At 43.2% G+C, this 144179-nt stretch overlaps 2 protein-coding genes across 6 annotated transcripts; one reads left to right on the top strand and one right to left on the bottom strand.

Annotated features, from left to right (window-relative positions):
* Positions 1–13137: 13137 nt before the first annotated feature.
* LOC147620901 (SUMO-activating enzyme subunit 1B-1-like) lies at positions 13138–30647 on the bottom strand. 2 transcript variants are annotated; one of them, XM_086825171.1, is made up of 10 exons: positions 30468–30645; positions 16231–16282; positions 15739–15931; positions 15554–15633; positions 15291–15410; positions 14812–14865; positions 14640–14706; positions 13884–13987; positions 13675–13782; positions 13138–13530 (listed from the first exon to the last, which is right to left on the bottom strand). In XM_086825171.1, exons 1-10 carry the CDS (start codon positions 30560–30562, stop codon positions 13411–13413), a joined length of 993 nt encoding a protein of 330 aa, XP_086681297.1. In that variant the 5' UTR covers positions 30563–30645; the 3' UTR covers positions 13138–13410. The 2 variants fall into 2 exon arrangements, with proteins under 2 accessions (XP_086681297.1, XP_086681298.1); XM_086825172.1 differs by lacking the exon at positions 15291–15410 and having other exon boundaries at positions 30468–30647.
* A 47377-nt stretch (positions 30648–78024) lies between these two features.
* On the top strand, positions 78025–134764 carry LOC147620900 (DNAJ heat shock N-terminal domain-containing protein). Of its 4 annotated transcripts, none has more exons than XM_086825169.1 (7): positions 78025–78425; positions 78601–79364; positions 79453–79549; positions 79686–79775; positions 133853–133918; positions 134182–134250; positions 134346–134764. In XM_086825169.1, the coding sequence occupies exons 2-7, from the start codon at positions 78907–78909 to the stop codon at positions 134484–134486; spliced, it is 921 nt and encodes a 306-aa protein (XP_086681295.1). In that variant the 5' UTR covers positions 78025–78425; positions 78601–78906; the 3' UTR covers positions 134487–134764. The 4 variants fall into 4 exon arrangements, with proteins under 4 accessions (XP_086681295.1, XP_086681296.1, XP_086681294.1 ...); XM_086825170.1 differs by having other exon boundaries at positions 78025–78432; XM_086825168.1 differs by having other exon boundaries at positions 78129–78425; positions 79683–79775.
* Positions 134765–144179: the final 9415 nt, after the last annotated feature.

The following is a 144179-nucleotide window of genomic DNA, read 5'->3' as shown; positions in this document are numbered from 1 at the left end:
AATCTCCTCCTTGTTCTATCACCTCTTCGGGAAGTTAGATTCAATTCCCTGTAAGGACTCACCTCTCTGACTCTTGCTGACTCTCATAGAACAAGCAAGAGGAAATTGCACCAAAAAACATAATCTCAACTCTCTCTCTCACACACACACAAAAGATTAGAGCATAAAAAAGCAAGTAGATAAGCTAGACTTAATTGACACAAAGGAGGATTGTGTGTTTGTATTATTATGAAAATTTTACTGGCCCTTATTCACACTTGGGTGCCCAAACTCAACCCTAATCTACTATGCTTGGTCATTTCCTATCTTTTCTCATAATATATATAATTTTTTATAGTGTCGTTACATAACACTTATTATGCTACTCTTGTTTATAGAAGAGAGTTCCTTTGTTAAGCCCAAAACTCTTTTTTCTTAAAAAGATCACTCGTTGTCTCCAAGAGGGAGGTAGCTTTGGAGCTATTATCTAAACCACTTCAATGGTCATGACATCAGTACTGATCATGCATCGCATTTTCAAGTGCCCTTCTATATCTTCTTCTTCTCAACCTCTAGTTCTGGTTCATTAGTCATTTTAGGGGGGCTCTTTGGGGCTTGCACCTCTAGCTCTTAGGTTGCAGGATGGGGCGAGAGCAAGCTACCCATGAAGAATTTTGGAAGATAAAACTTGGAGATATGGATAGATCCTCAAGGTGGAAGTCCACCCATATTCTATAAACACGCTTCCTCCACTACATTTATGGCTTCATAGATAAGGATAGCATTGCATGAGGTTAACAAAATTGTTTTATTTTGTACAACTCATATGTAAGGTGTTTGGTGAAGATGCAAAAACAAAAGTCTCATGCTGCAAATTGAAAAGATGCAGGGGGGAAGAGAGCTTGAGCTCTTACAAGCATACACACACTCACAAAACCCTAATAGAGAACACACAAGGTGAGAGGCTGAAAATCTTCTTCTTCTTCACTCAACACTCAACACACCATATACAAGATAAGAGTACACAATAATATGAAAGGTACTCAACCAATACATACACGGGTTCTCTATAGTGTGAACCCAACTAAATGAGCTGGCGCTATAACTATGCCAGTCTCTAGAATGGCTGTCACACAGCCTGTCATCCCACTGGCCGCATATCACCCAAGATCTCACCAACCATGCCAGTGGTGTAAGTGTGGGGCCTATCCCCCAGGCGGGTCATCAGTGTCCACTGCCTCACTGGATGAGCTCGATATCTCAACACTCCCCCTCGAGCTCAACTCCATCTCATGTACACCAAGCGAAGCCCTGAATCTGCGGAGCTTCTCTGTACCCAATGCTTTGGTGAAGATGTCAGCTACCCGATCCTCTGTGCTAACATAAACAAGATCGAGGTCTCCTGCGTGCCAAGACCTTCTCTCTGACGAAATGGTAGTGGACCTCTATATGCTTCGTGCGAGCATGAAGGACTGGGTTCCTGGCCAACTGTACACTGCTAATGTTGTCACAGAAAATGACAACTTGTCTATCCACTGATAGACCCAAATCTGCAAGTAGCTTCCTCAACCAAGCTACCTCACATGCTGCCATAGCAGCTCCTCTGTACTCGGCCTCTGTACTCGATAGAGCAACCGTAGGCTGCTTCTTGCTGCTCCAAGTCACAGCAGCACTCCCCAAAGAAAACATGAATCCACTAGTAGATCTCCTATCTGAGATACTACCAGCCCAATCAGCATTTGTGTACCCATGTACACATATCTCTGTCCCAGTCTCATAGAATAGTCCATAATGTAAAGTAGACCTCACATACCTCAGTATGCGTCTCACTGCATCCAAATGCAGTTTCTGTGGAACCTACATAAACTGACTCACCAACCCAACAGCATAGCTCAAATTTGGTCTGGTGATCGTCATGTAGATCAAACTTCCTACTATGCACCTGTACATAGTAGGATCCTCCAAGATCTCTCCTGAATCTACACTCAACTTGCCATTCTGATCCAATGGCACGGAAATAGGCTTACAGCCTGTCATACCATACTTGGACAACATGTCCAAGCCATATTGTCTCTGCAATAATCCAATACCATGTGGTGACCTAATCACCTCAATGCCCAAGAAATATCTGAGCTTCCCCAGATCCGTCATCTCAAACTTCTGTCTAAGCAAGATCTTTACATCAAAGATCTCTGCATCATGGTCCCCCGTAATGATCAAGTCATCTACATAGATGACAACAAGCACAACCCCTCTATCACCATGTCTCACATACAGCAAGAAATGTGCATTGGCTACATGAAAGCCAATAGTGACAAGATATTTAGAAATCTTGTCAGACCATGCTCTTGGTGCTTGTTTTAAGCCATACAAGGCTTTCTTCAACCTGCAAACATGCTCGGGGTGACCAACATCCTCATAACCAGGTGGCTGCAACATATACACCTCTTCTTGCAAATCCCCATGCAAGAATGCATTCTTTACATCCATCTGATGTAAAGACCATTACTTTGACGCAGCCACTGCTATCACAACTCTCACTGATGCCATCTTGGCAACTGGGCTGAAAGTTTCCTCATAATCAATGCCATATGTCTACGCATATCCTTTGGCTACCAATCTAGCCTTGTACCTGTTTATGCTTCCATCACTATTATGTTTAACTTTGTACACCCACTTGCATCCAATGGCTTTCTTGCCTTCAGGCAATTACACTAAGTCCCAAGTTTCATTTCCATATAGTGCATTCATCTCCTCATCCATAGCTTTCTCCCAACACATTTCCAACAGCCTTATCAATGCATGTGGGCTCAACAACCTGCACAACCTTTGCCATATATGCATAGTAGATCTTCGCAGCTTTTCATTCATGGCTTCCATAGCCTTCTTTACACCAGGTGTTCTCATAACTGGGATCCCAAGCTCCTCAAGGCTCATATCTGAGCCACTAGACTCTCCATCAACATGAGAATGCCCTGCAGAAATGTCAGGCATACCAAGGGGCTCAACCACTTTCTCTTTTCCTTTCCGTGATATACTAATCACATTTGCAGGACTGGTATTATGATGCAGCCTGCCACTCCATGGTCTATCAACAACAGACCCACTAGATGAGGACTCTCCTGGTCCACTCAAAGACTGTGATTGCTGACCTGCATTCTGTGCAACCACACTTACACTCACATCAGCCCCAACAGCTTCTTTTTCAGCAGCATACCAGCTGCTCATCTCATCAAAGACAACATCCCTGCTTACCCTCAACTCACGTGTAGCAGGGTTATAACACCTGTATCCCTTTTGCTCAAGGGAATATCCAATAAACACACATTTTTCAGCTTTCGGATCCAGCTTAGTTCTCAGCTCATCTGGCACATGCACATATGCATTGCATCCAAAGACTTTCAGATGAGACAAATCTGGTTTTCTGCCAGTAAACCTCTCCTCTGGAGTTACATCATGTATGGCTGCAGTTGGAGTCCTGTTCATGATGTATACTGCTGTAGAAACAGCCTCAGCCCAATAACTGTGCGGCATATTCTTCTCTTCCATCAATGCTCGCGCAATCTCAGCAATGTGCCTGTTTTTCTACTCAGCAACTCCATTTTGCTGCGGAGTGTATCTGCATGTAAACTGTCTCCGAATACCATTCTGCTTCAAAAATTCAGAGAACTCATTGGAGAAGTACTCTCTTCCTCCATCTGACCTTAGGCACTTTACATATTTCCATGTTTGCTTTCCAACCAAAACTCTAAAATTCTGAAAGTGAGTGAATACCTCACTCTTCTCCTTCATGAAATATACCCACACTTTCCTTGTGTTGTCATCAATGAAAGTCACATAATACCTGCAGCCTCCCATAGATATGGTCTTCGTAGGACCCCATACATCTGAATGCACAATATCTAGTGCATTTCTGCTCACATATCTGTTACGTGGAAACACATGCTTTGTTTGCTTCCCAAATTGGCATGCTTCACATATTTTCTGCATACCTTCCACTTTAATTTTTGGCAGCCCTGTCACAATTCCTTTAGTCTGCATAGACTTCAATCTTTGCACATTCACATGTCCAATCCTTTTATGCCAAATGTCTGTGTCTGCAACAATTCCTGAACCGTTTGCAAACATCGCAGCACTCATTTCAGGCATGTCTACATTTAATGTAAACATTCTGTCTACTCTGTTGCCTTTTGCAACCAACCTGCACTTGTCTTTAAAATCTTCAACATAACAACCATCGGGGTTAAACCGAACCTGCAAACCCTGCTCAATCATCTGGCCAACTGAAACCAGATTCTTTTTTATGTTCGGAAAGTGAAGTACATCTGCAAGGTACTTCACTTTGCCATCCTGCATAGACAATGGCACATCTCCAACATGGGCAATTGGATGAGCAGTGTCATCCCCTGTTTCCACAAAACCTGGTCTTTTCGGGTTTTTCATCTCCTTAAACCACTCCCCATGACTTGTCATGTGGTTCGAAGCACCTGAATCCACATACCATACATCATCTTTTTGTGTTGCATCAACATTTTCAGACATGGCATTCACAACATGCTGCATAACAAACAACCTTTCATTATCCTCATTATTTTTGCTTGAGGAGGATGCATAGTTGTTTTGCTGCACTTTTCCATTTTGCATGTCAGCTTGCTTTTTATAACATTCTACCTGCACATGTCCAGGCTTACCACAATAATAGCATTCACGTGCATCATTATATTGCCTTTGCCAATTTCCACGACCTCTTTGACTCCCCCTACCTCTGAATTTGCCTCTTCCACCTATGTGTTGTTGTTGTTGTTGTTAATTCTGGGACTATTGTTGTTGCTGCTGCTGCTGGCCATAATTCTGATTACCTGTTCGGCCACCTCCTTGACCGCGTCCACGGCCTCCTCTACCTCGTCCTCTTCCTGAACTCGTGTAGAAGGCCTGTTGCTCTGAACTGTTTTTGCTTTGTGAAGACTGTTGGTCTTCACCCAAGCTCTTCTCTTCGATAATCAGCATAGACACCAAATCTGTAAAGTTGGGAATGTTTTCCCGAGTTTGAATAGACGTCTTGAACGCCTTGTATTGTGGCCCGAGACCACGTAGACAGACCTCCACCTCATCATCATCATCTACTGACACACCAATAGATGCAAGGGATTCCACAATACCCTTTATCTTCAACGCATAGTCATTCACAGACATGCTCTTTTTCTCCACAGTATGAAGTTCATTCTTCAACTGTATCTTGCGTGCCTTGGTATTTGTTTCATAAAGCTTTACCAAGGTGTCCCACGCCTCTTTGGGGGACTTGGCATCCTGAATGTGCCCAATCATGGTGTCCTGTATACTAATGGATAGCCAATACATGACTTTCCTGGCTCCTTGGTTCTAGTCTTTAAACTCTTTCACATCTGTAGCAGTAGGATTTATGTCCGGTATCTCCGGTGCCTCTTCATGCTCACCTTCTATGTAGTCCCAATAGCCCTTTCCCATCAGGAAATTCGTCAACCTGAACCTCCAAGCATGGAAGTTATTCTTATCTAGCTTCTTAGCCACAATCTGGGTTATCCCAGCATTTGACATTTTGCCAAACACACAATTTTACCAGAAACAGCACTCTGGTTTGTCCTGCACAAACTGTTATATTTCTGCAGCGGTACTGTAGTACTCTCAAATGTCACAAGCAGTGACTTCAATGTGCATACATACACCCAATGACAACTGTTGACCTCTTTGCAGCACCCACAGTGTCTACACAGTCAATCTGTTTTCCTGCAGTTCTTAAAACAGAGTTCTGCAGAGAATTGATGACTTACCTGCAGTGCTCGAAATCGCCTGCTTTCGAAAAAACGGAGGTCCAGACGCGCGCGAAACGCGTTTTCGGCCCTGAAAATTTTTTCCAATAGGACAATATAGTTGCCCTATAGCTTTACTCCCGCGAAGAAAGCTCCTCAATCAGAGATCGTTTGCCAGTGCCTCCCATAGAGCTCCCGACAAGGGTGTAGTCACCAACACAAATAGGGAAGAGTAGTTGCAGCTCTTACCCTCGTACCGCTTCCTGTGGTTCTCTTGCTTGCAATTCAACCCTTAGCATGAACCAGGCTCTGATACCATGAAAAGATGCAGGGGGGGAAGAGAGCTTGAGATCTTACAAGCACACACACACTCACAAAACCCTAATAGAGAACACACAAGGTGAGAGGCTGAAAATCTTCTTCTTCTTCACTCAACACTCAACACACCATATACAAGATAAGAGTACACAATCATATGAAAGGTACTCAACAATACATACACGGGTTCTCTATAGTGTGAACCCAACTAAATGAGCTGGCGCTATAACTATGCCAGTCTCTAGAATGGCTGTCACACAACCTGTCATCCCACTGGCCGCATATCACCCAAGATCTCACCAACCATGCCAGTGGTGTAAGTGTGGGGCCTATCCCCCAGGCGAGTCATCAGTGTCCACCGCCTCACTGGATGAGCTCGATATCTCAACACAAATCAAGTTTATCATGTATGGGAACCTATGTAGGACACTAGCATTAAATAGGATACACCTTTATATCTTACTTAAGAAGGATATTATGATATAATTAATAATATATGTTAACCACTTTGTTGGGTTAGCATGGTTTCACCCACCTAACGTGTTGTAAGGTGCTTTGCCATCTTACCCATGGCAAACGAGCGCTTAACTTTTATAAGATGGTGATGGAAGATATAAAGGTAGCGCTTAACTTTTATAAGATGGTGATGGAAGATATAAGATAGTGATGGAAGATATAAAGGTAGCGCTTAACTTTTATAAGATGGTGATGGAAGATATAAAGGTAGCCTTACCATATGCGCTTAATGTTAAATAGGGAAAGTCTACAAATATCGGGACCTTTAAGATACTTCGAGAAGAAATTCTAATTCTTAAGCATAAAAATTAGAGCATAGTATAGACTTTCACAAATTAAAAGCATAAACCTTAATAAACAAAATTAAATAAACAAGAGAGCTAGAGAATAAGAAAGAGATCAACATCGATACAAGATTGGGTTGAATCTCCCCTAGATGAGTATGTCCCTTGTACCCATATTTATATGTATTAGAAAAAGCTTGCTTTTTAAAAAGATAACTTCCAAAAACAAAGCATAAGTACTTTTGAGTTTTTTTTAGTATAAAATCTCTACAAAAATATAACAAGCAATAAAATAAAGTCTTAGGCCTACCAAAACTATAAAATACTATTTGGTATGTACAAAGGTATGAAACCTTAGCCTTACAAAAATATTAATACCTAAATATAAAATCATAAAAGATGTTCACATGTTGTCCAAAATATCTCATAGTGATCCAACACATGTTCCACACGTGATTGGCACATAATCCACTACTCAATCATCACCTATATCCAAAATAATATTAGTCAATGCACACAACTGATTAAACACATTAATCTTAGTAAATGATATAAATAAAATATTCTAAAATAAAATAATGGTCATCCTCAGAGGTTATGACTAACATTCCCTCTTGCTCGGGTTGCAAAAATGACCTCAATTGCGTGGATGCTAAGAGTGGATGAGATTTTGGTAAGAACAAAAAAACTATTCTGGCATCCATTTGACATCTACAATAGGATAATCTTTGAAATTCACAAGATACTCAATATAAGTGTTGCATGTGCATGTGTAGTGATGGTCTCATAGTCAATTATAGACTCAGGTACAAGATGTTCTTCTTCATCTACCAATTTACAAGATTGTTCTAATGTAAGATGAGAAGATAAAGGTCCTCTAAAAGGTCTCAAAAGACTAATATGAAAAGAATTATGAATATGCCAATTAGAAGGTAGCTCCAACTTATATGCATTATCGTTTATTTTTACAATTATCTTGAAAGGTTCATAAAATCTAGAATCTAACTTTCCTATAGGATTAGTCTCTACATATTTACGTCTCCTTTTCTCAATATGAAGAAGTACATAACTGCCTTCATTGAAGATGACATGTTTGCGTTTACGATTTGCATACTTCATGTATTTCCCTTGAGCTTTTTGAATATTCAATTTTACTAACTCATGAATTTGGTCGAATTCTCTAACAAAAGAATCTATAGCCTCTATAGAATGTGAAAGTCATCGTAGGAGTTGGCAAAGTCTTACTATTCAAATGGTGCTTTCTTAGTAGCAATATGGGGACAATTATTATATGCAAATTGCAAGATATGTCAATATATATCCTAATACTTAGGTTGAGATGAGACATATGATCTAAGCAAATCGAGAATTGTACTATTTGTTACTTCAGTTTGTCCATAAGATTCAAGATGAATCAAGAATTGTACTATTTGTTACTTTGGTTTGTCCATTAGATTCAAAATGAAAAGCAATAGAGAAATCAAGTTTTGTTCCAAGGTTATCAAACAAAGTAGTCTAGAAATCACTACAAAACTTTCTATCTCTATTAAGAACAATAATCTCTAGTAAACCATTAACGAAAATATATGCAGCTTGATAAGTAGTCAATGTCTTTTTGTCCAAGAGCAATAAAGTAAGCATGTTTGCTAAATCTATCTACTATAGTCCAAATCAAAACACTCTTGTTAGCAATCAAAGGAAAACCAATAATAAAATCCATACTTATTTATTTCCATAGTTTATTAGAAATAGGTAAAGGCATAAGAAAACCAAATTTCTTTCTTTTATGACTCTTAATCTTTTGACAAACAACACATTCCTACACAAACTTAGTAACATCTTTACACATAGTAGGCCAAAAGAAATCTCTAGCAACTATTTGCAAAGTAGATGATGCTCCTCTATGACTAACAAAAGGTTTATCGTAACTTTTATAGGCAGAGAAATGCAATGTTTAGTTGTAACAAGCTATGTTTGAATTAATTGATTATGAGGACATGAAAAATTAATAAAAGAAATAGGATGGGCCATGTAAAAAGTAAACTAAGTTAAAGCCTTAGTGAATTTTGCAAAGAGGTGAAACCTTTAGGCATGTGAATTAAGGAAACCACAAATAGAACTAGTGCTAAGCCTCAAGAACTAATGCTAATCCTCCCAATAGAGAAGAAACCCACAAAAAGGAAACAACCTTCCAAGTCAAAGACCCAACCATCTCGACCACAAATAGAACTAGTGCTAAGCCTCTCGATAAAGAAGAAACACGAAACAATACCTTCCAAGTCAAAGACCCAACCATCTTGAATGAAATGGGTAAATAAATATCTTTTGTTACAATCTCAAGATTACTGTGAAGGAAAAGAGGTGGTGTGGATACCAAATCACGGAGTGGACGTGCATGACAAATAGCTTGCCTAAATAGTTTAACATAATCACTTTTGGAAGAAAAGAAAAGTATCATCATATGAATAATCCAAATGAGGTAACCAATCTTTATCTTTCATCTTGTTGTATGCATGAGAAAAATCAAAATCATTTTCATATGTTCTCTTCATGTTATCAAAATAAATACCTTCAATAGAAGATATATTATTAATGGTAGGTCTCCTACTCAAAGCATCAACACATTTTCACGTCCATGTGTATATTGAATAGGTGCCTGAAACCCTTGAATAAAGGATGTCCACTTAATATGTCTATCTATTATTAAAGTTTGTGAAAGAAAATGTTTAATACTTTGTTGATCAGTTTTAATGATAAACTTAAAACCATAAGATAATGTTTCCAAATTTTCAATGCATGAACAATAACCATCAATTCTTTACCATAAGTTCTATATTGAAGCTCTGATGGTTTCAATTATACTAATCTATCTTTTTAGGATCGACACGAATTCCTTCTGTAGACACAATAATTTCAAGGTCTTCGCATTCACTCTTGTCTGGGTTGGCATAAACATGATTTTCTTTCAAAAGATTGAATACTATCTCTAGATGTTTCTCGTACTCATCTTCATCTTTGCTAAAAACCAAGATGTCATCAAAGAAAACAACTACGAAGTTCTGGTGCTTCAAGAATATACGATTCATTATGCAACTAAATGTAACTGGAGCATTAGTAAGTCCAAAAGGCTCATAGAAGAGCTAGTGCTCCTACTAATAAGTTTCCTATCAAGTAAGTCCTCAATCTAACACTGGATTTTTGCTCGAGAAAATTTACTCTATAAGAATCTCTACAAGGAGGAATACTACCAGGGATAATGTCTATCCAAAATTTGTGAAATAAACGGCTCATGCAAGGTGTCCTTGAAAATTGATTTAGAGGCAGAAACCTCATTAACCATGACTAAATAAGTCTTTTCCTTTTTCCTCATTGCTCGCTTAGCTTAGATGTGGCTAAGGACTACACATTCACTAGATTTTCGTAATACTTTGAATTCAAAAGATATGACATGAGAATCATAATCAATGTAAAGATTATGTTCATATCTCCATCGCATTCCAAGAATAACAACATATAAATGCAAAATGAGGTTGGAACATATTGATCTCCGCACAAAGAGGAGGCTTTAATCTAGTAGTGAATTTACATTTTAGATCTTTTGTTCTCACTCGTTCAATGGCTTAGAGTTGGATAAGAACTTGCCAAATTTTATCCACATATAGTTGTGATCTCTTTGTCAAGTCAACAAAGCATATCCCATTGTTAACATTCTCTTCCTTTATATTGAGGTGATAACAAATTCTTTTTAATGAATTTTTAAAATTATTCCCAAGTTTCTTTCACATCCTTGCTGGATTGTATCCCACCATAATGATGGAGTTTTGACCAAGTGACTTGCAGCTTATATTCCTCAAAAAATTATCCCCCAAAAAAATAATCATCAAGTTGACTAATCTATGATAACATCATTTTTGCATCCCTTTTACCATCAAAATTTTGAAATGTGAAAGCCTTACTACTACTAATTTTCTTTCCTTTTTGTTGCTCTTATTCATAGAAAGTTTCTCTGGTAGTAAATCTAATGTCAAAGTCAAATTCAACACTTCTAGATCACTTCGTACTAGAGATTAGTTCTCCCAATTCTATCCTTTTAGCTCTTTCTTCATTTAATTGAGCTTGTAGAGATAGAAGTTTCTCGATATAATAAAAGGAGATTGTGGGTTTGAAATGATGAGAAATTGAGAAAGAAAAATAAAATTGTAAAAAATTGATAGTAATTAAGATAAGCAAATAAATGATATGTGTGAAGTAGCACTTATGGTCCTTGCTTCGAATTTGTTGAAGTCATATGTTGTCCTAAGTTATATACAGCAAGAATCCCAACTTCAAGTGTCACAAGGCTCGTAAGTGGTATTTGAAGCTTAGGTAAACGATGTCGAAGAGGCTCAAAGTATGAGAGTCCTTGATGCCTAAAATTGTCTTGAACCCTTGATGGAATCCCCACAAATAACCCTTGAAATTGCAATTTTCCTCTTGCTTGTAATGCGTGATGCACAATTTGCTAGTCCTTTCACTTTGGTTTTATAAGCTTTGATAATGAAGCTTAGTTGATTATATAGGCTCTTGGTAAAAGAAAAGTGGTGCAAACCTTTGAAGACAAGCTTGGAAAGCTCTTTTTTTTTGTTTAAATATAAAGCATTAAAGGGATTTGTAAGCTTTTGAATTATAAAGCTTTATAGCTTCTCTCTTTTTTAAGCTTATAACTTAAAGCTTTTGTTTTACTAAAGATAAAACCTAGATTTGCACTACTTATAAGCACCTGCTCAACTGCAGGATTAGCAATAAAACCAGTATTAGCCAACCTATGTCCATGTACTAAAGAAAAGGAACAACATTATGCTTAGTAACTAGGACCACGTCACAATGTACTTGGCTTGCTAGTAGCTGTTACTGGACAAGGACGCTACAATCGGTTGCTAGTGTAGTAGTTGCTTGGCTACCATTGAACAAAACAAGTCTTACCGACTGCAAGAGGATGGTATCTAGTAACACAAAGGTCCAATATGCCCATTTGGGTGCTCAAAAGGTGTTTGTGGCTGCTATTGGACAAAGAAAATACTCCTTTCTAGTAGATGCTATCTAGGATCATGGACCAATATGCATGTTTTTGTATGTTACAGCTAATATTGGAAGCAAGTCCTACAGGCTACTTATTAGCAGCTAATGTGCTCTCTAGCACCAACTGTGACCAATGGACCTAATTTTGCACGTTATCCAATGGACCTAATTTTGCACGTTATTAGTTATTGAAGGACAAAACAAGCCCTATTGGTTGCTTAGGAGCTGCTAGTGACTCCTATTTTTCACCTCAAAGGAACAACTTTTGCGTGGTACTATATTATTACTCAAGTTATCAAGAACAATTTGGCTTTGTATATCAGCATACAATCGATGTAGGAAGGCTGCAAATCTGAGGCTGAGAGAAGGGGCTGATTGGGATTGTTCTAGACTCTCTATGAATGCTGAGTTGAGCTATGAATCCTATACATTTGGCTTGGTCTCCTATGTCGTATTACATTGCTGTAGATGCCACATCAGCCTCCACATGCTAATCCTCACATGGCCTGGCCTTCAAGGCAGGGTGTTGAACTCACCAAAGGAAATATCATCTTTCAAATTGATCTACCATACCTGACAACTCAATCTCCCCCCAACCACAAAACACACGCACACAGAAGAGGCTACTCTCATGACCTTTTGCATACCTCTCCCTCTCTCTCTCTCTCTCTCTCTCTCTCTCTCACACACACACACACACACAAGCCTCCAGAACCTAAAAGCCTATAGCCCTTCCCATTAATCACTTAATATGTAGCCTTCTCAAGCTAAGCTCAAATATTTAGGCTCATTGACTTGAAGCACTACAATTAGTGCTTGGCCCTATAAGACTTGCAAATAACAATGGACTTTACCTACGGTCCTACTTGACCTCAACTTGTAAACATGTTTGATTGCCTTATGAAGAGTACTCAATCTCCACTTATAGGCACGTCCTCTCCAAGATCCAAGATCTTGAAGACCATTTAGAAGCCCACAAGTTGTGTTAAAAATCAGACAATAAGCAAGCCGTCATTGAACTAAATGTGGGAAAAAAAAAGTGCTTAAAACAATACAGGCATAGCTGCCTGATTAAAGAAAAATGGTAAGAGATATGAGCCATTGCACACCACGATTTACTGCCAATGATCATGCATGAGATGGACTTACCTGGATCCCACAATGCTACATCATGGCATTACGGCATTACGTCCCTGTTTTTAGACAATCCAAAAGAACTCACATACAACCAAGCCGCACACTGGAGAGACTAAAAGTCCCTTCAGAAGTTATCACGGACACCACACACTTTTTAATGCTGCTTCAAGAAGATTACTTCTACCCTGGGTTAAAATGGGGTCGTTTCTTGCTAGTGAAAAATTAGAAGCACCCATATCTTGCTTTGCAACTGTTAGTAGAGAAAGGTCTATGTTTAGGTGAGAGCTTATGTCAATTCAAATTTCAAACGTCTGTAAGGTTTATCTAGTTTGCTAAATTGGGAAGACTCTAGATCTTGGGATATCTTCAATAATTCCCTTCCCATCTGATGGATCGAAGAAAAAAAAGTTCTTTAAAGGCTCACCCTTCCCCGACATAGCCTTGAGTAACTCCTGCAACATTTAAAAAGATCATCTTCTAACCAATCCATATCAAATGAGAAAGCAAGTTCAGCTTTTCTCTTCTTCACTACATCGTTCAGAGAAAAAAGCAGGGGATTGTTATGATGTGCATGTTCAAAGAGCACGGATATATACCTGACCAAGTATACCTCCGATGATAGCGCACACAGGGGGAAGCTCTCTAACTCCTGCATTTAAAAGCCTGTGCAGCAGCTTCTCGGGTACCAAAGTTTCTGGTACTCCCTACAACAAAATCAGATTTGTTGACAAGCAAAGTCATAAATCAACATAACACAACAAATAGATCAAAGATATCCCCAATGACAAGTATCATCACAAATCACCTGTGATTCACATAGTCTCTTCCGTGTGTCCAATAGGGCTGCTAGGTCCTCAAAGGCCACCTGGCCGGGAGTCCGTAAGTTGGATTGCTCAAACTCCTCAAGAACTGCACTAGAATGGCAAAGAACTCCAGATGTCATGAAAGTACATATGTACATACACAATACACTTTTCCGTGAGATACAACCGTGAATGCATGTGCTTGTGTATTCCTACCATCCCACCTGACTTGTTCCACTGTGAAAGGTGCGGAGGCAGATGCCACACTTACATCTAAACTAGTGTCACCATCCAAAGTACCTCTACTGTCCTGTGCTAATGAGATAGGGCATGCCTCAGTGCCAATTACGACATTCCGAAGTCTTTTGGCAACCAATACATGACGCATCATATATGACCACAACTATGGGGAGTCGGTCCCGTCAAGCTTATCCTCAGCAGAAAGCAGAAAGCAGAAAGCATCCCAAATACATCACTGACTGCCATTTCAGCCTGCAATAACTAACCTCTGACAATTAACGGAACTCTCCTAAGGGTGAACGCATAGGGAATCCAGAGGCGGCCAACTGAGAAGAGGGAAGGCCTAGTGGACCACCCACCGCTTAGATATCCTTTCACCTTGCTACAATGCAAGCATGCGACAGAAACCCTCCTTTTATGGACAGAACCTCTATAATAAGCTTCATAAAATAGACCTCTGAAGGGCATTCAATTCCACCAAAAAAGAAAAGACTATATAAATAGTCAAAGCAACGCACTTCTCATTGCAAAAAAAAGCTTGGCTGTCTTTTTAGGCAGCCTATCCCATCGTGCTGCCATGGCTTCCTGCCAAAAATGCTATTCAGTCAAAAAAACATTGGAGATGAACATAGCACAGAACAAAAAAATAAAAAAGCAGATTGCCTGTCTACTTTGCCTTCTATACCATACCTCTAAACTACAAAAGTGCAGATCTTGTACCAAAGGCGTCTCATTTTCTTTGGTCTGTCAACATGTTAAATTCATTCTCATCAGAACAGTTTTTGAAACCATTCGCATGCGTGCATTCATGTGCATGCGTGTATGTGTGCACATATGGCATACGCACTCGCTCACTTTCACACGTAACGGTGCCGTCATATGAATCATATGTAGTCCAGCAGCTGACTATGATGTTAAAAGATTTATCTCCTCTCCTCTCTCTCTCTCTCTCTCTCTCTCTCTACACTGCTGGAAACAAAAGGTCCAACATGCACGTACATCAAAATTGAGTGTTCCCAAGTTTGAAGTACTTGCATGTTGGAGACACAGACAAAGAAGAAGAGAGAGAGGGGAGGCGGGCGGCGAGCGGGCGGGCGGGGGATTAGTTCAACACTGACTGGAAACAAAAGTTCACAACATGCAAGTACATCAAAATTGAGTATTCTCACCTTTGACGCATATGAACATGTTTGGAGATCTACAAAGATCTCCCCTAACGGACCTCTGCAATCAACCGCAAAAAATGCCACTTTGTGTGGCCTCTTACGGCAAAGAGCATTCACAAGTTTCTGTTACGCATCCATTGAAAAGTCCCAAAAAAAAAAAAACAGTTGAAAGCATAAGAAAATAGAGCACAAAAGAGCATGGGCACATCCACACAAATACACACACTTACATGCACATCTCTAAAAAGGTATTGCGGTGAGCATACCCGATAGTTTAGCGGAGAACGACCAACAACTACAGCATCAAAATTATCTAAAAACTCGGCCGGCTTCTCTGCCAGACTACCTGCATCAAAACCCAAGTTCAGAAAAAACAACTGACTTGTTCCCACAAAGAACAAGCAAGAAATGTTGGTCAGGGACAAGTGTATACATCACAAAGGAAGTGCACCTTTCTCTACAGAAACATGTACCATAGGATTGAAATCCTTCAGGGACTCCATACAAACAGTGGCGGAATCTCTGTTACTCTTTAATTGCTCCACAGGAATCAGAAAATTGGCTGAATCAACACTTGATGCATTGGATGTGTCATCCATCAAAGTCAAGCTTCCAATCCCTGCTAAGACAATATTCTTACATAGCTGCAGAACAGAAAAAGCTTCAGGAAAGCTTCCAAGTCTAACAAGACCATATGTATGTATGTATATAATACATATGCAATATGTCTGTATGTAATGTGTATGTATGTATGCATGCATGCAATTTGTATGTATGGATGGATAGATGGACTATGTTTGTAGGTGTGTATGTCTGTATCTATGCAAATATCTGTGTGGTCCATGCACCTTTTAAGCCTATTACGACCATACTTAGTGCACATAAGAAAGATAAACACAAGGGAGTAGCAAATAATTGCACAATCAAGAAAAAACATCCGCACCTCCGCCACAACGTTCGACATGCCAACGACTAGAACACGACCCTTGCTCAATCTGCACCATGTAGAGTATCATGACTGACGCAAAATTGAATTTTATTTAGCACATTTTATAAACAATAAGGGTACCTAAGCAGACAATTCAAAATCTCCACGTGCATGTGTGTGTGTGTGTGTGTGTGTGAGAGAGAGAGAGAGAGAGAGAGAGAGAGATATTAACGTCTACGAAAGTCCCCAAGGGTCTATGAGAACAAATTAGTACCATGGATATACCAAGCCATGGAAAACTGAAAAAGAAAACATTTAAGAGTAGGGTATGTACATATAATAAGTAGATGATGATAGAGTGGGATATGTTGTGATCAGTTAATGACGATACCCACCTCGGCTAGAGCTGATCTGATGGAGAGAATGTCAAGCCTCTGTGATGGGAGCATGTCATATCAGCAAAGAATCTCCTCTCTCGGATGGAGGGTTGTGGTGCTCTGGATTCAGGGCATCTGGCCTGCTCACTGAGAACTCTTGGGCGTGGAGCTGAAGTATGGGTATGGGTGGTGGTTTTGATGTCAAAGCAAAAGCATTGGTAAGGGTGGTGGACTCTGATGTGGATGCCTGTACCAAGAAGAAAAATGTGATCGCTAGCCTAGGCATTTCTGATCCTTGTACTGTATCACCCATGCAAGTGGGCTGAATCCCTCCTGAAAAGGCAATGGAATCTCCCCCATATCTCATAGTAGGCCAGACAGCTAAACACATAGTGTGCCTCATCTTCTACCTCTCTCGTGATACATATTCTGCATATCCTCATCTTCTACCTCTCCCATAATATATATCCTCCCCCCCGTGAGATATCCTCGGCTCAGCCAATCTTTACCCTGAGGCGGTGGGAGGATACCATGAGCTGGCCAATCACGATACACATAGCAAGTGATGTGTGTACCTGTAGGAGTGCTTGCAAATACAAGCATTGCTGGCATCATATGCCAGATTTACAATACAACAATGGAATGAAAACAGTACTCAAACTGTCACCAATTGGCCGACCATTTGGTCCATCTCCAGTTTTTGCGTCTCGTTCACTTGAGGCCAGGCCGGTGTCTCATGTGAAGAGACCAGTATTTTGCTGACATGGACGGGAGCCAAACTGGTGCCACCCGTGTGTTAGCAGGATGGTGTCGTATGGACGGGAGCCAGATCAGTGCCACCCGTGTATGACCTGGACTGTGTTCGATCCATGGGACTGTCACGCCATGGAAGAGCCAGTATTCGTGCCGTGTTTTACCTATGGGACTGTCACACCATAGGGAGACTCGTGCCTGGAACTGTGTCTTACCTATGGGACTGTCACTCCATAGGAAGACCAGGTTTTTATGTTTTTATGTCGTGCCAGTTTTGTGCCGACAGATATTTTGTACTTGTTCCATGAACGGGAGATATGTCCATGTTACTATTTGCACATGCACACATATTTTGCATGTTTGAAACTGTTTTCGCATGACATGTATTTGTGTGTTTGCCTGCTTGACGTGTTACTTACTGAGCGGGGACGCCTGCCAGTGAGTCATGAAGTCTGCTCTGTATTCTGACGAGCTTTAGTGCATGTGAACAGGTGGCAAGTATGTCGCACTTGTTGTTTTAATGTTTTATCTTCTAACCCTTTATTTTATAAGGTTAGGTGTTCACATTTATTTAAAAGTGGGCACCCACTTTGGGGCCAAGGTGGGGAGCCCCACTTTTAAGTGAATGTGGGGGTGGGCATGGTCACCTACTCCTACTAGTCCCCCCACATGCAAACGTGGGTATCACCAAGGTTAAATCCACATGAATATTATTAAAAAAGCTCCCTCCTTCAAGCGTGAAAACCCATCGCTTCCACCTTACGTGAGAACCGGCGGCTGTGTACTCTCTTTGCTCCCAGGCGGCTGAAGTTTGCTGCGCATGCTCCTCTGGTGGACTGTGCGTACCATCTGAGCAAGAGTCTGCAGCAAGACTGCTGCGCATGCTGTTTTCCCTACCTCTCCCACAGGCGCATGTTTCTACCTTTTACCATAAGCGACTGCTTCTAAGGCTGCTGGCTGCCCTATCCTCTGCACTACAGGCTGCAGCCAAAGCACCTCCCCAAGCTTCTCTACAGGCGACTGGTTACTGTTCATGTTTTTCTACTGTCTATGTAACTGCTGGCTGCGCATGAGCTTCTACAGGAGGCTACAGCCAGGCGACAGTACCTGCAGGCTGCCCATCTTCTACTGGTTGCACCTCCCCATGCTCCCTTGCAGGCGACTGGCTACTATTCATGCTTCTCTACTGTTCATGCAAACTCCTGGCTGCACATGAATTTCTGCAAGTGACTGTGCACTCCATCTCCAATCAGGCAAGAGGTTGTGCACTCCATCTCCAATCAGCAGCCAGGTCTCTCTCTCCTCCCTTGCAAGTGGATGTTTCTCTCTCACAGCAGGCGGCTGTGTCCTTTGTGGTGGTACTTGTCTTGGTGATTCTTCACGAGGCAACTATTTCTTCAACAAGGGTGGCTTCATATTCTACACAAACACCACAAGTATTGGTTTTCTATCAACCAACTACAAGTAAGTGATTTTCAGATTTGAGTAAAGTATTTTATATTTAAATCTGATAAAGGATTCATCCCGCTCGGCCAACACCCGTTCGGTGCCGGGTTGTCCAAGCTATATTGGCGAACCTCGGTCCAAAGGTGCTGAGATCGGGAGAGCCAGGCGTTAGTACGAGAGCGCCTGTTTGTGCGTGGTCTCGGAACACCAGTGAGGCGCTCTCCGCGGAGTCCAGTGAAAGCACAGGACCGTAGAGATTGGACCACACTAGTGGTCGTTCTGCTTCGAGCTTCTACATCGAACTTCGAGCCTACTTGTTTGGTACTGTTTTCATATGTACATGGACATTATCTGGTTCTTGGAACCCATGGAGCATTGTATTTATTAAATACTCCCAATAAATATATCATATATTGAGGGGGGGGTCGGCCCGTTCCGGCCCCAGTGCTGGTGTCCATCTTTCCATTTCATTTCATTTAAATTTCAAGTTGTTTGAAGTTGTCCATTTCAAATTTGTGGTTTTAAAGTTGTGCTATTAAGCGTGTGGGTGTCCAACGGAGTCTTTCCCACTTGACGGGATCGGTTTCATTGGTATCAGAGCACGGTTGTTTCCCTCTTCCTAGTGGGGAAACGAACCTGTGTACTGGACATCCCGCTTTTAGCAAACTTTAAACACAATGGACAGCCAAGGCAACCCTTTGGAAGTGCCTAATTCAAGGGGTCCATCTAGTGCCTCTCGTGGGTCTGATGCCCTGCGTGGTAGACACAAGCCCCTTGAAAGGGTTATGGATAGTGAATCCAAGGGTCAACTGTCTCCAGGAAAGACAGTTATGCTTGAACAAGAGCCTGATGCTATGAGGGCTGAAATGGAACATATGAGAAAACTTTTGCAGGCTCAAGAGCAAGAGTTAAAGTTCTTGCATGAAGATCCACATTTGCAAAGTGCTATTGAAGCCAGGAAGGCTGATGCTATGGTTGATGTAACTTTTGAATCAATGGCTCGTGAAGTGGGCAAGAAACCAAGGGAGTTGGCACTTGCCTATCTCCTTCGCAAAGGTGATATCAAAGAGGGGGATGACGGAGAGCTGAAATTCAGAAATCCACCTCGTTTGAAGCATGGAGATCCCGCATCCCAGAGGCTGAAATCTTTTATGCAAAAGGAAGAGGTGACTGTCACCTCTCGTCATGCATCTTCTCCCCAAGGCACAAAGCCTGATAGATATATGTATGCCAGTGCTCATGGAGGGCATAAAAGTCACATGCATGCAAGATATGTATCTCATGGTGACAGGTCTGCTTCCAGAAAAATTTTGCCTTCTGAATTGTCTCATGGAGAGACCATGCCATATGCAGGTAAGTCACATGCATCTGAGTTTCGAGTTCGTGGAGCACATGCCACCGTGCCCCATGAAGCTTCTATGATGGCCCATGGAGCCCATGCAGATAGGGCTACCCCGTTGGATAAGGGGAAAAGAAAAAGAGAAGACCATAAGCCTCATGCCAGGAAGCTCAAGGAATTCAAAGCAGGTGATAAATCTGTCAAATTTGATGTCTTTCATGGTGAACATGATGCTTCTAAGGTGTTAGCGTTTGTGGCACAGTTCGACATTGCTTTTAGCGATGAGGACTTTACAGAAAAGTCAAAGGTGCGCCATGCTAGCATGTTTTTGAAAGGGACTGCTGCCCACTGGTGGATCACTGAAAAGATCACCAAGGATCCCATCTCTACTTGGAAGGAATTCAAAGATAGATTTTATGCTCAGTTCTTGCCACCCAATGCAGAGCAAACTCTCACTCAAAAGTGGGACAGGCTAGAACAAAAAGATAATGAGAGTGTGCAACAGTATGTTAACAAATTCTGGAAAGTGTTGCTGGAAGTGACTCCCTTCATATGCTAATCACTGAGGATGAAAGAAAGAGGAAGTTTCGTTCTGGATTGCAACCTGCTTATAGATCGGGTATTGAATTGCACCCAAAACATACGTTGCAACAACTCACAGCTTCTGCCCTTGCTACGGAGCAATTGGTGCTCAAGATCAAGCAAGATCAAGGAGGTTTCAAGGGGAAGGACAAGGCTGTCCCAAATCAGCAAAAGGACGGACAGCCATCTAAAAAGAACTTCCGGGAGTCTTACAAGGGTGGTAAAGCTGAAAATAGCACATCTAAAGAACAGGGCCCAAGAAAGAACAAATTCGGCTTAACCCCGGAGCAAAGAGAGCAATATGCCAAGGATGGAAAATGCTTTTCTTGTGGTAGCAAAGACCACATGTTCCGACAATGCCTAGATCGCAAATCAAAGCACGAGGACAAGCACACCAAAGCAAATGTTCATGCAGTTCCTGATGTGCAAGGTAATACAGGTCATGATGCTAAAGAGCATATGGTTTGCAAGGCTTGGGGGCAAATCAAGGATCAGCCCGCACTCTTCATGTTTGATGACTGTGCAACTGACAATTTCATCTCTATGCAAATGGCAGCTGCATTGGGTATTGAGGTTGAAAACATGGGACCTCAGATTGAAGCCGAAGCTGCATTTATTGGTAAAGAGGTGCAGGTTACCCCTTTGATTGGGAAGTTGCGTATTCATATACAGGGCTACCTTGATAATGAGCATTTCCTAGTTGCTCCTTTGAATGGATGTGATGTATTGTTGGGCAAGCCGTGGCATCATAGGCTTGAGCCCCGCAAAGACTACAAGTCTAATATGATTTCTTTTATGCATAAAGGCCGCATGCATTTTATTGATGCTGGCAAAGAAGGGGATTCCATCCCAGTTGTATCACACATCCAAATTAATAAAGCAATGAAAAAGAGTCTTTCAGCGTACTTGGTTTTTGTGCGTGATAGTCTTGTGCCAAATCATCAAAATGTGGATGCTATGTCTCATGATAGGCTGAATTTTCTTAATGCATTCAACGATTGTTTTGCTGACTCATTGCCAGGTGAATTACCTCCCCAAAGGCCCGAAGATCACCGCATAGATCTTGTGCCAGGTAGTTCTCCACCCAACAAACCCGCATACCGAGTGAGTGCTGCACAACAAGAAGAAATTATGAAGCAGGTAAACGAGCTTTTAGAGAAAGGTTTGGTTCAGCCCAGTTCCTCACCTTACTGCTCTCCTGTGCTTCTTGTTCAAAAGGACGGATCATTCCGTATGTGTGTAGACTATAGAGCTTTGAACAAGCTTACCATCAAGAACAGATTTCCAATTCCACGTATTGATGATATCTTGGATAAGCTTGATGGCTCAGCTTGGTTTAGCAGACTTGATTTGAAGAGTGGTTATCACCAGATACGCGTGGTGCCACAAGATGTCCATAAGACTGCATTCAGGACAGCCTTCGGATTATATGAATTCTTGGTAATGCCTTTTGGTCTCACCAATGCTCCTGCTACTTTTAATCGTATGATGGATAGGATATTCCGACCCCATCGCAAGTTTACAGGAGTCTTCTTTGATGATATCTTGGTTTTCTCCAAGAATGAGCAGGAACACAGAACTCATTTGGTCACAGTGTTCGAAGAGTTGCGGAAGCATAAACTTTTCGTCAATGCCAAGAAAAGTGAGTTTTTCCTTTCAGAGATTCATTATCTGGGACATATTGTATCCAAAGATGGAGTTACAATGGATCCTGCAAAGATAGAGACTATTCGGAATTGGCCCGAATTGCAAAACGTACATCAAGTACGTAGTTTTCTGGGATTATGTTCATATTACAGGCGTTTCATAAGGCATTTTGCTATGATTGCCACTCCTCTACATGATCTCACGAAGAAGAAAACTGCTTTCAAATGGACTTCAAAGGAACAGGATGCTTTCTTGCAACTCAAGCATGCTATTATATGTGGTCCAGTATTGATTGTTCCTGACTTGCACAAGTCATTCGTGGTTGAATGTGATGCTTGTGGTGATTGCATAGGAGCTGTCCTAAATCAAGAAGGGCATGCAGTTGCATATGAGAGCCGTCGTTTGCATGATGCTGAGCTTCATATGGATATCTATGAGAAAGAGCTCTTGGCTGTAATTCACGCCTTAAAGATTTGGAAACACTACCTTCTTGGGGCTGAACTTGTAGTCAAGACAGATCATCAAAGCTTGAGATACTTTCTATCTCAAACCAAGCTTTCAGAGAAGCAGATGAGAATGGCAAATTTTCTTTCCATGTTTCATTTTCAGATTGTGCATACTCCAGGAAAGAAAAATGTGGTGGCCGATGCACTATCTAGGAGGCCTTATGTTGCTGCAGTCTCAGTGGCCTCTCATGGAGATCTATCTGCTATGAGAGATTTGTATCATTTGGATGCTGATTTTTGCCATATATGGACTGATTTGATGGCTGGTCATTCACATGCCTCTTATGTTATCAACGAGGGTTATCTCATGAAGGATAATTGCCTATGTGTGGTGAAGGATTTGCGTCCAAAGGTTATGGACGAATGTCACGCTCCACCTTATGCTGGTCATAGAGGTATTATGCCTACTACTCGCATGATTCAGAGGTATTTCTTTTGGCCAAGCATGCGTAAAGACATTGAGGCTTATGTGCGTGCATGTATCACTTGCCAAAAGGTGAAATTTGACAGGCAAAAGCCTCCAGGTTTGCTTCAGCCATTGCCTATTCCCTCGCAACCTTGGAAAAGTATCACGATGGATTTTATTATGGATTTGCCTAGATCCCAGCATGGAAATGATGCTATTTGGACTATTGTGGACAGGTTTAGCAAGCAAGCTCACTTCTTGCCCGTCAAGAAAACCATTAAAGCTGATCATATGGTAAAGCTTTTTCTTGCTAATATTTTCAAGCATCATGGTATGCCTAAATCCATTGTTGGAGATAGAGATCCCAGGACTACAAGCCTATTTTGGAGGGCTTTGTTTAATAATATGGGTACTAAGCTTGAGTTTTCATCAGCTTATCATCCCCAAACGGATGGCCAAAGTGAAGCTGCAAATTCAGCCGTGTTGGATTTGTTGAAGTGTTATGTGGCAGATCAAAAGAGTGCATGGGAGAAGTATCTTCCACTTGTTGAGTTTGCCTACAACAATACAATCCATGCTTCCACGGGCAAGGCTCCGTTTGAGATTATTTATGGCAGAGTGGTCTTGCCACCCATCCTTCGTACCAAGGATGAGATTTTTGCAGCTGATGAATATGTTCGTGACTTGGATGTTGCCTTTGGTCAGGTGCGGACAGCCATTGCAAGATCTCAGGATAAGCATAAAATGGCTGCTGACAAGCATAGAAGGGACATGGAAGTCAAAGAAGGTGATTGGGTATTGCTGAAATTTGAGAAGGCTAGGCTTCGGAAGAGGCCAGGACGAGAAGGATCATATCCTAAGCTTTCTCCTCGCTATTATGGACCCTTCAAGGTGATTCACAAGATCAATGAAGTGTCCTACAGACTTGCTTTACCTAGTCATTGGAAGATTCACAATGCTTTTCATGTGAGTCTATTTCGGAAATATGTGGGGCCAGATCCTGATGAGCCTGTCACAGAAGATCCGCCAGAAATCGAAGAGCTTGAGGAGATCCTCCAGCCAGAACAGATTGTTTTTCACAAGGAGAGAAAGCTACCTGCAGGAAAGCTTTCCAGGAGATACCTTGTGAAGTTTAAGAATTATTTGCCTATTGATGCCAAGTGGATAAATGAGGATTATTTTGCAGATTATCCACAATTGTTGCAGGCATATCTTGAGGCTTTTCAGTTGAGGTCAACTCTTTAGAAGCCCGGGGGGATGTCACCAATTGGCCGACCATTTGGTCCATCTCCAGTTTTTGCGTCTCGTTCACTTGAGGCCAGGCCGGTGTCTCATGTGAAGAGACCAGTATTTTGCTGACATGGACGGGAGCCAGACTGGTGCCACCCGTGTGTTAGCAGGATGGTGTCGTATGGACGGGAGCCAGATCAGTGCCACCATAGGAAGACCAGGTTTTTATGTTTTTATGTCGTGCCAGTTTTGTGCCGACAGATATTTTGTACTTGTTCCATGAACGGGAGATATGTCCATGTTACTATTTGCACATGCACACATATTTTGCATGTTTGAAACTGTTTTCGCATGACATGTTTTTGTGTGTTTGCCTGCTTGACGTGTTACTTACTGAGCGGGGACGCCTGCCAGTGAGTCGTGAAGTCTGCTCTGTATTCTGACGAGCTTTAGTGCATGTGAACAGGTGGTAAGTATGTCACACTTGTTGTTTTAATGTTTTATCTTCTAACCCTTTATTTTATAAGGTTAGGTGTTCACATTTATTTAAAAGTGGGCACCCACTTTGGGGCCAAGGTGGGGAGCCCCACTTTTAAGTGAATGTGGGGGTGGGCATGGTCACCTACTCCCACTAGTCCCCCCACATGCAAACGTGGGTATCACCAAGGTTAACTCCACATGAATATTATTAAAAAAGCTCCCTCCTTCAAGCGTGAAAACCCATCGCTTCCACCTTACGTGAGAACCGGCGGCTATGTACTCTCTTTGCTCCCAGGCGGCTGAAGTTTGCTGCGCATGCTCCTCTGGTGGACTGTGCGTACCATCTGAGCAAGAGTCTGCAGCAAGACTGCTGCGCATGCTGTTTTCCCTACCTCTCCCACAGGCGCATGTTTCTACCTTTTACCATAAGCGACTGCTTCTAAGGCTGCTGGCTGCCCTATCCTCTGCACTACAGGCTGCAGCCAAAGCACCTCCCCAAGCTTCTCTACAGGCGACTGGTTACTGTTCATGTTTTTCTACTGTCTATGTAACTGCTGGCTGCGCATGAGCTTCTACAGGAGGCTACAGCCAGGCGACAGTACCTGCAGGCTGCCCATCTTCTACTGGTTGCACCTCCCCATGCTCCCTTGCAGGCGACTGGCTACTATTCATGCTTCTCTACTGTTCATGCAAACTCCTGGCTGCACATGAATTTCTGCAAGTGACTGTGCACTCCATCTCCAATCAGGCAAGAGGTTGTGCACTCCATCTCCAATCAGCAGCCAGGTCTCTCTCTCCTCCCTTGCAAGTGGATGTTTCTCTCTCACAACAGGCGGCTGTGTCCTTTGTGGTGGTACTTGTCTTGGTGATTCTTCACGAGGCAACTATTTCTTCAACAAGGGTGGCTTCATATTCTACACAAACACCACAAGTATTGGTTTTCTATCAACCAACTACAAGTAAGTGATTTTCAGATTTGAGTAAAGTATTTCATATTTAAATCTGATAAAGGATTCATCCCGCTCGGCCAACACCCATTCGGTGCCGGGTTGTCCAAGCTATATTGGCGAACCTCGGTCCAAAGGTGCTGAGATCGGGAGAGCCAGGCGTTAGTACGAGAGCGCCTGTTTGTGCGTGGTCTCGGAACACCAGTGAGGCGCTCTCCGCGGAGTCCAGTGAAAGCACAGGACCGTAGAGATTGGACCACACTAGTGGTCGTTCTGCTTCGAGCTTCTACATCGAACTTCGAGCCTACTTGTTTGGTACTGTTTTCATATGTACATGGACATTATCTGGTTCTTGGAACCCATGGAGCATTGTATTTATTAAATACTCCCAATAAATATATCATATATTGAGGGGGGGGTCGGCCCGTTCCGGCCCCAGTGCTGGTGTCCATCTTTCCATTTCATTTCATTTAAATTTCAGGTTGTTTTAAGTTGTCCATTTCAAATTTGTGGTTTTAAAGTTGTGCTATTAAGCGTGTGGGTGTCCAAGGGAGTCTTTCCCACTTGACGGGATCGGTTTCACAAACAGTGGTAAAATGTCAGTGTAGACCAATCACAAGAGGTTCCTCTTGGTTCGCCTAGCTTTCCCTTCATTGAACCCTCTCAAGGACTCCTCTCGCAATCCCAATGGCTCTCCTAGATCCCCACGAATCCATGTGTGACCTTGAGACTACTATGACCCAAGTCTATCTTATGTCTAGGGAGTAGAGCCAAGAGTTTGGTTCTACCTTTAAGATCTTCTTTGCCGGACAAGAAATGTCACGATCTCGCTAATTACAGCCTAATCTTAACTATCAATGAACGAGACATTGTTCAAGGGTTGTGTCCCATCACAAGGGTTATTATGAGGAGGCATGTCCTATCCAAAGGATATGACCCTTCGCCCTAAAGACACAACTGTTCGTCTAGACTCTAAGGACAACTCGTTGATCAAGAGGCACACCCCTGCATTTAGGATATGACTCTTCACTTGTAGCTCTTTAGGACCTATTTAATAAGGGCTTCTGTCTCAATACAACACCACACAGCTTTCCACTCTACATGTCTTTACTTTCAGTATTAGCTTTCCACTCTACGTGTCTTTACTTTCAGTATTATGTCTCTAATCATGTCTTATAAATTATTAACAAACTACGAAGTCCTCACAGTGATATCAGAGCAAACAAGCCTACCTATAGTATGCCCACAACAAAACCCTAACCCTAAAAATCAGCCAACCCTAACTATAGAATTAGGTTTAGCGGGGTTTGTATGGAAAAGCAAGAGAGAATGCCCAACCCAATTTTACCCCCTTGCCCAATTTTGCCTGATTTTTTATTTCCCCCAAATATTTCTACACACCAAGAATTAAAAAAACAATGACAAGTTGTAGCCTCATCAGGTGTTTCTGACCTTAACCGATGTCAATCTAGCTCCTCTTCTCAACCACACATGTGTCCTCATGTCTCTTCAGGCTGAATCTGCCCCTTTGAAGGGTCGCCATCTTTCTGTCATAAGCCACGACGTTTGATGTCGTGATGTTTTTTTTTATGCTTCAAAATAGCATTAAGGCTTACCACCATTATTAAAAAAGGCTTTACACCTTAGCACACACACCCCAAACTGTTGAAAATCCTAATATGGGATTGATCATGGTGTTGTGTAACATAGATTAAGCATAAACTATGGTGGGTTATACCTCACCAAGAACTCCATGACTATAGAGAGAGAGAGTAGCACACTCAATAATACTCTATTGCATATGTTATGAACCATACAATGAAGAGCTTCTAATATAGATAGCCATTGACCCAATCTTCTTTACACATCATCATGCCATGTGGCAACTCCTTTTCCACATTCTTTTATGTGGCTCTCACCATTCACACAGTATCTTATGTGGCATTCTTATCTTTCCACAATATCTTGCACCTCTAAGGTACGCTCAACCAAATAACCCAAGCTTTAGTTTACATTGCACATTTCAACACCCCTCCCACACTCTATGCAAATCTACATGCATCTACATGCTTCCTCACGTGCCTTGCATCAAGCTACAAGCCTATCAATGCCCGGAACACCTGTCATCATTCCAGAGGGTGACTCACACTACAGACTAGCATTGCTCCATGTGTGGGACTTGCACACCTGACCAAGACCATGTACGGGACTTGCCTGACCCTATACACATAGAGTGGAACCCAGACTAGCTCGTCCCAAACTGGGGCTCACAAGGGACCAGTTACCACTCCAGGTCCTACACCTCCTGTGCAGATATATATACGTGGCATCCAAGTGCGGATGCAATTGACACAATCAAAACTATGAGCATTGAGTCGTGCAAATACATTCTCTTAGATATCTGTTCTCTTTCTCTCTCCCTTGGCTCCCTGTTTTTAACATATGGTATCACACAACCAAAGGGCCATCGCAATCATATGCCTCAAACTTGCAAACTCAGTAGTGCATCATATTGATTTCAAGTCTCCTGCAAAGCAAATTTGGACCAAACTCGAAGGTATTTTCGACAACAAAATCACAAACTCTAAAGTCTTTTTGAAACTCAAATTTTATGACCTAAAAATGAATGACAATGAAGAGTTGAGTGAGCATTTCGCCAAGTTCGGGTCATTAGCCCAACTGCTTACCAGCCTCAAATGTGAACAGGTCACATGCACCCTGTTCACATGCACCTCGGTTAGGAACACCTAACGGAAGCTTTAGTGCTAAATATAGCTCATAGTTTGTAAGAGGACTATACAAATCAATTAATAGGTTCAGCTCACAAGGAGCACATCCCAGTCCTAGACACATTGGCTAGCATGTGCAACGACACCCAAGGGGGGTGTCGTCAAACACCAAGACACCTCTAGACCTCCAACTCAAGGGTAAGCCTAAGGGGCTCTATGGTTGGGCTGAGAGGCTCTATGGTTGAGCAGTGAACTAGGTGCCCGATTCCGCATGTTCCTCCGTAAGAATTGCAGGTTGTGAACCTTAAGTGGTTATTAAAGGTATTATGCTAAATATAGCTCATAGTTTATAAGAGGACTACACAAATCAATTAATAGGTTCAGCTCACAAGGAGCACATCCCAGTCCTAGACTCATGGGCTAGCATGTCCCATACTACCAAGACAACCCGAGGGGGTTGTCTTGGTAGTATGGGACACCAAGACACCTCTAGACCTCCAACTCGAGGGTAAGCCTAAGGGGCTCTATGGTTGGGCTGAGAGGCTCTATGGTTGAGCGGTGAGCTAAGTGCCTGATTCCACGTTCCTCATTAAGAATTGCAGGTTGTGAACCTTGCAAACTGCCCATGCTCAGCGTCTTTCAGACCCAATTCAGGCATTCACACCCCAAACATGTCAAAACATTTATAAATGGGAGAGATGCCACAAGCCAACGACCAACCTGGATTAAAGCGTTTGAGGATTTTTCTATCCTCAATTGGTGCAGTGGGCTTGGAGGGAAAATACACTTCTCAGAGGCCAAGAGTACCTTTTAAGATTGCTGGGTCACTGGGCTGAGCCTTCTACAAGTAAGCCAAGTCATCCATTGATACAGCCTATGAGTACTCAATACTTAGTAACACCAGTCCTCTAGAGCCTGACACATTTGTTGGGCTCTGCAGCAAGCACCATCCATTTTGTAGCCCCTAAACAGGCCCTAATTTCTCTTTTTTCTTATCTTCTCCCTCCTCCTGTCTTTGTCTGTTCGCAACGCTGCTGTATGGGACTGTAAAAAAATGCTGTGTAATGACTGTATGTATTGATACATGTTTGCAGCGTGGAGGCTATGGCAGGGTGCATGCATACTCACACTCTCTACCCACAGACATAGATACCGATCAATATCTATGCTATGTACTCACATACATGCAAACATACACTTAATCAAGTACATGCATTTTCCACATACGTAGTACATATATATATGTGTGTACATGGACGCATACTGAAGTGCACAGATGTGTGTACATAGCATACTCATGCAAGCACATGTTTGCCGCGTGGAGGCTATGGCAGGGTGCATGCATACTCACACTCTCTACCCATAGACATAGATACCGATCAATATCTATGCATGTATACACATCTATGTACTTACGTACATGCAAACATACACCTAATCAAGTACATGCATTTTCCACATACGTAGTACATATATATGTGTGTGTACATGGACGCATACTGAAGTGCACGGATGTGTACATAGCATACTCATGCAAGCACATGCACAGCAAGCTGCGTGCAGATTCCAAAACCACATAAAACTTCTGCGTGCACGCACCGCACACACACCCACACGCACACAATTACATAAGGCAAAAACACCCTCTCCTGCTGAAAGAAAAAGGTTTTTCCATGATTTTCAGCACACAACGGGGAAAATATAAGAACCGAAGTTTATTGGAATTTTTGAAAGAAAGAAAATGAGATTATGGTTACTGGGATGGTTTCCTAAAAGAGAAACTGTGGGATTAGGGTTTGCGCGTACGCACCTGCGTTGAGCGTCCACGCCCCATACTCGTATTTGGCGGTCGTACACAGCTGCCTCCTGCTCTGTGAGAACCTCTGCAGCAGCTTCTTCCTCCATAGCCAAAGCACACTACGTCGAACTTTAGTTTGCTTGTTCGTATGAATTCACACACGGGCGTCTCGACTCCCACCTTGACTTCAGGGATTTCACTTTTTGCTTTTACACACTCGTAAATGCCTAAAAAGTTCATTTGTGTAGAAAAACGGAAAAAAGGAAAAAGGCATGAAAATGGGGAGATAGACAAGGAGTCTCCTCTCCCCCTTCCATCTCCTCGCCCATCCTAGAAAATAGGGGTTGTCTATAAACACTCTAAGTAAGACCTGAAATAAGGGTGAGTAGGCGTTCCTTGCATCAGCATGACTAAACCAGTCGGGTTTTGACTGCATGTATTTAATAGTAGTGATATTTCTTAAGTCCCTTGAGTCAAGGTGGAACACAAGTCTTACACAGTTAGGTGCAATCTTTGATGGGCCATATATCCAATTTCCGCCATAGAGTGTTCAAACTTGGTGCGTGAGCTACTCAAAGTCACAAATGAGAGCCATACAAAAAAGATTTAGCGGTTACTTCCCCGTGCATGTACTACATATAGAGGGTGGATCATCGTTTCCAACATTAGTGGATAGATAGCAAATCCTCCTCACATATAACAACCACCAAAGAATAGTGTTTGTAATGCAAAATCTATGTTTATACATCGGACAACATAATTCAAGGCAAAGGAAGCCTTCCTATGGAGATGTATATGGGAAAGAAAGGTTCTATTTATGATATTTTCTATGACCCTAACATAGGAAGATTAAAACCTCAATTGCAACCATGATAGAGAATCATTCTAGAGTTATTACTTATATATATGAATGTATAATTTAGGATATAGCCAATTAAATAATGAGGTAATTACCAAAGATGTGAATAAAGCCATGCTCGTCAAGCTTATAACTTGCATTCCATCAATTCATGCAATGTCTACCTTGTCCACTTTAAGTTAGGGCGTAAGAGGTATAAGTTATTTCATGCTCACTTAAAGCAACAAAACATGATGATTAGTATGCCTCTTAGGTTAAGCTTATAGAGTATTTACATGCAAAAACAAGCAAGACACATCATAGTGATGCGAGTACAAGAAGGTCATCAAACATCACACACTCATACATTTTGGACCAGTAAAAAACCCTATATATTTATGGTAATAGTTATTTTATTACATTTGTCAATGACTTTAGGAAGTGTACATGGATATATTTTAGATCTAAAAAAGTCAATTATTATATTCCATCTCACCAATTTAAGTTCATGGTTGAAAAGGAGATTAGTAGATCCATAAAAGTATGATCAAGGGGTAAGAGCATACCTTAAATGAATGAATTTTATAGGTTTTGAAGCAAGCATATTTGTTACTAACAAGTGACATGCCCACAAGCCCCTTAGTATAATGTTACCAGCAAGTGCCCAAAAGCCCTTGGTATAATGTTACTAGCAAGTGCACACAAGCCCCTTGGTATAATGTTACATCAAAATTTGATTAAAGGATTTAGCACATTATCATGAATAGGATTGCTACACAAGTCATCCAAGGTAAGATGCCTTATGAAGTCTTGCATCTAGTCATTTTACATTTGAGAATATTTAGATGCATAACTTATACACATACAAATGTTGATAGAATGAAGCTTGATATTAAGTTAAGGAAGGTTGACATGATGTGATTCCTTAGAGAAAACCTAAAGCTTATTATATGATCCCTTACATAAGCACTTTGTGATGATGAGCAAAGATATGGCATTTGAGGAGAAGTTTACCTAGGGCATTGTAGCTCCAACCTCATTAAGTCAATCTCTTTAACCAAAATTAGCTTTCATTCATAAAAATCAACATATAATTCAATTTAGAAGATCAAAACAATCACCTTGTCCACCACATAGGTCACTCTACCAAATGTTCATGTACATCAATAACAACAAGAAAAAGCCAACTATGTATCGAAAACTACCTTGTTTCAAGAAGATGGACTGCTATTCTAAGAGATTCAGGAAATAATTCTAGCTAATTGTCTACTTGGAAAGAGAGAGTTAGTACTACTAGGATGAGCCCCCCTCTCATTGGGAGGGTTTGCATTATCATCAAAGGCTTTCTTCTTATCCTAGGTACTACTACTACTAGGATCAGCCCCCCTCTCATTGTATTATCCATAAAATCCCTCATGGTTTCTTCTTATCCTTGTTACTACTACTAGGACCATCCTTGGGAGGGTTTGCATTATCGATAAACTCCCTCATGCTCTCATCCTTGGGAGGGTTTGCATTATCGATAAACTCCCTCATGCTCTCAACATCTTGCATGCTCTCAACGTCTTGCATGTTAGAGTTTTCTATGCCCACATTATCCTGTCTCTTGTCCCCCACATCATTTTCCTTCTTATTTTCCCTCCTCCTTAGATCTTTATTTTTGGGGAACAATTCCTTCCAAAATGATCTTCCACTTTGGAAGCAGCCCCCCATAAAAGAGCCAAAATAAAGCTTTGCCTCCACATCTTTAAGAGTACCCAAATTAACTCTCATTGACTTGGGAACTTCCTTAAGGATACTGCATGAAATGCACACCTTTTTTTCGAAGCTTTTCCCATAGATGGGTCGGTAGGAACATATAATGAGCATCCTAATTGTCTAAGCACTTCCCCTATTGTAGGCCACAACCATGGTGAGAGGTCCATAATCTCTACCCAAATTGGGCAAGCCTCCAATAAGACTTTTTACTCATGTCAACAAACATAGGGTCCTAGGATAATACATCGTGAAATTCTTGAGCATAAACAATGGTGTTTTGGTTAGTAGCTAGGGGTCCCAAGAGGGCTCAACCATCAAAACATTAAAAAACTCCTTCCCTGAATGGAACACTTGCACCACTGCTTAAGGATATTCCACGAAATGCACACCTTGTACGAAGCTTTTCCCATAGATGGGTCGGTAGGAACATATAATGAGCATCCTAATTGTCTAAGCACTTCCCCTATTGTAGGCCATAACCATGGCGAGAGGTCCATAAATTGTACCCAAATTGGGCAAGCCTTTAATAAGACTTTTTACTCATGTCCACAAACATAGGGTCCTAGGATAATACATCATGAAGTTTGTGAGCATAATGGTGTTTTGTTCAGTAGCCAGGGGTCCCAAGAGGGATCAACCATCAAAACATTGAAAAACTCCCTCCCTAAAAAGAACACTTGCACCACTGCTTTGGAATGTGACACTTCCTTCTCCAATTAGGTTGTAGAATCATACTCTTTGAAAGAATACTTTGAAGGCACCTTCCCTATAAAGAATAAAATCAGACTATTGCACAATGTAAAGAGGCGTGATTGCTTATCCACAAACTAGTGTAACAAGGAGGCACATACTTGATTTTTATTGGGGTTTGTACTTTGGCCACATTCATTTGTTTTTTGAATTCAATCATTTTGCTTCTAGCCAAAGCTATCTATTGTTCACACTAGTGTTCAAGAACTACATCACTCCCCAAGGCGTTTAGGAACATCTTGCTTCTCTTAAGAGGATCACCTTCATTATCTTAAGTCTTTGATGATAAAGGTAAGATCTTGGTTGAGATGGGGGTAGATGGAAGTAGGGTAGATGGAAGTAGATCCTCTTCTAAAAGGAAGCAGAAGCCTCTTCTCTCTCCTTACCAATTTACTCTAGAAACATCTTAACTATGATGGGCGTAGATGGAAGTAGATCCTCTTCTAAAGGAAGTAAAAGCCTCTTCTCTCTCCTTACCAATTTACTCTAGAAACATCTTAACTATGATGGGGGTAGATGGAAGTAGATCCTCTTCTAAAGGCAGCCTCTCCCCTCTTCTAAAGGAAGCGAAAGCCTCTCTCCTCTCCTTACCAATACACTTTAGAAACATCTTTACTATGTTGGGGGATGATGGAGAGTAAGTGTTCACCTATTTAGAGATTTAACTTCCAAGCTAAGGGAGCATGGGCTTTTGAACAAAAGGAGAAGGATCTTGTAGAGGTTAGTGAGTCGATACTACCTTGAGGGGGGGGGGGGGGGGACTTAGAGCTTCTTTCTATTGTTTCCATGAGTGGGGCTCTTGGAATGTGAAGGGCTTAAAAGGCAAGGATAACCTTAGCGGGAACCTTAGTGTATGTTGGGGTCACACTGTGAAAAAGAGGTGATTGATTTAGGCCATCTAAGAGCATAATCTTATTGGGAAAGGGTATTATAGACGCCTTGATAAGGGGTAAATTGGGTCAGTGTCATGTATCGTGCTTATATATCCCTAGAATATTCAACGATAGCCAACCACCCTAATGGGAGAGAGCTCCAACCCTAGATGTAGTGAGGGAGGAAAACAATTTCTAGACTATTAATGTATATGGATGGCCCACTGCCAAGTAGGTGGGAATGGTTTGATAGGCCTCTGATATTCATACAATTAAATTATAGGATTGATAAGGTTTATTTTGGCAAAAAAGGTAGAGTGGATGTTGTTGAGATATCAAGCTCAACTAGTGTGGATATGGATAACATGCCACGATAACACCTCCAAAAGAAGATATATATAAATTATTAACCAATCCTAGTTCCTTGCACACATGCAAGAAATGTTACTATCTTTCTTGATGCCAAGATGAAACAAACCCATAATATTTTGAACCCTAGGCATACACATCAACATGTGCCCAATCTTGGAGTAAGAAGAGGAAGAGAAGGAGGTGTACTACCCTCAGTAAGGACTAACCCCACAACTTACTGCTACAACCCTAGATGAGATCTATTAAGAATGGCTGAAGAAATATGAAAGGGGGGTGAAAGGGAGTTAGAAACACCACAACCACTAAGGAAAACATCCATGAAGCCATTTATTAAAATTACTAAATAGATGCAAAAGTTTCATTTATTTTTTTCCCTAGCATTATATGGAAGGCTCTCATTTCGTCATGTCCTGTAGATCTTGAAGAAAATCTTTAACCTTTTGTATCTTTTCTTTCTCGAGTCCAATGGCCACTGGAGCTTGCAGTAGAAAACCATATATCAACATAAATGGACTAAATCCCGTTGTTGAATGTTTGGGACTGTTATCAGCGAATTCCAATATCGGTAAATATTCTTTCCAATCGGTTTTCTTTTTGCTTACATATGCTCGTAGCATGTCTTCCAAGACTTGGTTGACTCTCTCGATTTGACCATCCCTATAAGGATGCTCAGCCGTACTCATACTTAGTATGGTGCCCAATCTCTTGAATATAGCATGCCAAAAATGACTATTAAACTTTATATCTCTATCACTAACTATATCGGTAGGTAAGCCATATAGTCGATCGATATTTTCAATAAACAGTTGTGCTAACTTAGGCATAGTCACTATCATTTTTGTCGAAATAAACTGTCACATTTTTGTCAACCTATCCATGACCATCCAAACTGAATCGTGGCCTCTATTTGTTTTAGGTAATCCAACTATAAAGTCCATTGAGATACCCTCCCACTTACCATTTGGGAGCTTTATTGGACTTAACAAACCACCTACCTTTAGGCGTTTTGCTTTATTGACATGGCACTTTTGGCATTTTAAGGCATAGTCTTGGACGTCCTTACTTAACCCAGACCAATAAAATTGTCTCTTGACTACTGCATATGTCTTTCGTATTCCAGGATGACTAGCACTCTATTATAGGTATATATTTTATCATATTTTTAATGAATTAATAATCGTACAAAAATATGTTTAATTTAATTTGTGCAGGATTCAACTTAATGGAATGTACAAGTGAGCACAAGATTAATATATGTGAAAATGTGCACAAAGTTATTTTATATAACAAGGCCCATTAGCAATTATATTTGGGCAAAGGTTTTTATATGTACAAACCTTAAGGATTTTGATATGATTAAAAATATGTAAAGAAATATCCCAAAAGTGGGAAAAGCAAGCCCAATTTGTACGCTCATCTATTCTTAGTTCCTTGGGCTATTTTTATGAATAAAATTCTCTAAATACTCATGTCGTGGTAGTGGAGCTACACGTCATGGGGAGGGAGATTACACCCAATCTTACCTTGATGGTGGTGATGTTATTCTATTTCCCTTGCCTTGTGTTATGCTATGTTATTTGATTTTAATTTAATTCAAGTCTTTGTTTTAATTTTTGTTTTATTTTAAAAGTTTTTAATTATTTCTTCAAGAAGTATAAAAAGGGTCTCATGATAAAGAGCTTTAGTTTAATTTAATCTTCTTGAAGTGGTCAAAGACTTGTGGACAAAGAGGTGAAAGAGACAAAGGCATAGGTGATTTTGGTTTTTTTTTAAATTTAAATTGAAGAGGAACATGTTTATAGATTTATGTTTATGTATGGTTGAAAGAAGGCTTGTTTTTAACCATTGCATAACAAATCTCCATCAATCTATTGCCCAAAGGGTAAAGCAAGGTGGAAAACCATTAGTGGGTTTGTAAAACCATAAAACCACCTTTTAATTTCACTAATTCTCTTAAAATTTCATCTGTACGGATCGAATCAACAAGAGAAGAAGCATAGAGACCCACAATTGGATTGCTAAACTAGTAGCAGTGTTTGAATTCCATAATTGAAGACTAATATAAATCCTGCAAATTGGAGAATTCTAAAACTTACTTCAGTGAGAAAAGACGCCGATTTCATGAAAGAGGAGGAAGATCAAGATGATATAATTATATATATATATATATATACATACATACATACATACATATATATATATATATATATATTATACATAAGAGACATGAGAGCATAAATTTTTCCCAAGACCCCAAATTCATGAATTTTCAGTGCTACTATATTTTTCTTTTATTTTTGCGTATTGTCGTGTTTTATTTGGCATGAAAAACATTTGATTTAAATAAATAAATAAATAAAACTTTTAATAACCTTTCTTATTAAGCTTTAGTTAAAACTTAAAGCATATATATATATATATATATATATGTATATGTATGTATGTATATATATATATATATGTATGTATATATATATATATATATATATATATATATATATATATATATGTATATATATATATATATATGTATGTATGTATATATATATATATACATACATACATATATATATATATATATACATATATATATATATATATATATATATATATATATATATATATATACATACATATATATATATATATACATACATACATATATATATATATATATATATATAACAAGAGTTTTAAAACCTTAAAATTACGATCTCTTTTTTAAAGAAAATTCAAAGGGCTTTCAAATGTTTTTTTAATCTTTGCTTTTTTTAAAATCTAACTTAAATCTCCCATGATTATATTATTATTATTATTATTATTAATTCTTTCACAAAATGCCGAAGTTGCTCCAAGGCATTTCTTCAAGGCTTAAAAAAGACCATAAATTTTTTGCTCCAGTCTAATTATTTTTGTGATGCAAAGATTACAATATTTTCATGATATCTACAATAATGTGCGAAACTTCAAGAGTTTTCATATTTTTATGATATTTGAATACCACTTTTATTGTTTTATTCTCAACTCATCATACCTTGAGGTAAACTTTCTTATCCGTGAATATTAGTTGCATCAGACGATATATCTACATTTGTTTATCTAACATTTTACCATGTAGATGTGCTTCCCCAACATCATATGAGTACGTATTCAACCCATTCATTAATTGCATTGTGTGTTTAAAATTGACACTAATTAATTCAAGATGTATGAATCCTGGAACTACTTTTAAATTGTTTGATACCATATAGCATGAGCAATAATATTTATTTTCAGAATGATTCCGGCACTCCCAAGTAAGTTCCTCTATTTTTCATAATTAAAACATCATATATACTTACGATATTTGTGACCTTTTAATGATGTATTTAGTAGCAAAGCTGTTCGTGACACTTGCAAGTAAGTTGCTATCCTCTATAATTTAGTAAATAATTCTTCTAACATATGTATGTAAGTTTTATTTTTCAGATAGTGATTCAAACAGTATGTAAGTTTTATTTTTCAGATAGTGATTCAAACACCTTCCAAGTAAGTTTCTCATTTCTATCCTTACAATAATAATCATGCTTAAATAATTATGCGTAAAATTTCAAACCATACTACTCTAAGTTTTATTTCTTATAAAGTTATAATTAAATATAACCCTAGTTACCTTTGGAATAATAATTATATTTCAATCCGTTCGCATTGTTTTTTATTTTTCTCAATGTAGAACATCATTATAGTCAAAGGTACGATTCTCTTACCCTTAACTCAACCTTATGATTGCTAAACTTATATTTGTTTCAACTTCAAAAGTAAATTAATCTTTCATCATCTAGACTTGTTTACTTAATTAAGATGGTTAGAATCATTACTTGTTATTCATGTTTTATCAAATTTATCCATTTTTCATTTATAATCTCACATCCCCTCAAACAACCTTTCCAACTCAAGATTAGCATTTTCCTATCCTTATATTTATAACCAGCTTTTATTTTTATGATGATAAGTTTTTCATGAGATTTTTTTTGATAACTTAATACACCCTATCCATAAAAGTAATACTCACGTCTCTTTGAGTGTCAAAATTATTTTGAAAGATTATTTTAATCACACCACAACGATGGAGGTATGTATATGTATTACTCATTTCATTTTATACAACTTTTCATAAGTATTTCTATAATATCTTTCCAACCTAAGAAACTAACCATAGATTCAGCATTAAGATTAGTTCAAGTCCAGTAACTGAAATAAAATTTCTAGATAGAGAAAATTTGTATCAGAATTTAAGTTTCAGAGAGGGAAATGGCAACTCCGCCTCAAACTTCTATTCAGAAGGAAGTGATCTATGGAATTAATCTGTTGGTATGGGACATCAAATTGGTTTCATATACTTACTCCAGACACATTTATATCTTCTATCTTTTTACCATCCTATGTGTGTATGTACAACGCGCCTATGTGGTATGGGACACTTAGACTCATCTTACATACATTCTTTGATTGGTTCATTGCATATGCATTTTGTGTAGATCTAGTCTTCCACACCAATCATGAAGCCATCCTCTCATGCGTTTATGCAACTGTATATCGAGGACGCCCGTATATGGTATGCTTTTGGGCCTCCACTGTTTGTTTCAGTTGGTTTGTATGGAGGGGTGATTCCCGGGGTACTTACGCTGGCAAACATGTGTGTGGCTGTTATTTGAATATTTATGGGTTGTCTATATCGTAAGACGAAGTTGGGATTAATTGATGTGTTCAATTAATTGTTTAACTAACGTGGATAGCGTATGAGTATAGCAACGAGAAGTGCGAGGGTACCGACTGAGATGTCGCACCACATGAGATGTGCGAGGGTACCGATTGAGGTGTCATATGGCTGGTGGATTGAGAGGTGGTGTGAAGATGATGATCATTTTCTTTTGTGAATCATGACTTTTTGTGCATGTTATTTTTTATTTGATAATCAGTGTGGCGATCACCTATTTAGGTGTCGCACGAGTTTTCTTGTTAGTATTCTATGTCCATAAGAACCTGTGAGCCATGCCTTTATACCTCTGAGCCATGTTCGGACCTCTAAATTTACCTTGCAGGTTATGACATCAATACCTACAAGCATCATCTTGTTGACATTTTTCTTACATAACTGAGGACAGTTGCTTCCTCAAACGGGAGGAATGTTAAAGGTATATATTTTATCATATTTTTGATGAATTAATAATCGTACAAGAATATGTTTAATTTAATTTGTACAGGATTCAGCTTAATGGAATGTGCAAGTGAGCACAAGATTAATATATGTGCAAATATGCACAAAGTTATTTTATGTAACAAGGCTCATTAGAAATTATATTTGGACAAAGGTTTTTATATGTACAAACCTTAGGGATTTTGATATGATTAAAAATATGTAAAGCAATACCCCAAAGTGGGAAAAGCAAGCCCAATTTGTATGCTCATCTATTCTTATCTCCTTGGGCTATTTTTATGAATAAAATTTTCTAAATACTCATGTCGTGGGAGTGGAGCTACATGGCATGGGGGGGGAGATTGCACCCATGTCTTGATGGTGATGTTATTCTATTTCCCTTGCCTTGTGTTATGCTATATTATTTGATTTTAATTTAATTCAAGTTTTTGTTTTAATTTTTGTTATATTTTATGAGTTTTTTAATTATTTCTTTAAGAAGTACAAAAAGGGTCTCGTGACACACTCGGATTATCATGACATTCATATAAAATATGGCACCTAATGTCTGAGTTTGAAGATATACATACTCTATCTTTGTAAAGTAGGTAACCATTATCGATGGAGAAATTATTTCAACAATTTCTTTCATCACACTTGTAAGTGACACGTGTCTCCTTAAGACATCTCCCAAGACTCACCGCTAGTGGAAGTGTTTGTCTCGTTAACGGGGCTATCTTTATTTATAGTCAAGGGATTCCCTCTTCTCTATGACACTCCACACGTGGGCATAATGCGGATCACCAACGTACTTCCCCTTAAGTGATTCCAAAAAATCACTCTTAATTTGGGTAAAACTCAAATTAAGAGTGATTCCAAAAAATCACTCTTAATTTGAGTAAAACTCAACTCATTAACCATGAGCATGTGACTCGGTGAATCAGCTACCACATTGTAACGTCCTTGAAAGTCAAACTCCTAGAGCAACTATGTCCATCGAGCTTTACATCCTTTCAACTCTCTTTGACTAGATAGCCATTTGATACTCTCATAATCAAAGACTATCTCAAATCTAGCACCATATAAATAATACCTCCACTTATTTAGGGCATGAATTATAGCATATAACTCCCTTTCATAAGCTGAATAATTTTGTTAAGTTGTGTCCAACTTTTTACTTTCAAATGCAATAGGTTTTTCCCCTTGTAAAAGGATTGCGCTTACTACATCATTTATAACCACTCCCAGCCTAGAATAAATCCAAATGCATCTCATGACCTTGAATGACTAATGGAACATCATGAACTACTATATCCCATACATCTTTATCATAACCGTTAATCAAAGAAACCACATACTTATGGTCACTTGAACTTTCCGGGAACTTTAATTTCTTGACTAAAGTATAGTTCAAGAAATTGTGCATGGCACTATCATCAATCATAACTCGTACCTTGTGACCATTAACATGACCATACATTCGAACCAGCTCATGTGGTCCAAATGTTGGCACCCACATCGATGACATGACATAACATGCATGAGTAGAATCAACATGATAAACTTGAACCTGCTTAAACTTATTACGAGGTCTCTAGAGAGAGCACTTGAATAGTGTGCACTTGCTTTTTACCCTAATTCTTCTCATTTTCTTTAAGTTTAGGACATCGTAGTTTACTATGACCCTTTTCCATGTAGTGAAAACATAAATTTTCTTTTTTAGCTCTTTCAAAATCCTCATACTTTAGAAATTTTTGTGGTCCTTTAGACTTCTTAGATTGGTCGTTCTTTTGGTTATTTCCCTTTCTCTTATTTTGACCTTGATGCTTGGAACCCTCGAACACATTAGGTGTTTGTTGTGCATTTTGTGCACGCTTTTTCTTTTCGACATTGTTGACACATAAATTTTCGACAGTGTCGTCGAAAATTTGAGAAAACTTAATTGCTTCTTTTAAAGTTTTCGGGTCATTTTTCTTAACTTGATTCTTATAGTCCGAGTCTAATCCGCGAATAAATCCATGAATCTTTTGAAAGTTGTCCATTCCTTTCAACTTGATAATGATTTCTCTATAGTTGGAGATATACTGAGTCAATGTGAGATTTCTCATCTCACAATTATCCCACGCTTCCTGATGATTACGATCTATCTCATTCTCAGGAAGAAATTCTTTCATGAATGCACTTTCAAATTCAGCCTACGTAGTAGGCCGAGTTTCGGACTCCAAGCTTATCCACTTATATGCTTTACCTCCTAGAGTTAAGCTTGCTTCAAGCGCACGTATCTCCTTTAGAGTTTGGCGCAATCGATCAAATCTTACCACTTTTGTAAAAAAGTGTGGCTACATCCTTATTGTGTTCCTTCTCCTCCCCATTAAAAGTCAGAGGTTTCAGATCTTTTAGAATAACAGAGTAGCATCTCTAGAGTGAGATGTACCGACATTCATGTTGCCCCCTTAGGCGAGAGCTACTAGCATCCCTCCCACCACAAAGGCACTTTACAGTAGTAGAAGCTTGCATATTATCCTTTAACTCCAAAAGAAAGAGAAGTATATTATCAAACTTGGCCTCAATGTCCAAAGTACGGGACTCTAGAATCTTAAGTTGTTTAGTACTGACCAAATTATCATCAAGAAGTTCATCATCTGTCATCGTGACATCAGGATCGGCCACTGCATTTTTTGTGTCCGACAAAGGACTAGAACCTCCACTTTCAGACTCATTAGGGTTATTAGACTCTATATGAACCCTATAAATGTGATGCAAGAGGATTGAACACAAGAACCAATCTGAAGTCCAAGCTCTTTGGAAATCAATCGGATTATTAGCTCAAAGTGAAGTTGTCGGCGGTGAGATATGAAAATCTGAGAGTTGTCATTGAGATTGAGATGCACCTTCCAATCTAATCTTCGTATGAAAGCTCAAAAATCCACTCAAATACAATACTCCAGCGCATGAAAGCCCATTAGGTGAAAAGGTATTAACCTTTGTAAGGCTGTAAAAGAAATTTGATTTTTTTCTTCTCTTTAAAAAAAAAAGTTTTCCTGAATTCTGCAACGAATAAGGCGAAATAGACGGAGTCAAACTGTGGCAAACTTTTCTGGATGTTGAGGCTACGTATTATTGGTGTGGATGTTGAGGCCGCAACACTGTAGAGATACTGGCCGGCTACACTCGTGTGGCATGTTGGCCGAATTCTCCATATAGTGCAGCGCTCAAAATATGAGGACGTAGATCTTAGTGCTCTCTGATACCAATTTCATGCCAGCCATGGCCAAGCCACCTCTGAGAGCTCACATTTCTCCACCCAACCTTTAGCCCTCTCTAAGTTTGGACTCTCCCTCTCTCTCTTTTAATAGCTTTATGCCTTTTGCATGTGCCCAACCACTTTTACTACTTCCCTTCCACCCTTAGTCCATGATCGATCATATTGGTTCCCCTAAACCCCGCTCTCGTGTCTTGTCCGGAGGACAGTTGAGCTCTCTAGGCTCCCAGTAATACCGTTGTCGTTGACAGTAAGGGTACCAGAGGTATTTTAAATACGCTCTACTTTCAGTGTTTGTGGCACCAATCATTGGTATTTAAGTGTTTGTGGCACCAATCATTGGCATTTAAGTGTTTGTGGCACCAACAATTGAGTGGGATTCACAATTATGGTTGGTCTTGGTGTTTAAGCGTTTATGGCACCAACAGCTAAGTGCGATTCACAATTGTGCCTGCTCTTGAAGGAGATGGTAAGGTAAGTGGGAGTCTTATTATTAATAAGGTAGAGCATTATTAACATGAGGATAAAGGCATTGATTGGTATCATGATTATCATGTTTAAGCTTCTCTTCACTTCATTTGATGTAATGATATCTCCTAATCAACTCTCCAATCAAAAACATTCTTCTGGATCTTCTAGCTCCTATTTTTGCTCCAAGAACACTTCACGACGACAAGCCCCCATTCACATGTGGCTCAACACTTACTCATGTACATTCACACTCTAGCCATGTGGTGACTTCTACATATGTGCATGTCTACCGAACACAACCGGTATCTATCACTGCCTCATGAACGGTGCTCATGGCGCGATGCCCATCATCTCGCTACCTATCAATCAACGACCCAATGGTATCTTTTGTCATTTTGAAATATGGGTCGCATAGTCATTACTAAACACATCAATAGACACTTGAGTAATTGGTAGTTTCTTGGGAGGTGGATTAGTCGATTGGGTTTCTTGTGAGACTACTAAGGGGGTATTTGTTACCAAACCTTCTGAGACTTATCTCTCATGTTATCATCTAGCGTAATGGCAGGTCAACATCCTAGGATTATAATTCACTAGAAATCACATGATCATTAAGACCAACAAGTACACACAATCTAATTAAAAAATGCTCATTTTCCCCATCTTTACATATTTGGTTTAAATGTTTCATGTGAGCATCAAATTCACACACAATTTCTCCTTTATTTTGGCTTATGTAGATGTACTCCATTTTACTCCACTTTGAGCAAAGCCAGTCATGAATGTAATTTTGAAGGTTTTCAAAAAGCCAACTTTTTCCTTAGGGTTGTAGTCCTCTAAATGAAAGTTTTTGAAGGTTTTCAAAAAGCCAACTTTTTTCTTAGGGCTGTAGTCCTCTAAATGAAAGAGAAAGCAACTTGCTTTATCTTCCATTTAGTCCAAGGCCAAACACCTTGGCCTTAGTCAAATCATCCAATTTGCCAAATGTTTCATCGATATGTGCAAAGACCTCTAGGTGCTATCTAGGGTTAATGTCATTTCCTTGAAAATTTCACATCAATTTAGCCACATGAGGTATGGCTTGATCTAGTTTTCCTTAAGCCTCTTGATCCAATTCCAACTTCTCTCACCACCTCCCTTCCTATTTTTTGTGCTAATATCAAAGATATATATTGCAACTAGGGGGTGTTGGAAATCTGCTAGTGTATGATAGGATCTATCCCAGCTCTTAGGTTAAAACAATAAGTCTACTAGCCATCGTTGTCATAACAACCAAACAGTGGAACGATACTATTATGTCTACATGGTGGTATTAAAGGTGTATGGACTTGTGGAGTTACGGGTCACATTGGTGGTATCAAAGGTGCATGGACTTGTGGAGTTATGGGTCACACTTTCATTGTTCTAGTTTGTCTCACCTTTAGAGACTCTCTTACTATGGCTATGGGGGAGGTTGTAAGATGAGGGTACTCACTTTCGTTCACTCTCTCTAAAATTGGGACATCCATGCATCTCGGGCGGAGTACCTCGATCGTGATAGTGCCGTGAATTAAAACACGACACGTGCCTCCCGAGCCTAAATCGACATATCTCGATCGAGATGCCAACTAATGCCACGCTAGCAGGTCCGGGTTTCCATCCATGTCACCATTACATGTCACCGCCACCATAATATCTCGATCGAGATATCTATGCCACTCGGATCCACATCACGGCCACGCTGTATCCCCCTAGGCGTATTTGACTAGCACATCTCCATCGTCCACGTATCTCGAACGAGAAATTAACATCAAATCACGACCATTCATTGTTCGAGGTAATGGGATACAATCTCCACCGTCCCCATATCACGATCGAGATACTGAGATCAAATCTCCACCGTCCAAATAACTCGTTCGAGATACAGAGATACAATCTCCACCGTCCAAATATCTCGTTCGAGATATGTAGATGCAATATCCACCGTCCAAATATCTCGTTCGAGATACGTAAACGCAATCTCTACCGTCCATTCAGGTACGTTGGAAGATGCGATCTCAACCGTTTAAATATCTCGATCGAGGTATATAATGAATCTTGACCGTCGACATACCTTGGTCGTGGTAATAACTTTAAATCGTAGCCGTCCATGTACCTCGAACGAGATAGTAATACCAAATCTCAGCCGTCGATCCTTCACCAACCCTAAAATTAAGTGTGTATCTTGGCCGTACGTTGCACTAACCCTAATATCCAGAGCGTTAATCTTGCAAACCCTAAATTGCATGATTTTACCGAACCTCGATCGAGGTTATAAAATCGAAAAACTTTTTTTTTGCCTCATTGTCACAAGTAGTTTTCACTCTCCTTGCTCTCTTGATTTGGATTAGCATTAGTGAGCCCATTAGCATTGTTTTATAGCTTCATTAGTGCTACTTAGCACTAAGCATTAGACCCTTCACATTAGACCCTTCACATTGGACCCTTCACATTAGACCCTTCACATTGGACCCTTCACATTGGACCTTTGTGTTTGGCTTAGGTTTTAGCATGGAGGGCCACGAGGAGGGCCGCTCATCTATTGCGGACCTCATCGCGGAGATAGACCACGAGTTAGCGGCTATCCGTAGGAGTGCTAGAGACACACCGTCTACATTACATATCGTGGCAGACTTGGAGGCGATGCTTTCGTCCCTTTGTAGCCTTCACGATATTGTTTATGTAAATGAGTGGATAGCCCACCATCGCACTGCTCCTGTGTCACATGGCCTGACATATCGTCAGGTCTGTGATCTTGCTCCGATTAGGGATGGAGCGTACTTAGATCTTTTCCTCGATAGTCGTGGGATGAGGCCTGGGGCGGGCAAGCCCCTTACTATTTCGCTGTGTTCGTATCCTCGTATGGCGGCACATATTTATAGTCGATATGTTGCCGCATATGGGAGGATGCCGAACAACCGCCAGATTCCCATATACTTCGCAAAGCAATTATATGCGGAGTTTGTCTTAGGGGAGGAGGTGGATTACACCAGCCACCATCGGCCGGGTGGTGGTGTTGGCCGAGGCCGTCTCCAGGACCAGGGTAGGCGACCTCCACCCGCCCTTCGTGTAGCACTTACTACAGATCCTTCATTTGTGCCATTGTCGACAGTAGAGGCACTTGGCACCCAGGTCGGCATTGACGTACGGAGTACCACAGAGAGCATCTAGCACGTGGTGCGCCTATTCTCACGATCTATACCGACGACGACAGATGTCGAGGTATTTACATATATATTACTTTTTAAGTTTTTTTAGTCATTTATTTACATATTTATATGTACTTTTCTATATTTTTACATGAGCGGCATGGTTGATTGTGTCACATAGGGTCCCACACCTACCACTGAGAGACTCACTCAGGAGTTGGTAGAGGCGAGAGCGGAGATTGACCGCCTCAGAGCTGCATTACAGACGGCAGAGGCAGCTACTGCAGAGGCACAGCATCTGAGAGAGTCCGACATCCAGCAGGTAGGTTTCTCTTGCACGTAAAAGAGTTATAATTAAGGTCCTAAGTTATAAATTTCTTTAAGTAATACCTAATGAGAGACTAATGAATTATTTTAATGCTTTACTTTTTTGCGTAGGCTCGGACCGAGGTAGAGAGCTCTAGAGCTGAGGCACAGCATCATTAGATTATGGAGCGGATTGCCCAGCATAGGGCAAAGCAGTTGATGCTGCATGTTCGAGAGTTTCGCAGATCCTCGGACGTGACAGTGCCATACCTACCTTTATATCCACGGCCTATCCTCACAGAGGTTTTTCGACGACCTCTCCCGCAGGATGCACCACCCTTCCTACGTGATGCGTGCTGCGCTTTATGTATTGAGGACATTGATAGTACTGGCGGATATGCCTTGGGATGTGGACATTTTTTTCATTTGTCTTGCATCACCTAGGAGCTAGTACGTTTCTCAGCATGCCCCTCCTGCCGTGCACGCCTCGACCTAGCGACATACAGAGTTCTGGGCATCGATGATCTTCACCCAGGCCTCGTTCGAGTAGATGCTAGGACAGGCAGGCCTATTGGTTTTACATCAGCTATTGACTTGGGATTCGACACCTTCGATGATAGAGATCAGGAGTCTGAGGTGCCTCCAGAGATTGAGTGGAGCTCACATGAGTTTGATGCATACCAGAGAGTCCTACATGAGAGCCAGATCACAGCATATGAGCGCGTGGGTGGTGCTGGTCCTAGTGGCACCTCGGGTGATGGTGCTAGCAACAGTGCTGCTTCTCATGAGCAGCGTGTCCTTACAGCAGAGGAGATTACTGTTACCATATTATAGTAGTGATGTGTGTGAACACACTTAGGACCGCCGGGGCACTTTTTCCCTCACTAGGAGGTTTTTTCCCCCGTGCATTGTATATACGCCCATTATCTTCTAGGGCTCGTTATCTTTCATTTTTGGCACTCATAATACACTACAGTGTTGTGCTCAAGCTTCCTCATCTTCTTGAAGTTGTGTGTGCATTCCTGCAACCCTAATTCCAACAATTGGTATCAGAGCAGGCTTCCTCCTCCCGGGCAGCATCACCGGCACCTGCCGCTTCATCTCCTCCGATTGCGACGAGGTTTCACGAGCGTCTGCAGGTTAGTACATGCCGTGGGAAAGGCCGTAGGGCTTGTTCGTTTCAGAATTTTGATCTGAAGTCATTTCGCCCTCCGTTTTTGCATTCCAAGTACTGCGCAGGCAAAATTGTCCTACTGTGCAGATTTTCTGTCAAGATTAAAATCTGCAGGACAGGTGCCCATTCGTCTGTTTTGGGCTGTGCTATATAGCACAGGTCGATTTTATACAGGTTTACCTCTTACAGACAGCATTTACATCTAGTAGTACAGTCATTGGCCATGGCTGACAACAATGATGTATTCCGCATGTTGGCTGCTGAGGATAAGTTGGATGGCACCAACTATCCATTGTGGGCATATATGATGCGACATGTATTGGTAGCAAAGGGGTTATGGAACATTGTGCAGGGTATTGATGCACGTCCTATTGTGGCTGGGAATGCTGCAAACACATCAGAAACAGGTACTGTTGATGATGGTGCAGGCACAAGTGCTGTAGCAGCTGTTCGAGAACCACCACTTTCAGCAGAGCAGATTCGTTGGGATGGTAGAGATGCGCAGGCTCATGCCTTGATTGCGCTGTCTGTCAAACGTACCATTATCCCACATATTCGCTCCTGCAGGACTTCTAAGGATGCTTGGGATGTACTTGCCACATTGTATCAGGCAAGAAATGAGGCTCGTGTTGCTTATCTCCGAAAACAGTTGGAGAGTGAGCATATGAACGAAGGTGATTCTATGGATAGCTTTTTGACAAAGATCAAGGATTTCAAAGAGCAGCTCATTTCTGCAGATGAAATCCTGTCAGACAGTTCACTTGTGCAGACTGTTTTGAATGGTCTACCAGATTCTTATCAGGGTTTTGCTTCCACTCTTCGCTTGATGATGAAAGGCAATCCCAATGCCTTATCATTTGAGGAGTTAGTTTCTGTTTTGCTGCAAGAAGACCAGTCAAGGCAAAACAGGAATATTATGCGTGTCGCAGATCAAGCTTTCGTTGCTAGTCAGAGAAGCGGGAAAGGTAAAGCTGGCTTTTCTTCTAGTAAGCAGAAATCTGCAAATGCTGCGCAACCAAAGAAGGAAGACAAAGATGAGAAGAAGGGTGACAAACAGAAGACATTTTGCAAGTACTGTAAGGGAAATGATCATGTCATCAAAGCGTGTCCTAAGCTGGCTGCGAAAGAGGCTAAGAAGAAAGAGGCTGGTATGGCTGTTGCAGATGCCTCTCCTTCTAACAATGAATCTGCTAATGTTGTTCAAGATACAGAATGGGCATTCAATGCGCAGTGCAGTTATGACCCATCTTTGCATGACACATGTATGTCTGCAGTAGATTCAGATGTATGGTACTTTGACAGTGGTGCCACTAAGCATATCACCTCGCAGCGCAGTTTATTCACTTTCCTTGAGTCTGCTCCCACAGGGAATACTGTCACTTATGCCAATAACTCCTCTTATCCCGTTAAAGGAGTTGGACAGATTGTGCTGAATGTTGCAAATTGCAACACCTTTACACTTTTTGATGCATTGTATGTGCCAGGGATCAAAAAGAATCTGCTGTCAGTCTCCGCATTTGCCAAAACAGGTTTGGTTGTAAAATTTGTGGATGACAGATGTACTGTTCATGATCTCTCTTGTGGTGACATCATTGTAGCATCTGGTTCACTATGTCGAGGGCTGTATAAGCTCAATATGGATGGCAAATGTGTAGAGGATTCAGCATGTGCTATTATGGATACGCAGGCTATTTCAAATGCAAAACTGTGGCATGCACGTTTTGGTCATCTGAATTTTGCAAGTTTGCTGCGCCTGCAGAAATCTGAAATGGTGTCTTCTTTGCCTAAGCTTGAGGCACCTGTCAAGCATGTTTGTGAGGGCTGCATATTGGGTAAAATGCAGCGTGCTTCCTTTCCCAAAGATGGATCAGTGAGAGCTGAACGCAGATTGCAGCTTGTTCACAGTGATGTTTGTGGTCCCATGCAAACTCCATCATTTGGAAACTACCTTTACTTCGTGACTTTCATTGATGATTTTACCAGGCATGCATGGGTATATCCTTTGAAGGCAAAGTCCGAAGTGTTTTTGTGCTTCAAACAGTTTTTGGTTATGGCTGAAAATGTGTCAGAAAGTAAGATGGGCACCCTCCGTTCAGATCGAGGGGGGGAGTATATGTCTTCAGAATTTAATGCATTTCTGGCTGAGCGTGGGATAAAACACCAATGTACAGTGCCGTATACACCACAGCAAAATGGTGTGGCTGAGAGAAAAAACAGGTCTCTCATGGAAATGGCAAGATGTATGGTTAAGAGTCAAAGTCTACCACATGGTTTTTGGCTTGAGGCTGTCATGTGTGCCACTTATGTACTAAACAGGTGTCCCACCAAAGCATTACAGGTTGTCACTCCATATGAGGCTTGGCATAGCCGCAAGCCATCTGTTGGCCATTTACGTGTTTTTGGTTGCCTGGCATATGCATTAGTGCCTGTGCAACATCGCAGAAAATTGGATGACAAAGCTGTCAAATGTATTTTTGTTGGATATAGTGCTGAGAGCAAAGGCTATCGTTTGTATCATCCACAGACAAAGCGCATTTTGGTTAGCCGTGATGTTGTATTTGTGGAAGATGCAGTTCAGCCCTTGGTTTCATGTACTAAGGAGACAGATATCAGCTCACGTGATGTCTATGATACATTGTTGCCTCTTTTCAGTGGTGCACAGTCAAGTGCAATACCTCATGAGGCAGTTTTTCAGCCTATGCAGGTTTTAAATGATGGCACAGATCAGCCTATATCTGATGCAGATGTGCATGATGCACTTGAGGATGAGAGACAAGAGATTGAGGGCTCTAGGAACATGCCTAGATGGCTGGTGCAGACTTTGCGTGACAGCAAGTTGGATGCCCCTTTGTCTAGTCGCACTCGTTCTGGCTCTCATGGTGCCTCTTATGCGTCAGATTGTTATGCATTGGCTGTTTCTAGTATGTGCGATGAAAGTGAGCCTGTTTCATTTGATGAGGCACAAAGTTCAGAAAATTGGATGGCTGCTATGCAAGCAGAATACGATGCTATTATGAAGAATAGTACATGGTCTTTATGTGACTTGCCCCCTGGCAAGAAGGCCATTGGCACTAAGTGGGTATACAAATTGAAGCGTAAGCCTGATGGCACAGTGGATCGCCATAAGCCTAGGCTTGTTGCAAAAGGTTATGCTCAAGAGAAGGGCATTGATTTTGATGAGACTTTTGCTCCCACATGTCGTATGACCACTGTTCGTAGCATCTGTGCATTAGCAGCTCATAATGGTTGGAATGTACATCAGCTGGACATAAAGACTGCGTTCTTAAATGGAGATTTGCATGAGGAGGTGTATGTATCGCAGCCTCGTGGTTTTGTTCAAAGAGGGCAGGAAAACAAAGTGTGCAGGTTAAAAAAGGCTTTATATGGTTTAAAGCAAGCTCCACGAGCTTGGTATGAAAAAATACATGCATATTTGACTGCACATGGGTTTCAGAATAGTCCAACAGAAAGCACTTTGTATGTTAAACGTGTGGATGGTGTACATCTAATCATTGCTCTCTATGTCGATGACATGCTGCTCACAAGACCAAATGAGAGTCATATTGCTGATTTTAAGGCTGATTTGAATGCCTCTTTTGAGATGTCAGATTTGGGGCATTTGCATCATTATTTGGGGATACAATTTAAGCAGTGTGATGGAGGTATTGCTTTGTGTCAGACAAAGTATATTGAAACATTGTTGCGGAGATTTGGCCTTGAAGACTGCAAGCCTATTGCTACTCCAATGGGGGTGGAGACAGGTTTGAAGTTGAGTCTTCATGATGCTGGAGATCACTTTGATGTCACACTCTATCAGACAGCTGTTGGTTGCCTCATTTATGTATGCATTACGAGGCCAGACATTCAGTTTGCAGTCTCACAGGTGAGCAGATTTATGCATAGCCCAGGCATTAAGCATTGGCAGGCAGTGAAGCGTATCTTTCGCTATTTGAGTGGTACTCGGCATCTTGGGTTGTTTTATCCCCAGGGGGGATCATTGCCGCCAGATTTACATGTTTTTTCAGATTCTGACTGGGCTGGTTGTTATGACACACGCGTGTCCACGAGTGGTTTTTGCTTCATGCTTGGAAGCTCATGCATATCATGGTTGAGCAAGAAGCAGCCTACTGTGGCCACTTCTAGTTGTGAAGCTGAGTACAGGGCAGCTTTCACAGCTACGGTTGAGTGTGTGTGGCTCAGACGCCTTATGGCTGATTTGGGTGTTGGGCAGCCATCTGCCACCACCATCTTCACTGACAGTCAGAGCGCATTGGCAGTTGCGCGGAACCCAGTGTTCCATGCTCGTACGAAACACATTGAGGTGCACTACCATTATGTCAGGGAGAGACTCTCTGCAGGAGAGATCAGTTTGGCTTATGTGCCAACACAGGATAACCTTGCAGACCTTTTCACAAAGGCTCTGCCTCGTGAGAAGTTCGAAGCTTTTCGCAAAGCTTTGGGCTTACTCCCTTTTGTGGATTCGTCCACATAGCTAGACACTTCCCTATACATGAGTGCTAGCTCTTGTTCACCGCATCACTCCAGGGGGGATTTGTTACCATATTATAGTAGTGATGTGTGTGAACACACTTAGGACCGCCGGGGCACTTTTTCCCTCACTAGGAGGTTTTTTCCCCCGTGCATTGTATATACGCCCATTATCTTCTAGGGCTCGTTATCTTTCATTTTTGGCACTCATAATACACTACAGTGTTGTGCTCAAGCTTCCTCATCTTCTTGAAGTTGTGTGTGCATTCCTGCAACCCTAATTCCAACAATTACACGAGCAGAGTGGCAGACATGTACTCTTGCAGATTATAGATTTTGGGTTTACAGACAGAGACGTCTTGCATTAGCAGGACGTAGAGAGAGAGAGAGAGGGCTATAGCAGCTTTCGGGACTCGTGAGCTCCCGAGTACACCGGCACCAGCTCACGATCCTGCCTTTGAGGCAGACCTCCCCGCAGACATTCGACGACCCCCGCAGCCGGCACAGCCTCCTCGATGTGCACAGCAGCCTCGACGCGCACGTCGATCGGCAGTTAGAGATGACGATTTTGATTGGGTTGCCGTTGATAGTGACTAAACTCAGACTAGCTGGGTTAGCTCACTTACATTATACTTAGATTTTTGGACAGTGACTAACCTCAGAGTAGTTGGGGTAGCTCATTTTCATTCTGATGTACTTATTTGATGTTTATATCATTATGAGTTTTTTCATTATTAACATTACATTTTAGTTGATGTTCTTGATTTTATTATATTTTTTAACACTTTGGCTATCATATTGTTTGTTGAAAATCTCCATGCCATCGTACCCAAACATGCTTCGATGGGGACCAAACTTTGCAAGCATGGGGGGGACCCACCCCTACATGCTTGCAAAGTTTGGTCACAATCAGAGCACGTTTGGATTGGTAATTAGCACCCAGTGTGGGTTTTTGAAGTCTCTTGGTGCTTAAGAGGCCAAGGAAAATCCGGGCCTTCCCCATACCATCGTACCCAAACATGCTCTGATGGGGACGAGACTTTGCAAGCATGGGGGGGGACCCACCCCCACATGCTTGCAAAGTCTGGTCCCCATCGGAGCATGTTTGGATTGGAAATTAGCGCCCGGTCCGGATTTTTGAAGTCTCTTGGTGCTTAAGAGGCCATGGAGAATCCGGGCCTTCCCCATACCATCGTACCCAAACATGCTCCGATGGGGACCAAACTTTGCAAGCATGTGGGGGTGGGTCCCCCCCACATGCTTGCAAAGTTTGGTCCCCATCGGAGCATGTTTGTTTGGATTGGTAATTAGCGCCCAATCCAGATTTTTGAAGTCTCTTGGTGCTTAAGAGGCCATGGAAAATTCGGGCCTTCCCCATACCTTCGTACCCAAACATATTCCGATGGGGACCAAACTTTGCAAGCATGTGGGGGTGGGTCCCCCCCACATGCTTGCAAAGTTTGGTCCCCCCCATCGGAGCATGTTTGGATTGGTAATTAGCGCCCAGTCCAGATTTTTAAAGTCTCTTGGTGCTTAAGAGGCCATGGAAAATCCGGGCCTTCCCCATACCATCGTACCCAAACATGCTCCGATGGGGACCAAACTTTGCAAGCATGGGGGGGGACCCACCCCCACATGCTTGCAAAGTTTGGTCACAATCAGAGCATGTTTGGATTGGAAATGAGCGCCCAGTGCGGGTTTTTGAAGTCTCTTGGTGCTTAAGAGGCCATGGAGAATCCGGGCCTTTCCCATACCATCGTACCCAAACATGCTCCGATGGGCTTAAGAGGCCATGGAAAATCCGGGCCTTCCCCATACCATCGTACCCAAACATGCTCCGATGGGGACCAAACTTTGCAAGCATGGGGGGGGACCACCCCCACATGCTTGCAAAGTTTGGTCCCCATCAGAGCATGTTTGGATTGGAAATTAGCGCCCAGTGCGGGTTTTTGAAGTCTCTTGGTGCTTAAGAGGCCATGGAGAATCCGGGCCTTCCCCATACCATCGTACCCAAACATGCTCCGATGGGGACCAAACTTTGCAAGCATGTGGGGGTGGGCCCCCCCACATGCTTGCAAAGTTTGGTCTCCATCGGAGCATGTTTGGATTGGTAATTAGCGCCCGGTCCGGATTTTTGAAGTCTCTTGGTGCTTAAGAGGCCAAGGAAAATTCGGGCCTTCCCCATACCATCGTACCCAAACATGCTCCGATGGGGACTAAACTTTGCAAGCATGTGGGGGTGGGTCCCCCCCACATGCGTGCAAAGTTTGGTCCCCATCGGAGCATGTTTGGATTGGTAATTACTGCTCCGATGGGGACCCACATCCACAAGAACATCAACTAAAATGTAATGATACTCAATAATGAGAGAACTCATAATGATATAAACATCAAATAAGTACATCAGAATGAAAATGAGCTACCCCAGCTAGTCTGAGGTTAGTCACTACCCAAAAATCTAAGTACAATGTAAGTGAGCTAACCCAGCTAGTCTGAGTCTAGTCACTATCAAGATAGAGATCTAGTCAGTAGCACCCTCTCTAGCTCTCAACTGCTCTAGAATGCTCTCATGGTCATCCACTCGAAGCCGAAAACGAGGGTGAGAACTGTGTTTTCGGCTCTGTACTCGAACAAGAGTGAGCCTGTAGCAACCACTAGATGAGAGAACTGAAATGCCTCTAACTCCCACTTCCACTGCTGGAACTCACGACAGATGAAGTCGAATTTGCTGGTAGAACTGGCCTGCCACAATCATGCTATGGGCGTCATAAGAAAACCCAAGATCATCCACTATATCTTGGTCAAGGATGCACTTTGGCCTAGTGCAACTCATCAGAGAGTAGTCTACTCCCTCGCTATTTCCCTCACTGGCAATAACAGCAAATACATCACCCTCCTGTAGCAAATCTGTGAGGTCATCATAACTGACCATGAACGCAGGACCTGTGTGCTCATCAGACAGCACTGGATGTGAAGGATGCTTGGGGGAGAGGAATGTCTGTATCCATGCATCTACCCATCCTCTCGAGGCACAATGTGACCAATCGCCATCCATACATGCTCCACAGAAGCATGCAAACCATGGTGTGTAAATTGTGGGGGCTGCCATGCACGTGCTCCTGATGGAATGTAAGCCCAAGGTGCCAGGTACTGTGTCACAATCATGGGAGGATCTATGGTCAATCATGCCACCATCCACATGCGAAAAAAATCTCCTAACAATCCGAGCATCACGTTTGGGGTACGATGATGCTGCACTCCCACACAAATGTTGGGAGCACCACTCGACTACGTGGCCCGCATCTCTGAACCGCTGAGCATCCTGCCGCCGCAACTGATGACGCCTCAAGACACGTTTCACACACGCACCCGCACCATCATGCTCTCCCTTCCCGTGACCAGTCTCAAAGAATGACCAAATCACTGGGATACTAGACTGCACATGCCACCTATAAATCCATAAAAGATAGTCTTAGTTATTGTTTTCTTTAAGATGTTCTAGTGAATTTAGTTTAATTGTAAATGTAAGAAAACCATAAGTACTACCTGTAGAGCCAATAGAATTGTCGTGATGACTTGAACTGTGCGCCACAACCATCCGACCAAACCCATCGCTGGACATGTCTGATCCCACAATCTCCTAAAAAATCGTCATGGAGAAGAAAACAATGTTGCACAAAATGTGCATCATGTGAACGATCATCACTGATATAGAAATGATACTCTCGAATAATGACACGTGTCTCGGGGGTACTCGCTATCCCATCTACATGAGCCTCTGCATGTCGATAGCTAATGTGGACCATAATAGCAACCTGGTGAGGTAAGCAATACATACGTTTAGGACACAAAAAATCAAATAAGTAATGTAGCTCAAACATAAAACAAATATTACAAAATATAACCATTACCTGCTCTGAGAAGTAATACTCAGATTGTATCTCATGAAAAGGTGTGAAAGTGTAGTTCTCTGCAAATCAATCACAGAGATGACCACACCAATAGGAAACTCTGCTAGGCATGCTTGGAACTGACGATCCTGCCACTTGGCACAATGACTGTGCCGTATGTAGGGGTAGATCTGCTCCCTAAATGTGGCTATGAAGTGACAACGTGGTGTATGTTTGTCCACGAGCTGCAACTTCCTGGACTGTCCACCACTCTGGAGCTGGTGTGTCACATACTCATAACGTTGCCATGCCACTATCTCTTGGTCACTTGCATCAAGATCTACCATCTGTAGATGTGCAAGTGAACCACATGATGTGCAATTGCTCTCCACACAAGGCATCCTATGGAACTGGGCATCCTCCGTGCGTGCACACAAAAGAGAGTGGATGAAATCATGTGGACTACGAGGCAACTCTCTATGCCCACTAAGAGAACGGAACACATCATAAAAAAGTTTGAACTCAACATGGTAGCGACAACAACATGTGTCACCTGACGTGAGTACCTCACAAACCAAGGCTTACACCCCTCAAATGACCTTTGCCCAATTTTAAGCTCTGGATACGAAGCCACAAACTGAGAATACAACTCAGTTTGGGTCATTTCAAGAAAGCAAGCACCGTGCTCAATGAACACTCCTCTTGTCACTCTTACGCAAAGTTTTCTTGAAAACTGGCGAGGCACGACAATTCTCCTCCCAAAAACTTTCTATCAAGGTTCTAGTGGTTTCATCTAGTAGGCGATCATGCCTAGCTACACGACCACTACTCGCCCACAAAGCACCAACCTCATTGGCATCTAAACTTTGTCATCTAATAGACCCAACTCTAAGTGCGTGTGGTGCTATGGAAAGGATGCGAGATGTGGCACTAACCTTATCCTTCATTTGGGAGCTACTTATGGCTGCCACAATAGCCCGTCAAGCAGCCAAAGCGTCCGCAGAGTTCCTCTTCTTGTTAACTATATAGGAATGACGAACACTTTGTAGCACCGCCATGCCAGCTGTCCTCTCTCTTCGACCTCCAATGTCGAAAAGTGCCCTGCAGTTGCCCATGTTGGGCAGATCAATCAAAGCATCAAGCACACATGCCTGTGATGAAGGCGTGAGGTCTTTGAAATAGGAATGGAAGATTGCATGGGCACGACGATGTGCCCCTGACTTTGATAGTTCTTTCCTATCCACACGAAGGACGCCCAAAGGAGGGGGGGTGGGTTCTTGTAGAAGAGAGGACTCAAGAAGGGCGGGTTCATGTGGATTATCTAAACTAAGGGGTAGTGGGGGGGAAGAGGGCGAAGGGAGAGGAAGTGGAAGAGGAGGAGCAAGGCTTGGATCATCGCCAACGGAAGGTGTTGCTCGTTGACGTGCTCTCCACTCTCTCTTTCTCTCACGAGCTACCCTTCTCCTCTCCTCCTCTTGAACTTGGTGGATGGGGGGGAGTCTAGTCCTATCACGTTTCCGACTCCTACGACTTTGAGAACCCATTCTCAAGGAAGCTAAGAGAGAAAATATTATAAAGGCTCAATGATGGGATAGTACTAGAGATAAGTGTGGGATAGTACTAGAGATGTGTGATTATATAGGAAAAATAGGTTATCCACTTCAAATCTCATTGGATTTCCTATCTAAGATTGATTGGATAACTAAGATAAACATAAAGATAATTAAAGAAAAACTATTATCCACTTAAAAATTAATATTATTAATAATATTTATTAACAAGTCTAAATATTTATCATTACTAGATATATAAATATATCTTTAAAGATATCTTTTATTTTATAATTATATAACTACTTTTTTTTAATAAAGTATTTTTTTCAAATTTTATTCAAAGGTTTATTCTACTTTAAAATTTTTTAAGAAATATTAAATTAAAAAATTTATTTTTTAAAAATTATATGAACTTTAATAATAATATTATTGATCTAATCCCAAAATATAATCCTTTAAAATTAGTGATTTTAAATTCTTTTATTTAATAAGTTATATATTTTTTATTATTTAAAATTTTATATTCTATTTCTCTAAATTACTAAATTAACTTTTTCAAAAATATATTTTTGAAAAAAAGAGGGGAGGTGGGAAGGAGGTGCCACGTGCATGACACGTGGCATTCTCTTGACATGTGGCACTATTATGGTTGATGTGGCATGCCATGTCACCAAGTGCGAGGTGGCATGCAAAGGTGGCAAGTTGATGTGGCATTAATGATGACTAGGATGATGAGGTGGGAAGTCAACTAGGTTGACCATGTTGACATGGAGGGTGGAGGTAGCAAGCTGAGGTGGCAAGCTGCTTATGTGGATCCTCTCGGTGCTCATGTGAACATAAAGTGGCATGCATATATAAGATTTGTGCCTACCCAAGCCTCACACATGGAATGAAACCTAAGCTGTGAAGTTTACCAAGCCTAGATTTCCAAACCTAACTAGGATTGGTTTTAGACTTGAAAAGGGGAGAGTGGACACAATATGGGAATTTTCACTTGGGAGGATTGAAAATGGACCTTCCCATACTGAAATCAAGCCAAAATTTTTTTAATAAAATCATGGCAACAAGAGTATTGATCCCTTGAGTTTTTAGATTGAAAGATTCAATATTTAATTTTCTAGAATTAAATTACTATTGATTTAATGGGTCTCTAACAGTCATAATAAATTTTCCAAAGTAAATCTACAAAAATCCAACCGTTAGATTTGTAATTTTACCTTATACCCACATTATACTAATCTTTCCCAATCTAATCATCACTAGATCCATACAATTTGAGCATTTTAAATGGTAGATGTGGTGGGAGGATAAAATAGTATGTTTTTAAACAATTCTAATACGTTTTAAATAATATAGAAAATAGTAGAACACATCAAAAATTACTCGATAAATCAAGTTAAGCTCTATGTTATTTGTATTTGTGATATGCAAAGTGGGAACATCATATGAGTAATAATGTAAAAGTTATAGGCAATTTACTCACATTCACTGTACCTATCTAAACCTAGGACAGGGCCTGTATACAAACTTGGTTCCCAAAGAAAAGGAGATTTGCAATTATTGGATATTCTATCAGATTATAGTTTTAGGTGCCCAACTTTGCATATGATGTTTCGTTAGAAGACCTTGAAGTGAAACTCCTTGGCTAACTATGAGAGATTGGCTATTCTTCTTGAAAAAATGCCTATTTTCCAGCTAAAGCCAAGGGCGCCCACTACATGAAACTAGATAACCTCATCTTGCAACCACCCATGGTCCTTCTTAGGCTACCCAAAAGAGACGGTATTTATAATCGACGTGCCAATAGCCAAATATTGGCTACTATGACATTGTGCTCTTTATTTCAACTTTTTTTACTTCTTATAGATAGACATCATTAACTGTTGAATGTCCTTAAAGCTCTTGTTATGTGTATCCCTTTAGTTTTAGTGAGATATCTTCTCTAGTTGCTTGTTATTTTGAGGTTGTAACTCAATCTTAGTTCGTGCAAGCTCAAGGTAAAACGTGACCATTCTCCTTGTCTCTCTAAGTAGCATCATCCCTTAAGTTCAATCATGGTTGTCCCTCTTGGACATGGTCTTTCATGATAGGAATCACTACATATCCTTGTTAAATTTTTGTGCTTTCATATGATATGTAGATTGCTCACTTATTAATTTCCTAATGCTTATGGTTGTCCCTCTTAGACGGTCTTTCATGATAGGAATTACTACATATCCATGTTACATTTATGTGCTTTCATATGGTATGTAGATCTCTCACTTGCTGATGTATCTGATGTTTTTTATTGTCTTAGATGCTCAAGAGAGTTTTGTGCCCCTTTGACCTTCTTTTTATCATCTTAGGTGCTCAAGAGAGGTCTTCTTCTTGACCTTCCTTTTTCTAGCTTGTTATCTAGGGACCTTCCTTTCTTCTCAATTTTGTAACATATTTACTTCTTAGTTTGGAAGTCACCCCCATGGCTTGGACCTACCTCTACGTGACAGAGCTCAAACTTAAATTTATAATAATACTTCATACATATTTATTTTGAAAGATTTCTAGTTTTAGTGCAAGTGATTTAGAAGGTAGAGCTCATTAAGAGGGTCAGTTTAGTCCCCTAGATGACCCAATTTGGACTTACGGGGATGAAAAACATGGTGAAAAAACAAAATAGGAAATGTACAATTATGTCTAATGGTACATGTACTATTTGAAATGTACACATATACTAATAGAAATGAGTATTTGCATATTTTTTATTTTTTTAACAAAAAGGAAAAATAAATAAAAATGGTAAAAAGTGTGATAATTGATGGAAAATAGATAATAATTTAAAATCAAGAGAATCTAATTGGTGCAATATAAGGCCTTTCATGTGTACACACTACTTTCAATGTGCACATGGAAAAACAAGAACACTTTTGAATAGAAAAAGATCTTTTCTTATTTTCTATAAGCAAAAACAAAAAAAAAGAACATTCTTTTGCCTTTTCACACACATAACCACCATGCTCGCAAAGAGTCATGGTTAAGATTTTCTTATCTATTGAGCTAAGCTAGCAGCTCCCCAACATCAATGCAAAAGGTGTTACTTTCCACCCTAACCTAGACTTAAATGGAAATGCAACTATTGTTAGGAACTTACTTGCTACCTACATCGAGCCAAGCTTTGAAAGTGTTACTTCCATTTGATCACTTCTCTCCTCTCCTCCACACACTATGTTGGTGTGCCACTCTCACTCTCGTTTTCTCCACTTCAATACATGGTCACTCTCTCACTATTTTACCACTTCAACAAATGGTCACTCTCTCACTCTCACTCATCACGGTTTCACCACTTTAACAAATGATCGCTCTCTTAGTCTCGCTCATTATGGTTTTACCACTTTAACAAATGATCGCTCTCTCAGTTTCAGTTTCACTCACTCTCAAGCAAGAGGCACAATGCAAAACCTAATCACACTCTCTAAGGTCTCTCTCCCTTTCTCTCACACTCAAGTTGAACTAAGAGTCCTTTCAATTATACATAAAAACATCCAATACAATGGTGAGAGATCACTTATATACTAGGACATCCAATACAATGGTGAGAGATCACTTATATACCAGGACATCTAGTTCATACATAGCCACCAAAACATAGAAAGTGAAGTTCTAATGGACTAATGGCCTTATAGTTTTTTGGCCTAGTATATAAGTTCTAAAAAGTGAAGGCCTTATAGCAAAGTTCTAATAGACTAATTGCCTTACTTATAGCAAAGTTCTAATAGACTAATTGCCTTATAAATGAAGTTTAAAAAGTGAAGCTCTACTGGACTAATGGTCTTATAACTCTTAACCCCACCAAATTATCCACAAAGTACATCATTAGGGAATTTATCTTATCTTATTACCACATGCTCTTGGAGTGGGAACTATTATAAGCACCCATCCAAAGTGTAAATATGGATATCATTGCTTGATCATATATCCTTTTTTTAAATCCATCTTTGCTCTTTGGTGTAGAAAATTAGTGGCAACATCTCTTAACGAGGAACTACAATAATTGTTAATCGTATATAAGAATGCATTTGCATGAGGGGAAAATCGACCCAAGCCTCTATCAACATAAGATTAATCTAAGGAAGATGCTATTGCCATTAGGCAATGAAGATCAGGATGAATCCAAAATTTGCACAAAATAGGTCAAGGAGGAAATAAATAAGTTGATGAAGGCTGGAGATTCATCTATCATGTGGAAAAAGCAAAATGGCTATCACCAATAGTCATTATCCCAAAGAAGATGGAAAGCTAAGAGTCTTCATAGATTATAACAAGCTCAATGCAACCATAATTGTGACCCATTCCCTATTTCCTCCATAGACTCCTTATTGGATGTAGAGGAAGGACATGAACTATACTCATTTTAGTAAAATCAAGTCCAGATGGCCCACATAAGGCAAAGAAAAATAGAGGACATAATGATTTGCTTCCAATGTGATGACATTTGTGTTGAAGAGTGCACCATCAAATTTCTAGAGTATGTTTTAGGAAATCTCCTATTAGTTCATGACTAGCTTCATGATGAGAGTCTTGAATAATTTTAGCGTGTTTGGAAAAAATGAAAATTTCACCTACATCACCTTGCATTGTGCCTTGAGAAATGTAGAGAGACTAGGCTCAATGTGAATTGAGCAAAGTTACCAATGCTAGGACATATAAACAAAGGATTGGCAATGGATTTAGTCAAAGTGAAAGTCGTTGTAAAGCCGAAACAACCAAGAAATTCCAAGGAATTAGCTACATTCTTAGGGGAGATTAAATGGCACAAAAGATTCATGGGGTTTTTGGCTGATTAGCTATGCCTATGTACAACACCCATGTATTGCTTAACTATAAAGGATGTTGAGTATGTCTGGTTTAAATAGTGCCGTAAAGCATTCCAAAATCTAAAGAATGTGTTGGCTTCCTCGTCCATCCTTCAAATAGCCCAATTATGACCTCATCTTCCATGTCTTGGTAGATGCCTCAAATGTGGCTATAAGAAGCATCTTGATATAGAAAGCACAAGAATGCTAGTTCATACCAATGTACAATGCAAGTAGAAGGCTATTTAAAGTAGAAAAGGGACTATTCCACCATAAAAAAGGATTCATAGGGAATGATTTATTCCATCAAAGAGTTTAGGCACTATCCGTTGGGGAACATTTTTGAGTTCCATGTGGAACACAAGGTGCTCTGAACAAACTAGATCTTGCAGGAAAGCTAGCACGATGGATGTTGTTGTGCCGCACAAGAGTTCGCTTTTACCATTAAGCATACCCCGGGTAATTAGCATGTGTAGTAGTTGATTTTGTGTCTAGGCTGGAGTTTAGAGAAGCTCTAATAGAGATCAAAGATAACTTTCCAGATGCCCAATTATTTGGAGTGGATGGTGAAAAACTAAACTAGTATGAAGAAATGCTACAAGTCTTGAAACTGATTTATCCTTTTCAAAATATTTGTTAAGAGAGTAGAGAAAGAAGCTGGCACTTGGAAGTAAGTCATTCGTGGTTTTTGGCTAGCCAAATCTACAAAATGGTCATTAATCAAATACCCAAAAGTAATTCATTCATGATTATTGTTAGGCAAAGCTACAAAATGAGTGTTGATCAAATACTTGAAAGATGTGTCCAAGAGCATGAGTAGCAAGTTGTATTGATAGAAGCACACAAATAAGTTAGTGGAGGTGGACACTTTTTTGAAGATTTCACAGGAAGGAGAGGAGGAAATTTTCTAAAGATTTCACTTAAAATGGGCATTGATTAAATACTTAGAATCCCAAAGCATGAATAGCAAGCTATGTTCACAGAAGCACACCAGGGAGACAATGGGAGAGGACACCTTTTTAAATATTTCACAGAAAGGAAATTGTTCCAAGTAGGACTATGGCTAGCCAACAATAATCAAGGATTCTCACACCTTCATAAAATAATTTGAAGGATGTGATAACCGAATTCATCAGACAAAATGCCACTCAATCCAATGCTGCCTCTTGAGACTTTCCAAAAATGGGCTCTAGAGTTTATAGGATTTTCCAAACCTGTAGCCCAAAGAATAGGCAATAGGTGGCAAACAGACTATTGTACAAATATTTTAGAAGCAAAGGTACTGAGATACTACAAAGCATGAGTATGAGTAGCCAAATTCCTTTATGAGGTCATCATGGGGCAAGATTTGGATGATGTATAAAAAAGCTTATAAGTGACCAAGGGACAAACTTGTATTATTCACAAGCCAATGGTTAAGTAGAGTCTACAAATCAGATCTTGAAGAGAAATCTGGTCAAGACTATGAATCAAGATTGGATGGATTAGGACACGAAGCTACATTTTGCACTTTGGGCATTTAAAACAACACAAGGTACTTTATATAATAAGACAAGGGAGAAAAGGAATAGAAGTTGGCAAAGTATATCGTAGAAGAAGACAACAGAGAACTAGAAAGTCTTAAGAAATAAGGTGAGAAACAACAGTAAGATAAGGGGAAGCAAAGCATGTCTAAGCTGAATCCCATTGAGCTTGATATAAAACCCCTACACCCAAGCTAACTCCAAAACAAATAACACATGGTAACCCTAGAATGTCCCAAAAAGGAAGTTTTATTTTGTAGACAAAAAATCAAGCAACCCAACCAAACAAGAACCTAGAAGTAGAGCAAACCCAGAGGATGAAAGTACCCACTACATGCTAAACAGTGCAAGACCTCCTTACACTGGGGTGCCATAAGAATAGAAGTATACACTATGAGGGATCCCCTCAAGACCATCAAACACAATTGGGAATATTTATTCCTCTTTCAAGACCAATTGACTCCCATAGCATATAACATTAATACACAATTCCTTACACACCTTAGTAAAATGGTGTAGTTGAGAGAAAGAATAGATATCTCATTGAGATACCCACTACATGCTAAACAGTGCAAGACCTCCTTGCACTGGGGTGCCATAAGAATAGAAGTATACACTATGAGGGATCCCCTCAAGACCATCAAACACAATTGGGAATATTTATTCCTCTTTCAAGACCAATTGACTCCCATAGCATATAACATTAATACACAATTCCTTACACACCTTAGTAAAATGGTGTAGTTGAGAGAAAGAACAGATATCTCATCGAGATAGAATAGTTTTTTGGTTAGAGGTAGTTAGGTGTGCCACTTATGTGCTAAATAGATGCCCTACCAAGGCCTTATAAACAATTACCTCTTATGAAGCTTAGAATGGTAGGAAGCCCTCTGTGGCTCATTTGCTTGTATTTGGTTGTCTTGCTTATACTCTTGTGCTTGAGTAACAATGCAATAAGCTGGATGATAAGGTAGTAAAATGCATTTTTGTGAGATACTACTCATAATGCAAAGTGTATAGACTCTACCATCCAACCACAAGGTAGTAAAATGCATTTTTGTGAGATACTGCTCAAAAAGCAAAGGGTATAGACTCTACCATCCAACCACAAGGCGGTAAAATACATTTGTGTGGGATACAACTTAGAAAGCAAAGGGTATAAATTCTATCATCCAGCCACAAAGCGGATTTTAATGAACAAAGATAATATCTTTATTGAGAACTCAGTTCAACCCATACTTTATGCAAAAAACAGCAAAATGTATGCTCACATGACATCTTTAATATGCTCCTATCTTTGTATGATATCAAGAAATCATATATAGAGCAAATGAATTCTTAACAAGGTGATGTAAATGAGCCCATACTAATTGAGATCAGCTCAAATTTCAATCCACAAATCAGCCTATTGATGAGGTAATCATGGATAAAGTAGTGGATGAGGAAAGTGTAGCCATATATGCATCCAAGAGTATGCCAAAAATGCTAGTGGACAGTAAATTAGCTACTCCTTTACCTAGTATGCCCAGGTTCTCATCATGCATCCTTTTCTTTTGTAGACCATGCTCTCATTAAGACTATATGTAATGAAGAGGATCCTATTTTCTATGAGGAAGCACAAGAAAACAATAATCAGATGTAGGCTGCAAGATGAGTACGACTCTATTCTAAAAAATAACACTTGTTATTTAGCAGATTTACCTTATGGTAAGATATTAATACAAAGTGGGTTTTTAAGCTTAACTATAAAGCTAATGATAGCATTGAACACTACAAGGCAAGGCTTATTGCAAAGGGTTATGCTTAAGAGAAGGGCATAGATTAGGACGAGACCTTTACATCCATGTCTCATATGAATACTATCAAGTGTATTATTATATAATTGGCAACGCATCATGGTTACAATGTGTGTCAATTGGATATCAAATCTACCTTCTTGAATGGTGATTTACATGAGGAGGTATATGTATCTCAGCCTTGTGGTTTTGTTGAGAAGTTCTAGGAGTCTAAAGTATACAAGTTAAGAAAGCTTTATATGGCATTAAGCAGACTCCCAGAGCATGGCATGAGAAGATAAACACATACTTGGTTGGTTTTTGCAACAGTCAAACTGAGAGTAGTGTCTATGTTGAGAGGAGCAAATATTATTTTCTTGTCATCATTTTATACATTGATGTCATGCTACTCACATGCCCTAGAGGAGAGATTGTAGCTACTTTATTCCACGCCTAATCATGGATTATTCAAGAGACTCAATGTGTTACATACTCTAGGCTATTTAAGAGACACCACCTAATGCAAGCATATCAATCTCATTTCATATCATTATGTTATCATTATACTAATTACATGTGAATAATCTCACTCCCCTTTGTTATGTGTTCCATTAAGCTTAATTCACCATGCTAATCCTTGTGTTTAATCCACCATAGAATGCTCTCATTTGGTATCAGAGCTCTAGATCTCCTGTGCTTCAACATCGCCTAGGCTACCTCCACACTGCTTTTACTACAACGAGATGACATCCACTGTCTAGCTTATAAGCCTTATATACTAAGGCATATTAAAGCCTTATAGCTCACACATGCCCGACGCTCTTCAAGTGGTTATCTTCACTCTGCAGATGATGATAGATTTGGGCTCGCTACATTATTATTTAGGCATACAATTTATGCAACGTGATGATGGTATTGTGATGTTACAAAAATCAAAGTATATATAGAGGAGGCTACTTACACGGTTTGTCTCACCACCCTGGACATTCTAGCCTCTATGCAGTGTCAGTTGTGCACATCTCTCTTTTACAATTATGTGGATTAAGTGGCATATGTTTAAGGTTGTGGCCGATTTCAGTGTTTAATTGCATTAATGGTCAAGTGTTTTGCAAAACCCCAGGCCCTCTTGGAAGTTATAGTTTGGTTTTGAAGACTGTAAGCTTGTTGCTACACTAATAGAGACAGGTGCTAGACTTAGTCTCCAAGATAGAAGTCAACCATTTAATCAATCACTTTATCAACAAGCTATTGGGTGCCTCGTCTATCTATGTAATAAAATGAGGCCAAACATTCATTTTGGGATCTCCCAGTTGAGCAGGTTTATACACAGTCCTGGAAGTAAGCATTGGTAGGCTATTAAGCCAGTATTTAGATACTTATAGGGCACTCGGTCCCTTGGCCTATTCTATGCTAAGGGGGGTTGATACTCAGCTACATGCTTTTAGTGATTCCGATTGGGATGCATGCTTTTAGTGATTCTAATTGGGTTGGATGTTATGACATGAAAGTATCCCTTTGGAGTATGTATAGCTCAGATGCCCAGATCTTGGTGTTGGACAGCAATCCCCACCACTATATCCATCTTCACTGACAGCCAGAGTGCATTAGCTACCTGTTGCAAGCAACCCAGTGTTTTATGCTTGCATAAAGCACATAGAGGTGCATTATCACTATGCCAAGGAGAGGCTAATTAGAGGAGAGATTAGCTTGGTTTATGTCTCTACACACAATGTGGTAGATATGTTCATGACACTCTCTTACAAGAGAAGTTTGAAGCTTTTTGCAAAGCTTTGGGATTATTACCATTTGGGATTGATCAGCCACATGATCCCTATACATGTTCACATTGGCATATGCATACACTCTTATGAGTGAGTGTAACTAACCTTATCATATCACTTCACTTATATTTCACTCATTCTCACATCAATCTACTTTGAGTGTTGTGCTTCTATCTATCTCTCCTTATTTACTATATCTTTGTGTGTGTTACTACCTTAATCTCCACTCCAACAAGGTTTGTTAGCCTTGGCCCATTGACGCTCTGACTTTCCTTTTTCCTTTTTGATGATAATCTAGTTAGTTTTCTAGTTGTGCTTAAATTTCCTTCTTCTGAGCCATGACCTTCCCAAAAGCATGGGGCAATCTCTCGATATCTCCTTCATCTTTATATAATGAATACCATAGGGAATGTACATCTTGCTATCTCAATATATTCTCCTTAGACGATGCCAACTAGCTGGACTCTCCTCTAGTTTGCCATCCTAACTTGGAATGGGGGTAGTTGTGTTGCTTCGATTCCCAACTTTCTTGCTAGGCTATCTGACAATATGTTATCAATCCCTCCATCTAGGATTACTTGGGACACCAATTATCCTCTTATGCTACCTATGACTTGTAGAACTAATGTGTCATAGTCTTGCACTTTCTCCGTACACTCTTATAGTCCATGTCTAGGGCTTCAGCACCAAACCTTGGAAGTTCCACTAGTTCTCTATGGGCACTATTTTCTAGAGCAACTTTTACCTATAGCTAAGCACCAAGTTAAGGAATTGGTCTAAAGTAATATTGAGCTTCATATTGCTAAGATCTTCTTATAACTCATATCATACTCCTCTTTCACTACTCTACTGTTTGTGAAAGGACTTGTTGCTTCTCTTGCTCATATTGCTAAGATCTTCTCATAGCTCATATCATACTCCTCTTTCACTACTCTCCTATTTGTGAAAGAACTTGTTGCTTCTCTTGCTTGGCTCTCCTCACTCATTTTTTATCTTCACTAACTGTTTCCTATTAAGATTCCATTTATGTCTTGCTCCTGGTTCACATTCAGATTTTCCTACAAGAAGGCTTTCTTGTTTTGGGTTGCTTTGGGCTCACTCTAGCACTTTTACATTGGCACCCTTTTACCCCTTCCTTTATTATATCCATACTACCTTGTGGCCTCTTTTGTACATCAATTTCTTATCTTTTCCTTCCTAGAGTGGTCTCGTATGAACTATCCTCAGCTTGCTCCAATAGGCATGGGTTCTCCTGTATTGTCTAAGGGTGCATTCTTCACAAGCTCAGTGACTTGTTCACGAATTTCATAATTTTGACTTTATATGGTCTTCTATATCAGATTTCTTATTTGCCAATTCCTTTACTAGTCCTTGTGACCTTGTTACTGCTAACATTCCTAGGGGTTTTCCTATAATCTACAAGTGTGAAGGAATCCACTTTCACCATTCATAGTTGGATCAAGTCCTCCTCACACACCATCTTGTTGTGCTCTTATTTCTTGCAACTCCATTTGGTGTCTTTTTAAGAGAGACTGTCCATCCTATGACTCGTATGTTGTAGTAATAGCTTGATCCTCCTTGAACAAACCTTCCGCCTCTTCCTCTTCTATATGGATGGTCACTTTGAGGTATAATGGATACTTGATTGGGCAGGTGGCATGCGTCCTTAGTGTACACCTCTTGCACTACAGACATCCTGGTCTTAGTCTAGAACCATTCTTTGTCCTCTAGCAATCTCGTTACTATTATTACGGCAACCTTTAGTTCTTCTTACACGTCCACTATCTTCTTCATGCTTTTATTCTTCAAGAGCTTTTATTCTTCATCAACCAAATCTAAACTAGAGTCGAAGTCAAAAATGTCTTCACTAGTCTCCGACATTGAAGACTCCCCTTCTTTTCTATTTTCCTTTCCATAACTTCTTCTTCTTCTTCTTCTTAGGCTCTTTCTTGTTTTTCCTCAAGATTCTATTTGCCCTTAATTCTCTTGCCACCGCTTGCTCAAATGTGGGATTTTTAAGTCAAACAAGGCCATTGATGAGTAAAGCATCGTCCACGAGCCATTGGCTCAGTGTAGCAATTGTTGGTCTATCAACTTGATCTAATCTCATTAAGAGTGTTCTTAACTTTACTGCATAGTGTTTAGTGGAACCTCTTCTTTTGGGTCAATCCTTTTTGCAGCTTTTCCATCACTTACGCGGTTTTCTTGTCCTTCTCTAGGAAAGCATCCTTGAACTTATCAAATGTTTGAAAGTGGTCCAGACCATACTATACATACTCGTTGGTTACTTTACAACCCATTGTTATTGCAAAGAACTTTGTCTTTTGAGCTATTAGAGCTTTGGTGGGGCCAAAAATGTGGCTTCAAATGATAAAACATGGGCATCAGAATCTTCATACTCTTCCCTTTGAACTTTAGCTTGTTTAGTGCACTTGAACAAGCTAAAAACTTAGTACAAGAATGCCAAGAGAAATAAGGCTAAAGGAAAGTAAGGCAACCGATAATACCATATATGACTCTAGATAATTGGATTTTGAACAAGCTATAGAAGTGTCGATGAGGATATTTACAAAAGATGAGGATATTTCTCCTTAGAGAAATTCACCCTCAAACTCTTATTTATACACGAGCAAAACAAAGAAATAGTCAGGATGCCACAAGATATACCATGGCTAACTACTTTCATCTGTTTAGAAATTATAGTCCCATCTACGAGCTATGGAATTGATCACAAGGATTGGATGCCTTTGGGCACAACTTAATCAATATTTTGATACAATTACACTTATTGTGGACAAACTGATGCAACCCAAGGAGGATGGTAGCATCCCAAAACTTGCTCAAACTCTTGTGAACCATCTAGTGCACCTGTACAAAAATAATTATATGAATGCAACTATTCTTGTATATTATACAAGGGATGCCACACAATAACAATCTTTGATGGGGGAGCAGGAGTGAACATAATCACCAAAAATTATTGGGAAAAGTTTTAATAGTAAAGATCGACTTAATCAATATTTGGATATAATTACACTTATTGTGGATAAATTGATGCAACCCAAGGAGGATGGTAGCATAAGAAGATAAGCTAAGAAGGTGGGTAAAGGTGAAAACTAAGTTTTGATCAAGAGCGATAATGGTACAACTACTATCATGTCCACTAGTGCTTTTAAGAATGATCCGATAGTGGAGCAAGCAGGCTCTGGTCTCAATACTAAAGTTGTTGCTACTGAAAAGAGACTCTTTTATCAACCAACAAGAAAAAGGATAATATCTTGATCTAAAAAAAGAGATAAGTCAATCATCGAAAAACATGGTATGTGAGTGCCTAGAAAAATTTGATGCTAGATTAAAGGCTAGCAAGGGGCTTGAAACAATACAACGAAACATTTTACCAACCCATTAGCCTTCAAAAAGAAATTGGATACACCTAATCAAATTATTAAACAACCTAAAGAATAGTTAGTTGCCCAGCCTTCAAAAAGGAATTAGATACACCTGATCGAATTATTAAACAATTTGAAGAGAGCAACGAGAAGTAAGTTCAGTTCAATTCCTGACCTGATGGATAAATTTTTTGATAAAGGAGTGCTTGTGCCTCTGGATCACTAGTTATTAGTAGTAGTGAGCACATTGAATGTGAGAGCACACCCAAGAGATATTGCTAGTTTACCTAGTTTACCATCATTTATATCCTCATAAATTAAAATGCCTATTAGGACATTGCTCCACAAAAATTCGAATCTATGAAAATATCTCAAGGATTGCGACTGAAGATAACCTCTGAACAAGACATAAAGGTCTAGTTGTGTGTAGAGGATGGCAATACACAATAATCATGGATGGAGGTGCTCGTGCTACTATTGTAACTAAGAATTGGTGGGAAAAATGGGCTAAATCACCTTTAGAATGCATGGACATGCTTGTCAAAGAAATCTTATGGAACGGCTACAAGGTTGATGGTGGGTATTGTGCCTGATCTCAAGATCAAGATCTTCTCATTCACTTATTATCATATCATGTGGTTACACAATTCCTTAAGCAACCTGATTCATATGATCTAAATGTTTATGCAAGAATCTAGGCTTTTTATTCTAGTATGTGTGACTATTTACAATCTTATTCTCAACCCGCCTATTATTCTAGTCTGCCACTTGTTTACAATCTTATTCTAGGCTGCTTTATAATCTTTTTCTAGGCTGCTTTACAATCTTATTCTAAGCTACTTTACAATCTTATTTTAGGCTACTTTATAATCTTATTCTTGATCATTTGTTATTCTCTAGGCCGCATGTTTATATGAGAATCTAGGCTTGTGCACGATTGGTCTGCTCAGATCACATGTACTTAAAGAATGAAGGCTGACTTTTAAAGGTTTACTTGAATACATGGAAGACTCATCCCATGGGTGAATGATTGTTTGGAGAAGAATATGACACAATGAATCTCATTGGTTCTATTCAAATGTGTCAAATATCAACTCCTAGACATGGACTTTAGTAAGGATTGGATGAGCTTTCTAGCCACCATAGATTTGATGCCCAAGGTAGGCATAAAGTACCTTGATGCAGAGATGGTCGAGAATATATTAACAACTTTAATCAACATAGTAAAGTGCAAAGAGAAATCCCACTAAAATCATATCCAGTTTGTAGACTGAAGACACAAACATTACAACCTAGTTGTGCCACTCCACACCTTATGTGTGTAAGTGAGAATAGAATGCTAATCAACCTTGAAGCTAGCCATAACATTGTATCATGGGAAACATGGGTGCCCTTGGGTCTCGGATTATCATGCACATGTTCTCATCATGTACATGCCACGGAAAGAACCATAAAATGAAAAGCTTAGGGTGTTTTACTCAAGTTGTACACATGGTATGTAACACTTTGTAATGCAATTTTCATGTAGCACTTACAGGTACAATCAAAGAAGAAATCATCCTTGGAGAATGATGGGGGTGAGTAAAACCCAAGGTACAGTCAACGAAGAAATTATCCTTAGAGGATGTTGGTTAAGCTAACCCAAGGTATAAATAAAGAAGAAATCATCCTTGAGACTTGGAGGTAGGTAAGCCCAAGGTATACTCAAAGAAGAAATCATCCTTGAGGCTTGGAGGATGTTGATTATGTAAGTCGAAGCTATAATTAAAGAAGAAATCATCCTTAAGGCTTGGAGGAAGCTGGTTATATAAGCCTAAGCTATAATTCAAGAAGAAATCATCCTTAAGGCTTCGAGGATGTTGGTTATGTAAGCCAAACTATAATTAAAGAAGAAATCATCCTTGAGGCTTGGAGGGTGTTTGGTAAGTAAGCCAATGTATAATCAACATTATTAAAAACACGGCTACCTAACTCCCCACATGACAATGTGGCAATGCTTCGCTAAGAAGATGAATCTACAACCAAGCCAACCTATGAAAAATTTTCATTAAATCCAAAGGCCTGCAAACTGCTCCTCAAGATGTAAATGAACATCATGAAAGCAGATACAATGTGTGGTGTATATAAGAAAACACTCATAAGAAGTAGGATCTTTCACAACACAAAAGTTTAAAACTCAAATTGCATAATAACATAGATAGAGAATAATATTTATTACTAAAGTGATATATAATAGATGGCAAAGCCCCACACCCTTGTGCTAATGTGAGAAGGGAGCTTCGATGGCTCATTTAGAACTACTAAGATGAATAGAAGCTAAGGAGTAAACTTATAACGATAATTGGTGAACTATGTGGGGAAGGGGCTAGCCATGTATCTATATAGGACTATATACGCGGGGCAATAGCCCCATGACGTGTGGAAAAGGGGCTAACCGTGTATTTATATATGCACGTGTGGGGAAGGGTCTGGTCATGTATCTATAGGCCTATATACTCGAGGCGATCATAACATGACCCCATAGCTCCGCGGTCATAGTCAGTGTCATTGTACGTGCCAGTGTCATAGTCGGTGCCATTGTACGTGGTGTACACTCGACTCATAAAGATGAACTATGAACTGCTACTTTTCCTACATAGTTATCCCATGTCGCATGGCCATCTGGGCTCACCAAGGGTAAAGTCTACTTACTTCATGTGTGGACCATTTTAAGACAATGCTCTAGTGTAGCATGTATCCGAATCAAGTCTCATCTTCAACATCAACAATTCTCTTCTGTGAACTCCAACTAGCCTAACTAAGGAAATCTCGAGGCTCGCAATCAAACGATATGCCAAACCATACCCTAACCTTATACCACTACCCACATAACCGCCGATGGTTAACGTGCTAGGGTATCTAGTCATTTCCCAAGGCTACTTTGATGGCTACACTAATATGTGGATCCTCCCCACCCAAAAGGCCATATTGAAGAAAGCCTAAAGCAGTCAAGGAAAGGTGAAAATCACAACAAACCAATCTTCAAAAATGTGGAGATTGATTGTTATAAATACAAGGATAATATGAGCGTAATACTCTCATATGGCTACCTAAGGATGTTCAAGAAACCCCTCTGAGTGGTCCCACAAAGGCCACACAAACTAATAATCAAGCAACCTCAAGCTTAAAGAAGTCAATGTCATGGGTCTCTAAAGCCTACTACATGCCAAAAGTTTCATGAAAGTAACACTCAACTTTGGCTTCCTAAAACCATACCCACATCCTTGCACACAATAATCTAATCTTCTAAAAAAGTCAATGTCCACGGGTCTCTAAAGCCTACTACATGCGCACAATCAACATCAAATGAAGGAAGCAGACAATGCTAGGGGAGTGAATGAAGAAAGTAGAATAATGAAAAAAAAGAAGAAGTGTTGGAGAAAAAGAAAAAAGGGGGAAAATAGTTAGAGAATTAGTCCTCCAAAATCACTTGTAAGAGAACACAAATTCTGTTGTTGGTAGAACCTTGTGCCTTCGTAGCCTTGTTGTAAACAACATAGCTAACTATGGGGTTTACCATCCAGGACCCTTCATGTATTGCAATTGACTACAATATGCTATATTGTAATCGACTAATCATTAAGGAGTGGTCAAGGTCAACTTCAAGTAGCCTATCAAAAAAGTCAACATCATTACATCTTCACCACTCAATAACCAACATTTAGCAAGAATCTATATCGTGTTTCACCTCTTAAACAGCCACTAAGCTCCAAGGCCTAAAGCAGTCAATATGTATAATATGAAAATTGAAAGACATCAATCCCCCCAAAAAGTAATTAGAAGTACAATAAACAAATTCAAAGACATCAATCCCCAAAAAAGTAATTAGAAATACAAAAAGCAAATTCAAAGACATCAATCCCCAAAAAAGTAATTAGAAATACAACAAGCAAATTTAAAGACATCAATCCCCAAAAAAGTAATTAGAAGTATTATCAGCAAATTAAAGACATCAATCCCCCAGGAAAGTTAGAAGTATAACATGTCAAGTAACCAATCAAGCACATCTCTACATGATTGTAATCACCTTGAATTGCTCTACTTCTCTACATTAACATTTTTAACTCAATCTTGAGGACATAATCACCATCAGGGAGGCTTCACCCATTTTTGGGATTAATAGATTTTTTGCCACTAATATTTCACATTAAAGAGCAAAGATGGATACAACAAAATGATTTATGAAGCAATGGTGTCCATATCTACACTTTGGATGGGCACCCATGATAGTGCAACATAATTCCCACTCTAAAAGCATGTCGTAGTAAGTTGGATACGTTGGTGCTCATCACAAGAGTTGTAAGGCCATTAGTCCATATAGTAGAACTTTGCTTTTTATGTATTGGGCGGCCATGGTGTGAGCTGGATGGCCTAATTTATAAGTGAACTCTCACCATTGTTGTATTGGATACTTTTATGCATAATTGAAAAAAACTCTTGGCTCCACTCATGTGCGAGGGAGCAGAAGAGAGCTTGGAAAGCATGATTAGATTATGCATTGTGCCTCTTGCTTGAAAGCGAGAGAGAGTGAGAGTGACCATTCTCGCCATTAAGTAGAGCACAGTGAGTGCACACTACTGGGAGAGTCACCATCTATTGAAGTGGAGCAACTAGGATGATTAACACACTCGCAAAAGTCTAGAGGAGAGGAGTAACAAAAGCAGCACTGCTTCTAATGTACTATCATTTGACATGACCAAAAGTTAAAGACCTGAACAACCCCATGCAAGGAAGACCCTTACAATGTTGTCATTTTTCAATATTTGCATAGAGGTGCTAAGGGTACCAAAAAGGCGTTTCATGAGATGCCGACATTGTATTCTATCATGTGATTGGTTACAACCTAAGAGTTCCTTAGATAGAGGAATCACCATAAAAGCAAGGAGTCTATAAGGATTCCTTACACTATTACTAGTCCAAAGGAACCACTTGAAAGCAATGATCCTATGAGGATTCTTACACTATTACTAGTCCAAAGCCTGCCACCTAGTGAATGTGAGTACCATCCCCAAGATATTGTCAGAATGATAGCCTTTGTAGTATCATTAAAATTGTAAGTCCCAATAGGTTCTTTATTACATTTAATTTAATAGGTTCTTTATTACATTTAATTTAAAGTAAAACATGTAAAAGAGCTTGTGGGGATTTTATTTAGCACAAGCTCTCAACCTAAATCTAAAGTTAAACATAGACCATCCAAGGTGACCATGAATAAATTAGGGAAACACTTCGAGAGTGATGAAATGAATGTAATTCTACCTTTTGTATACAAGGGAAAATAGGTCATTATAACCTTAGATGTTGGTGTTGGTATCATCATAATCACCAAACATTGTTAGGATACCTAAGAAAGACCTCTTCTTGAAGATATGGATTTAATGGTGACACTTGGTCTCACAAAAACATAGCTTGACCATTGGAAGTCTTGAGAGGGATCAAGTTTTGGCATGATATTTGGTGATCGACTTTCAACAACAAGAATCCCATAACATGATCCTCTAACATCCTCACATGAGTGATGCAAGTCAAATATGTGAGCAAAAATACCATAGCCTTTTTCACGATCATTTTACTGATGCTGATGCCCAAAGATAGAAGCCTCTTCGACCTCTTGGGTAGGCCACAGAGTAGCAACACCGAGATTGCTCATGACTTGCATACTAGGAAGTCTTCTGTTGTAACCTCATCTCTCGCATGTGGAGATTATTGCAAAGTTGCATATATTTGTGTAGATTTTCCCGAATTCTGGCCGCCTTCTTGATGACCAAGAGATGGGCAAGGCTAAAGTAGCCTTATAACCTTATAATAAGATTAATTAAAAAAATACATCCACTGTAACGAGCAAACCAAATTGAGATACTTGCCTTGAGACTTTCAATAAGCTTGAAGCTATTATGGGGACCTCTTCCAAAGATGCTTGTTGCTAAAGCAACACGAAAGTGCTTCAATGGAGTCTATTATGAGGACTGTGTGTGAAGGAAAAAACACCAAATCAAACCTAGTTAGTTAGGCTCTCATCAATAGAGTCTAAACTACACTAATTGAAGTGTTTTTTTTTGCTAATTCAAAAGCCTAATACAAAGCTTTATCTATCCTAATCTAGCCTCTGAACTTGGCTAGTACATAATGCTTTATTAGAAGCGTAATATGCAATTAGGTCCAAATTGTGTGAGGCTTTGGGCTCATGAGAGCAGGTAGGAGCACGATAGGCAGGGGCTCGTAGGAGGAGGGTGATGGCGGGGGCTAGTAGGAGGAGCACGGGAGGCGGGGGCTAATAGGAGGAGGGTGATGGCAGAGGCTGGGGGGGGCCTCACGAGGTGTATATGTATTAATTACGTCAGTGGCATTAATTAATACATATCAAAAGTTGTGTGAATATACAATAAACATAGCAAAAGGTAATGGTTTGTCGAGAAAAATGTTTTTGTGAACCATTTAGAAGGTTAACATCCAAAAACGCCTTATAAAATGCAAAATAGAAGGTTAACATGCAGGCTCCTATTGATGCTTCAGCAGCGCACAGTTCTGTTGGTCGTGAGCTAAGCCCCCTTGTGAAGGTATGAGGTACAAATCATCGATAGTAGAGAAAAGTTTTTTAAACGTACACATTCTTTAAAAGCAGAAGTTTTTTCTAGGGCTTTCGTGATAATTATTGAAGGTTCTGTAGAGGTGGTGGAGTATTTAGCAAAAAATTACACAGAAGGGTGAGTTCTTTGTATTTGTTTTTGACAGATGGTGTGGCGCAAGCTTTGCTTTTGAATGATCTCAGGGTTTAGGTTTAAGGTCTTGGGTTCTTCCCTGATTCTTAGGCTTTAGGTTTTCATTGTAAGGTGGGATGGTCGCCGGCCCGCAAGCAGTTGGGCTGGTGATGGATGGGGGTGGTGGGGCAGCTTGAAAGCCTGCCTGTTCGGATTTAGCATGCAATCTAATCAACGCCCATATACAATGACCAAACTGTTCTTTTCAGTATTGCATTCCTTCTTCTGCAAACTGTTTTGAATGCCCACATTTTGATTTGCTTCATAATCAGCAAGCCAGATGGCTAGCAAGGCACTCAAATCCTGGAATTTGAAATCGCGATGCGTGTGTCATCTTATATCTCTGCATTCAGCCTCTTTGGACCCTTTCCCAATACAGTATGATAGTGGTGAACGTGTGCCTAGGAGGAGGGCAGGCACAGCTTCACACTTACTGCTATTGAAACCCGCCTCACCCTCTGCCTTTCAATTCTGGGCCCTGAGCTTAGAACATTATTCATCCTTAGATGTCCGGCCATATGCTTTTACTAGCTGTTCATCTACAATCGCTCCAATGCCTTCCTGCATAACAAGAAGCTCACATTTCTCTACAAAGCAACACACTGGGACGATGACGACTACACAATGCTGGTCTTGCGGAGAGACCAAGTTTGATAACAAGTGCTTCATAATATGCCCTTCCTGCAATGCTGTCCAAGCCCCGGATCCGGCCGTCACTCATTTTCAGTTGTTCCATCAGTAAGAACACTTCTATATCATCAGTTGCAATAGACTTCTGTGTTATAGTCATAGTCTTGTGTTAAATTTCCAAGTGTCTCTCTCACAGGGATGAGAAGTATGAATTAGATCTCAAGGACCTGGAAGCAAAGTACAAGAGCTTGATGAAGAAACTGCACCCGGATCTCTCCCATGGGAAATCAATGGTAAGGTCCTTGGTTTATGTGGGAAGCCTTTTTTGGGTTAATACCAGGGTAGTGTTTGCTCTGTATTTAATAGACACATGGGCGTAGATGTGCCTTTAGTTTGTTGAGTTTATGGTTCCATCAATGCCTTAAGCAGGAAGAGAAGGAAAATTCTGCGCAACTGTCAGCACTTATTACCACAGCATATAATGATCTCTTAAAGCCAGTGTCAAGGGCCACATATCTGGTACTCTCTCTCTCTCTCTCTCACACACACACACACACACACATGCGCATGTGTACATCACAGGCATTAATATTACATGTGCCATGCAGTCTCACAGTGTTGCAAGAATATGTATTAAATTGGATGTCGAGGGCTGATAATAGCCACTAACTTTTTTTGCACCCTTTTTGTGCAATCTTATTGGAAGAGATTGTCATTATGATTATCCTCAGGTTTAGTGGGGAAACTCTCATGATCAAGATATCCCTGTATATGAATTCGGAGTTTGCCAATGATCGGCGTTACATCAACTCCTTTACCCTCAAAGGCGGCATTTGCATTCATTTGAGTCCCAAAATCTGATACATCCAAGCCTATGGGAGTAGCCATCTGTACCGAAATGAAATTATCTGTGAATGCATCATCAAACAAAAAGAGTGCGGGCTGATCCCTCAACTGTCCCCATGCTTTACATATTGTTTTATGATCTTGGGGTTGCCCCGTGTTACCTTGCACATCGGGCCATCCATGCGTGTGCAACTCACATACATATGCTGGTGCACAAACATAGTGGATGAAATCTCCCAACTTACATCTTGTACATCCAACTAGCCCGTTCACAGGTGCCGTCCACATAGGGCCAAAAAGTACTCACCAGGGTAACCACCCTTCCATGAGTCCAGAGTCACTCACCAGGGTTACCACCCTTCCATGAGTTCATAAATTATGCGAGGAACTCACACCAAGATACCAATCCTTCCATGGAGCCCTTCCACATGTATTCAATCATGACATCATTTCAGACGTCTGCCTGAGAAGTGGTGACATTCTCCTTGGCTTCTAATGAGTTGCCCGCAACTGAAAAGCTTCCAAGTAGGCCGCAAGAAGATCTGGATAGTCTTTAAAATATGCCTTGTCCATCCATTTTGCATTAATTGCTGGATAGTTTTTGAACTTCACAAGGTACTTACGGACAAGCCTGCCTCTAGCAGCTTTCCGCTCCTTGTGAAAAACAATCTGCTCAGGCTGCAATACCTCTTCCAGCTCATCGACCTCGGGTTGATCTTCCATAAACGGCTCCACCGGCTCAGGACCAACATATCTCTTCAAGAGACTGACATTGAAAGCATTATGAATCCGCCAATGATACCAGCCTGTAAGCTACCTCATTGATCTTTTCCAAGATCTGAAATGGTCCATAATACCTGCAAGATAGCTTCGGATAGTTACCATCTTTCCCAGTCTGCTTGCGAAGGTGAGCCTTTTGGAATTTCAATAAAACCCAGTCTCCAACCTTCAAATCCAATTGCTTTCTGTGCTTATCTACAGCTTTCTTATGCTTATCCTGGGATCTCTGTATGGCTGTCCGAACCTGTGTAAAGGCCGTATCCAAATCCCTTTTACATACTCATCTGCTGCAAATATCTCATCCTTCGTGCGAAGGATAGGTGGCAAAATAATCTTGCCATAAACAATCTCAAAGGGCGCCTTGCCCGTAGAAGTATGCACTGTATTGTTGTAAGCAAACTCTACCAGTGACAAATACTTCTCCCAATCTGATTTGCGATCAGCCACATAGCATTTCAGAAGATCAAGCACTGTTGAATTTGCAATCTCACTCTGCCCATCTGTCCTTGGATGATATGCAGAACAGAAATTCAGCTTCGTTCCTATGTTATCAAACAATGCTCGCCAAAAGAGACTTGTGGTGCGAGGATCACGATCCCCCACAATCGTCTTTGGCATACCGTGATGCTTGAAAACCTGTGCCATAAATATCTTTGCCATATGCTCTGGCTTTATGGTCTTCCGTACCGGAATAAAATATGCCTGCTTACTGAACCTATCCACAATAGTCGAGATGGCATCATTCCCTTGCTGTGTCTTAGGAAGACCTATGATAAAATCCATGGCAATACTCTCCCAAGGTTGATTCAGAATCGGCAACGGTTGAAGCAACCCCAGAGTCTTATGCCTGTCAAACTTAACTTTCTGGCAAACCATGCATTGGTGCACATAGTCATCTATGTCTTTACGCATTCCTGGCCAGAAAAAGTGTCATGTGCACAGTGTGTATCTACCGTGTGCTATACGCATGCAAGACTAGTTTCGAGGCTTGGGGAAGCTTGGAACTAGGCAGGCTGATTGACGAGCTGAGTTAGGGAAATACTAACGGGCGGGCACCCAAGTATGGACGGACGGGCGGCCAAGTGTGGACGCCCGATGACCGGCCAAGAGCCTATAAAAGGGTGGCCAAGGTTAGTTATTGTATTATAGAGAGTCTCGCGAGTTTGTGAGAGCTCTATGGTCTTGGAGCCTGGATCTAGTGCAGACGTGCACCTGCTTTATGCAGCCGAGGCCGACAGCAGTCTCGAGGCCCGCGAGGGCAGCTTCGTGGCGGTATGGGACGTCGCGAGGAGGAGATTGGTCGGTACGCCATCCTAGTTAGCTCAGCTCGTGGCTCGGTGGGGACAGCCAAGACTGTGGGCTTGCCCACGGCTGTCATGGTTGGGAGGTGAGTCAGGCCTGCACCCCCTTGCTTGTTTGTTTGTTCGTTTGTTTGCAGGATTCGAGTTTCGAACCAAGATCGATCACGAGGGGATCCGTGGGGATTTGACAGTGGTATCAGAGCATACCTCGTGAACGAGCAAGTCGGTAGGTAGAGAAGAAGAGGTCGAAGAACGGTATGTGTTAAAAAACTTGCTGTTTTTTTCTATGCATACTGCAGTTTTCAGATTTGGTATGTGTTTTTTCTTCATCAAAGAATCCCATGTTGATGGGAGATGGTAGTCTTAGAAGGGTTGATTGTTTTGCAAGAAGTGGGGTCTTTTTGCTTGGCAAAGAAGAGGCATGTTTGTGTGTGCAGTCGCATAAACTGCAGGGAGAGAAACAGAAAAACGAAAAAAGCAAGTTTGCTTTTCGTTGATTGAACGAGAGAGAGAGAGAGAGAGCGAGAGACGGGCTGGATGGGTTGGATCGCCTATTTGCTGGCCGGTTGTGCGCTGGCGGGTGATCCTTGATGACGTGCTGCAGGCTGAGACAGGTGTTGCTGGCGTTGGGCTACAGGCGGCTGAAGGCTAGGCCTGCTAAGCCAGGCGGCCAGGCAGCCAAGCCATGTAGGCGCCCAGGCTAGGCACGGTGGGCTGGTGCCCAGGCCAGCCCAGGCCTACGCAGGCACCCAGCCAGGCCCTGTAGGCGGCCAACGCAGGTAACGCAACAGGCTGGCGAGCAGGCGCCGGTTTCTAGCAGCCGACGGCAGGCGTGCAGGTGACGGCAAGAAAGCAGCCGGCAGCTTCAATCGACGGCAGTCAGCACATCGTCGGGTGAATCCTGGAGGAGCGAAAAAAAAAAAACAAGGAAAGCTTACGTTACGTTTTTAGCTTTCGTTTTTTTTTAAGAGTTTAAATTTTTTTTAAGTTTTAAAAGACCCTCCTCCAAAGTTTAAAGGTGCTTATTTTTTTTTATTTAAGGAAAAAGAATATATATATCCATATATATTCTTTTATTTAAGAAAAAAGAATATATATATATATATATATATATATATATATATATATATATATATATATTCAAGAAAAAAAAAACACAAAAGCAAAGCAAAAGCTAAGCCTAGCTTTTCGAGATTTTTGGCTTTTGGGAAACCTTTATAAACCCCTCACGTGGGCTTCTTGCCACACATCTCTCAAGTTCTCAAGTTTTCAAGCTCTCAAGCTCTCAAGCTCGCTCGCACTTTTGTTGTGCAAAGATCGAATTTTCTCTTCACGTACCCTCTTCACGATGTTGACCCAAGAATCGGAGTTGGAACCTCTCGTGGAACGCGAAGGCTTGCCGGCTACGGAAGGTACCGATGCTGATCTTTTTGACGATTTTGTGTCAAAATCAGATTTCCAAGAGTTCAAAGTAGCTCTCGAAGCTGCTTCGTCGGAACGTCAGGCACAAATGGACGCTCAAATGCAAGCTTTGCAGAACTCCATCGCTCTATTGACCACTACCCTCTCTACTTTCTCGGGTATGGATACCTTGGCTTCAGCTTTAGGTCCCAACATTACTCGGAACCGTTCGGGGGCGAGCAAAAGCAGCGAACCAAGGAGATCGTGGACACGTGGCTACACAAGTGGCAAGTTCACTTTCAGTTTCATCCATATGATGATGGAAAGAAGATCCAGTTAGCAGCAGGTTTCCTGTCCGGCAAAGCTTTGCTTTGGTGGAAGGAACTCAACCCTAAGCCAACGACTTGGGCACAATTTGAAGACATTTTCAAGAAAGAATTCCTCAAGAAAGAGGATGAGTATGATGTTGCCCGGTTTTTAGCTTTGACCATAACCTCGCAGCACCTCACTTATGAGGTCTACCTCCAGAAGTTTCGTGACTTGCAGATGAAAGAGGATGAGTATGATGTTGTTGCCCGGTTTTTAGCTTTGACCATAACCTCGCAGCACCTCACTTATGAGGTCTACCTCCAGAAGTTTCGTGACTTGCAGATGAAAGCTACAAAGATGGATCCCACTACTCTTTTGGGGTTTTTTGTAAAACTTTGGATGAGGCTATTCATTCAGCTCGTATCTATGACGATATGATGGTCTCTTCCAAGTCGAAACCCGTTACCGAGCAGGGGAACAAGCATAAAAGAAAGTTCTCCGCACCTATGGCTAACATGACTGAAGGCAAGTCTTCGGACCAACCTTCGAAGAATTCAAGTTCGACACCAGCAAAGAAGAAACGACTCCTTTGGGCTTTGAAGCTCAAGAAGGAAGGACGTTGTTTTATCTGCGAAGAAAAAGGACACATGCGTAACGAGTGCCCGAAGAAAAAGGGTACCAAGTCAAACGCAGGACCCAAGCCAAAGACAGCTAACCAGTTGTCTTTGACAGGTACGTCAATTACTGTACTTTCTCGCCCTAGTACTTGTTCTGATTGTATGTTCAATTCTAAGGTATTTGGCTTGCATGATCTTCTCCGAGTTTATGGAGAAGTGAATGGCCATAAAATTCACATTCTTTTAGACCCTGGCAGTTTGCATAACTTTGTTAACTACAAACTTGTGCAGAAATTGAGTCTTGATACGACACTTAGCGACCATACCTATGAGGTACGTCTACCTGCGGGAAGACAAGTTTGGGATCGCAAGGTGGAGATGCTTCCAATCCAGATTCAGGACTACAAAGATACTCTGGAATGCTATGTTATGCATCTGGAAAATGTAGACTTGTTATTAGGGATTGAGTGGTTTAAGACTCTTGACGTCCAGATAGATTGGTCTAGTCATATTTTTTCTTTTCAGCATAGGGACACCAAGTATAGTATTTTAGGTGATTGTATCCATCCCTCTCAGGGACCTCTTGTAAATACAATTGATTTTGGAAATATAATGGATTCTTCTTTGTATACCGCTTTCCATCGTGTATTGATTCCACTTTCTTCTTTTCTCATCCCTTTCATGGATGTGAATGAATTAAGTGTGTTTGAAAGCAAAGAATTACAGAAGATACTTGATTCGTTTCAAGACGTATTTCCTAAGGAACTGCCATCGGATTTACCACCTGAACGGGCAGTAGATCATCGTATTGACTTGATCCTTGGTGCTCATCCTGTTAGTATTAGTATTCCACCTTATCGGATGAGCCAAGCTGAGGAAGATGAGTTGGCTAAATAACTCGAAGATTATTTGAGGATCGGCCAGATCCGTCCAAGTAAATCACCTTGGGGTGCACCTGTGTTGCTTAGGAGAAAGAAGGACAATACTTGGAGAATGTGTATAGATTACAAAAGATTGAACAAGCTGACCATTAAGAACCGTAATCCTCTCCCTAGATCAAATGACCTGATTGACCGGTTAGCAGGAGCGAAATATTTCACGAAGATAGATTTACGTACTGGCTATCACCAGATACGTATTCATGAAAGGCATGTCGAAAGAACCGCCTTTCGGACTAGGTATGGCCATTACGAGTTTCTCGTATTACCTTTTGGGTTAACTAATGCTCTAGCCACTTTCTAGCAAATGATGAATGACCTTTTTCGTGAACATTTGGGGAAATTTGTGGTGGTGTTCTTGGATGATATTTTGATTTATAGTCGTACTCTTGAGGTCATGTCAGATACCTCACGATTGTCTTAGCTATTTTAAGACAGAATCGACTATATGCTAAGTTAAGTAAATGTGAGTTCTTTATGACCAACATCATTTACTTGGGACACAAGATCACTAGAGATGGATTGAGCATTGACTATGACCGAGTTCAGAAGGTTTTGGACTGGCCTATACCACGAACAGTGAAACAACTTCGTTCTTTTCTTGGTTTTGTTGTTTTTGAGAGGTAGGAAAGCTCGTTGGGCGAAGTTACTGCAAGATTTTGATTTTGAGATCCGTTATCGGAAAGGGTCCATGAATAGTATTGTAGATGCGCTTAGTCGGATTAGAGAGGTGAATAGTCGTTCACCGAGATTTCTACTGACTTATTTGAGTCATTGAGAGGGCTTTGCAGGACTGATAGTTATTTTGGTCCATTTTGGCAGAAGATCCAAGACGGGAGCTCATTGATTGACCAAGACTCGATGACTGAGCAGTCTACTATTCAGGTTGCCGGAGGCCAGTGGATGATTCGGAATGGTTTGCTATTCCGTAATGACAAAATTTGTGTACCACAGATCCCGGACATTAGGTCCAAGCTTCTAAAGGAGTGTCACGACGCCCCTTCTGCTGGACACCCTGGGGTACACAGGACGCTATCATTAGTGAAACACACTTTTTATTAGCCGAAGATGAAAGGGTATGTAGAAGATTATGTTCTCAAGTGTCAAATTTGTCAGGCAAATAAAGCTGAACGCTTTAGACAAGCTGGGTTGTTGCATTCTTTGCAAATCCCAGGTAATAAATGGGAAAGTATTTCCATGGATTTTATTACCGGATTGCCAAGAACACATCAAGGCCACGATTCTATTTGAGTTGTGGTAGATCGCTTGACAAAAATGGCTAGATTTTTACCGACCCGGAAGACTATTACAGCTACGCAATTAGCTCGGCAGTTTATCGAGCAATTGTTTAGACTGTACGGGTTACCGTAGGACAGTGTCAGTGATAGGGACTCTAAGTTTACGAGTGATTTTTGGAAACTTGTTTTTGAGAAGTTGGAAACAACTTTGAATTTGAGTTCCTCTGATCATCCTCAATCTGATGGCCAGACTAAAAGAGTGAATCAGATTTTGGAGGATATGCTTCGAGCATATGTATCCAAAAGACAGAGTTCATGGGAGGATTATCTTCCTATATTAGAATTTACATATAACAGTACTAAACATACAAGTACAGGGTTTAGTCCTTTCATGCTTATGTATGGTTTTCAACCAAGATCACCTGTTACAGTAGGATTCTCCGGACTTCAGCATGATGTAGCACATAATTTTTTGCAAGATATGCAAGAAATGTTACAAGTTGCAAAGGAATCTATTAGAAGTGCTCAAGACAGAGACAGGTTTTATTCTAATAGACATCGTTCACCCAGAGAGTTCTCTGAAGGAACGATGGTGTATTTGCGAGTTCTGAAGGTAGATCTCCGAAATTATCTCCTAGATGTTGTGGACCATTTCGTGTTACACGACGGATTGGTTCAGTTGCATATGAATTGGATTTGCCTTCTCATGTGAAAGTTCATCCTGTATTTCATGTCAGTAGACTTAAGGAAGTACTGGGTGGAGCAGATCAGTTAGTTACTCCTCAAGAAATCATAGATGTCCAGGACATGACATTCGTTCCGCACGAACCTGAAAAGATTCTTGGATTTCGTGAACGAAGATTGCGTCATACGCGTATCACAGAATACAAGATCAAGTGGAAGGATCGTGTTGAGGAGGACGCTACATGGGAGACATTGACTACTCTTCAGAGAGATTACCCTAGCTTCTTAGTGAGGTCAGGAGTGAGCTCTTAGAGGAAGGGGAGTATGTCATGTGCACAGTGTGTATCTACCGTGTGCTATACGCATGCAAGACTAGTTTCGAGGCTTGGGGTCGCTTGGAACTAGGCAGGCTGATTGACGAGCTGAGTTAGGGAAATACTAACGGGCGGGCACCCAAGTATGGACGGGCGGGCGGCCAAGTGTGGACGCTCGATGACCGGCCAAGAGCCTATAAAAGGGTGGCCAAGGTTAGTTATTGTATTAGAGAGAGTCTCGCGAGTTTGTGAGAGTTCTATGGTCTTGGAGCCTGAATCTAGTGCAAACGTGCACTTGCTTTATGCAGCTGAGGCCGATAGCAGTCTCGAGGCCCGCGAGGGCAGCTTCGTGGCGGTATGGGACGTCGTGAGGAGGAGATTGGTCGGTACGTCATCCTAGTTAGCTCAGCTCGTGGCTCGGTGGGGACAGCCAAGACTGTGGGCTCGCCCACGGCTGTCATGGTTGGGGGGTGAGTCAGGCCTGCACCCCCTTGCTTGTTTGTTTGTTCGTTTGTTTGCAGGATTCGAGTTTCGAACCAAGATCGATCACGAGGGGATCCGTGGGGATTTGACAAAAAGTATCTCTCCAAAGCCTGTGTAGTGGCAAGGATTCCTCTATGCCCTGCATGAGGTGGTGCATGGCATTCATCCATCACTTTCTGCCCCAAATCCTTATGTACAAGCGATTATGAAACATAAAATACCCATCACGTATGGAGTAATTCGGGGCTGTTATACCCTGTTGAAAACCAGCCCATATATGCTGAAAATCATCATCTGTATGATAAGAATTTCGCATATCTGATAAGTCCTGATGATAGGCTACCGTAATAGCACTTACTTGAGGCCTTCGTAGTGCATCGGCCACTACATTCTTCTTACCAGGAGTATGTAAAATCTGAAAATGAAACATAGATAGGAAGTTTGCCCATCTCAAAGCCGGTGCTTCAAGCAAACTTCAAGATAGTCACACCACTTACACACCCAATATGAAATTACCTTTTTCACAGATTCAGCTATCTTCAAAACAATCTTTCATGAAACCAGAGTATCACTGATCATAATCCTCCAAAATATCTAGCTTGAATTCTAATTTCTAATCATTCCTTCATCAGTGTAGCTATGGCATCATTGGTACTAGAACGCTTACCACCTGCTCACTCAGGGGCCTTTTCGATAGTTCCTAGCTCATAGTACCCGGAAATATAATCAAGTATTACATTCATTTCTTCCCCAGCATACCTATGGCATCATTGGCAACCAAAACGCTCACCAACAGTACTAAGTGCTCACCAATGATGTACCAAATCTGTACCGGCAAGTACAGCAGCTGAAAGTGGAAGATCTTGTCAGGGAAGAGCAAACAGCCATAGACACAGCCAAGTCAGTGCCAAGATGGTTGCTGAAAACTTTGCAAGAAAGCAAACTTGCAGCTCCACTCACAGGTAGAACAAGGGCTAGTTCTAGCCATGCTTTGAATGTACATCGTGGGGAGTCTGCATTCGCAATGGGTGGTCTCTTTGATTCAGAAGAGCCTTCTTCTTATGAAGAAGCACATGAGAATGAGCATTGGTTGCAAGCTATGCAAGCTGAGATTTCTTCTATAATGAAGAACAATACATGGGATCTTGTGGAATTGCCTAAAGGCAAGCATGTAATTGGAACAACGTGGGTGTACAAAGTCAAAAGAAAGTCTGATGGTACTATTGGCAGGTACAAAGCAAGACTTGTGGCTAAAGGCTACTCCCAGAAAAAGGGAATAGATTATGAAGAGACTTTTGCTCCTACTTCGAGAATGACCACAATAAGATCAGTGATTGCATTGGCTGCCCATAAAGGATGGAAAGTGCATCAATTGGATATCAAAACTGCATTCTTAAATGGGGATTTATAGGAGGAAGTATATGTAAATCAGCCCATTGGTTTTGTAGTTCCTGGTGAGGAACATAAAGTATGCAGGTTGCACAAAGCATTGTATGGGTTAAAGCAAGCTCCAAGAGCTTGGTATGATAAGATACACGCTCATCTAACCAGCCAAGGTTATGAGAATAGTCCAGTTGAAAGCACATTGTATGTGAAGAAAACCGATCCCGATATTCTCATAGTCATCTTGTATGTAGATGACATGCTCATTACAGGTACAAGCAAACCACAAATTTCAGATTTCAAAGCTGATTTGAAAGCTGAATTAGATATGTCAGATTTGGGGCCTTTACACTACTATCTCGGCATACAGTTTATGCATACAGATGATGGCATTGTTATGCAGCAAACTAAGTACATAAAAAGTTTGATAAAAAGGTTTCACATGGATGAATGTAAGCCCATTTCTACTCCGGTAGAACCATGTGTACGGCTTACTATGCATGATATTGGAGAGCCTTTTGAGGCCGGCATTTACAGCTAGGCAGTGGGATGCCTCATTTACTTGTGTAACACGAGGCCAGACATATCTTTTGGGGTGTCTTTGCTGAGCAAATTCATGCACAGTCCAGGCACAAAGCATTGGCAAGCAGTCAAACGCATTTTTCGTTATCTTAAGGGTACCCTGGATCTTGGTTTGTTCTATCCCAGGGGGGGGCAGCTTGCAGCTTTATGCATACAGTGATTCAGATTGGGCTGGTGATTATGATACCAGGCAATCCACCAGTGGGAATTGTTTTTTTCTTGGCAGTTCATGTATATCTTGGTTGAGTAAAAAGCAACCCACTGTTGTTACATCTACTTGTGAGGCTGAGTACAGGGCAATCTTTAAAGCTACAGTGGATTGTGTATGGTTGAGGAGACTATTGGCTGATCTTCGTGAGTGTCAGCAGACACCCACCACCATTCTCAGTGATAGCCATTATCACTATGTCAGAGAGAGGCTACATGCAAGGGAGATCAGATTATCTTATTGCCCTACACAGGATAATGTTGCAGATCTTTTCACAAAGGCTTTACCTCGAGAAAAGTTTGAAGCTTTCCGCAAAGCTTTGGGCTTACTCTCATGCAGAGAGTGATCTGCTACCTTGTACAGGTTCACACTTCCACTACAGGGGGGATTTGTAGGCATATGCTCACTTATGATAGTGCTATGTGTGAACAGGGCTTAACCAAGGGCACTTTTTTCCATGTGGTTTTTCCCCTTGGACATCGAGTGTGAAAGGACACTCTAACATATAATATTTTGTACTTCTATATTATATGGATGTGGCACACATGCAAGAGTTGACTTGCATTTTGTGGATACCACACTTTTGGCTCTCTCTCTCTCTCTCTCTCTCTCTCTCTCTCTCTCTCTCGTTTCTGTGTGTGAGCTTCTCTACCTTGCACCTAACCCTAATGTGCAGGTTTGTGTGTGAGTGTGTGAGTCCAACACCCAACAGTTTGCTTCAGCCGTTGCCCATTCCCTCGCAGCCATGGGAAACTAATGGACTTTATCATGGATTCGCCTCATACTCAACAAGGCAATGATGCTATTTGGACCATTGTTGACAAGTTTAGTAAGCAGGCACACTTTTTGTTTGTCGGAGAGACCATTAAGCTTGAGATATAGTCAAAATATTTATGGCACAAGTGTTCACATACCATGGTATGCCTAAGGGGATAAAGGTCCCAGGACTACGAGCCTCTTTTGGAGAGCTCTGTTTGACAATATGGGCACTAAGCTGGACTTCTCGTCAACCCCAAACGGATGGGCAAAGTGAGGTTAGAGCAAATTCAGCTCTATTGGATCTCCTCAAATGCTACGTTGCAGATTGGAAAACAAGTTGGGAGAAGTATTTGCCGCCGCTGGTGGAGTTTGCATACAAGTTGATACAACAACATAGTGCATGCCTCCACGAGAAAGGCCCCATTTGAGATTGTATATGGCTAAGTGATATTGCCACCCATCCATAGTTGTCTCTTGCACCGGTATGAACCTATTCATACGTATGGTTCATATGGTACGATTCTATATGGTCTCATACGGTACGAATTGACTGTTGGTGCAGTTTTTGACCGTTTGCAAAAGTGGCCGTTTATGATTGTTTTTGACCCTTTTTTTAAATTTATTTTTTTGACTGTTTTTTTTTGGCTTGTCTTTGCCTAAAGGCGTGAGCTCTTGAGCCTCATTGCTCAACTTTAAAGTGCCCTCTCCTCCAACCTTTCCTCACATTCAAGTTCCATAGCTTGACCTTAAAAGCTCTAGTCTCTCTCTCTCTCTCTCTCTCAACTCTCAACTTTCAAGCCTTTCTCTCTCCCCCTCCCCTCTCTCTCTCTCTCTCTCTCCCTTGTTGAGAAAACGTGGTGCTCATGCTAGATCAAGTGTGTGGAGAGGAGAGACTCACAAAGTACAAGAACAATATCTTGCTTATTAAGTTGTTTATGCATACAACTAGGCCTTGCTCACATACAAAATGCCTCATGGCCTCATCTTTAAATAGATGAGCTAGTGGACCTTAAGTCCCTTCATACTCACACCTTCCTCTTCCCCTTCTACATAACCTTAGTCTCTTAATACCCCCCCTCAATACCAACTATGGAAGAATGGAATAGGTGGTATTGGACATAGGATGCCTTTATAACATTAGGCGTACAAGGTTTGGAATATAGGTGTGGTTATCTAGGATTTACAAATGTGTTCCTAGAGCCTTAGAGGCTAATACACTGATGCCATCTAAGTCTTTATTTGTTGTCGATGAAGATGTACACCTCAATGATGGTGCACCCCACTCTTTGTGTTTGCTTGACTTCTTGTAGATGACATACTTTAGTCGTACATGCCGTTGCTTTCACCACATGCTTTCCACCTTGACCATTCTCACACAATGATCATGACAAGGCTGCCACCCTTGCTTAAATGGTTTGCGTATAGATGTTCCTCCAACATGCTTGATGCTCCCTTGAATACCATATCTCCTCCATGGGCAATGAGGTAGATTTAAATGGGAAAGGGAAAGGGAGGGTCTTACCACTTGCCTTATGGATTGGTCAAGGGCAGTGTCTACTCCACAATTACAACTTCTCTTGTGCATGTTAGTTACATGATACCCATTAGGGTTTGAAGTTACAAGGTTAATGAGAGTGAGTAAGTGGTTGAGGTAAATGCTCAAACCAATAAGGTTGATTATCCTTGGCTCAAGAAGGAGAGGGCATGGCTTATAATGTTGCCAATGCCTCTTACAAAAACAATGTCAAAAGATGCTTAAAATCATGCCAGACAACAAGGTAGAGCATTTAGGGATTCTATGCTCAACCTTACAACTCATCTTATACGATGAAAATGCAGAATATGCAGCGGAATAACATGCCTTGGGCTTGGGAAACGAGAGCATACGGCTTATTACATGCCTATGCCTCTTACAAACAAGGGCCTCAAGGGTAATACACAACAACATTGAAAATGAACACTTAGTGTACATGTGTTCAAGTTTAAACAACTCAAGTATTGAGTTTGTTGATGAAAAAACCAGAGATCTTCAACCTCTTTGACTCATGAGATGAAGACAATTGGTTCATGGTTGCACCATTTCTCCTTGGAAGAAACGGGTTGACGATGAAGACTTGAATGTGGCACTTATGGTGTGTGCCCGGCCTCCATGTTGATGAAGAAGAGCCTCCTTAATGTAAATGACCTCCTCCTTTGATGGTTAAGACCACCTTAGTGTTAAGCAACACTTTGGGTGATGATTAATATCACCATTAGTGTGTATAAAACACAATTAGTACTAAAAAGTATATTTTTAGTGTAAAATAACACTTATTTTGGTGATTAGTTCACCATTAGTGTTTAATAACACTATTAGTTTTTAAGAATACTTTTTCTTTGCTGGATTAATAGAGTAATTAGTGTTAAACAACACAATTAGTGCTTAAAAGCACACTTTGAAAGCTTTGAAGGCTTAAAAGTTGATGTTGATGTTGAAGCTTGACGGGAATGAGATTTATGAATATCTCAAGTGGTTGGAATCTCTTCAAAATCAAGAGAAAGCTCAGCAACAAACATTTACCTCATCACTTGATTGATTAGAGCAAAGGAGGTGATGATATGAGCAAGAAAAAATCACCAAAAATGAAGCTTTAATGGAAGCTTGAGAGGAAAAGAGAGAGGTGACTAGTTTTTTCTCTGATTGCCAGCGCGTTGCTGCGTTGTTGGAGCTCAAATCAGAGCTGTAGCACCTCCACTCAATGGGCTACCATAGCCCTAAGGTTTCTTGCTTTATTGTGGTCTACAGCCGGGCAATGGCTGTACGACCTGCGCAGAAGCAGGCGGGTTGCTGCAGAGAGAATGCAAACGTAGCGCCAAGGGAAATCAGCCAATTACCCGTACGAAATGATCCGCCCGGGTGTGCTCTATACTTCCTTAGTTGAAATCTCAGAGAGATATGTCCTCTACAAGCTTGTGGAAGTCCTCCACCATGAGAGGGTTGAGCTCCACACAAGAAAGATAAGCAAAAAATGGATATTTTTGACCTGTTCTACACCACAAGTGGTTCAAATCACCTAAGCTCTAGATACCACGTGGTGCTTAGGTGATTTGAACCACTTGTGGTGTAGAATAGGTCAAAAATATCCATTTTTTGCTTATCTTTCTTGTGTGGAGCTCAACCCTCTTCCATTGGAGGCCTTCCAGCAGCCGGTAGAGGAAAAATCTTGTGGAGATGTCTTCATGGAAGATGTAGTAGACTCGTGGGCGCATTAGGTCGTACGGCCAATTGATGAAATAGGTGCTTCCACGCGGCAACATTCCTCTTGCAGCAGCCCGGCGTAGTTTTGAGCTGCAGCGCTGGTCGTACATCAGTAGCCCGCCTGTGAGCCATTATTAGGCTAGGCTCTTTAGGGCTTTGATAGCCCACTAAGTGGAGAGTCTACAGCTTGGGTTTGAGCTCCGATGGCGGCCTGACGCGACGGCTACAGTCAAAACAATCCAGTCGCCTCTCTTTTTTCACCCTCAAGCTTCCATTAAAGCTTCATTTTTGGTGATTTTTTCTTGCTCATATCATCACCTCCTTTGCTCTAATCAATCAAGTGATGAAGTAAATCTTTGTTGCTGAGCTTTCTCTTGATTTTGAAGAGATTCCAACCACTTGAGATATTCATAAATCTCATTTCCGTCAAGCTTCAACATCAACATCAACTTTCAAGCCTTCAAAGCTTTCAAAGTGTGCTTTTAAGCACTAATTGTGTTGTTTAACACTAATTACTCTATTAATCCAGCAAAGGAAAAGTGTTCTTAAACACTAATAGTATTATTAAACACTAATGGTGAACTAATCACCAAAATAAGTGTTATTTTACACTAAAAATGTGCTTTTTAGCACTAATTGTGTTTTATACACACTAATGGTGATATTAATCATCAACCAAAGTGTTGCTTAACACTAAGGTGGTCTTAATCATCAAAGGAGGAGGTCATTTACATTAAGGAGGCTCTTCTTCATCAACATGGAGGCCGGGCACACACCATAAGTGTCACATTCAAGTCTTCATCGTTAACCCGTTTCTTCCAAGGAGAAATGGTGCAACCATGAACCAATTGTCTTCATCTCATGAGTCAAAGAGGTTGAAGATCTCTGGTTTTTTCATCAACAAACTCAATACTTGAGTTGTTTAAACTTGAACACATGTACACCAAGTGTTCATTTTCAATGTTGTTGTGTATTACCCTTGAGGCCCTTGTTTGTAAGACGCATAGGCATGTAATAAGCCGTATGCTCTCGTTTCCCAAGCTCAAGGCATGTTATTCCGCTGCATATTCTGCATTTTCATCGTATAAGATGAGTTGTAAGGTTGAGCATAGAATCCTTAAATGCTCTACCTTGTTGTTTGTCATGATTTTAAGCATCTTTTGGCATTGTTTTTGTAAGAGGCATTGGCAACATTATGAGCCATGCCCTCTCCTTCTTGGGCCAAGGATGATCAATCTTATTTGTTTGAGTATTTACCTCAACCAATTACTCATTAAGCTTATTTTCAGGAAACCGAGCTCGCTGAAGCTACGCCCCATCCCTGCCTGCGCGACCTGCACACCAGCGCCCCCCCCGCCATTGCGCCTGCTCTTGCCCCCCCCCCCGCCTGCTGTAGTTCCTGCGCCCCTCCCCTTGTTGCTCTGCCCGCCGCCCGTCTCTCCTCCCCCCTTCGCCTGCTTCGCTGCTGCGCCCCATCCCTCGCTGCTGCGCTCCCTCCTCGCCTTCCCGCCCCTTCCCGCCTCGCCTCCTCGTCTTCTCGCCCCATCCCCTGCTTCGCGCCCATCTCTCCCCCCTCCGCCAGCATTCGCCTCTTTCGCAGCTATCTCCTCGCCTCTTTCGTTCTCCTCCCCGCCTCATTCGCCTATCTCCTCCTTGCCCCATTCGCTATCCTCCCCGCCTCATTCGCGCAGCCATCTCCTCCCCGCCTCATTGCGCAGCTGCCGCCCCCCCCCCCCCCCCCCCCCCCCCTTTTTTTTTAATTTTTAATTTTTATTTTTTTTATTTTTTAAACCCCCCTCCCTCTCGTGCTGTTTTCCGCCCCCCAGGGGGTTTTGCTTTCCCCTTTTTTCCTCCGGTCTTCCGCCTCTCTGTGTGCAGCCCGCTTCTTGCAGGATTTCCGCTTTCGCCTCGCCTACGCCTGAGCTTCAGACTCTGATGGAGACTCCTCCCGCCTCGCCTCAGAGGGACTCATCCGCAGCCCCCTCGCCCGCCCCCGAGGACACCCCCATCAGGCTTTCTCTTTCGCCGGAAGAGGAAGCGAGCCTCACCACAGAGGTGGAACGCCTCCAGGCTCATTCCACCATCTGCCGTATAGTCGGCACTCGCCCCAGCAGAGGGGAGATCAGGGATCTTCTTCAGGCTCGCCTTCTTGCAGATGTGGGCAAGATCCTGGATGTACAGCTCCTGGGCCGGGGCCATTATCAGATCGAGTTCGAGGCCGCCCAGAGCGTTGCCAAGGTCCTTGCCATGAGTCCTCTGGACATCAGGGGTGCTCGGGCTTTCTTCAGACCTTGGCAGCATGGATTTGACCCAGCAGTGGCGGAGCAGGGAGAGCGCCTCTTCCATATTACAGTTTGTTTCCCTGGGCTCTGCCGGGAGTATCTTCCGCTCCTCTCTAGGCTCGGAGCATTGGTGGGCTCGGTACTAGAGACGGGCCCCTCAGCACCTTCAGTGGTGGCCAGAGCAGCTGGGCTACCTTCGGTCAGAGTGTTGGTGTCTGACATCTCCTCCCTTCCTAAGGTCATTCAGCTACCTAGGATAGGGGGGGGGGTGGATAGATCAGAGAGTGGAGTTCTCGGGGCTCCCGAACCAGTGCTTCATTTGCAGGCAGGTCGGTCATCTGGCCAAGGCCTGCCCTCGCAGGAGACCTCGACCCTCACCACAGCAGCAGGCTACTGATGGCCCGCCCACAGATTCGGCTCGACAGGCTGCCTCAGGGACGCCTGCTCAGGCCACAGAGACCTCGGAGTGGCAGCCTGGACAGGGGCGCCGCCGAGGGAGACAGCCACAGCAGCACGCCCAGAGACCGCTGCAGCAGCAGCCACAGTCTCAGCCTCACTGGGTTCCCGTGAGGAACAGCTTTGCTCCCCTTCAGGAGGAGACCCCTGCAGCGACCGAGGAACAGGAGATGCCAGCTCCCCCTCCTTCACCCCCCCCACCCCCGTCCCCTCCCACCGCCTCGTTTCCACCTTCGCCTCCTCCCGCCCCCGCTCCGGTTTCGGCAGCGGCTCCCTCTCCACCTCCTTCGCCTCCCCCTCCTCCCCCTCCGCCTGCCTCACCTTCCCGGGAGACCCTGGCAGTTCCTTGGCGCTCACCTGCAGTCCGGAGAGCGCTGAGCACTGACCTCGCTCGAGCATCACAGAGGAGACCTATGCCGATTAGGGCCTCACGGATTTCATCTATCCGCAGTCGGCTGAGTCGCCTTGGCATTAGACAGCGCTCGGAGGCCTTTGATTATACCTTTACACAGCTTTTTGGAGCAGAGGGCTCCCATGAGCCAGCACCCATTCGAGTCCATGTAGTGATACCTCCGGCCCGCGGGGAGGAGGCACTAGACTCAGCAGTGGCCTTCTCTTTCCCTCTATGTGGACCTTGTGATCGGGAGTGGACTGTAGAGCTCGCTCTCAGCACTTTGAAGACTCAGGCAGTTGAGTTTTCTCACCACATGAGCGATCTGGAGGTGACAGATGTGATAGGCCGACTTTGGGAGTTGGCTCATTTTTTCTTGGATCCCGGGAGTGTGGATACCTCAGGGATTCGGCATCTGGTCGTGCGCATAGTGGCAGACTTGGCACGCGACCCTGGATATGTGTGTATACACGAGGTTTCTCTGTCAGAGCAGGAGGCAGTTGCCATGGGCCACAGCCACTGGCGCCTGATCCGGGATTCTTGCAGTACACCGGGTGGGCAGATTCGCAGCCGTTCGGATGGGGACTACTCTCCATCCAAGCCGCTTGCGAAGGCGCGCCGCACGGCTGAGACAGCATCCACCTCAGCAGGGCATCCATGAGGATCATCTCATGGAATGTACAGGGCCTTGGCGGAGCACACTTTATACGCTATCGAGGTTGCTTGAGGCAGGAGCTTCAGAGATGCCTGGTTGGTGGCAGCATTGACATTTTGATGATGCAGGAGCACCACTTGGGTGAGAGCAGGATCCGGAGATACGGTTCGGTGATGCCTGGTGGATGGGACACTTTTTGGTCTGCAGGGTTTGGTCCTTTGGGTGGACAGGGAGGAGTATGCATGGTTATTGCAGATGTATGGCGGCAGGCCATTGTGGATAGAGGGATCATTGTGCCTGGTAGAGCACAGTATGTCATTCTGAGGATGCATGATGAGCTATTGGGTGTGCTCAACATCTATGCGCCCAATCATGCTAGTGCTAGAGCAGAGTTCTGGACTCAGGTTACAGATGCATTGCCAGAGGCCGCACATTGGTGTGTTGGGGGAGACTTCAACATGCTTGAGGACCCGGCAGATAGGGTGGGAGGCAGTCATGTTACAGTGCACGGCACGGAGCTTGCAGCTTGGGACCGGTTTTGCATGTCACTGAGGATCACTGATGCATGGCAGCATGGGGCTTTCTCCCGGTCTCAGGACAGTCTTAGTTTCTCTCGGTCGGATCGCCGGCAGGGAGGGACTAATCTATCACGGATTGATCGCTTTTATGTGGGCGATTGGTTAGGGGAGCGAGGGGGCTCCGTCGGCATTCTCGCTGGCACCTCATTTTCAGATCATGCGCCAGTTATATTGACATTGGAGGAGGGGACACGGGAGCCCAGCTTGCAGTTGAGGATCCCAGAGAGGGTACTTGCAGATCCCAGTCTCGCTGAGGATATTGAGAGGATCTGGCATGATAGTCAGTGCTCTGACCAGGATGCAGCGGGCCAGTGTGCCCAGGGACTCATTGATCTTAGCTCTTTTCTGCACGCTGCAGCTTTGACACGTCTGGGAGAGATTCGCGAGCGGGAGCAACGGCTGAGACGCAGCCTTGCTTCGCTACAGCGCCTTCAGGAGCAGCAGCCTGCATGTGAGTAGGTGGCGTCCCAGTTGAGCCAGGCACGCCAGGAGGTTAGAGAGGTAGAGGAGCAGAGACATGAGTTTTACTATGGTCGTCAGGCCTCTCAGTGGACGCAGCTTGGTGATAGAGTGACTGGGGAGTTTTTTGAGATCACTGGACCCCGTCATGCGCGAGCAAGAGTCCGCCAGCTTGGTAGACCGGATGGATCGGTAGCTACTGAGCTTGGGGAGATGAGAGCCATTGCCACTGCTTTTTATAGTGACCTGCTTTCAGCGGAGCCAGCCACTGAGGATCGAGATGTTTGCAGACAGACTGTGTGGGCCCATGTGCAGAGGAGGGTCACAGACCATATGCGTACAGTTCTAGGTGCGCCTCTGTCAGAGATTGAGCTTGCCGAGGCCTTGAGGGTCCTGCCGCGACATAGTTGCCCAGGGGAGGACGGACTGACGCCGGCCTTTTTTATGCGCTATTGGGACCTTTTGGGGCCAGGCCTCCGCAGGGGCTTTCAGCATGTTTTGGACACTGGGGTGATGCCGCAGAGCTTTTCAGAGGGCTTGATCTATCTTATCCCCAAGGGGGAGGGAGTATCAGATGACATTCGGCATTGGAGGCCTATTACGATCCTCAATACTGTCTACAAGGTCTTAGCAAAGGCCTTGAGTTTGAGGATCCAGCCCTTCCTGGGGGAGTTGATTCATGCTACTCAGACAGGATTTGTCAAGGAGCGCAGTATCCTTGACAACATCTTTACTTTCTGGGAGGCGACGGCCCGAGCTAGATTTCTTGGCGAGGACTTGGTCATGATGCTTCTCGATTTTGAGAAGGCATACGATAGAGTTGATTGGGGATTCTTAGAGGGCACTATGCTTCGCCTGGGCTTTGAGCCAGGATGGATCAGAGGGGTGGCAGCTTTGTATTCCACAGCTCGCAGCCAGGTGCTGATTGCAGCAGGACGGGGGCCGAGTTTTGAGCTGACCAGATCAGTCCGTCAGGGGTGTCCTCTCGCCCCTTTCCTTTTTCTCTTCTTTGCGGAGGCTATGAGTATGTATTTGACGGCAAAGGAGGTTGGTTTGAGAGGACTTCAGCTCCCAGTCCGGGGGGAGGATTTGCTTGATGCTGAGTTTGCAGACGACACGGGCTTATTTTTGCATGGCCAAGAGGCCAATCTTATGCGGGCTGAGCAGTCGCTCCAGGTTTTTAGTGCAGCTTCGGGAGCATTGATCAATTGGCGCAAGACAGTGGCCTTTTGGATCAGTAGTGCTCCCACTCCGGCATGGAGCCCGGACCCCGGTTTTAGATGGATTCCTCCAGGCACAGCAGTGCGGTATTTGGGATGCCAGATTGGCCTCGATTTGTCACCTGAGCAGCAGATTGCCCCGCTTCTTCTGAGCATTCGGAAGAAGCTATTGTATTGGAGTACAGCTCGACTATCCTTGGCAGGGAGGGTGGTGGTGGCAAATCAGGTGCTGTTAGCGACCATGTGGTACATTACGTCTTGCTGGATTTTCTCGAGCTCTTGCATCAGCCAGGTACAGAGGCTGATCAGGAACTTTCTGTGGTCTGGGCGGGACGGTCAGCCAGCTCAGGCAAAGGTTGCATGGGCAGTTATTACACTTCCGCTGGCTCAGGGCGGTTTGGGTATTATAGATCCAGTCGATCAGAGTAGAGCCTTATTGGGGAAGCTTATTGTTCGGGGGTTGCTTCCAGGCGCTGAGCCTTGGAAAGAGCTCCTCTTGCAGCGACTGCAGGCTCGGGCGCCCCCTGCAGGGGGTACTTGGGCACCAGAGATTCGCTGGATCTTCATAGAGATGAGGAGGACAGGCCTCAGTAGAGGATGGGAGGACAGATTTGCTTTGAGTATCCTGAGAGCTTGGGAGCTGCTGAGACCGGGGCTCTCTCAGCGGCCTCCTTCTTGTGTTGAGGAGCGGGCCAGGCAGCCGCTCATCTGGAGCCCAGCGGTTCGTACGGAGCAGGGTCATATGCTGGGTTCTCGGCCTCGTCTAGCCTGGGGACCTTTAGCGGCAGGCCCAGCTCGTAGTTTTGGAGACTGGCAGGCTTTCTGCAGTCTACCAGAGGAGATCCAGGTGGAGAGGCTGAGTCACTTCAGAGGGGGGTTGATTATGAGGGATGATATTCAGGAGGCACTTACAGAGGAGTGGTTCACACCTCTCGAGCCAGTGGCCCCACGGTGGATGGGAGCCTTTACGCAGTTGGAGATCCTGATTGCTGTCAGAGCTAGCACTGAGGATGGCAGATGCCTCTACTATGAGATTCAGGATGAGGGCAGACTACAGAGAGTGGAGGTGGAGTCGCCTTTGGTTGCAGAGTGCACCTTCCAGAGGATTCGGGTAGTGGCTGCCGCTTCTCGGAAGTGGCATATTGACCCCGACCCTATTGATGTGCTCCCGGATTGGCGCATATGGGCATATGCAGCGCGCCCCTTGGCCCGGCTACAGTGGGACCCCGGGGAGTACGAGTGGCATGATCCTTATGCATCCCTTGAGGCCACAGAGATCACCTTTTTCCAGTATACTGTTCGGCTGGGACGGCATATTTTGACGGCGAGGAGGACGGTTTCTCCAGCGGCAGCGGGGCATTGGCGTCTATACAGGGACTCTCACAGGAGTTCCTGGAGGATTTCTGGGCTCGGCTTTGGGCTAGTTGGCAGGCCCGCAGGATCTCGGCTTTTCAGTGGCTGGTCGCCCACCACAGGGGCTCAGCAGTTGGCACTTGGCTTGTTTACAGCGGTCTTCCGGCGGCCTGCGGCCGATGCGGCCACCCTATGGAGACACAGAGACATTGCCTTTGGGACTGCCCTCAGGCACAGCAGATTTGGCTGCGGATACTGCGTATTCTGGCCCCCCTCTCTCCAGAGGGTATGTTTACGTGGGGTGCCGCTGCTTGGTCGACTTCGTCAGGGCCTGCTATGGGCTATGAGATGGAGCAGGGCAGTCAGGCCATCAGATTTATTAGGGGCCAGCCTCGCCTGGTTCCGGCACCGGATTTCTCGTCCGCCAGCTGGACACAGGAGAGGGATTTATGATAGGAGCTCCTCAGCAGCCTCACCATCTGGTTCACCTGGAGGGCCTGGTGCTTTACGGCCTTTGAGGGGAGATTAGAGCCACCAGCAGAGACTGTTCGGGGGATTTGGCAGGAGTTGATCCACACCCTGCGAGGACAGTACGACCGCATCCGGGGAGACTCGGATGAGGCGATCTTACGGCGCCAGGCCTTTCACACCACTTGGCGCTGTGGCCCGTTCTACACCCTACACACGGGATGCCCCCGTTGGCACTACAGGCCACCTGTTTGGCTCTTCCCCCCCCCTATTGTATGATCTAGCCGCTCAGTTTTTTATACTGATGCTTGTATTTTGCAGCACCTAGGGAGAGTCTCCCGGGCTGCCATGATGTATTCACTGCTCTTCTCTCTCTTAGGAGCAGGAGAGATCTTTTGTAGCCCTTCGGGCGTTTTTATATAACTAATGAAAGGATCTTTTCTCGGAAAAAAAAAAAAATTACTCATTAAGCTTGTAACTTCAAACCCTAAAGGGTATCATTTAACCAACATGCATAAAAGCTATTGTAATTGTGGAGTAGACACTGCCCTTGACCAATCCATAAGGCAAGTGTAACGGGAGGCGGACGCATGTATTGGAATCGTATAAATGTGAACAAGATTCTGAGTACTTAACACTTGAGCATTATAACCACATAAAGGGGCCGATGATAGGCTGACCCCCCCCCCTTTTAGGTTATATTACCAAAAGAGTCTGCAAAGTACAAGATTACAGGTGCCTGGGGATGCACCACCAGCGTGCACCTGATCCTTCCAAATACATTATGAATGAATACATTTCAAACAAGAGAATCTGTAGGTACATCCGCCCTACACACAGGTACATCCGCCCTACACAAGCCCTTTCACAGGTACAACCGCCCTGCACAAGAGTATCACAATCCTCACAGGTACTCCGCCCTGCACAAGATGTAAATGGATCTTTAGGCCCTGTTTCCACGCGACAAACTGATCCAGAAACCTGTGTTCTCCGCGAGCAAGTGTCCCCAATGCTTGCCCTAAGCACTTGCTATACCAGGAATCCTTGAGACACATCCATGCTCACATATTCCATTGCTGTCCGGCCTGTTTTGTGCAATAACCAGTCCAAAACAGTAACTTTCTGTCGCGAGAAATCCACCTGTAAAGGGTCCTACAGCCCTGTGGAGGTCCCTAGAGCTGTCCTGTACTGTCCAAGTTGACTTTGGACACCTGTAACCAGCCCAAAACTCGCAATAACCAGAAATTGCAGGTCTGAAATTTACCAACCAGCCCTTTAGAAGAGTGTGGGGATCGTTGTCCAAGCTTGTGAGAGTCCGGGAAGCAAGCAACCAGCCCTGTAGCAACTCCCAAAGCTCCAACCAGCTCTCCAATATGTTGAATAATGAGTAAAACAGCCCAAAAGGGCCTCTTGAGGGAGGCGTCTTTTTCAGGTGCCACCTCAGGGGCCTGGTGGGTACACATGCTGGCTGACATGTGTCCCCATAAGGTGTCCAGGTAGGTGTCCAGCCCATAGTGCTCCATTTGTCCTGTTTCTATAAGTTTAGGTCCAACCAAATGGGAAATGGCCATAAGCTGTCCGGACTTCATTAATTTTGGTCCAACCAAATGCGAACGCATTATAAGTTGTCCGGCCACTTATTAATGAGTGTGGACCTGCAAACCAATAAACCTTAGTAGTAAATGAAGTAAGCTGTAAATTGAGTGTGGACACACTTACCACCTGCAAAACCCATAAGCCCACAGTTTTAGGCCCAAACAGGAGTGTACACACGTGTCCACAAGGTGCCCGGGCGTCCCCGGTCCGTCGGACTTCACAAGCCAAAATAACAAGCATTGTCCAAGCAGCAAGACAATGTCACGCAAAGGAAAATAAAGTTATGGCATGCATCATTTATGCATTGTGCACATGTAAACTTGGAGAACCATCTATCATCATTCTTGTACTTGAAAATATTCCGTCTGCCATCATAACACACCATGTGTGCATGGCCGGAATCCACACGGGCACCGCCCGAAAGTCCACAAATGTCCTGCCATGTCCTTGGACTCATATGCATCCACTCATATGATCCATACACATGCCCAGGTATAATACATACATGCATTCGCATGTTTCTAGGCCTGACACGCATCCGCATGTCCCTAGAATATAGGGGTTTGTGACATTCCCCCCGGCTTCTAATCAGTTGACCGCAACTGAAAAGCCTCCAGATAGGCCTTCAAAAGATCTGGGTAATCCTCGAAGTAGGCCTCATCCATCCATTTCTCATCCAAAGCTGAATAATTCTTGAACTTCACAAGGTACCTACGAACAAGTTTGCCTCCCGCAAGCTTTCGTTCCTTGTGAAAAACAATCTGTTCAAGTTGAAGAATCTCTTCCAACCCATCCACCTCGGGTGGGTCTTCCAAAACCGCCTCAAACGGTGTCGGTCCCACATAAGGCCTCAATAGGCTCACATGAAAAGCATTATGCATGTTCCAATGATTTGGGAGTACAAGCCGAAATGCAACATCATTAATCTTCTCCAAGATCTGAAAAGGTCCATAGTACCTGTTGGAAAGTTTAGGGTACTTTCCCTCTTTCCCTGGCCTCTCCCGAAGTCGTGCCTTTTCAAATTTCAGCAAGACCCAATCACCTTGTTTGAATTGTACATCCCTTCTATGCTTATCAGCTACCTTTTTATTCTTGGTTTGAGACCTCGCTATGGCTGTCCGTACCTGTGCAAATGCAGTATCCAAGTCTCTGACATACTCATCTGCTGCAAAAATCTCATCCTTTGTACGAAGGATGGGTGGTAGTACCACCTTGCCATAGATAATCTCAAAGGGCGCCTTGCCCGTAGAAGTATGTACCGTATTGTTGTAGGCAAACTCCACAAGTGGTAAATACTTCTCCCAATCCGATTTGCGGTCGGATACATAAGATTTCAGCAAGTCGAGGACGGCTGAATTCGCTATTTCACTTTGCCCATCTGTCTGTGGATGGTAAGCTGATGACAATGCGCACCAAAATAAGCTTGTGGTTCTAGGATCTCTATCTCCCACAATAGATTTAGGCATGCCATGGTGTTTGAATATCTGTGCCAAAAACATCCTAGCCATATGATCTGGCTTTATTGTCTTGCGCACGGGAATGAAATGTGCTTGCTTGCTAAACTTGTCAATGATGGTCCAAATAGCATCATTTCCCTGTGGCGTCCTTGGCAAATCCATAATGAAATCCATAGCAATGCTTTCCCATGGTTCATTTGGTATAGGCAAAGGCTGAAGCAATCCAGGTGCTTTATGTCGATCAAACTTGACCTTTTGACATACCATACATTCACGTATATATGCTTCAATATCCTTGCGAATATCTGGCCAAAAGAAATACCTCTCCAAAGCTTGTGCTGTGGCCAAAATGCCTCTATGACTTGCATATGGAGGAGCATGGCACTCATCCATAACCTTATGGCGAAGGTTCTTTACCACACACATACGATTTTGCATCATGAGATATCCATCTCTTATGACATAAGATGGGACAGCAATACCCTCTTGCAAATCAGCCCATACATGTGCAAAATCCTCATCCAGATGATAAGTATTACGCATACCCGATAAGTCCTCATGGTATGCAACTGTAATAGCATGAACCTGTGGTCGTCCAGATAAGGCATCTGCCACCACATTCTTTTTCCCTGGAGTGTATAAAATCTGAAAATGAAACATTGAGAGGAAATTTGTCCATCTCATATGCTTCTCTGAGAGCTTACTTTGAGTCAAAAAGTATCTCAAACTTTGATGATTAGTTTTGACCATAAAATCAGCCCCTAAAAGATAGTGTTTCCAAATAGTAAGGGCACGAATTACAGCCAACAACTCCTTCTCATAAACCTGTAAGTGAAGCTTTGCATGTTGCAAGCGTCTGCTCTCATAGGCAATGGCATGTCCTTCTTGGTTCAAAACAGCCCCTATGCAGTCCCCACATGCATCACATTCCATCACAAAAGGTTTGTGCAAATCCGGAATAATGAGTACCGGATGCAGTCCCCACATGCATCACATTCCATCACAAAAGGTTTGTGCAAATCCGGAATAATGAGTACCGGTCCCGAGATGATTGCACTCTTCAACTTTTGAAAGGCATCTCTCTCTTCTTGTGTCCATTTAAAGATTGCTTTCTTCTTCGTTAACTCATGTAACGGAGCGGCAATGAAAGCAAAATGCTTGACGAACCTCCTGTAGTAAGCACATAAACCAAGGAAGCTCCTCACTTCATGGACTAATTTCAGCTCTGGCCATTCTTGCATGGCTTGTATCTTTGCGGGATCCATGCGCACACCATCCTGTGATACAATGTGACCAAGATAGTGAATCTCTGGGAGGAAGAACTCTCTCTTTTTTGCATTTATGTAGAGCTGATTTTCCTTAAGCTCTTTAAACACAATAGCCAGGTGCTCACGATGTTGGGCTTCATTCTTTGAGAATACAATAATGTCATCAAAGAATATACCCGTGAACTTTCTATGCTTTCTGAACACCCTGTCCATCATCCAGGGTTAGTTCGGTACGTCGTATGACTGAAACCGTACGTACTTGCCGTACGGTACGGTACCGTACGGATTCGTACGATACCGTACGTTTTTTTGGGGGGGGGGGTGGTGGTGGTGTTGTTGTTGTTGCGTTGAGCAATTTCAGTCTTCTAGAGAGCCATTCATCGCCCTTTGCAGCCTATAGGGAGCTGTTTGTCAGGAGCGTGTGCACTTGCCATTGCCATATTAGGCAAGCGATCATATTGCCTGATGAGGAGGAGGAGGCAATCTTCATGGAGCTCTATAGTGAGCTTGTGGCAGCAGATACTCACAGCACCAGGAGTCAGCATGGACGGGGCCGAGCAGTTGGAGTTCATAGGCCTCCTCCTTCGGTATCGGCAAAGGGTGGCCTTCGCACATATGTGAGACGGGGATCCTCGAGCTCCAATCCCCGCCTTCATGATGATATTCCATTGCCCCCTCATGATGATACCCCACTGCCTGGAGAGCCCTTGTTTGATGATGATGGCAACCTACTTAGCGAGAATGATCCCCAGAGTGTCTCGTCCACCTTCGAAGAGTCCTCTTCAGAGAACTCTCTTGATGGACACTCTAGTAGTGATCATGTTGATGATCATGCAGATGTTGGTGATGATGTAGACTTTTGATATGTTATAGCTCTCTAGGCATTGGGCATCTATCTCCTTCTAGCCCATCGATGATGTATTGTAGTATGTAGTATCATGTATGTACGCATGTTGGCGGTCGCCCATGCCATGAGTTTTTGGCCTATCCTTTTGTAGCAATTTTGTACTCTAATGGCATGATGACATTATGTTCATGGTTCTACTATTTTGTAACTTCGTCTACAATTTTTAAGTTTAGGAAGTATTTTTTTAAAAAAAACGTACTAATATCGTACCGTACCTCAAAAAATTTTAAGGTACCAATTAGTACCGTATTTTATCGTACTGTACCGTATCGTACCTTTCGTACTAACTAACCATGCCATCATCCTGTTGAAGGTAGCGGGTGCATTTGTAAGACCAAAAGGCACCACCAAAAACTCATAAAGACCAAAGGCTGTCCTAAATGCAGTCTTGTGTACATCTTGAGGTGCCACTCTCACTTGATGATACCCACGCTTGAGGTCTATTCGGCTGAAACATGCCGAACCTTCAAGCTTGTCCAAGATGTCATCAATGCGCGGAATCGGAAACCGATTCTTGATGGTTATCTTATTGAGGGCACGGTAATCAACACACATCTTGTAAGTACCATCCTTCTTTTGAACAAGAAGTACCGGCGAGCAATATGGCGAGGAACTAGGCCGAATCAAACCCTTTTCCAAAAGTTCATTCACCTGTGCCATAATCTCTTCTTGTTGACTAGCACTCACCCTGTATGGTAGCCTATTAGGTGGAGAGCTACCGGGAATTAGATCTATGCAATGATCTTCCGGCCTCTCGGGTGGCAACCTTGCTGGCAAAGCATTCGCAAAACAATCTTTGAACTCATTCAAAAAGTTAAGCTTGTCTTGATCTAATGTACTAACATCAACACTAGAATGTTCAATGGTATCACGTACAAAAACCAAGTAAGAACAAGCTGATTTCTTTATTGCCTTATTAATTTGTACATGGCTTACAAGAGGTATGGTACTTTCAGTAGTACCAGCATCTATAGAGTGCTCACGGCCTCTATGTACAAAGCTGATTTTCTTCTCTTTGTAAGCCTTAATAGGCTCTAAACGGTGATGCCAGGGCATCCCCAACAAAACATCACAACCTGTAAGAGGAGCCACTAAAAAGCTCTCATGGTCGAGGTAGTCCTGTATATGTACACGGAGCTTACCGGAGTTATATCAACCTGTTTGCCCTCAAAGGCGGCATTTGCATTCATTTGCATTCCCATGTCTTCCACATTGAGACCTATGGCGGCAGCCATCTGTACGGATATAAAGTTATCTGTGGAAGCATTATCAAAAAGAAACAAAGCGGGCTGATCCTTCAATTTGCCCCAAGCCTTGCATATGACTCTACTCTTGGGCTCATGCCCTGTATTACCCTGCACATCGGGTACAACATTCACAAGAGGCTTTTCCACATTAGGCTCAGCATTCTTAGGATTCTGTGGGCATTTAGGATATATATGATCTTTACTGCCACACTTAAAGCATTTTCCAGCCTTCCTGTACTCTTCCAATTGCTGTTTTGAGAGCCCGAAATTGTGGCGTTTACCCCCCGGCTTCTTTTCGGAGTCATCCTTTGCATCTCGGCCATCTTTGGGAGCATTCTTAGGTGGGTGTCCACCCTTTTTCTGGTCATATCCAGCCCTGAATTTGCTCTTGTTTTGACCTGCAAATGGCTTATTTGTGGGTGCTTTCATGTGCAAGTTCTCCGCAGTCATGGCTGAGTGTATAAGCTCTTGTATGGTCTTATTTGGGTACACTCCCAAGCTTTGTTGGATGATGTGATGGAGCCCCGATTCAAACTTTCTCTTCTTCTCGTTCTCTCCAATCTTCATGAAGGGAGTAACTGTCAAATCCCCACGGATCCCCTCGTGATCGATCTCGGTTCGAAACTCGAATCCTGCAAACAAACGAACAAACAAACAAGCAAGGGGGTGCAGGCCTGACTTACCTCCCAACCATGACAGCCGTGGGCAAGCCCACAGTCTTGGCTGTCTCCACCGAGCCACGAGCTGAGCTAACTAGGATGATGTACCGACCAATCTCCTCCTCGCGACGTCCCATACCGCCACGAAGCTGCCCTCGCGGGCTTCGAGACTGCTGTCGGCCTCGGCTGCATAAAGCAGGTGCACGTCTGCACTAGATCCAGGCTCCAAGACCATAGAGCTCTCACAAACTCGCGAGACTCTCTATAATACAATAACTAACCTTGGCCACCCTTTTATAGGCTCTTGGCCGGTCATCGGGCGTCCACACTTGGCCGCCCACCCGTCCATACTTGGGTGCCCGCCCTTTAGTATTTCCCTAACTCAGCTCGTCAATCAGCCTACCTAGTTCCAAGCTTCCCCAAGCCTCGAAACTAGTCTTGCATGCGTATAGCACACGGTAGATACACACTGTGCACATGACATACTCCCCTACCTCTAAGAACTCACTCCTGACCTCACTAAAAAGCCAAGGTAATCTCTCTGAAGAGTAGTCAATGTCTCCCATGTAGCGTCCTCCTCAACACGATCCTTCCACTTAACCTTGTATTCCGTGATAAGCGTATTACGCAGTCTTCGTTCACGAAAGCCAAGAATCTTTTCAGGTTCGTGCGGAACAAATGTCATGTCCTGGACATCTATAATTTCTTGAGGAGTAACTAACTGATCTGCTCCACCCAGTACTTCCTTAATTCTACTGACTTGAAATACAGGATGAACTTTCACATGAGAAGGCAAATCCAATTCATATGCAACTGAATTAATCCGTCGTGTAATACGAAATGGTCCACAGTATCTAGGGGATAATTTCGGAGATCTACCTGTCCGTAAAGTCTCGGAATCTTTCGGAACTCGAAAATACACCATCGTTCCTTCAGAGAACTCTCTAGGTGAACGATGTCTATTAGAATAAAACCTGTCTCGGTCTTGACCACTTCTAATAGATTCCTTCGCAACTTGTAACATTTCCTACATTTCTTGTAAAAAATTACATGCTCTGAGAATCCTACTGTAACAGGTGATCTTGGTTGAAAACCATACATAAGCATGAAAGGACTAAACCCTGTACTCGTATGCTTAGTACTGCTATATGCAAATTCTAACATAGGAAGATAATCCTCCCATGAACTCTGTCTTTTGGATACATATGCTCGAAGCATATCCTCCAAAATGTGATTCACTCTTTCAGTCGGCCATCAGATTGAGGATGATCAGAGGAACTCAAATTCAAAGTTGTTTCCAACTTCTCAAAAACAAGTTTCCAAAAATTACTTGTAAACTTAGAGTCCCTATCACTGACTATGTCTTGCGGTAACCCGTACAGTCTAAACAATTGCTCGATAAACTGCCGAGCTAATTGCGTAGCTGTAATAGTCTTCCGGGTCGGTAAAAATCTAGCCATTTTTGTCAAGCGATCTACCACAACCCAAATAGAATCGTGGCCTTGATGTGTTCTTGGCAATCCAGTAATAAAATCCATGGAAATACTTTCCCATTTATTACCTGGGATTTGCAAAGGATGCAACAACCCAGCCTGTCTAAAGCGTTCAGTTTTATTTGCCTGACAAATCTTACACTTGAGAACATAATCTTCTACATACCCTTTCATCTTCGGCCAATAAAAAGTATGTTTCACTAATGATAGTGTCCTATGTACCCAGAGTGTCCAGCAGAAGGGGCGTCATGACACTCCTTCAGAATCTTGGACCTAATGTCCGGGATGTGTGGTACACAAATTTTGTCATTACGGAATAGCAAACCATTCCAAATCATCCACTGACCTCCTGCAGCCTGAATAGTAGACTACTCAGTCACCGAGTCTTGGTCAATCAATGAGTTCCTGTCTTGGATCTTCTGCCAAAATGGACCAAAATAACTATCTGTCCAAAAAAGCCCTCTCAATGACTGAAATAAGTCAGTAGAAATCTCGGTGAACGACAAAGTATTCACCTCTCTAATCCGACTAAGCGCATCTGCAATACTATTCATGGACCCTTTCCGATAACGGATCTCAAAATCAAAATCTTGCATTAACTCTGCCCAACAAGCTTTCCTTCCTCTCAAATCATCCGCATCACACACATACTTGATTGACTGATGATCAGTCAATACCACAAACTTGGAGCCATATAAATAATGTCTCCAAACCTTGAGAGCATGAATCACAGCATAAAGCTCCTTCTCAAGGGTTGGCCAACGAGATTGAGTGTCGTCTAGCTTTTTACTTTCAAAAGCAACCGGTCTACCATCTTGAAATAAAGCAGTCCCGATAGCATAGTCACTGGTATCAGTTTCAAGAACATAAGGCCGACTAGGATCAGGCAATGCTAAGATAGGTGCTTCCTCGACTTTATCTTTCAAAAGTCTGAAGGCCATATCCAAATCGTTATTCCAAGTGATAGGCTGATTTGACTTACGTCCATGACCTTTCAATAAGTCGGTCATCGGTAGTGTGAGCTGAGAGTACTCCCGTACAGATTTCCGAAGAAAAACAACAAAACTGAGAAAAGAACGAAGTTGTTTCACTGTTTGCGGTATAGGTCAGTCTAGAACCTTTTGAACTCGGTCATAGTCAATGCTCAATCCATCTCTAGTGATCTTGTGTCCCAAGTAAATGATGTTGGTCATAAAGAACTCACATTTACTTAACTTAGCATATAGTCGATTCTGTCTTAAAATAGCTAAGACAATCATGAGGTGTCTGACATGATCCTCAAGAGTACGACTATAAATCAAAATATCATCCAAGAACACCACCACAAATTTCCCCAAATGTTCACGAAAAAGATCGTTCATCATTTGCTGAAAAGTGGCTGGAGCATTGGTTAACCCAAAAGGTAATACGAGAAACTCGTAATGGCCATACCTAGTCCGAAAGGCGGTTCTTTCGACATGCCTTTCATGAATACGTATCTGGTGATAGCCAGTACGTAAATCTATCTTCGTGAAATATTTCGCTCCTGCTATCGGTCAATCAGGTCATTTGATCTAGGGAGAGGATAACGGTTCTTAATGGTCAGCTTGTTCAATCTTTTGTAATCTATACACATTCTCCAAGTATTGTTCTTCTTTCTCCTAAGCAACACAGTTGCATCCCAAGGTGATTTACTTGGACGGATCTGGCCCGTCCTCAAATAATCTTCGAGTTGTTTAGCCAACTCATCTTCTTCAGCTTGGCTCATCCTATAAGGTGGAATACTCACAGGATGAGCACCAGGGATCAAGTCAATACGATGATCTACTGCCCGTTCAGGTGGTAAACCCGATGGCAGTTCTTTAGGAAATACATCTTGAAACGAATCAAGTATCTTCCGTAATTCTTTGCTTTCAAACACACTTAATTCATTCACATCCAAGGAAGGGATGAGAAAAGAAGAAAGTGGAATCAATACACAATGGAAAGCGGTATACAAAGAAGAATTCATTATATTTCCAAAATCAATTGTATTTACAAGAGGTCCCTAAGAGGGATGGATACAATCACCTAAAATACTATACTTGGTGTCCCTATGCTGAAAAGAAAAAATATGACTAGACCAATCTATCTGGACATCAAGAGTCTTAAACCACTCAATCCCTAATAACAAGTCTACATTTTCCAGATGCATAACATAGCATTCCAGAGTATCTTTGTAGTCCTGAATCTGGATTGGAAGCATCTCCACCTTGCGATCCCAAACTTGTCTTCCCGCAGGTAGACGTACCTCATAGGTATGGTCGCTAAGTGTCGTATCAAGACTCAATTTCTGCACAAGTTTATAGTTAACAAAGTTATGCGAACTGCCAAGGTCTAAAAGAATGTGAATTTTATGGCCATTCACTTCTCCATAAACTCGGAGAAGATCATGCATGCCAAATACTTTAGAATTGAACAGACAATCAGAACAAGTACTAGGGCGAGAAAGTACAGTAATTGACGTACCTGTCAAAGACAACTGGTTAGCTGTCTTTGGCTTGGGTCTTGCGTTTGTCTTGGTATCCTTTTGCTTTGGGCACTCGTTACGCATGTGTCCTTTTTCTTCGCAGATACAACAACGTCCTTCCTTCTTGAGCTTCAAAGCCCGAAGGAGTCGTTTCTTCTTCGCTGGTGTCGAACTGGAATTCTTCGAAGGTTGGTCCGAAGACTTGCCTTCAGTCGTGTTAGCCATAGGTGCAGAGAACTTTCTTCAAAGCCCGAAGGAGTCGTTTCTTCTTCGCTGGTGTCGAACTGGAATTCTTCAAAGGTTGGCCCGAAGACTTGCCTTCAGTCGTGTTAGCCATAGGTACAGAGAACTTTCTTTTATGTTTGTTCCCCTGCTCAGTAACGGTTTTCGACTTGGAAGAGACCATCGTATCATCATAGATACGAGCTGAATGAATGGCCTCGTCCAAAGTTTTACATTTGTTATTTTTAACATGTAATCGGTACGAGTCGGGTAAACCAGCTATGAAAAACCCCAACAGTGTAGTGGGATCCATCTTTGTAGCTTTCATCTGCAAGTCACGAAACTTCTGGAGGTAGACCTCATACGTGAGGTGCTGCGAGGTCATGGTCAAAGCTGAAAACCGGGCTACAACATGATAATCATCCTCTTTCTTGAGGAATTCTTCCAGCAAGCCATCGCGTTCCACAAGGGGCTCCAACTCTGATTCTTGGGTCGACATCGTGAAGAGGGTACGTGGAGAGAAAATTCGATCTTTGCACAATAAAAGTGCGAGCAAACTTGAGAGCTTGAGAGCTTGAAAACTTGAGAACTTGAGAACTCGAGAGATGCGTGGCAAGAAGCCCACGTGAGGGGTTTATAAAGGTTTCCCAAAAGCCAAAAAAAATCCCGAAAAGCTAGGCTTAGCTTTTGCTTTAGCTTTTGTGTTTTTTTTTGAATAAATATATATATATATATATATATTTTAATATATATATTTTAATATATATATATATATATATGGATATATATATTCTCTTTTCTTAAAAAAATAAAACACCTTGGAAACCTTAGAGAGGAGAGGACTTTTAAACCTTAAAAAAAAAAAATTAAACTCCCAAAAAAAAAAACGAAAGCACTAAAAAAAACGTAATGCTTTAGTTGCGTTTTTTTTTTTGCTTCCCTCCTGAATTCACCCGTCGGTGAGCTGCCGGCGCTTGGATTAGCTGCCGGTTGGAGTTTCCGTCGCCAGCTGCTGTGCCGGTTGGAGTTTCCGTCGCCAGCTGTTGTTGACGTCGCCTGCGTGCGGCTGTACCCGTGCCAACTCGCCAGCCTGCGTGGGCCTTAGTGTGCCGGCCTGCTGTGCGTGGTCTGGGCACTGGCCGGGCCTGGGCATCAGCCCGCCTTGCCTGGCCTGGGCGCCTGCCCGCCTGGCCTAGGCACATACATGGGCCTGGCCTGTCTTGCTACGCAAGCCCATGCACCAGCGCTACACCCGCCAACCCTACCTCTCACACGCTTGCTCTCCTTCGCTCACGTGCGCCAAAAAGCAAACGTGCTTTTCTTCTGTTTCTCTTTTTGCATCATGTGCACCACCACGGGCAGCCATGAGGGGTGGCTTCTTGAAAGCCAATCTACCATCTGCTTCGGTGTATACATCACCCTTAACCATTAGGTATGCAAGTGCACGCTCTCGGGGTTTCTCAACATCCATTTCCTTTGCAATTGCTTGAAAAGTGACTTCATGGACCGAAGCCTTTGCCTTCGCAGCCAACACCCTTTGTACATCCTGGTCATTTTTCAATGACCTGAGCTCTTCGGTTTCAGCCCTATAGCGTCGCACTTGACGCCTCAAAGATTCCAAATCAGAATGCATAGTGTCACGAGTACCTGCATCTCCATAGACATCATTGCCTATAGCATCTCGTGCGTCCCTTGTACCATGAAATTCACGGTCCTGTGTGTTCTCCACATTGTCAGAAATGTGGCTGTCCATGACACTCAAATCAGGTCACCAGTTATGATTCCAAGCCTCAGACCGTTTTCCAATGAGGGGAAAAACTGAGCTCTGATACCAATGTAACGGGAGGCGGACGCGTGTATTGGAATCGTATAAATGTGAACAAGATTCTGAGCACTTAACACTTGAGCATTACAACCACAAAGCTGAAAATGACAGTACACCACATAAAGGGGCCGATGATAGGCTGACCTCCCCCCTTTTAGGTTATATTACCAAAAGAGTCTGCAAAGTACAAGATTACAGGTGCCAGGGGATTCACCACCAGCCTGCACCTGATTCTTCCAAATACATTATGAATGAATACATTTCAAACAAGAGAATCTGTAGGTACATCCGCCCTACACAAGCCTCTTCACAGGTACATCCGCCCTGCACAAGAGTATCACAATCCTCACAGGTACTCCGCCCTGCACAAGAGTATCACAATCCTCACAGGTACTCCGCCCTGCACAAGATGTAAATGGATCTTTAGGCCCTGTTTCCACGCGACAAACTGATCCAGAAACCTGTGTTCTCCGCGAGCAAGTGTCCCCAATGCTTGCCCTAAGCACCTGCTATACCAGGAATCCTTGAGACACATCCATGCTCACATATTCCATTGCTGTCCGGCCTGTTTTGTGCAATAACCAGTCCAAAACAGCAACTTTCTGTCGCGAGAAATCCACCTGTAAAGGGTCCTACAGCCGTGTGGAGGTCCCTAGAGCTGTCCTGTACTGTCCAAGTTGACTTTGGACACCTGTAACTAGCCCAAAACTCGCAATAACCAGAAATTGCAGGTCTGAAATTTACCAACCAGCCCTTTAGAAGAGTGTGGGGATCGTTGTCCAAGCTTGTGAGAGTCCGGGAAGCAAGCAACCAGCCTTGTAGCAACTCCCAAAGCTCCAACCAGCTCTCCAATATGTTGAATAATGAGTAAAACAGCCCAAAAGGGCCTCTTGAGGGAGGTGCCTTTTTCAAGTGCCACCTCAGGGGCCTGGTGGGTACACATGCTGGCTGACATGTGTCCCCATAAGGTGTCCAGGTAGGTGTCCAACCCATAGTGCTCCATTTGTCCGGTTTCTATAAGTTTAGGTCCAACCAAATGGCCATAAGCTGTCCGGACTTCATTAATTTTGGTCCAACCAAATGCGAACGCATTATAAGTTGTCCGGCCACTTATTAATGCGTGTGGACCTGCAAACCAATAAACCTTAGTAGTAAATGAAGTAAGCTGTAAATGGAGTGTGGACGCACTTACCACCTGCAAAACCCATAAGCCCACAGTTTTAGGCCCAAACAGGAGTGCACACACGTGTCCACAAGGTGCCCGGGCGTCCCCGGTCCCTCGGACTTCACAAGCCAAAATAACAAGCATTGTCCAGGCAGCAAGACAATGTCACACAAAGTAAAATAAAGTTATGGCATGCATCATTTATGCATTGTGCACATGTAAACTTGGAGAACCATCTATCATCATTCTTGTACTTGAAAATATTCCGCCTGCCATCATAACACACCATGTGTGCATGGCCGGAATCCACACGGGCACCGCCCGAAAGTCCACAAATGTCCTGCCATGTCCTTGGACTCATATGCATTCACTCATATTATCCATACACATGCCCAGGTATAATACATACATGCATCCGCATGTTTCTAGGCCTGACACGCATCCGCATGTCCCTAGAATATAGGGGTTTGTGACAGCAAGTGGTAAGACCCTTCCTTTCCCTTTCCCATTTAAATCTACCTCATTGCCCATGGAGGAGATATGGTATTCAAGGAAGCATCAAGCATGTTGGAGGAACATCTATAAGCAAACCATTTAAGCAAGGGTGGCAGTCTTGTCATGATCATTGTGTGAGAATGGTCAAGATGGAAAGCATGTGGTGGAAGCAATGGCATGTACGTCTAAAGCATGTCATCTACAAGAAGTCAAGCAAGCACAAAGAGTGGGGTGCACCATCATTGAGGTGTACATCTTCATCGACAAACAAATAAAGACTTAGAAAGCAACATTGTATTAGCCTCTAAGGCTCTAGGAACATACTTGTAAATTCCTAGATAACCACACCTATATTCCAAACCTTGTACGCCTAATGTTATAAAGGCATCCTATGTCCAATACCACCTATTCCATTCTTTCTTAGTTGGTATTGAGGGGGGGTATTAAGAGACTAAGGTTATGTAGAAGGGGAAGAGAAGGGTGTGAGTGTGAATGGACTTAAGATCCACTAGTTCATCTATTTAAAGATGAGGCATTTTGTATGTGAGCAAAGCCTAGTTGTATTCATAAACAACTTAATAAGCAAGAGTTTGTTCTTGAGTCTCTCCTCTCCACACACTTGATCTAGCATGAGCACCACGTTTTCTCACCCGATCTCTCTCTCTCTCTCTCTCTCTCTCTCTCTCTCTCTCTCTCTCTCTCTCTCTCTCCTGCCGCCCTGCTCTCTTCCGCCGCCCTGCTCACCGCCGCCCTGTTCGCTTCCGCCGCCTTTCCTCCCGCCTGCTGTTCGCCTCGCCCTGTTCGCTTCCGCCGCCTTCCCTCCCGCCTGCTGTTCGCCTTGCTCGTCGTCGCCCTGTTCGCTTCCGCCGCTTGCTGTTCGCCCTGCTTGCCGCCCCCTCTGTTCGAACTTGTTGTCCTCCCTCCCGCCTGCTGCCCTGTTCGCTGTTCGCCGCTTTCTCTCTCGTAGCCGCCCTCTCTGTTCGCCGCACAGTACTGCTAGCAATATGCTGGCCAGCCTATCTATCCGCTAGGCTGTGGGCCCCCCTTTCCCCACCCACCCTTGCTCTATCCACTAGGCTGTGGGCCCCCCTTTCCCCACCCACCCTTGCTCAGGCCCCCAAGGCAGCAACATAACTCTCTCTCGCTCTCGCTTCTTCCATGGCTTCCCCCTTGCGCAACCCGACGAAGGCGACCTTTATGGTCACAAACAAGAGGATAACAAATGTGGAAAAGGAGATGAAGGAATGGAAGGCGGAGATGGAGGGATGGTGGAAGGAGAAAGCCAACTTTCTCCAAATGGTATTCAATGAGGGTAAGCGGTGGAAAGAGGAGAAGGACCTCATAGCAGAAGTCAAAGACCTTCACGGGAAAGTCAACACGCTCAAAGGCGTAATTTCAGCTCTTCAAAGGGAGCTTGCAGAGGCCAAGGCAAATGGTGGACTTGAAGAAGGTGAAATTCAACCATCCATGATAGAAGAGCTCAAGGTTATCAAGGAACAAGTACGGGCAATTAAGGAAGAAGAGAAGTAACACGAAGCAAAGACTTCCTCATGGGTGGAAGTCATCATCACCAAGTCTCAAAAGAAGATGGATGAAGCGGAGAAGTGGATGGAGGTCGCCAAGAAGGGTAAAGGTAAACAGATAACAACCCCTACACCTACAATCATTAACATGACTTTGGAAGAGGAACAACGAAGATGTACACGTGCTTTGCATGTGAGGATTACCGGCCTTAAAGACGGGGATAAAGTTGAAGAGGATTGGTGAAAGAGCTTATGGTGTTGATGGGGATTGACAGTCCGGCACACGCAAAAGCCTGGAGAGTGGGTAAAAAAAGCGGAGGCAATGGGGAAACATCAAAGGAAAGAGCTCTCATACTTCACTTCCCCTCTATTGAGGCGAAGAAGGAGTTCTTGAAGAGGCGACCCACTTTAAAGAATACAGGCATTTTTCTTGGTGACGATCTTACTCTTTCACAGCTTGCACATATGAAGGAAGTCATGCCAGAGATTAGGGCGGCAAGAGAAAAGGGAAAGATAGCATTTTATAGAGAAGGGAGGGTGGTCATCGTGGAGTGACGCTCTACATGACGGTGCGAGACCTATGGGACCAAATTAAAGCTGGCAGCCTGGAACTGCAATGGATCCCTCAGACTTGATGTAGGTGCCTTTGAGGACAGCTTTAGAGATAGAGATATAGTCTACTACTCGGAGACTCACCAGGCCCCTGGTCAGATGATGCCACAGGTGACAGGATACAGATAGGAGACAGCTTGCAGAGTAGGGACGAGATCGGTACACAGTAGTAGAGGATCAGGGGGGTGGCAGTTCTTTTCAGGGAGGAGCTGCAACCGCTTCTACACATCGTTTGGAGAGATGATCAGGCCAGATATATGTAGGTGAGACTGAGGGCCGACACAGGCAGATTCCTGTATATTGCCATATGCTATTTTGCTCCTAGTACATCGACATATGCAACACCTAGAGGGAAGTCTCCTTTCTCTGTGCTAGATGATGACATATGGGAGTTCTCTAGGGATGGAGACATCATCCTGTTAGGGGACTTTAATGCCCGGACGGGCAACCGCCAGACAGCCTTTTATGATACCTCAGAGGAGATGCTGAGAGAGCTAGACACTCTGGATATGGAATTAGATAGACGCTCACAGGATGTGGAGTGCACAGAGTATGGGAGATATTTGGTAGATATGGGGACTGTACATGGGTTGGCCATACTTAATGGCTTGCAGAGGTTTCCGTCAGCACAGCTGGATTTACTTGCTTTCCACATAGACATGGTGCTAGCACAGTGGATTATGTTATGGCTATGCCGAGCTTTGTTTCATGCATAGAGGACTTCACAGTTGGATCTCGGCCCATTGGGGTAGTAGTGGATCATGCATTGTTGACATTGACCATCTCTTTTCACTTTACCACAGCTCAGAGGACACGAGGGGCAGATCACACTCGATATACTTTTACTTCAGAGACTGATGCTGTCTACACAGATGGGATTTATAGACGTCTGTACACAGAGGAGCCAGGGAGACCTTTGGAGGAGTTGACCCATATACTGACAGAGACTTTACAGGATGCAGCGAGAGAGGCATATCCACATACTCAGCCTGGACAGAGACAGCGTTCTGGATGTATGCCCCAGAACAGCTGGTATGATGAGGAGTGCAGAGAGACAAGAGCCCAACTGTAGCGGGAGGTTGCTTTGGGAGTCACTACTCACCGACAGTCACGTATTGCCTTCCGACGCCTTGTGCGAAGGAAGAAGCAGGCCTTCCTTGCTCAGCCAGAGCAGGAATTATACCAGATGTTCTTGAGCCAGGATTCGAGGGAGGCTTGGCGTTTGTTTCATGAGTCCTCCCTTGCTTTGGCCATCACTTCTACAGAGGTCTGGGGTAGTTATGCAGCATCTCTATATACAGTTCTTGGACAGACACCTTTTCCTGGCCCGCCAGCACCATGCCCACAGACATGTACTTTCTTTACCACAGAGATGGTAAGGAAGGCCATTGATAGGATGAAGACTGGGAGAGCATATGATCATGATGGATTGGTCGCTGAGCACTTTATTCATGCGAGAGACATGCTGGCAGAGCTTCTAGTAGTGATGTTCAATCGTGCTATGTGCGAAGGCTTACCCGAGACTTGGAGTAGGTCCACCATCGTGCCTATCTTCAAGTCAGGGGACCCTATGGAGCCAGGGAATTATCGCACTATTATGATTGGTCACACACTAGCACGATTGTATGCATCCATTCTTGAGCAGCAGTTGAGTAGATGGGCAGAGAGAGAGGGCATTCGAGCAGAGGGACAAGCAGGGTTCAGGAGAGGTTTCTCTACTCTTGACCACATCTTGACTATGCGGGCCATTATTGAGGAGGGCAGGTCGCATGGGCGACGGATTTATTGTAGCTTTGTGGACTTCCGGAAAGCATTTGATATAGTGCCCAGAGCCAGATTGATGAGGCGATTACAGGAGATGGGGTACCCACATAGCTCATATGGGGGATTATGGCTTTATATAGATCAGTTGTTGCAGGACAGGTACGCACCCCAGAGGGGGTCTCTACTTTGGTTCACTCCACTATAGGAGTGAAGCACGGTTGCCCGTTATCTCCTTCATTGTTTGGTATGTATGTGGATGAGGCTTCTGACTACATTGAGAGATTGGGGGACAGAGGAGCCCAACTAGCAGGTACATGGATCCCACTATTGTTATACGCTGATGATATTGTGTTGATCTCTGACTCCCCTGAGGGTATGCAACGTCATCTAGATGCTTTACATGAGTTTGCACATGATAGTGGATTGTCTGTCAACCTTGGCAAAACCAAGGTTATGGTGTTTAACACCACGCCACATTGGGTTAGGCGATCAACTTCCACATTTACATATGGGCAGGAGATTGTGGAGTATACAGATGCATATACATATCTTGGGGTAGTATTCAGTGGGCCAGTGTTTTCGATAAGGAGAGCAGCAGAGACTAGATTGACTAGAGCACATGCAGCCCTGGGTGGTTTGGAGAGGATGTGTTCGCAGGTTCAGTTTCAGGAACCTTGAACGAAACTTTGGCTTTTTGACACTCTAGTGACATCAGCTATGCTTTATGGAGTGCAGATATGGGGACCTTCAGTGGTATGGAGAGGCTTTTGGTATCTATGATTGCTAGGATTATTAGAGCCAAGGCCGTGGTACCTCATGAGATTATTCGAGGAGAGCTGGCGGCTGATTGAGGCTCTTACGAGATCAGTCTCCTACATACATGGCTTGTGGGATCTCCCCCGAGACAGATATGCACGCCTCGCCCTGGAGTCCTCCCACAGTTAGCTTTACAGGGAGACACGGCTTGTTGGTATGGACAGATGACATCTTGGTTCCAGGCACATGGTTTTAGCATGGACAGATTGCCTCCCTTCCAGTATTCTCTGGAGGCACCCTCTCTCACTCTCACACGGACAGAGATTACCAGACTCATCCGTCAGGATTTAGTTCAGCTGGACATTAGGAGGACATGGATACAGCCGACTGAGGAGCTGGGCACAAAGATGGCTTTCTACAGAGAGCATTTTCTTCAGCTCACAGCAGATGGTTTTGTGATCAGACCCAGTTACATGGATGTACACTTGTCTCATGCAGTACCATGTGCTATTGGTCAGATTCGCACATCCTCACACCAGCTTGAGATTGAGATTGGCCGATATAGAGGTATACCAGCTGAGGCCAGGATATGCCAAGTATGCCATGGGGAGCCAGAGACAGAGCTGCATTATATATGCCATTGTACTGCATACTATGAGATACGTGGTCGTTTCCACTGTTTATTCAGAGAGGGTTTTGGACCACTTTCCAGAGTCATGGGGTACCAAGACTAGAGGTGTTTGGGATTGTTCTTGCTTGAGCTGCAGAGATATAGAGATAGCCTGCTTAGGCGCACAGAGAGCCACACTCAAAGGCACATTACAGACTTCTTTAGTCCAACCATCACTGCGCCAGATGGACCACAGCAGCAGCAGGACATGGATACCGCCCACACCAACGGTACACTGATTGATCGTGCGATTGAGCTTGGGTGGTCCAGACGCCCACGACTATGGAGGAGGGCATTCCAACATAGACGGAGGTTGCAGCGGCGGATTCGGATTATTCTTGCGAGGCATGCGGGACACCCAGTCAGGGTGCTGACCACAGAGGTTATTGAGGAGATCCGCCAGCGTCCGATGCGGCACATATTATGAGATGGAGGCACCTCCATAGTGTACTCCCCCGTCCCACATGATATTGTATCCCCTCACTATATTCCACTCACCTCCATAGCGTCCCCCCCCCCCCCCCCCCCCCCCCCCCCCCCCCCCCCCCCCCCTCACTATATTCACACCCTATAAGGGTTTTTGTTTACCTTCCAATTCCAGTTTCATTTTCTAGGTGCCAGTAGTATCATCTTTATTTTTCATTTTCTGGTTTTTTTATCCAGACATTGTATCAGATCCACCATGATGTAACTTTTGGTCTCATAGGTCATTATGGCCTTTTGAAGACGTTAATATAACATTTCATTTCATTTTCATTTCCCTCAACTTCTAAAGCCCCCCCCCTCTCTCATAGGTTATTTGGACCTTTTGAAGACGTTAATACAACTTTCTTTCTTCTTTCTTTCTCTTTCTCTCTCTCAAGTCTATCCATCTCTTCTCTTCTAAGTTCTCTTTGTCTCTCTATCACAATGATGAGGGAGAAGAATGAAGCCTTAAATGTGCATGCTATCCATGTCGAGAAAGCCGAAGGAAAGTCCAAGTCATATAGGTGGACTTGTAAGTATTGTGGCAAACTATACACAAGTGGCGTTACTAGGCTTCTCCAACATTTCAGAAAGGTGGGGGAGCAAGTTGCGCCATGCAAGGAAGTCCCCCTAGCTATATACGATGAGATCTTGTTGCAACAAGATTAGGGGTTAGAAGGATCTTTTTTCCGGAGAAAAAAAAAAAAAAAAAAAACAAGATTAGGGGTGGATTGGGTATTCACCATAATAGTGGTAGAAGCTCGAGGGCAGATGATGAGGTCATCTCTCCGCCTTGTGATATCTTGTTGCAATAAGATTAGGGATGGATTGGGTGTTCATTGTGATTGTGGTAGAAGCTCAAGGGTACATGATGAGGTCATATCCCCGTCTCGTGATACATCCTCCCCCGCCACCTCGGCCGGCACTGTCGAGAGGGAAAGGTTTCAGTCTCCGATGAGGCAAGCCACTCTTGTCCAAGCCACCGGGGTGTCTCTTCTTCTCTATCACATCTCCGAGAACGGTAATGGTTAGCATATATAGAGATTGCACGCACCATTATTGAGTGCAAACTCTCATTCCATGTGCTCGAGGTATATCAATGGAAGACAATGGTGAAAGCCATTGTGAATGTGGGTCCATATGAAGGATGGACTGGCATCTTCTACCATGACATGCGCACAAAGAGGCAGAATCAATAGATCTCTCAATGGTCCAAGTATGGGTGTGCAGCATCCTCTCCGATGGATGGAGTGATCGGAAGAAGAGAGGCATCATCAACATACTTGACTCTTGGCTATGCATAACCAAGATCCAAGTCAAGATCCAGGTTCATGATTGTAAATACATCACGTTTTGCAATATGTTTCCTTGTCTTCTATGCGTTTGCAAGATAAGTTTAAGTAGTGTTAAATCTCTTGCGTGCTTAGCTTTAACCTATGTTTTAGTCATTCCGTTGTGTGACTCATGTGACACAATGTGAACACATTTTTGATGACTTTTTATGGCTTGAAAAGGGCTTGCTTACCTAAAAACTAATCGCTATCAAAATCCCTATATAAAGGCAAGTCAAGGGTCATTCACGAGCATTCAGAGATAGGGACGCAGAGCCAAGACCAAGGGCATGCAACCATGACATTTGGATTAGAGCAAAGTACACCTCCAAATCAGCATTTTCCATTAAGGATAGAGGAGGAAAGTAAGCATTTAGTTTATGCATAGCGTGGAAGATTCATATTTGATTTATGATTTGCAATCATTGTAATTACTCATTCTTTTAGTAATTTATAGTAGGAATAGGTTATGTAAAGAGCCTCTCTCTCTACTTCTCTTTGTCATCATTGTGCATGTCATTAGCATTAATCCTTGTTGCTTAGCGTTAAAATTCATCAATCATCAATCACCCTTCCTCATAACTAGCATGTTACATTGGTATTGGAACTTAAGGGTAGTCCTAGTTAGCATGCCACATTGGTATGAGAGCTTAAGGGTAGTCCTAGGTACAATTGTCCAAGCTGAAGTAGGTTTTCTGAAATTAGGGTTTGTAGGTTAAAATTAGTGTTTCCCTGTTTTGCATCAGTCGTCCTTGCATCAGTGTTTTCAACTCCGTGGAAGCTTGCATAGCAAATGAAGGTTTGCGTTTTTGCATCTGCAATCAGCTTTGTGCATTTGGGTTAGGTTCCCTACATGTAGCAGTAGTTTTGCATGCAGATTGAGTCGAGTCTGATGTACACTGCTGATCCAAATATTGTGGTTGCATGCCTTTGGTCTTGGCTATGCATCCCCTATATCTCTGAATGTTCATAAATGACCCTTGACCTGCCTTTATATAGGGATTTTGATAGCAAGTCATATTCAAAAGTCAACTAAACCATAAAAAGTCTTTAAAAATGTCTTAATGTGTTCATATTGTGCCCAATGCTTGTCACAACCGTTGGTGCATGTCCTAGGTACCTATTGGGCTATCAAAACTGCTCCAAAGTGCCCATATACGGCCTCTAAGTTTGCCTCTAAGGTGGCTACAAGGAATAATCATGTCTACGTGGCACCGGATTAAGGTGTGCACGTGACATCCCCTCCACCTAAACTTGGAGCATTGGGGAAAACCATGCACCTTTGCTCGCTTCTTGACTTGGTCCTTCAGTAGGCTCATGTCCCAACTCTTTCATGCCTCTACCACTATTGCCTCCGCTTGAACTGCCAGCTCTTCTTTTGGCTTCTTTTGCCAATGGATGCTCTTTCGACATGCAGATTGAGTCAAGTCTGATGTACATTGCTGATCCAAATATTGTGGTTGCATGCCTTTGGTCTTGGCTATGCATCCCCTATATCTCTGAATGTTCATAAATGACCCTTGACCTGCCTTTATATAGGGATTTCGATAGCAAGTCATATTCAAAAGTCAGCTAGCACTTTTCAAACCATAAAAAGTCTTTTAAAATGTCATAATGTGTTCATATTGTGCCCAATGCTTGTCTCAACCATTGGTGCATGCCCTAGGTACCTATTGGGCTATCAAAATTGCTCCAAAGTGCCCATATACGGCCTCTAACTTTGCCTCTAAGGTGGCTACAAGGAATAATGATGTCTACGTGGCACCGGATTAAGGTGTGCACATGACATCCCCTCCACCTAAACTTGAAGCACTGGGGAAAACCATGCACCTTTGCTCGCTTCTTGACTTGGTCCTTCAGTAGGCTCATGTCCCAACTCTTTCGTGCCTCTACCACTATTGCCTCCACTTGAACTGCTAGCTCTTCTTTTGGCTTCTTTTGCCAATGGATGTTCTTTCGACATGGAAGAATCCTCTACTCCCTCGGAAGCTCCTGTGGCACTAGCCCCATCCTCCATACAGGATTCGGTGAGACATACTTGAATGGTTGGCATTACTGTTTCCTTCGTAATTTGAAATGAAATCCAGTACTTTCTTCGACTCTTCCTCCACCAACAGCAGCACATCCTTAGGATCTTCCACTGATCTACACTCCTTACTCAAGGAAACTGTCTCCAGATCCACTTCCGACGGTCCTGGTCATATCCTCCTCCATACAGGATTCGATGAGACATGCCTAAATGGTTGGCGTTACTGTTTCCTTGGTAATCTGCTGGTCATCTGAAATGAAATTTGTTACTTGCTTCAACTCTTCCGCCACCGACATGAGCACCTCCTTAGGATCTTCCACCGATCTACACTCCTTACTCAAGGAAACTGTCTCTCGATCCACTTCCGGTGGTCTTGGAAGCTCTCTGATATCCTTGGAAACTCCCTCCTGTTGAGTTTCAACCTTTGGTGAATTCTTCACTTTCGTACCTTTGTCCTTGGTCTCTTCGGTTGTCAACTTGGCACCTTGTGCTCGGGTCTTCTTTGAACCTTGGCCAACTGGCTCTCCCAAAACCTCTAGAAACAATCATCCCACGTCTAAAACTTGGCATTCAGCATTGGAAACTTGAGATTCTTGAGGTTGGCCATGAAGAAAAGATGCCCTCCAAATCACCATTTTCCATTAACACAGAGGAGGACAATAAGCATTTAGTTTATGCGATACTCCTTGTGCTCGCTAAAGCCTTCGTCCCTCACCCTGCTCGAGCTGCCGCCTATTCGCACCCCCCCTCCCCGCCCAGTTGACTTAGCCTCTCCCCGCCTGTTCGCACCCCCCCTCCGCGCCCCCCTCCCTCCCTTTTCACCCCCGTCGCCCCCTGCCCGCCTGCCCCATTTCCCCTCGCGCCCACCGCTCCCCCCCTTCCTCCGCGTTCCGCCCCCCTGCCTGCCCCCCCCTACCCCCCCCTTGCGCGCTTTCCCCGCCCCCCTTTCGTTCCCCGTTGCCCCTTTTTTCTCCGCCTCTGCCTTCCGCCCATCCCCTTTTTTTCTTTTTTCTTTCTTTTTTTTTTCTTTTTTTCCTCCCTTCCCCTCTGTCTTCCGCCCCTTCCCCTCTGTCTTCCCCCCCCCCCTTTGTTTTTCCGCCCTTCCCTCTCGTCCCCTCTCCGCTCCGTTTTTTCGTGCAGCTTGGCTCTTGCAGGACCCCCCGTTTATCGCTTCGCACTCGACTCAGCTTCAGACTCTGATGGAGGTTCCTCCTGCCCCACCTCAGAGGGACTCTTTCGCAGCCCCCTCGCCCGCCCCTGAGGATACCCCCGTCAGGCTTTCTCTTTTGCTAGAAGAGGAAGCGAGCCTCGCCGCAGAGGTGGAATGCCTCCAGGCACATTCCACCATCTGCCGCATAGTTGGCACTCGCCCCAGCAGAGGGGAGATCCGGGATCTTCTCCAGCCCCGCCTTCTTGCAGATGTGGACAAGATCCTGGACGTTCAGTTACTGGGCCTCGGACACTACCAGATTGAGTTCGAGACAGCCTAGAGCGTGGCCCAGGTCCTAGCTATGAGTCCCCTTGACATCAGGGGCGCTCGGGCTTTCTTCAGACCATGGCAGCATGGTTTCGACCCAACAGTGGCCGAGCAGGGAGAGCGCCTATTCCATGTTATAGTTTGCTTTCCTGGACTTCGCCGCGAGTACCTTCCGCTCCTTTCTAGGATAGGATCATTGGTGGGCTCGGTGCTTGAGACTGGCCCCACAGCAGCTTCAGTGGTGGCTAGAGCAGCTGGCCTACCTTCGGTCAGAGTTTTGGTTCCTGACATCTCCTCCCTTTCGAAGGTCATTCAGTTACCTAGGATGGGGGGGAGGGATGGATCGATCAGAGAGTGGAGTTTTCGGGACTCCCGAACCAGTGTTTTATATGCAGGCAGGTCGGCCACCTGGCCAAGGCCTGCCCTCGCAGGAGACCCCGACCTTCACCGCAACAGCAGACCCCCGATGGCCCGCCCACAGATGCGGCTCGACAGGCAGCCTCCGGGACACCTGCTCAGCCCACAGAGACCTCGGATTGGTAGCCTGGACAGGGGCGCCGTAGAGGGAGACAGCCACAACAGCATGCCCAGAGACCCCAGAGACCGACGCAGCAGCAGTCACAGCCTCAGCATCACTGGGTTCCAGTAAGGAATAGCTTTGCTCCCCTCCAGGAGGAGACCCCAGCGCAGACTGAGGATCAGGAGATGCCAGCACCCCTCCCCCCCTTCGCTCCCTCCCCCCTCCCCCGTCTCCCCCTCCCGCCTCGCTTCCACCTTCGCCTCCTCCCGTTCCCGCTCAAGCTTTTTCAGTGGCTCCTTCCCCACCCCCCTCTCCCCCCCCTCCTCCCTCTCCGCTCGCCTCAGCTCCCCGGGAGGCACTGGCAGTACCCTGGCGCTCACCAGTGCCAAAGCAGAGTTTTGGACCCTTGTTACAGATGCATTGCCCGAGGCCGCACATTGGTGTGTTGGGGGAGACTTCAACATGCTTGAGGACCCGGCCGATAGGGTGGGAGAGGCAGTCATGTTACAGTGCATGGCACGGAGCTTGCAGCTTTGGAGCGATTTTGTATGACACTGCGGATCACTGATGCATGGCAGCATGAGGCTTTCTCTCGTTCTCAGGACAGTCTATAGTTTTTCTCGGTCGGATCGCCGGCAGGGAGGGACTAATCTATCACGGATTGATCGCTTCTATGTGGGCGACAGGTTCGGGGAGCGTGGTGGCTCCGTTGGCATTCTCGCTGGCACCTCTTTTTCAGACCATGCGCGAGTTATCTTAACACTGGAGGAGAGGACACAGGAGACTAGCTTGCAGTTGAGGATCCCAGAGAGGATACTTACAAATCCCAGTCTTTCTGAGGACATTGAGAGGATATGGCATGATAGCCAGAGCTCTGACCTGGATGCAGCAGGCCAGTGTGCCCAGGGACTCATCGAGCTAAGCTCTTTTCTGCACGCTACAGCCTTGACACGGCTGGGAGAGACTCAAGAGCGGGAGCGTCGCTTGAGACGTAGCCTTGCTTCGCTTCAGCGTCTTCAGGAGCAGCTGCCTACATGTGAGTGGGTGGCGTCCCAGCTTATCCAGGCACGCTAGGAGGTTAGAGAGACAGAGGAGCAGAGACATGAGCTCTACTATCATCGCCAGGCCTCTCAATGGACGCAACTTGGTGATAGAGTGACTGGGGAGTTCTTTGAGATCATCGGACCCCGCCATGCTCGAGCAGGAGTACACCAGCTCAGGAGGCAGGACGGATCGTTAGCCACTGAGCCCGGGGAGATTAGAGCCATTGCCACTGAGTTCTATAGAGACCTGCTTTCAGCGGAGCCAGCCACGGAGGCACGTGATGCTTGTAGACAGACTGTGTGGGTCCATGTGCAGAGGAGGGTCACAGATCATATGCGCACAGTTTTGGGTGAGCCCCTTTCAAAGGATGAGCTTGTTGAGGCTTTGAGGGCCCTTCCGCGTCATAGTTGCCCTGGGGAGGACGGATTGACGCCTGCCTTCTTTATGCGCTATTGGGACCTTTTGGGGCTAGGCCTCCGCAGGGGCTTTTAGTATGTTTTGGACACTGGGGTGATGCCACAGAGCTTTTCAGAGGGCTTGATCTTTCTTATCCCCAAGGGGGAGGGAGTGTCAGATGATATTCGGCATTGGAGGCCTATTACGATCCTCAATACTGTCTACAAGGTCCTAGCAAAGGCCTTGAGTTTGAGGATCCAGCCCTTCCTTGGGGAGTTGATTCATGCTACCCAGACAGGATTTGTCAAGGAGCGCAGTATCCTTGACAACATTTTCACCTTTTGGGAGGCGACGGCCCGAGCTAGATTTCTCGGTGAGGACTTGGTCGTGATGCTTCTCGATTTTGAGAAGGCATACGATAGAGTTGATTGGGGTTTCCTAGAGGGCACTATGCTTCGCCTGGGTATTGAGCCAGACTGGATTCGAGGAGTGGCGGCTCTATACTCCACCGCTCGTAGCCAGGTGTTGATGGCTGGAGGACGGGGGCCGAGTTTTGAGTTGACCAGATCAGTCCGTCTCAGGGATGCCCTCTCGCCCCGTTCCTTTTTCTCTTATTTGCAGAGGCTATGAGCATGTATCGGACAGCAGAGGAGGTTGGTTTGAGAGGACTCCAGCTTCCAGTCCGGGGTGAGGACCTGCTCGATTCTGAGTTTGTTGATGACACGGGATTGTTTCTGCATGGCCAGGAGGCCAATCTACAGAGGGCAGAGCAGTCGCTACAGGTTTTTGGTGTGGCTTCGAGAGCATTGATCAACTGGCGCAAGACAGTGGCTTTTTGGATCAGTAGCGCCCCCGCTCCGGCATGGAGCGCCCAAACCCGAGATTTAGATGGATTCTTCCTGGCACAGCAGTGCGGTATCTGAGATGCCAGATTGGACTTGATTTGTCACCTGAGCAGTAGATCGCCCCGCTTCTTCTGAGCATTCGGAAGAAGCTTTTATATTGGAGTACAGCTCGGCTATCCTTGGCTGGGAGGGTGGTGGTGACAAATCAGGTGCTTTTAGCGACTATGTGGTACATCACGTCTTGCTGGATCTTCTCGATCTCTTGCATTAGCCAGGTACAGAGGCTGATCAGAAACTTTCTTTGGTCTGGGCGGGATGGTCAGCCGCCGGCGGCCCGGGCTAAGGTTGCTTGGGCAGTTATTACTCTTCCGCTGGCCCAGGGGGGCTTGGGCATTATAGATCCAGCTGATCAGAGTAGAGCCTTGTTGGGGAAGCTTATTGTTCGGGGGCTGCTTCCAGGTGCTGAGCCTTGGAAGGAGCTTCTTTTTCAGTGGCTGCAGGCTAGAGCTCCCCCAACAAGGGGCACTTGGGCACCAGGGATACGGTGGATCTTCATAGAGATGAGGAGGACAGGCCTCAGTAGAGGATGGGAGGACAGATTTGCCTTGAGCATCCTGCGAGCTTGGGAGCTGGCTTTCCCAGAGACCTCCCACTTGTGATGATAAGCGGGCCAGACAGCCGCTCATTTGGAGCCCCACGATACGCACAGAGCATGGTCATATGCTGGGTTCTCGGCCTCATCTAGCCTGGGGACCATTGACGGCAGGCCCAGCACGCAGTTTTGGAGATTGGCAGGCCTTTTGCAGTCTCTCGGGGAGATCCAGGCGGAGAGGCTGAGTCACTTCAGAGGGGGGCTGATTATGAGGGATGACATTCAGGAGGCACTCACTAAGGAGTGGTTCACGCCTTTCGAGCCAGCGGCCCCACGGTGGATGGGAGCCTTTACACAGTTGGAGATCCTGATTGTTGTCAGAGCTTGCACTGAGGATGGTAGATGCATCTACTATGAGATACAAGATGAGGGCAGACTTCAGAGAGTGGAGGCGGAGTTGCCTTTGGTTGCAGAGTGCATCTTTCAGAGGATACGGGTAGTGGTCGCCGCTTCTCGGAAGTGGCATATTGATCCAGACCCTGCAGATGTGGACTCTGATTGGCGCATATGGGCATATGCTGCGTGCCCCTTGGCCCGGCTCCAATGGGACCCTGGCGAGTACGAGTGGCAGGATCCTTATGCGTCCCCCGAGGCCACAGAGATCACCTTTTTCCAGTACACTGTTTGGCTGGGGAGGCATATTTTGACTGCGAGGAGGATGGTCTCTCCAACTGCATCGGAGCATTGGCGGCTACAGGGACTCTCACAGGAGTTTCTAGAGGATTTTTGGACCAGGCTATGGGCTAGCCGACAGGCACGCAGGATCTCGACTTTCCAGTGGCTGGTTGCCCACAGGGGCTCTGCAGTTGGCACCTGGTTTGTCTACAGTGGCCTTCCGTCGGCCTGCGTCCGATGCGGCCACCCATTGGAGACACAGAGACATTGCCTATGGGACTGTCCACAGGCGCAGCAGATTTGGCTGAGGATGCTGCGCATTTTGGCCCCCCTCTCTCCAGAGGGCATGTATACATGGGGAGCCGTTGCTTGGTCGACTTCGTCAGGGCCTGCTCTGGGATACGAGACGGAGCAGGACAGCCAGGCCATCAGATTCATTAGGGGCCAGCCTCGCCTTGTTCCTTCACCGGATTTCTCGTCCGTCAGCTGGACATAGGAGAGGGATTTACGATGGGAGCTCCTCAGCAGCCTCACCATATGGTTCACCTGGAGAGCCGGTTGTTTCAGGGCCTTTGAGGGGAGACTGGAGCCACCAGCAGAGACTGTTCGGAGTATCTGGCAGGAGCTGATTCACACCCTGCAAGGACAGTATGACCACATCCGGGGCGACTCGGATCGAGCGATCTTGCGGCGCCAGGCCTTCCACACCACTTGGCATAGCGGTTATGCATAGCATATGAGAGTCAAATCTGATTTATGAGCTGTATTCATTGTTATTACTTATTGATTTAGTAATATACAGGAGTAGGTTGGACTAGTCAAATTATTGCTGCAAGAGTTTCTTATTTTTATCATGGTCTGATAGATCTACCGGCTGTGACAAACACAATCTGGATCGTAATTGCAACTTCTATCTTTGCTTAAGGAAGCTATTGGGTATTTCGGGTTATTGAAGTCTAGGTCAAAAGATAAGGCTTGGTGCCTATAAAAGCATGTACTTGGGAGGATCTCTAATTACAATAGTATCATTTGAGTTATGCAACATATTTCTCTTGTGCTTGCTATCACATCTCTCTCTCTCTCTCTCTCTCTCTCTCTCTCTGTGTGTTTCCAGAGACACACTCACCATGGCTATCCTCCATCCACATAGTCATGGCTTGATTCTTCATCTCTCTCTGGGCACATGCTCCATCTTGACACCATGAATGCTGATAGAAGCCTCACGTAGCCTTCTTTTAGTTTTTTCTTCAAGAGTGCACTCTTTATTAATTTTTCTGTTCTATTTTAGGACCCATGGGCAGCTTTCCTTGGTTGAACTGTGTCTCATTGACCTCTTCCTGCATTGATGGGCTGTAGCTTGTGATCTTGCGCTCTTTGAGAACATTCTCTTTGATCCTTGTGAGATGCAGGCACTGCTAAGGCATATATTACAGGCGCCAAGCCAATTATACTCTACTATGAGAAGCAAGCATGAAAACATCTTGCCCTCATATGAGGTCTTAATCTCCAGCAGCAACAATCCTGATAATATCTTGCCCTCTTGTGAGGCACATGCCAATCTTGCTCTCCTAGAAGAAGCAAATATAATAGTAAGATTTGAATCAATGTCTGCCCTGCAGAAACATAGTAAATAGGAAAACTGATGAAACTATATAGCAATTAGCTCTCTTGTATGCTAACATAGATCTGAATTTTGTTCACGCGGGGGGTTGGCGGTGTTGTCTCTTTGCCAGTAGTGACGACCATTCTAATGCTGCCATCTGCTTGCCTGTGTGCTTGCTCAAATGCTTGCGCCCACAACCACCCCCCAACCCCGCAGCGGCGCCCTGTCCCCGCCCCACAAAACCAAAAAAAAAAAAAGAGAAAAAAAAAGCCAAACCACCACAACTATCTATTAACACCCCCCCCCCCCCCCCCCCCCCCCCCCCCCCCCCCCCCGGTGGCACCCTGTCCCTGCCCCACAAAACACAGAAAAGAGAGAAAAAAAAGCCAAACTACCACAACTATCTATGTTTCTACTCATCCTCTAGCTCTTCTAAATATGCTCTATTTGCAGCCAGTTGATAACGCTGAAAGTGTATCAGTATGCCTTGATTAAATCAAGGTTTTTAAAAAAAAACTTTTTGGCACAGCTGAAATTACGAGGCATACATGTAGAGGAGGAAGGGACTGTAAACGATTCTGAGCTTATAATGGAGGTAAAACTTTCACTCAATTTTTTGAACTTGTTTCATAAGATAGCAGTAAAAGTATTAGAGACAAGCATTTATGTTTTGTCTCATACACATATATGCACATGCATATATGTGTATGAGACAAGCATTTATGTTTTGTCTCATACACATATATGCACATGCATATACTTCCCCACTGTCATGTAGGCCTGCAGGCACACTTGCCCGTGCCTGTGCAGGCACAGATGTCTGTGACAGAACATGACACTGTTATTTGTGATGGCTAGGTGATGGAAATTAGAGAGACTCTTGAAAGTGCACCAGACAAAAAGACACTTGAACGACTACGTGATACTGTAAGCACACAAGTTTTTGAAGTGCGTAATTCTCATGTCATCTTTTTTGAGGCGCTATGCATCTTGAAGAGGGCTTAAAATTGTGAGCATTGCAGGCAAGGGCCAGGATGGATCAATGGAGCAACACTTTTAACACTGCTTTGAAAGAGGGTAACAACGCATCTGCCGTTGCGGCCTTGCAGCGGATGTCCTACTTTGGTCGGGTTTGTGATGATATCAAAAGGGAGTTACTATGATATCAGAATTCTAAGCACATACTGCACTCGTGAAGGGTATGATGAGTGTGGAGGTCTTCCCCCGTCTCTGCCCAAACTTCTATGCAAGTAAACTCGATTCATCTTCTGTCACATTTTGTTTGATCAGCATGGCGAAAAACAGTCTGCGCCAGAGTTCACAGAAAACCTCTTAAAACAAATCACAAAACTTGAACCCTTGATTTGTTGAAAATTTGCTGAGGTTAAAACGCCTCTTTTTCCGAACTCGAGAAAATAAAACTTACGAGTCAAAACAAAAATGTTGCACATCCGTTGCATATAGTTTTCAGGTTTTCTGTGAACACTGGTTTGTGCTTGTTACAGAGAGTACATTTAGTTGAGATCTTTTGGCTATATACCAAGTAAAGTGTCTTTTTGGAATAAATATGCCACTTTGGGATGACTACAGAAGTCTTTAGGATCGATGCCAGTGTTGCCAGCAGACGTGCCCAAGCTTCATGTTCATTGTGAGTAGATTTGACCACTCATTTGATTTTTCTGGTCTCATGCTAATCCTTAGACTCTCAAATCTTTCAATCTGTCTATTTGATGGTCTCCAGCAGCATAAGAAATAGAACATATTAGGAATTGAAATCTCGTTGATCGAATCACTTTACTCAGTGAGACTCAAGGAGGAAGCATGCCATTTATTGTGTTTATGTGGTTTTTTGCAAAAAAAAAAAGACAATCTGCCATTTAAAGCCAAGGTTGTGTGACTAGCAAATTGTTCAAAACTTTTGCTACTTACATGTCACCATAGTTATTGCATATACTTCCCTCATTTACAAATTTCATGAGGAGAAAGTGAACACCCTGCTCTTACACTCCTCATATGTTTGTTCAAACCAAATTTTGTTTATGTTTTATGTATAACTTAGAATCCACTAAGAGCATGCCAACCATACCAATAACATTAGGGCAAACCAAATTTTGTTTATGTTTTATGTATAACTTAGAATCCACTAAGAGCATGCCAACCATACCAATAACATTAGGGCAAAACGACGTATTTTTGGCATCTTAAAAAATAAAATCTTACTTCATTCTATTGCATGCTTTGTCCAAATCCACAAAGAAATGATTGCATCAAGTACACACCTTTCCCTAATGAATCATTTTTGTTATTTACACACCAATTATGTCATGTGTTTAGAATCCTTTTCTAGCTCTAAGTGATTGAGAGGTTTTTGGTACGTTTCTTTGCTTATTCTCATAGTGAGGATAAAATTACTCTCTTCTATTGACCCCAAACTTTGATTGCTTTCCTTTGTAGGATTGGTTCCTCTTGAAAGAGGTTAAAGTAATATTAATAAGTTGTGTTTTCCTTCTATGATTTTGTCATTTGTCCGAAAAAAAAGTTATATGGAGACAATATACTGTCTCCATGTCTTCTTTTGGCAATTAGGCATTTGAAAAAACTAATAAATTTAGTTTCTCCAATCTTTCTCCATCAATCGCCTAGTTTTTCTAGCTGTATTCAATTGGTTGTTTGAATTTCTTTTGTTCTCATTACCTTTAGTCTTTGAGCTAATCCCTACATCAACTTTGTTTTGCTCCTTGCTCCTAATCTTTCTCAAATTCATCTTTCAATATGGAACGATTTCAAATATTTGAGTTAAGTTAGATATTAATACTCTTTCCAAATGAAGCTTTTCATTCATAGTATACATGTTTAATAGTTTATGATCCCTTTGTGCTGTATCATTTGGCATCACCATTTGATTTGAAAACTAGATCCATGGTTTTTTTTGGAAATAGATAATGGCTTTAAGCATATGAATATTTTAAAATTGTTCTTTCTTGTATTGCTCCATAAGAAGTCTCTATCTCTATTTTTAACTTTAACAAGATTATGCAAATATATTAGCACACTCCAAATCAAAGGTGCTCGATCTCTAATGATAAAACTTTCCCCTACATCTCTATCATTATGTATTAAAATCTCCATACATAAATCATAAGACTTTTTTTTGCAAATTCTTCCTCATCAAACTGGGAGCATAGGTACTTAATGTACCTATGGATTGGGCACTTGAAACTTTAATCTCTCGTAGAAAAATGCAATAACTTTGTATCTTGTGATCAAGTTACCAATTTTTTATGGCCCGCAACCATTCCAAGAGGCAATCCTCATCCAAAATTGATGTCTTTAGGTCATTTTCTTGATAGGTTGCAACTAATTGAAGTCTTAACTTGAGGCGTGTCCAGTTTATCACACCAAAGACTAGTTATGGCATGTTTCATCAACTCTCTATAAGGGTGTAGCTTTGTTTTGTGTGTGTGTGTGTGTTTGAGAGAGAGAGAGAGAGAGAGAGAGAGAGAGAGAGGTGGTGGGATTCTTCCTATTTCTTCTTCTTCCAAGTCTACGATAGTAATGGCTTTAGACATAGTAGATTGAGTTTGAAAATTCTTTCTCTGATTTCCTCAATTTTGGGGCGGGGATCCTTGATTGCTTTGCACTGAAATTGCTGGTCTGTGGGAGCGGGGTCCTAAGGTACTTTGAGTTTGGTGGGTTGGGACTAGTGCGTTGGACATTGAATCATGATATGTCCAGGCTTCCAACATCGAAAACATCTTTAGGTTTCTGGCACCGAAAACATCTTCTCTTCCTCCAGAGTTGCTACAGTGAGCCATCGGTTACTCATGACTCAACTCTTTGTGGACCCGTGCTATAAGAACCCTACTTGAATCACCAGTGTTTCTGCTTTGCGTAGATTTGGGCATTTCTTGATTTCTAGACAGAGGAGGGGGGAAATTCCTTGATTGAGAAGTTTCCTTAGGGAAGGCTTTAGCAAAGTCATCCACCATTCTAGCTACTTCTGCAATAGAAGCTCGCTTTGCATTTTTTACAAGAGTATCCAAGGGAGGTCAAGCTTTCTGATGATAAACCTTTTGAAAAGAGCAGTTTTGTCCATCGATGGTGCAAAATGGACAAGGCTCGCGTACGTTTGGTGGTACACTTCAATCAACTTTCCTTCTTGACCAAGCTCCATGAACTCATTCATCTTATCCTCTTCATATCTTGGGGAACAAAATCGTTGGTAGAAGGTCGTCTTCATATCATCCCATCTAAGTTGATTTTGATTCGCACGATTTGGTTCCGCATAGTTTTTCCAACCAAATCGGGCTATCCTAGTAATCTTCAAACATGCTAAGGCCATCTTGCTGCATTCATTATAACTTGCCATGTAGAAATATTCATCCATAGCATTAATGCAATTTTGTACAGCTTCAAGAAGATTGTTCCCTTTGCCAAGAAACAGGGCAGGGTAACGCTTCATGAATATCATTGTCTAATTTTTCAACAAATGGGCACCACATCATGTGCATACTTCCTTGATCGACTCATGGTTGCTTTGAAGGGAAAAAAAAATTCTCACAATTTGAACAACCATTCTATAGCTTTGAAAATTTGACAACTCAATAAAGGAAATAACATCTTTATTTTATTCAAAAAGATTTATTAAATGAGTGGGGGATTTCTCAACTCCTAAATAAATGGAATTGTCTATTAGGTCCCGTTATAACAAATTTTTGAAGAGGGAGGTATGTATTCAGATGATTTGTTAACCCATGGCGGACATGGCGACGTACTATATTTTACGTCATTAATTTAAATATTCTGAGTCATGGGCCGGGCTTGTCGGCACCATATGTTAAGGATGAAGGGATTGGGTGATCGCCGATGAGAGGCGCACCTTGGATATCAGTAGGATAAGGGTTAGGGTCGGCCGGCCATGTATGGGCGCCCAAGTGTGAACGGCCAAGTCACCTATATGAGTCAAATGTAACCCTAAAATCCTCATTCTCATGTGTTGTGAATAGAAGAGTGCTCTTGCCTTATCTCCTTGTTTTTCTTCTCCTGCGTGTGTGAGAGAGAGAGAGAGTGAGAGAGCGATCGAGCGCACTGTGTAGCGGCACGGCGAGGCGGCGGAGAGGCGGTAGAGCGGCGACGGCGGCTCCTCCTTCACGGCTACGACGCGGGAATCCTTCAAGGCAGCAGTTAAGCGGTGAGTGACACACCCTTTGGCATTCTATTTGAGCTTCCTTCCCTGGTTGTATGCTTGTAGCCATTCGTGGCTCGCATACGGTGTCTGGCAAGTCCCAGCTACGACCTGTGCGGCAAAAGCGCACATTTTTGGCGCCGCTGCCGGGGAGTTGCCCTGCACCAAGCTCCAGTTTGCAGCTCGACTACTGCGTGAAGTTTAATCTACACTGTAGGAAAGGCGTCTGTGTTGCTGTTGAGGTGTTTCTGTGGTTTTCAATCTCTGTTTCTGTAATTTGTCTTCTGTATTCCTGTTTCTTTTGTTATATTTTCGCTCCGCGTGTGGGCGTACGTTCTGTTATCTGGTTTCTGCGTGTGAGAGGGATTTCTGAATCCCCAGATCTGTGCTGTGTGTGCGAACTGCGCCGCGGCCAAGGTTGAACCGTAAGGAAACCCTAGAAAACTTATCCCACAAAAAAAAAAATAGAAAAAAAAATAAGAAAATTATAAAAAAGAAAAAAGAAAAAATTAAATTTTATTTTCAAAGAAAGAACCAAACGTGTGGAGAGGAAAGCTTTTCTAATTGGAGAAAAAATTTTTGAAAAGAAAGAACCCCAATTGACCCACGACCACGACCACGACCCCGGCCCCGGCCCCGGCCTCGGTCTCGGTCTCGGTCTCGGTCTTTTGATATATATATATATAGGAGAGTGAGCCTCCATAGCTTTCTCTCAAGTGAGAGCTTATGGGAAGTCGTGCCCTATATGTAGCCCACTCCCCAAGGAGTAAAGTGAGCATGTGGGATAAAGCCCTCACCCTTTCCTCCACAAGCAAATAGGCTTTTGCCCCTTTCCCCCAAAGGAAACGGACTGTTTTGAGGACTACAAGAGCTCTGGATAGGCAAACACGGTGCTGTAAAGCACACTAGGACCCTTTAAACGATACGCTCGTTTCGAGCTATCACACGCCCTAGTCCAAGTTCGACCGTAAGTAAGGGGGTCAAAAACGGGTTAAAAACAACACAAAAACAAGTAAAAACGGGGTGCGAAACACCTAAGAAACCACTTGTGTGAGTTTCAAGGGTAGTTACCAACGCATGTAGGGTACCCACGTCACATGCATCTACGCTCTGGTCGGGTGCTAGAGCCTGAACCACTAGAAAGCGTTTCAGTCTACGCAGGCTCACACCATCCCTCCACGTTGGCATCTTGGCCTTCGGCTGGAACCCAAGGGAGTGCAACCCAAGATCCACGAATAGTGGATAGTGACTCGTCCTCTGACTCAGAAGCCATGGAAGGACACCCTACCAAGAACCCTGAGGAGACAAGCCAAAACATGCCAGTGTGGGCCCCACAACCCGGATCTAGCATGTTTAGTCGTCTAATAGAGACCTTTAGTAGAGCTACACGCTCTGAACATGCGACAAGCGAAGTAAATGAGGAAGGAGGGGTAGTAGATTCGCCATTCACATCTTATGTAGACCCTACCCTCCCAAAGAGTGTCCATGTGGATATTCTACCCACTTCGTTTAATGAGGGCCCTACTGAGCTACCACATTCCGATGCTCCTCCTAAAGTAGAGGTCCCTAGGAGCCAATCCATAAGAAGTGACATTGCGTCCACTTCAAGAGAACCGTTTGGCACACCAAGTCTGGATGGGATATTTCTCAATGAAAATTGGGAATATGATCTACACACAGAGACTCTAACGGACCTATACACGGGTTACACATATCATGTAGGTTGGTTAGAAGTCCTACGATCTACATCTAGCGCCACTAATCTAGAGGAGCAACAACACATCATATGTGAGGTGATTCATAGAATTATCCAAATTGAGAGGCAAAATAGGGGAGTGAACTTAGTTTCCACTGGCCCTATGAGATTTTTGGATACGGGCAAGGCCAAACAACCAACCCTATCACAATTGGAGACTCCCTCCGTGAGTCCCATAGACCCTTCATATGTTGTTTCGCCTGGAGTCTCAATGCAGGTTGAGCCCACGAGTAGTAACTTTAGCTTTCCAACCTTGGCTCAACTTTCCATTAGGGAATCCGCAATGCCTACCCCAATGATGAGCATGACAGAAAGTGCACCTGTTACCACTGTAGTTAGTACGACACCACTACCTAGTGGAACAGTACCTACAACAGTGCATGGTAGTGCCTATCGGCCTTATGTACCTATTGTTACTCATGCTCATGTAGCTCCTACGCCTCCTAGTATGCCAATGGCGTATGCTCCAAGACCGCCTTATCATAACCATTATCCAAGGGGAGCTAGGCCTAGTCACATATCATATCCTACGTCATTTGCCAACCTACTCAGACCAACGCCAACTCCTATCAGCCAGGCTATCCCAGAAGTGCCTCCACCAACTATGCCTGCTCACCTAGGTGATCTCGCAGCGTTTGCTCAGACGATCGGACGATCTATTGCGGAAAACATGCGGGGTATGCCTGAGAGAGAACCTAGAAGCAAGGCAGTACAAGTGGCTAAGCTCACTCAAAACTTCAGTGGTAACGAGGATGTTAGGAAGCACATTGAAGTCTTTGAGCACGTGTGTGATTCCTTGGAAGAACACAATGAGCTGCATAAGTGTAAAGCCTTAGGCTTAACCTTGAGTGGGAAGGCCGGAGATTGGTATCGAACCTTAAGGGTTGAAGAGCGCACTCACTACCCCACTCTCAAGAGATTGTTCTTGAAAGAATACATACGTGAGGGTGTGCTTTGGGGGGTAGCATCTCAACTCCAAAAAGCTGAACGCGAGGAAGGGGAGTCAGTGAGAGACTTTATAAGTCGATTGAAGCATCTAAATTCTCGCTGCACTCCCGATGAACGCTTCAATAACAACCAACTCCTCGATAGATTCATCCGAGGATTGCGCCACGAGGACATTTACAATGGCCTAGTCATTAGAGGTCTTACAACGTGGGAAGCAGTCACTGCCAATGCAATCCAGTTAGAAGACAACTTGATGATTGCAGGTAAAAAGGTGTCTTCAGAAACAAAATCCGTTAGTTCGCAAGTATCTGGGCACGAGCCAATGACGGTAAAACCAATTGCCAAGGAGCCCAAGATATCTGAAATGTCTGTGACCGACCTTACTAAGGCTCTCCAAGAATACTTCAGGGGTAATCGAGCTCCTCAGAATAGCCATATGTACCCAAGGAGAGAGCAACAATGGTGTTCGGTGTGCTTAGGACCACATAGCAGGAGTGAATGTCCCACATTCAGAGTCAAATTCAATGGGAATTGCAATGCATGTGGTAAGTATGGCCATCAATCTAAAGATTGCCTAACACTTAAGCGAATGTTGGCAAACCAGGCACCACTAGCTTGGTCAAACACACCTCAAGTACCCGCGCTAATGCCTGCACAACCTATCGAGCAACCGTCACAGCACATAGTTCCAAGGAATCCGAATGTAGTCCAGTCTGTGCCGTTACCACCGCCAGTGCTAGGACCACAACCTCCACATCCAAGGATTACCCCAATAAACCAGATGGGTTGTGAGTCACATAGTGCATGTGGGGATTATGAAGAGGAGATAGACCCTACTGCTCCATATGGGATTGATACGTTTGAAATGATTCCCCAGTACTACATGGAGGATCATTTCGGGCAAGTCAAGCCTGTATATCAAGCGGCTGCTCTTGCCACAAGAGGGCAAAACCTTAATACCTTGGCAAGGAGACCACCTCTTCAATGTTACGAGTGTGGTGGACCGCATCGTGTAGCAGAGTGCCCTAATAGGCTACAGAAGATCTCTACTCAGATGCAACCAAATCAAGCGAGCACATCGGGAATGCCGGTACTTACATGCAATCGTTGTGGCATAGATCATTTGATCGCACAATGTCCACATAATCCTAATGCACCCAAGATTACGCCATTGAATTTGGTTGAGGTCACCAACCAAGCACGAAGAACCACACCCGTTGTACCCGCGAATGTAGTTACACGGTCAATGCTTCCAAATCAAAACTACATTCTTGAAGAGAGGGATACTGCATCAATCGCTCAGGCAAAGAAAAAGAAAACACGGCGAAAGAGATCGCTTAATGCCACAAGCTCCAAGCCTAGTTCAAAGACTAACATAGGGACAGGAGACGACCCCGTGTATATGAATGATCCTGAAGACGATTCTGATTCAATAGAAACCATGGGGACCAAAGCCACTACCTTAAGGGAGGAACCCACACGGGAGCTCAATGAAGGGGAATCAAGCGAGTACATAAATAAGGGAAAACAGAAGGAAACTTCCTCGGCCCCACAACCAAGTCAGTTAATGCCCTCTCGACCACCCAAACTGACTGAGACTCCCCAAGACAAGCCACGTGGGCCAAAAACCCTCAAGAAAAAGATTGGAACTTACCCAAACCCAGTTGAGGAGATTGAACAAGTACAACACTTAAGGGGTTTGGTGGAAGAAACACAAAGAGAACTAGAGCCAAACCCGAGAAAAGTCAAAATTTCAGACACAGTGTTTCCTACGCAAGTTCAGCCTCACCGGAACCATAAACCGTTAGCTATACCGAGTATCATTCGGGAAGAAAGTGAGGATAGGACATCCGGAAGTGGGCAAACACCCTTCTTGCTGGAAAGAATGTTTAGTGAGGGAATGCCTGACCCCATCGAAGAGGAAGTGATTCCATCTTCACCAGTCCCTAGTCAAGGGGCGATATCTCGAAAAGTACCGTTGAATGTGTCTAAGCTAATGGATTTCATGTCCTCTGAGATCAGAACCACGATCATATCCAAATTATACGGAGATCCTGAGCTATTCTTAGCTCTTCGGGCATTTCTCAATGGAGAACTAAAGGCGGGGCTACCACAATTTGCAAATATGGATAGACCCGACACGCTTCAAGATGAAGGGGAGCATTGGGATCTACAACCCAACTTTGATGAAGATTCGGTCGTGGAAATACCTGTGAACAAGTTGGGACAGTACTTTGAAGGTGACGAATCTAATGCCACCCTCCCCATTACTACCAAGGGATTAACTCTAAAGGGAATCCTTGATGGTGGTGCTGGAGTGAGCATTGTGACTAAAAACTGTTGGGAATCTATGGGAAGGCCTCACCTCGAAGTCACAAACATAGTGGTTAAGATGGCAAACGGAACCATAGCTAAACCTATTGGAATGTTAAGGGACCTTAAGATCAAGGTCCTGGGATACAAGGTAAAACATACCTTCATTGTAATGGATTTCTCCAAGCATCCTATGTCATATCAAATGATCTTAGGACGTCCTTTCATGAGGGAAGCACAAATGGTACATGACTGGTCGAAAAACCATGTCTACCTACAATTCCAGGACTCTGTCATTCGAGTTGATCTTGAGAATGGTCGTGCACATCCTTTAGGAAGCAAGGTTATCATCGATAATCGATCGGATACCACTGTTCACTCTGCCCCATTAAGGTATTGCTATACATGCAAAAAAGAGACTGATGATGGGAAAGATTCTCCTTATATGGATGTCCTACCGGGTATGACTGAGTCGGATAACGTGGATTGGGTACACCTAGCGGCAACCATAGACACATGGGGAAATAGAGGCACAAGTTGGGTAACACCTGAGGGGCAAGATATGCCACCGTTAGTGCCAATAAACATGATAGGAGTTATGCACTTGACTCCTGATGGCGAGAACGTGGCAAACTCCACCGACACTGAAAGTAG

The sequence above is a fragment of the Cibotium barometz genome, chromosome 31 (genome assembly GCF_041138505.1).
Source record: "Cibotium barometz isolate CiBa-2024 chromosome 31, ASM4113850v1, whole genome shotgun sequence".
Lineage (NCBI taxonomy): Eukaryota > Viridiplantae > Streptophyta > Polypodiopsida > Cyatheales > Cibotiaceae > Cibotium > Cibotium barometz.
This window is presented reverse-complemented; position numbering and strand designations above follow the sequence as displayed.

Coding starts and splice junctions, on each gene's coding strand:
- LOC147620901 (XM_086825171.1), bottom strand. CDS start 30,562: ATGGAGGAAGAAGCTGCTGCAGAGGTTCTCACAGAGCAGGAGGCAGCT. Junction 16,283..30,467: donor GGCGTGGACGCTCAACGCAG/GTGCGTACGCGC, acceptor TACATGGTGCAG/ATTGAGCAAGGGTCGTGTTC. Junction 14,866..15,290: donor CATGTTCATATGCGTCAAAG/GTGAGAATACTC, acceptor ACATGTTGACAG/ACCAAAGAAAATGAGACGCC.
- LOC147620900 (XM_086825168.1), top strand. CDS start 78,907: ATGGCTAGCAAGGCACTCAAATCCTGGAATTTGAAATCGCGATGCGTG. Junction 133,919..134,181: donor ATTCTGAGCTTATAATGGAG/GTAAAACTTTCA, acceptor TGTGATGGCTAG/GTGATGGAAATTAGAGAGAC. Junction 134,251..134,345: donor TTGAACGACTACGTGATACT/GTAAGCACACAA, acceptor TGAGCATTGCAG/GCAAGGGCCAGGATGGATCA.